General features: G+C 41.0%; 8 protein-coding genes across 10 annotated transcripts; 3 read left to right on the forward strand and 5 right to left on the reverse strand.

Moving 5' to 3' along the window:
- Positions 1-5,747: 5,747 nt before the first annotated feature.
- Positions 5,748-45,045, reverse strand: LOC141008110 (F-box only protein 15-like). 2 transcript variants are annotated; one of them, XM_073480331.1, is made up of 16 exons: positions 44,836-45,045; positions 44,616-44,681; positions 44,216-44,320; positions 43,785-44,027; positions 43,296-43,496; positions 43,093-43,216; positions 42,867-42,949; positions 41,768-41,913; positions 41,457-41,581; positions 10,301-10,363; positions 9,941-10,060; positions 9,676-9,750; positions 9,495-9,590; positions 8,091-8,201; positions 7,708-7,791; positions 5,748-6,368 (listed from the first exon to the last, which is right to left on the reverse strand). In XM_073480331.1, the coding sequence occupies exons 1-16, from the start codon at positions 45,027-45,029 to the stop codon at positions 6,291-6,293; spliced, it is 1,914 nt and encodes a 637-aa protein (XP_073336432.1). In that variant the 5' UTR covers positions 45,030-45,045; the 3' UTR covers positions 5,748-6,290. The 2 variants fall into 2 exon arrangements, with proteins under 2 accessions (XP_073336432.1, XP_073336433.1); XM_073480332.1 differs by lacking the exons at positions 5,748-6,368; positions 7,708-7,791; positions 8,091-8,201; ... (2 more) ...; positions 9,941-10,060; positions 10,301-10,363 and adding an exon at positions 39,534-40,292.
- On the forward strand, positions 24,197-27,779 carry LOC141008114 (uncharacterized). Its single transcript, XM_073480337.1, has 3 exons — positions 24,197-24,213; positions 25,813-26,077; positions 26,417-27,779. Exons 2-3 carry the CDS (start codon positions 25,822-25,824, stop codon positions 27,490-27,492), a joined length of 1,332 nt encoding a protein of 443 aa, XP_073336438.1. The 5' UTR covers positions 24,197-24,213; positions 25,813-25,821; the 3' UTR covers positions 27,493-27,779.
- Positions 37,396-39,278, forward strand: LOC141008113 (zinc finger protein RFP-like). Its single transcript, XM_073480336.1, has 3 exons — positions 37,396-37,485; positions 37,829-38,105; positions 38,621-39,278. The coding sequence occupies exons 2-3, from the start codon at positions 37,838-37,840 to the stop codon at positions 38,866-38,868; spliced, it is 516 nt and encodes a 171-aa protein (XP_073336437.1). The 5' UTR covers positions 37,396-37,485; positions 37,829-37,837; the 3' UTR covers positions 38,869-39,278.
- A 2,238-nt stretch (positions 45,046-47,283) lies between the features above and the next one.
- Positions 47,284-67,175, forward strand: dyrk2 (dual-specificity tyrosine-(Y)-phosphorylation regulated kinase 2). The gene is made up of 7 exons (XM_073480629.1): positions 47,284-47,487; positions 55,000-55,103; positions 58,811-59,153; positions 59,259-59,422; positions 59,631-60,020; positions 60,111-60,201; positions 60,974-67,175. Exons 1-7 carry the CDS (start codon positions 47,448-47,450, stop codon positions 61,621-61,623), a joined length of 1,782 nt encoding a protein of 593 aa, XP_073336730.1. The 5' UTR covers positions 47,284-47,447; the 3' UTR covers positions 61,624-67,175.
- A 15,601-nt stretch (positions 67,176-82,776) lies between these two features.
- LOC141008494 (interferon gamma-like) lies at positions 82,777-88,128 on the reverse strand. Its single transcript, XM_073480889.1, has 4 exons — positions 87,833-88,128; positions 87,257-87,328; positions 84,597-84,872; positions 82,777-83,676 (listed from the first exon to the last, which is right to left on the reverse strand). Exons 1-4 carry the CDS (start codon positions 87,950-87,952, stop codon positions 83,533-83,535), a joined length of 612 nt encoding a protein of 203 aa, XP_073336990.1. The 5' UTR covers positions 87,953-88,128; the 3' UTR covers positions 82,777-83,532.
- A 21,035-nt stretch (positions 88,129-109,163) lies between these two features.
- On the reverse strand, positions 109,164-113,877 carry il26 (interleukin 26). The gene is made up of 5 exons (XM_073481037.1): positions 113,721-113,877; positions 112,046-112,102; positions 111,310-111,450; positions 110,070-110,135; positions 109,164-109,759 (listed from the first exon to the last, which is right to left on the reverse strand). Exons 1-5 carry the CDS (start codon positions 113,871-113,873, stop codon positions 109,670-109,672), a joined length of 507 nt encoding a protein of 168 aa, XP_073337138.1. The 5' UTR covers positions 113,874-113,877; the 3' UTR covers positions 109,164-109,669.
- An 8,515-nt stretch (positions 113,878-122,392) lies between these two features.
- Positions 122,393-124,440, reverse strand: il22 (interleukin 22). Its single transcript, XM_073481032.1, has 6 exons — positions 124,409-124,440; positions 124,076-124,312; positions 123,519-123,587; positions 123,276-123,425; positions 122,680-122,733; positions 122,393-122,561 (listed from the first exon to the last, which is right to left on the reverse strand). Exons 2-6 carry the CDS (start codon positions 124,244-124,246, stop codon positions 122,439-122,441), a joined length of 567 nt encoding a protein of 188 aa, XP_073337133.1. The 5' UTR covers positions 124,247-124,312; positions 124,409-124,440; the 3' UTR covers positions 122,393-122,438.
- A 5,178-nt stretch (positions 124,441-129,618) lies between these two features.
- Positions 129,619-142,036, reverse strand: mdm1 (Mdm1 nuclear protein). 2 transcript variants are annotated; one of them, XM_073480731.1, is made up of 16 exons: positions 141,866-142,036; positions 141,062-141,161; positions 140,582-140,710; positions 140,220-140,426; positions 140,032-140,123; positions 139,776-139,913; positions 138,967-139,128; positions 138,624-138,751; positions 138,460-138,502; positions 133,807-134,039; positions 133,620-133,733; positions 132,676-132,758; positions 132,516-132,574; positions 132,155-132,413; positions 130,290-130,352; positions 129,619-130,195 (listed from the first exon to the last, which is right to left on the reverse strand). In XM_073480731.1, exons 1-16 carry the CDS (start codon positions 141,881-141,883, stop codon positions 130,086-130,088), a joined length of 1,938 nt encoding a protein of 645 aa, XP_073336832.1. In that variant the 5' UTR covers positions 141,884-142,036; the 3' UTR covers positions 129,619-130,085. The 2 variants fall into 2 exon arrangements, with proteins under 2 accessions (XP_073336832.1, XP_073336830.1); XM_073480729.1 differs by having other exon boundaries at positions 138,460-138,547.
- Between the last annotated feature and the right edge of the window lie 1,405 nt (positions 142,037-143,441).

Raw genomic sequence — 143,441 nt, forward strand, 5'->3', positions numbered from 1 at the left:
GTATTATTGCTACCTGGACCACAGAGCCACGTCACGTGTAAAACTGACACTAGAGGGCGAGGTAGAGCGTCCTAGTTTAAAGCTTAAGGCCACTGAACAAGCTGCTGTGTTTGAAGTGTTGGTAGTGAACGCATGCTGGTCATACAGGTTAATGTTTTACAGGTGACTCACGTTATTTATAAGGCAGCACAAATATAAACTATAAAATAATGAAAATAATAAACTAAATAATAAAAAACAAACTTTTTATCTTTTAAAAGCTTCACTACTTTCGTCACTAAAATCTAAAAAACATCTAAAACAGCATCAGCTTGAGCCATAACATCAGTCACATAAAGCAGTGTGTCATCAGCATATAGGAAACATGTTTAAAGAAACTGTCAACTGTTGACACAAAAAACAGTTATTGTTTGTTTAAGAAACGTATCCCATTATATTGAGACTAATTCATTGACATCTTACCAAAAAAAAAAATCAGACAGTTTGCAGTTATTTCTGTAACAAGCTGAGTAATAATTAGTGAGGTTTATTAATGTTGCAGTTTATTTTCATGCTTTTGTGTAGATGCATTATACTTTTTAATCTGATCCAGATCATCGGTGTGTTTTTGTATGTCAAATAATTTTTTGTAAACCAATGTGCAAATAAAGTTGTGAAATACATGAGGAAGTATTGAAAAACAACACAACAAGACAACAAATGTATTTAAATTACAAACATGATTCTGAACCTCAAAAAAACCTCAGACACTTTCAATTAAATCTCAGCAGTCGATTTATAATCAAAGAACCTCCTTATTAATCAGCTTTAATTCGTGTTTGCCTCCAGAACATAAATCCAACTGTAAAAATTAAAAGAAAGTCCTGATTAAAGATAAATAAAAACTCTAATTATAAACTGACATACATGTTTTCTTTTCTTTTCCTTTTCCCATGAATCTTTGAACTAATGAAAATTGTTGCACTTCATTTTCACATCCATCCCAACCAATCATAAACATGCTGTTAGCAGTTAGCCTTTTAGCGGTTAGCTTACCATTAGCAGCACAGTGACACAGATGGCGAGCCCTCGTAAGTAACTCCTGCAGCGAGCCATGACCGCCGTTTGTGAGAGGCGAGCTAAAATAGAAACAGAGTAAAGACCAGAGAGCAGCCTGTGTGTGTGTGTGTGTGTGATGGATGTTGTTTAAACCTCAGGAGTGTTTGGCTGCAGGACGGAGAACATGACCAAGTTTGGAAGATCAGCTGGAGAGGAGAGGAGGAAATGAGGAGAGGAAACAAGGAGGAGAGGAGGAAACAAGGAGAGGAGAGGAGGAAATGAGGAGAGGAAACAAGGAGAGGAAACAAGAGAGGAGAGGAGGAAAGAGGAGAGGAAACAAGGAGAGGAGTGGAGGAAATGAGGAGAGGAAACAAGATGAGAGGAGAAAAGGGAGTCAAGGAAACAAGAAGAGGAGACAAGAGTGGAAAGGAGAGGAGAGGAGGAAATGAGGAGAGGAAACAAGGAGAGGAAACAAGAGATGAGAGGAGAGAAGGGAGTCGAGGAAACAAGGAGAGGAGACAAGAGTGGAAAGGAGAGGAGAGGAGAAAATGAGGAGAGGAAACAAGGAGAGGAAACAAGAGATGAGAGAAGATAAGAGGAGAGGAAACAAGAGTGAATGGAAGGTAACTGAGGGGAGGAAACAAGGGCGCAGGAAAGGAAGCAAGAGGAGAGAGGGAACCAAGGAGAGGAGAGGAGAGGAGAGGAGAGGAGAGGAGAGGAGAGGAGAGGAGAGGAGTGGAGAGGAGAGGAGAGGAGAGGTTACTCCAGGTAACAATATCATCTACTGAAGGAAGGACAGGGAGAGGAACTGAGAGGAAGATATGAAGATGAAGAAACCAGAGGAGGAGGGATGAAGGAGAAAGTGAAAGTTTGAAAACAAGTTTCCATCTGATACGATCCTGATTAAATATTGTGACTTGTTTTATGTAGACAAATATTTTTTTAAAGGTAACACATCTTTAGAGTTTGTAAAAAAGGTACGCTGTAGCTAGCATTAGCAACCTTAACATTAGTAGCTCACGTTAGCAATGTTAGTGTTAGTGTGAACATTTATTGGCTGAATATCAGAAACACCTTTGAAACAACGTAGGAAACATTCATCTCTGACCTTAAATCAAAGTCCACTTACTGGCTTTCAACCACACATCACTGCCTTCCTTAAGTCTTCTTTTGCTCAAACTCCCATCTGAGGAAGACCATGAGGTGCAATTAAAAACCCTGATAAAGGTAATGATAAGTTTAGTAAGTGAGTGAAGCCATTTGTTTTACTTCTACTTACTATTTAACAGAACCAGTTATAACTCAAACTTTACTTTTGTTTTCATTTTAATCAGTCCTTTATTTTTTCTCTTCGTGTAAAATATTTAATTATTTTTCCTGTTTCATTATCAGTCCATAGTTTCCTTAATAACAATATCATAAAAACTCTTTGCAGCAAATCAAGTTACAAAGTGTTTAACACGGTTGAACTCTGATTAAAAACATTTCAGGACTGAGACAAATGAAATAAATCAGTTCAAACAAAACAAAAACAACATGTAATTTATGGTCACATGTGAAATGAGACGCCTGTTGAACAGATATGATAAAATAAAAAAGAACAGAAAGGAATTCAGTGGAGTCATTAAGCAAAGCGTCGTGTTGACTTTAGACTAAAAATAACTGAAGGGGACGAACCGGCTGACTGTCTGGGTGTGTGTGTTTATGCCCATAAATGTGTGTGTGTGTGTGTGTGTGTGTGTGTGTGTGTGTGTGTGTGTGTGTGTGTGTGTGTGTGTGTGTGCACTGGTTTCTCGGCAGACACTCGCTGTGTTTAAAGAGTATAAATATCCTGACGAACAGCGACGATGATGATAAACAACGACACACTTCAGCTGCTCACGTGATGGAACACTTTCATCCATCAGCCTGTTGGATCTGCTGGATATCTGCCGTCTGCTCAGTCCAACGTTTTCATATTGTTATACACATTTCAGCCTCCAGAGGACGCCATCAGGATTCCATACTATGAGCGGGCATCCAGTCATACCTGTTTACAATAACAAAGTTCAGCTAGGGACACTTTCATCAAGGAATTTAACATTTTAGAGAAAATGATCGGACAGTTAATTTGTCTGACAATGAAAACAGTCACAAAAGAATAATTATTATTTATCCTGCTGTTTCTGTTATTGCAGAGGAAGTTTCATGAACAGGGACTTCACTTCCTGTCGGCAGGGTTACTCTAAAACTCACCTGGTTCTCGTGTAAACCTTCCCTCAAAGCAGAAGGTTAACTGGTTGGTAGTGAAGGGCGGATGAAGCCTGATGGAGTTTTGGGGCTTTCTGCATATTTGTGCTGGAAAGTGATTCAAACACAGCGACATCTGCTGGTGACTGAAAGTTAAAGCAGCCCTTCAAGACTGAAGCTGAAGCACCACAAGACATCTCTGAATATAAATCTTTTAGTTTAATGTGTGAGCAAGAAGTCTAAGAAGCTGTGTGTTATTATCACACCTGGAATATTTATGTTCAGAAGTGTTGCATTAACTGTAGATGTTGTTGTGTTGCCATTAAATAATTACCAATAATTCACTTGAGGTGTCATCAGTCACATGGTTTTTGACACAAGCTCTGACTTTATGAGAGAAAGAGGAAGTTTTGTCATATTTATTCTGTGTATTTGGCACAACAATTCACACAAAGATGGACGTGTGGTGGTTTTGTGTCTCTTGTGTCTCTTTGTGGTGGTTTGTGTTTCTGTGGTGGTTTTGTCTCTCTTTGTGGTGTTTTGTGTTTCTGTGGTGGTTTTGTGTCTTTGTGGTGTTTTGTGTCTCTGTGGTGGTTTTGTGTCTTTGTGGTGGTTTTGTCTCTCTTTGTGGTGTTTTGTGTCTCTGTGGTGGTTTTGTGTCTTTGTGGTGTTTTGTGTTTCTGTGGTGGTTTTGTGTCTTTGTGGTGTTTTGTGTCTCTGTGGTGGTTTTGTGTCTCTGTGGTGGTTTTGTGTCTTTGTTGTGGTTTTGTGTCTCTTTGTGGTGGTTTGTGTTTCTGTGGTGGTTTTGTGTCTCTGTGGTGGTTTTGTGTTTCTGTGGTGGTTTTGTCTCTCTTTGTGGTGTTTTGTGTTTCTGTGGTGGTTTTGTGTCTTTGTGGTGTTTTGTGTCTCTGTGGTGGTTTTGTGTCTTTGTTGTGGTTTTGTGTCTCTTTGTGGTGTTTTGTGTTTCTGTGGTGGTTTTGTCTCTCTTTGTGGTGTTTTGTGTTTCTGTGGTGGTTTTGTGTCTTTGTGGTGTTTTGTGTCTCTGTGGTGGTTTTGTGTTTCTGTGGTGGTTTTGTCTCTCTTTGTGTTTTGTGTTTCTGTGGTGGTTTTGTGTCTTTGTGGTGTTTTGTGTTTCTGTGGTGGTTTTGTGTCTCTGTGGTGGTTTTGTGTCTTTGTGGTGGTTTTGTCTGTCTTTGTGGTGTTTTGTGTTTCTGTGGTGGTTTTGTCTCTCTTTGTGGTGGTTTTGTGTTTCTGTGGTGGTTTTGTCTCTCTTTGTGGTGGTTTTGTGTCTTTGTGGTGGTTTTGTCTCTCTTTGTGGTGTTTTGTGTTTCTGTGGTGGTTTTGCTTTATAGATGCTGAATGTTGAACTTTAGGTACTTGAGTTTTTATTCCTGTAATAAAAGGACAGTTTGAATTTATCTGGAGGAGGACGGGAAGTGAGTCCTGGCATTTATCAGTGTTTCACCACTTCACCTGTGACACAGACGGAGAGCCAGACAGCTGCAGCAGAGCTGCCCTTCATCATTTCTCCTATTTAGACAGCTGGAACGGTGATAAAACCATTTTAAACAACAGGCTGCAGACGTTCACAAAGGAACATCAGGTTCAATGTGTCAAGATAGTGAACGAACGACATCCTCTGTTAGGTTTCTTCACAGTGTGCAGATCAGTGATGCTCAAAGTGTGGTCCGGGGACAATCAGAGGCCGGGAGTGGAGATGAAGGGGTCCACAGGAAACATCAGAATAAGGTTGTTTCTTTTGTTATTTATCTTTTTGTTTGTTATTGAATTTTACTTTAATTTAGAATATTAAAGAGTTTATCTTTCTGTGGTTGGAGTACAGTATAAGATAAAAAAGACAAGCAATTTTTTAAAACTTTTTATATAGTATGACACTTGATGTCCCAAACTAAAGGTGACAAAAATACACAATAAAAACATCCTTACAGTTTTCAACCGGTGCCAGTATATATATAAATGCAACAGCAACAAGATTCAGTGCAAAGACTCAAGGAAAAGAAATCAAGTCTGATCCACAAGATTAAACCACTTCTACACTTATAAAATCAAAAGTTAATGAGTATCATAACAATTTGGTCCAATATATGAAGTCTATGCAGGTGTGTTAAATTGAAAGCGTATTGTTTGTTAATGACAATAATGATTTTTTTTCTCTTCCTAATGATATGATGAGAAGACATACACAGCACAACTTCAACTTCCTGAGGATTATTGTGTAAAAATGGCAGCAGACATCGAGACAGAAAGTTACAGCAGTAAATGTTTGGACATAAACTATGGAAGCCCATCCCTGCCAAAAACCTTTCATGAACTAAAAAGAAAGAAAAGAAAAAGGGGAATTGCAGAAATACAAATCTTATAGATACCTAATTACTATGATTTAGCACTTAATAATAATAATAATAACATACAGAAAATGGCTAAAAACACTTTTTTCACAAACCTTTTTTAAACCCTGTTGTACTCTTAAGTTTACATTTTAGTAACATTTTCCAATCATTTGTAATAGATGTAAGAAAAACGACTTCTGTATAAAATCGTATAAACCTAATTTTATATTTTCTTTCGCTTTTTTTGGCAGTAATAGGCTTCCATACATAAAAGCCCATAAAAACACTGGTCAATTGGTTTTGACAATCATTTTTCACGATTTTGTTCCTTGAGGCCACAGTGTGAACGGAAACATAGCTTAGTGTTTTTGTTTTACATGTTATGTAGCTTGTGACGTGAGTGTTTGGTGAAATGTCCATAAACTAATCATTTTTCAGGTGTTTTCTGTCGAAGTTGAAGAAAAACTTGAATATTTTGGGAAAGATAATCATATAGCAAGCAGTTTTATTTCTGCGCATTCAAGAAAAAAATTCATTCAACCAAAATATCGGCGTGTTCCTTCACAGTAGAAGCACGGGTTGAGGAGGATACATGGTGCATGTTACAGGGGTCATTTGGGCACTGCTGATTGGCTATTGCCAGGCAGAGAAGGGGCGTGGTCACATATGTGTTCACGCATTGGTGGTGGTGGGCTCGCCTTTCCTGCCGATCTGACAGTAGAGAATCATGGCGAAGACCATGCCGAAAATCTGCAGAGAGAGGAAACACATCAGAGAAGTAAACACTAGAGATGAACATTATACTCCATACTAAAATGGTGGAGGTTATGTTTTCACCCATGTCTCATTTGTTGGTTGGTTTTTCAGCAGGATTAATCAAAAACTACTGAACAAATTTCATTGAAACATGGATGGAGGAATGGTCTCAGCTCAGAATAGTCCCCATTAACTTTTGGTGTGAATCTGGACAAGGGATGGATTCAGGAAGTTTTTCTTTGCCGCTGCAAGAAATGCAATCTTTCAACATTTTCTCAGAGCTGCATGGATCTTGATGAAAAAAACTCAGCACATTTAGGTGGCTGGTATCTATGAGTCAGTCCAATTTGATATAGATCCATTTAAAAATCCAGATATAGCAGATAAAAATACACTTTAGTTGATATTGGATTAGACTTTAGGCTTGGATTAGACATTTGCAGAAAATTCAGTGCTTCAGATGTCAAGCGTATGTTATGTACATAAAAATATTTAAAAATAGCTGAAAACTTGATTATATTGTTGAATTTATTACATTAAAGGGAAGGAAATTGATGCACAACATTTGTCAGGCGTCAGGAGTTTATCCACCCTTGTTTTTCCCCCCAGCCTTTATTTGGTCGCAGTGACCACATCCATGACTATTATTAGAGACCTGGCTTTTATTTGTAAAAAATATGGTATATTGACCTCAGTGCTGAATTTCATACAGTCGGAAATGTGGGTTGGTACTGAATATACGACAGTACAGTTCTAGACTGATTCAGGACTTATTTAACAGGTAAAGACTACTTTGTTTCTCTTAGTCAGGAATTTCTGTTCAGAAAGAGAAAATATGTCATGTAAGTTTCCATTGCTACGCAGATGAGACAATGTTCTATATCATCGATTCAGCTGTTGATCTGAGCCCTTCTGACAATCTTTTTATTTGGAAAACTTCCCCAGACTCTGGATCAGGCCCCCTTTAACTTAAAACATATAATTTCAAACTGAACATAAAATGTTTTACTATTTTTTTTTAAATCTCAATTTCAGGTATTTACCATATATTTTGTTTGTCTCTTAGAAATCTTCTGAAGCATATTTTACTGCATGTATTTTTATTTTAATGTGTATTATGTTAATGTCTCTTTAGATGGCTGAGATCCTTTGAAATATGTTGTCATATTAATTGCTAAATAAAACTTTGTGGAGCATTTTGTTGGCAGTAAAGAGCCTTGGTTGTGGCTCCAGGATACATTTAATCTTTAGCATGGTTGTTTCCTCCTGGGAAATGAAATTGTATGCTTTTGCGTGTGTGTGTGTGTGTGTGTGTGTGTGTGTGTGTGCTGACCAGCAGGACGGCGATTGCAAATGCGATCCCAATCACCACCTCCATGTTTTGCTCCAACAGACCGATGATTCGGGTGGAACAGGGCTACAGGATGAGACAGTGATGTCATCATACATAATCATACTGTACATCAGATGGTTTTATGTTTCAGCCAATATCCAGCAATTGACATTTTTCACGGTCATTCCGACTGATGTGCTGAAAACCTTTATAAAATTTTTTTTTTTTTTTTTTTAATCGTAGCTAAAATGAGATCAAATGTTAAGCGATAGATTATCTCGCCCTTTAATTTTCATAGAAATGTTTTGACACCAGTCACTGCCCGGAAAGTGAAACATCAAATTTAAAGCTGATTGACTTTTCATAGACAATGTTAAACTCACCGTGCTGTAAACACCATTGCCCTTGCAGTCTGTGTCTGTTGCATTGCAGCGGCAGGAGGCTGGAACTGGTTGCCAATCTGATGGTCCATTCACAAGACCACAACACTTCAGCTGAAAAGGAGATTTTTTTTAAATCATTCCCACAAATTGTTGATTTGTAACCTCAAATAACAAATCATTGACAGAAATGAATCATCACTGTGCTCAATATTTTCATTTCTACCAGTAGAATACTAATGTTACCAGTTTTTAAACCGGAAAAAAAAGAAAGTATATTGAGCAACAAACTATGATTTGGTTGAAACTGTCTATTAAAGTTTGTCTCTGACACAAACTGTGTGTGTGTCTGTTAATGTACTTGTGTCTTGGTGAGGACTGTAGAGTTTGTAAGCAGTGGCAGGTGAATTTTTTTTCGGGTGGACGCTACAAGTTTCCACATCACTTTACAGCCAAGTTGTCAGGAAAAATGTTAAGTAGTTTGTTTCTACAAACCACCGATACGTTCACATTTGTATGTCACAGCCTACGTACCATACTGCCATTTCTAAAAAGCATGCCAAATACAGTATCTTGTGATTTTCATATCAGGAGGCAGAGGGGATGGTGGTGAAGTTACAGGCAAGAAGGCTTGCAATGTCTGTACTGGAGACCTATTTTAAAGGTATATTTTTAAGGAAGCCTTGGACAGTTTCCTGTCATGTTGATTCTGATGTTTTAAAAAAGGAGGCAGGGACATCAGTATAAAACACTGGCAACACTGCATGCAGTTAGCCAAGACTACTTGTTAAACTACATCATTAAAAAAGACCAGGTGTAAACTCTTCCTCTGTTTTGATATTCGGTCCAAGCTACCACAACTAGTCACCGCTCTTTGCTGCCACCTGCTGTGTTATTCAGCCAAATGTGGTTTTGAGTCAATGTGGAAGAATTCTGTTCCTGGGGCCGGAAATAAGTCACAACTCACTAACTTTTTTTCCAATATGGCAAGTTTTTCCTCAATCAATTCAAGGGTCTTAGGACAGAGGACGTAGTTCACTGTACAGATTGTAAAGCCCACTGAGGCAAAGTGATTGTAACTGTGGGCTCTACAAATAAAATTGATTTGATTTAATTTTAGACTTAAGATTTTCATTGCAGATTATACATTTTACTCACTAACAATATCATGTTTAGGCTGCTTATTAAAAAAATATAAGCTATAAACTAGTTTCTTAAAGTCTTCAATGAAGGTCTATGAGATCATCTTGAAGTGAAGACGGGAGGCAGCACCCTCTATTGACCAGCACCACTGTTTTAGACTTGATTGACACTCCTCACTTCTGCATGTACCATAATGTGTGTGTGTGTGTGTGTGTGTGTGTGTGTGTGTGTGTGTGTGTGTGTGTGTGTGTGTGCGCGCGTTACCTCTCTCTGCAGTTTCTCCAGGTCTTCCTTCACCTCAGGTGGTTGACCTGACAACGGGGTGAATTTTTCCAGACGCTCCTTCACCCACTCCTTCACCTGCGCAAAATAAACTCACAGTGAACCTTCCAAATGAGCTGATGTGACCACAGGTGCCTGAAGATGGCGTCACTTCCTGTTTTACCTTCTTCTCCTTCACAGCTCCCAGGATTCCCGCTGCCAGCAGGAGGATGAAGATGATGAGGAGGCTGATGAAGAACTGAGGCAAGGGAGAAATAATAGACGGGTTGATTTTCTAATCACTTAATTATGTGAAGATGACAATTGTCTGTCATCTGTTTTTCCTCCAAAAAAAGAAAACAATCTCTCACTTCCTATGAAATAAAAATGAATGAATTCAGAGAATATCCAATCAAATCATGTAGGAAAAATAATGTGATGATTCCCACCAGCAGCAGCATGCAGCGGTTCTCTCTGATGGCTCCACAGCAGCCCAGGAAGCCGAGCACCATGATAATCACTCCAATGGCGATCATCAAGTCGATACCCGGAAGAGATTCTTCGGTGATCTAAAGACAGGAGGAGGTGGGAGACGGTGAATCAGTATTTTACACAGATGACAACTCAAACATATGACAATAATCACATTTGGACTGTGTAAAGTTCAGAAAGTTGGATTCTTAACACTGATGCTAATGTTAATTCTGTAATTACAAAGAGCTGTTTGGAAAAGCTCATGTTTAGGTGAAGAAAATCTTGACACACATTTTCATATTTATCTGCATCAAATAATAAACTGTCAGTCTCACCACATTTCCATTCTTGCTGACTTTCAGGTAGATGGAGACACCCAGGATGATGCAACCACTAATCTGTAGGAAGAGAAAGAGATGAAATTTAAGTACAAAATGTGCAACAAGCATTACTTCAGTTTATTGGTGAGATCTTGGCGACATCTGGTGGAGAAAACCTGCAACAATGCCAAAACTGCACACAAGATATCTCAAAATCTGACAAGTAGATTGTTGTGAAATTTACTGAGTAGATTTGTGATCTTTCAGGGATAAATGCTATTTATTTTCGCAGGCCTATGACCTTTCTTCTAGCGTCACCGTCAGGACAAAAAAAGACACTTCCTTCATCTTAAGAATGGGGCTGCAACTAACTATTATCCAACAGTCCTAAACCAACAGTCCAGACAAGCTGCTCTGTTAGCGTTAACCAGCTGGTGAGCTCTGGAGGAGACATCTGTGAGTTTGTTTTAAAACTTTTGGGATTCATAGAGTACAGCTTTTGTACACCTTGGGATCGACAGGTGTGTAGGAAAAGACAGAGGGCTGACAATAATCAGGAAAAAGATTGAGACTGAACACATACCCTCTGAGCCTGTTGTTGCTCGCTAACTTGTTCTTATTCAGTATTCTGCCTGTTTGGGGGAAATAAACCAGCGGTCAAACTCATGCAAATAACATGAAGGGAAATTCACTATAATTTATGTGTGAACACAGATAGCTTCTTAGCCTTACTGTAGCTAGCTTGGTAGTGTCTGCCTTGGTGGGCTTGTTTAACTAACTAGGCTTGCTTCAGCTCCACTCAAGCTCCACCTCTTTGCCCATTTTTTATTACCTGGGGGTTGAGTCAGGTACTGCCAAGATGTTGAACATGGCAAACACTGTCACTGCTCAACATTAGCTTTATCTTTGTGAGTATGTTAGCATGCTGATGTTAGTATTAAGCACACTGTGCCTCAGCACGGCCCTTACAGAGCTGTTGGAAGTCTTGAAGATATTATTTGAAGACAACAGATTAAGTGAACACAATTGTTTCTGTCAGACTGCTATAAACAAGCTACAGAGCTTCTCTTGTCATTTAATATTATGTAACTGACTGAGACATTTCCTTTATCAGTTCATAAATTTGTTGAACAATAAATACAACTCGACAGGACGGAGATCAAACTGGACCAAAGCCAAAACAAGCAGCTGATCCTCAGTCAGGATCAGGACTCTCTCAGGTAGGTCTACACAGAGATGCTCCTACATGGGCAGGGTTTAGGATTGATGACTGACATGTATTATTCAGGACTCATACAATTAGCCGACACAAACAAGCTACTGTGAGTAATTATCTGCCATCAATATTTCATAATCAGAGCTGTCAGCACGCAGCAGACAGAAGACAGAAACCAGGCAGAGGACACATCACATGGGAGGGCTAATTACAGGATGTTGAGGAGATGAAGAAGAAACAGAAATACTCTGCTCCGGCCTGATCTCACAGGGAGTTTCTATTTATTCAAATCAAAATTAAAAGCTGTATTTCTTTCTCTGTGTTGAAAGTGTTTGCTTTCTGTATAGTGTCCTTGGGTTATGTGAAAGAAGCTTCAAGTAAAATGTGTTTGTTAATCCAAAAAAACATTCATGTTTTCTTTAAGTTTGCAGTTGATAAAGTCTCTAAACATTTACTTTAGGTCCCTATTTCATTAAACTTGAATTTATTTCATTAAGTTACTTCATCATTGTATGTTCATTATATTATAGAACTCAATAAGATAACATTAGGAATTTAAAACTGCAAGCAGTGATGAACGAGCCTTTGTACCACCGCACATGTCAGCTGAGAGGCAGCCGCAGTCAGACTTTGTTTGACAAGGCTTACTTCCTGTTGCCAGTAGGTGGCGCAATCACTACACTTGCTAATTGGCATGCATGAAAACTCGAGTTTTTAAAATATTTTAATCACAAAGTTGTTAAGATCACCCTGAGAAAATTTGAAGGCAAATTTGGCAAAAAAAGGCAATTCTGTAGAACTAGTTCATTTAAGTACAGTACATACAAAAACCAAAAATGAGCATTAAATTCAAAATGGTCGACTTCCTTTAGGTCAGTTTAGATCATGGCCACAAGAGACCTTTTTGTAGGTGTCACTGAGATACATGTGTACGAAATTCCAAACATGTAGGTGAAAGCAGTCCCAGGGGCTGCGTTTTAGAGGGCGCTAGTGAGCCATTTTCCCAAGCTCATGGCCAAAATCGCTAAAATACGTAGATTTCCACCGCGTTTTAATTTTGTGTGAACATTTACAGTACATTTAGCCCCTCAAAGAAGCTATTTATTTGGGAATAGAAGAGAAGAATCATAAACATTTACATAATCAGAAGTATTTGTCCTAAATGTAACTTTCATTTCATTTAATTTGATGTCAATATGTTCCATTTGCAATGTTAATCACATTTGTGCTGAATTACTTTAGACTATAAATAAAGACTAAATTTAGACACAGATGAGAAAAAAAAAGATGGATCATTCACTCTACTTGTGAATGAACGGAAACAGACATGACAAACTAAAGAGGGACATGACCTCTGTGCTGACAGAGGTAGCACATAAACACCACACCCTCAGCCTATTTATACTGCGCTCTGATTCAGGAAGGCTGAATAAATACAAAGAGCACGTTGAGCATTTAACTGCTCTTTCTCAGTCACACCTACAGAAACACACACCTGACCAGTGAAACCAGTGCAACCACAGTCCATGTTTGGTCAGAAACATCACCAGAGTGTGAAAAATCAATGCTTAATGCTGTTAAGCTGCACTATGTTGAACTTCACCTCAATACTCGAACACGTTGTCATTGACCAAATAATTTTTTTATCCACTTAACACGGCTATTATCAAACCACCAGCTGAATCTGCAGCTGCCCTCAGCTTTATGGACCTTTGTAGAGTTTTAGCCCATTGTTCATCTGTTCTGCCACAACTTTACTGTTTTGGTTTACTCTCAGCTCTCTCAGCTGTAAAAAGCCACTGTAAACTGCCTGCTCAGCAGCAAACAGCAGACAGATGCAGTTAGAGACTAGCTGGTGAACACAGTGAAACATCAAACGGTGCAATATGTAAGAATTAGCCACCTTTTGTTGTTTCATACTCAAAACAAATAGGGGGCAGTATATCACCAGAGTAACAGCTAACTGTTGCCAAAGGTGCTGTTAGCAAGTAAGTTCAGTTAGCCATGTAGCTAGCGGTCTGGACTGGGAGCTCAGGGAGTAGTTTTGGTGTTTACACTGCTAACATAGGAGCTTTGGAGCAGGATGGGCCATGGCTGGTTAGAATGCTAACCTCAGTAAATATCTCTGCAACACCATATATGAACGTCATACTGTCAAAACTGTTATTTCTTCTATTTTTTTTATGTTTTCAACTACAATTCTTACATTTAACAGCTAGAGAGCCAGATATTTCACTCAGGAGGTGGTGGAGACCAAAAACAGAGCTGAAAGACAGTGTTAATATTGGACTAGTTCATTTAAGGTCATTTATCAGCTGGACACAAACATGACTCCAAATAAATGATCATGTTGCTCTGTAACTGTTGGATGTGTAAATAAGCAGTTGTTTGATTACAAGTTTACATATCAACTTAAAAGGTAATGATACGTCGATGACACTGCTCAGGAACACCTCGAGGAACACAATAAAGGGCCCAAGGTGTTGACCGGGCCTCCAGATTCCCCAGATCCCAATCTGATCGAGCATCTGTAAGACGTGCTGGAGCAAGTCTGATCCATGGAGGGCCCACTCCCCAACATACAGGACCCAGATGATCCACTATAAAACGCCCTGGTGCCAGACACAACAGGACACCCTCAGAGGGCTTAAGTCCATGTCTTCACAGGTCAGAGCTGTTTTAGATGCAGTAGAGCAGAATAAAGAATATAAATATATTTGTTTTCTTTATTCTGCTCTACTATATTTTGATGTGAGACTTGGATTCACAAGTAAATCCAAAGTACAAACAAGCAAAGCAAAAATTTGGACCTGCTAGTTCATTCATCCTCTGGGGACCATGAATGTCTGTACAACATTTCAGAAGAATCCATCCAATATTTGTCAGGATACTTCAGCCTGGACTAAACTGTTGGACTGACCAATAGACTGGCTTTGCCATCCCTAAAGCTTGCTGCTAGCATGGCTAAAAGAGCTAAAACTTTACACGAACAAATAAACCACATCTAAAGATTATTCAATAAAGATATTGAACCTTATTTTCAGGAATTACAACATTAAAGTTTTGACCTGTTTGCTCATGTAAATAGAAAATGGACAGAGCTACTTTGACTACTTCTGTGCAGTAACCCTTTTGGAAAAGGAAAAAGAGCTGCAGCACTTAAGTTCAGATTGTTTGCACAACAAACACAAAGGCAGGCAGCCTGCTGGTGGTAACACTGCCTGAGGTAAAAACCTTTATCAGTCTGCTCACACTGGGTTTGTTTTTGAGACGTCTGCTCTCATACAATAAAGAGTTTAAAGATAACAAAAACTCAAACTGCTCCAGCTGTTCAGGATCGTTGTGGTTTCAAAACCGATTGAAAAGAAGAACTCTTACTCTGCTTTTTCTGTCCCTCTGGTTTCTTTTTCATCTTTCTGTTTCTTTGGTTGCTTTGTTTACATTTCTTTCACCTTTTTCCTCAATTCTTCTTGCTGTCATTTACTTTTGGATTTGTCACCCATCTATCAACATGTTGCCACCCATAATAAAGTTGTAGAAAAGTGATGGGGATAAACGGGAAACCTTTTAATTACTGGACATGTGGACTGCTAAGTGGAGGACAGATTTCCTGCTTTTCTACTGTGACCTGCTTTATCTCTTGAAAAAACTCACCCATACAAAGGTGTTTCCCTTTAAAGATGGTTGCCAACAGTGACAAGCAGGTTGTGCTAAAACACAAACGTTCAATGGAAAGCCTCTGCAGAGTTGTGTTTTTTTGTTATCACCAACACATCTGATGGAAAAAAGTGGGGGCGGTGCACAACGTGACAACACAACTAGACCAGGTGCCATGATATGCCCTGATGAAGCCGCTAAGCCCATTTATTTCAGGTTTTTTCATTTTTGCAAAACAGTGTGCCTTGGAATTCTTAAGTTATAAGTTATGACTCATTGATCACAAAGCACAAGTCTAACCTCTGTTTTCTGGTTTCATGAAATGACCTTGGATCCTAAGAGCTTCTTTTTCTTTGATGCCTGCATTCGTGAAGCAGCACTCCTGAGCCAGTTTGGCATTTGCTCTCTTTACAGAGCTTTATTATCTCGTAACATCAACACACACAAAGAACCTGCAGAACGACATGGCATTCACTGATCTGAGTGGGTCTGAAATATAAAACACATCCTCTGTGCTTGCAGCAGCATGTCAGCTCTCACAGACTGAACCCAGATCAAAGGAAATCATTACAAACCAGGATTACAAGTGATCAGGATTACAGTTTATCGAAATTCCATGCCTGTGTAAATCACATCCTCGTTCATTTATTTACTAGCCTTTATGTCCCTGCTGGGTTCCTGTACACATATCAATGCAATGTTGAAATCACTGAGTCAAGTATTTCTCACTCTTGGGTAACAATTAATAAACACTGTGATAATAAAAAATAACATTTACAAGGTCAATTAACTGAACTGTTGCTTATTCTCTCAGTTAAACCGGAGGTGGAGGCGGTTCATTCCTCAGTAGTGACTCACAGGCAGCGGGGAAACAGTGGTAATGAGTCACTGTGTAACTGAGATGCAAGCGGATCTGCAGGTTTAAGTGTAAATCCAGCAGACGAGACACAATAGCCACACACACAAGATTGTGGCAGTGACACAACTAAAAACAGGCTGGTGTGTACAGTCACGAGCCCACTCAGCCGATCAAAGACGCCCAACAGGGTTTTCGCCCCATTTGAGATCTATTCGGCTCAACAGGGATTACGTTCAGACAGACACTGTACAAGTGATGACTGACAGTTCTCTTCTTCAGTTTAACTCTAGTATGAACAAATGAACCTGACTGGAACACATGATGATTCTGGAAAAACATGGCAACTGTTCTGCAAACTATGTTTATCTTGTACTCCTCTCAAAGTGGACAAAAAAACAACCAACACCTACTAATATCTGGCTTTTGTCTTCAGTAGGAGAGAGTACAATCAGCATTCAATTCCAGGTCAAATGACTCTGCAGCAGTCCTGGGTGTCCAGCTCCAATCAGCTGTCATGAATTTGCCACCCAGGTGGACACATTTATTTTCGCTCTTATTCTGGTGTGATGCTATGATAGGTGTTGAAATTAAAGACGTTGACAAATTGTTTCAAATCTAATATCCAGTTCTTTTCTAATTTTTTTCTGAAGCTCTGTAAGCTCACTTGTACTGTGACTTAAACCAATACCTTTATCTGCCTTATTAAGTTACTGACCATCTGTGGTTTGCTGTGGAGCTAAATCGTGTTTTCTTTCTGTTTGGATCATCTCTTTCCTCAGCAAGAATGGTCCCTAAATGCAGCATCTATTATTCATGGAGTGTATGTGCACTCTGCTAAAAGGCATTAATGTACAGAGGCGGAGCCACACATTACTGCTTATTTCTTTTTCATCGGAAGCCATAAAAGTACGGCTGTCTGACAAGATGTCCAAAGTTTTTCTGTTACAAGTTCAGCCACAGAACAACTGCAAACTAATGTCAAGACAAAACAATGTAGACAAAATAAGTGAAGAGAAAATTCATGATATTTTTCACATTGTCGCTCAGACTTCATAATGGTTGCCTTGTTCAGCATCACTTAGCAACTGAGAGCTAGAGCAGAGCCACAAGTTACAAACTACAATAACAGGCTTTACAGTAAATAAGAAGCCAACCCCACCCTCAGCATCATCATCATTAGGTAAACACATCATGTCCACCATGTCCACTGAGTGGTTAGAATCAAGTTAACATCGATTTAGCATCATTTCTGGGAACATGAGAGAAGGACTGAAATAACCTCAGCGGGCAGCCAGAGGTTATTTTAAACAAAAACACAGAGCTAAAAGGTGGACTCTGACTTGTTTACATTCTTTATGACATGGTAGAAAACAGGAAGGATCTGACGCAGCAGATTTGGAGAATATTTTGAAGCCTGGAAGCCTCAGTAGTGGAATGTAACAGAGTACATTTACTCAAATACTGTATTTATGTACAGATTTGAGGTAGTTGTGCTGTGTTAGAGTATTTTCTATTACAACTCCACTACATCTTTTTACTTTGCTACATTTATCTGAATTATCTGTATTTGTAATAATGGTGAGGTTTGGACTGTTGGTTGCACTAAACAAACATTATGAAGGTGTCACTTTGGGCTCTGGCTCAGTGTGAAAAAATGTCTTACTATTTTCATAAGTTTTACAAATAAAAAAATTAATTAAGAAGGGTTAGCAGGAACAGCTGGGGGTTTTGTGACATAAAAATGCTCTTTAAAAAGGTAGGATCCCTACTATTTATTTTTCATAACGATAAGAGTGACACTGGCAGGAGGTCAGTCCATTAGGGGTACTTGGGATCCTAGTACCACCATGAAGTTAGATCCTGGTGTCTCTTTGATTTATCAACATCTCGACCAATCCCTGTCATTTCTGTGCCTGATAATAACCATGATATGTGTCCATGCAAATACTACTGAATGCTCCTACACTTCCCAAGATGCTTTTTGGTCAGTCGATTTAATGATGTCATCATTAAGCAACCGAAAAACAGAAAAGCAGGAACCAACAGACGAGGTGAGGTACTGTGTTTAGTTCCTGTTTTATTTCAGTGATTACAACCACTAAAATGTTTGTCACACGCTGAATGGTAGTGTAAAAACAGCACAACTGGAGGGAAGTGAGCTGGTTCAGAAATGTCATTTGCACAACAACAGCCACTTGGATATTTTAACCATCGGACTCTGGTCATATCAAACCATGCAAGACTGTAGCCACAACAACCCTACTGAGTTCAGGTTAGGTATACTTGATATGTTATTAAATAAACTTATTTCTTCAATGAATATATCTATGCTAAATACGAAGCTAAAACTTTTTTTTTAAATTAAATTGAGATGTAGCTGGCATCTCATTCAGAGTGAGATGATGGATATCAGTTTCATCTGTTTACGTCCAGTACAGAAATAAGTTCAGAAAGTGTTACCAGGTTCAACATTTGAAAGGTTTAAAAGGTTGTTTGACCTCTAAAGCTAAGTTAAAGTGTTTCTATTGAATCTAAATAGTCAGTGGTCTTGAAAATTACGCATACGTCTATTGACAAAGCAACAATTATTTTAATGAAATTTCAACTTTTACAGGTTTTACCAGAGTCTCTCAGAGGCACATCTATTGGCTGAAATTGTGGAAACATGGGACAAACTGATTATAAAATGTAAATTTTATGTTTCAAGTTATAGTTCTTCAGTGAGATTTACACTGAACATACTGTATGTTTAAAAACATACAGTATGGGGGGTGGGGGGGAGGGAGTAATGCTATGCGGGGTCGAGGTGAAGTCTGAACAAGTGAGTCTTGAGTCTTTTGTGAAAGATGGTAAGTGACCACCACTGAGGTGCCAAAACAGACAAGAGTTGCGACTTTGCTGGGCGGTCTTTGTTTACTTTCGTCTGCCATGTTTCAGCATCATATGACATCATTTTTCTGATTAACCTTTTAAATTATTATCTGCGAGGCACTTCTTAGGAAGCATACTGAGGACTTCAGCGTAGCTTAGCAACAAAACTGCGAATAATACACTTTCCAAGAAACTCCGAAGCTGTCTGACTAATAACCTTTTAAGTAGTTGTAGGTAGCTCCATCGCTAACTTCTGATTAAGCGGCCTCCTCTCTTCATACCAGAATTCCACCAGCATTTCTACAGCACTGTTACAACACACTTTCCACAACAAGTACCATCATGTTTGTGTGGAGCAAGAACTTAAAGACTGATTGGAGCTAAAGATTAAGCAACATCTGGTTTTAGGTGGAAACTCCTAGCAGAGAATAGACAACAATACCTCATTCATTTAAATTCTGAGTAGCGATGTGAGGCTGCAAATGTTGACATGATGGGAGGCCGAGCAGGGGCCACACCCTGAAACTGAGTAAATGTTTGCTTGTGGAGGGAGAGGCAGGGCGATGATAAAGAGCCGATACAACCTGTTCTACACTACTGACAGTTGACTGAAATAACAAAAAGCTTCAGCTCCTCACAGCAACAAATGAAAAATACAACACACACAAATTTTTAAAAAAGATCAAATAGAGAAATACCAGTCGACAAAGAGTTCAGACATAAAGGTCTACATTAAAAACGTCAGAAGCCTGTTCAACTGAAATAATAACCCCAGAATAGAAATCAGGTTGAAAACAGTTGGAAAAAGCAACAAAAATAGAGTAAACAAAATAAAGAGAAAGTTCAAACAATTTTAATGACAAACTAAAGAAACCTCCTCTTGGAAATACAATTAATGTGATTTAAACGTGAAACATAATCTCCGAAAATTAGATGCTCAACCATTTATTTGTATATCAACACATGTCCAACACATTGCCTGACAAGTCAAAATGCAAAAATATCTTAAATTTAAAATGTTTTGTTTTCTAGACTCACCCAGAAAAGAAGGTTGAAGAAGAAGAGGAGGTATTTGATGCATTTATTCACAGCCATGGTTTTAATTCTTCTGAACTCGTTGCTCCTCCAGCGGCTTCTCACTCACAGACTTGCTGCTCTCAACACACTCGTGCTTCCTGAAGGCAGAAACAGAGAGATTCACTCAGGCTCGACGAGCCTGCTCTACCTGTTTCCTCTCACTGAGGAGGCGTCCCTATCGGCTTTCCGACCCTGCACCCTCCTTTTCTTCCCCACACCTGCTCCTCTCTGTCTTTTTCTTGTCTTTTCCAACCTTTGAATCTTTCTTTTGTTCCCTAGCCTCTCATTTTGTCTCTTTTAGTTGTCCAGGTCATCTAACAACAGAATATACAATTTAAGTACAAAGCAATTGAGAAGAACATTTGTATTTCTAAACAAAATCTGTCTTAGTTTTGTCTGAGATGTTTGGTTGTACAAGTGTGGATAACTGCACAAACTTGCTGGTAAACCTACCAGAAGGAACTTTTAACTGCTTCTCAATTCTCAATTTCAATTTAATACTGATGCCTATATATGACCTACATAAGCAAACTATGAGACAGTGAGAATATTGTCTATTTGTTTTGAGTTATTAGTCTTGTTATTAACCATGTGGTTAGGAAAAGAACATGTTTTGGCTTACCTGCTTCTGTCGCCACAAATGCAGCTGGAAAATGTCCTGATGTTAAAACGATCCAGTGGCGTCACGCTTACGAATGTTGAATGCCGTCTTGTACAGGTGTGTCTAGTTTGGCAGCCTTCTTCCTAACTCTAACACCACCACCATCCAATACTACTCTATTGTACTAATCTCTGACTGCTGATTCTATGACCTTTCATCTAGTGTCAACATTTTACTTTGCTCTAATGTTAACTCTTTGGCTTTGGCAAAATACATCAATGTACATATATCTCAGACTAAACACAAACTATACTGTAGATAACTATAACTATTTTCAGCATATTTCTGGGTTGTACTTGTAATGAACCCTCAAGACCACAGAAACATACTTAAATCTTATTTAGCATTTGAAGCATGTTAGCAAACTGGCAATTCCCTGGGTTGGATTATTTAATGTTTATCTTATCTTGTTTCAGCTACTCTAACAGTATAAAGTAATGACAACATACATACCTGAAAAACTGGGAGACACAATCAAAAAATGACAGGATGAGTTTTCTTCAGTAAGTTTGTCTCAAATGAGTCAATAACGGCACTGTACCTTAAATGTATGGGTGGAGAGGAATGCAATCGATCTCAGGGGAGAGGATCAAATGAAAACAAAGATTTAAATGAATAGAGTCAGAGTCACACTATGAATTTACTTGTCCCAAAAAATGTGAGTATTGTTTTGAATATGTCAAATAAAACATGCTGTAAAGCTGAAGTAGTAAAACTCATGGCATGGTCATTAGAGGGACTTTATCTCCATCTAGTGGCAGCTGTACAGGACTGCAACCCAATCAGCAAACACTTCTCCACAATCCTCCCCCTTTTTTTAATGACTGACCACCAGTCAGCTTACAGCTACAGTCCCTCGGATATCAGACAAGAAGCCACAATGTTGAAAAATGTCCACAATTCTACTATCAAGTTGTCATTGATGCAATCTAAAGTAGACTCACTGACATTAAACTAAGAGTCCAGCTGGTTTAAAACCAACTTCAACTTATTGTGTGTCTAACTGCTTATCATAAAACTGGTGTCTGACCTGCAGATCTGTTTTTCTTTAATGGCAATTTGAGTTCTGCCTCACACTAGAGCCGCAGTGATTAGTCAATTAATCAATTGGTTGATTGAAAGACAATTAACTGACAACTATTTTGATAATTGATTAATCGTTTCAGTCATTTTTTAAGCAAAATCTTGAAGAAATTGCTGGTTCCAGCTTCTAAGATATTCTTATTATTCTCAGTAGTATTCTTAGTAAGAATATCTTAGTATTTTGTTTGTCCCCCCTTTTGCTTTAATGACAGCATGCACTCAAGCTGGCATGGACTCCATAAGTTTATGTAAAAAATCTGATGACTCATGTTATCCATGCATGATTTGACAGTGTTCCACAAAGTTTCTTGTGATGTCACTGAAAGCTCGTCTCAAACTTTTGGACCCTACTGGAATTTGACAGATGGGAAATGTCTTTGTGGCTGAGAGTGAGAGGCAGGGATAAGGGGAGGGAAGTTTAGAGTGTGTTCCTGTATACGTGGATAATGAGGCGGGGAGAGAAAGAGAGCAGGGAAAGGGTTGATTTTATGAGTTGCTGCAGCTGCGTGGAAGAGAGAAAGAGTCTAGAAGAGCGAGGGGGTTACATGCAGTATCTCTGCTCATCTGTGTATAGTCTTTCCCTTCCTTCATCAGCTGTTTTTTCACATCGGTAATATGATTTATCTTTGTAGGATTTCCAGTGAAGGCTGTTTATTGTCTAATCTTTGTAGCTGTTTCCGTTGTTGTTGAACCAGTTCTTTGTTTGTAAAGCTCAAATGTATCAATAATCTGCTGTGGTCGGTTGCTCTTCAATCCCGGATAGTGTGTGTGGTGGAACGTTAAGTTACTGTGCGTTTTAAGTCTACGAAAGTCTCTTTCATGGCTTTGTTATGGTGGTAACACGGATGAACAGGGTTTTAAGAGTTTTAACTGAGTATTGTTATAATTTGGTTGTGAACAAATTGTTTTCAGTTTTCAATAGGAATTTGTGTGCCGCTTTGCTCTGTGCAGTGAGGTGGCTTTGAACACATGGATGGTCATGTACCCGTGCTGGTGAATGTCTTTAGGGGCTTGGACTAAAGTTCACTCCGCACATCTTTGTATGGTCAGTTTTGTCTTTATGATGCAAACCCTGTTGAGGCACTCGTCCATGTGTTGTTCCTGGTGATCCAGGTCAATTTATGCTATAGTCCATTTCTGAAATGGGCAAAAGTAGGGCCAGGCAATATGTACGATATATATTGTTATTGTGATGTGAGACTATGCTGTTATGTAGATTTTGGATATGCTTATATGGCGATATGTCAAAGTGTTGTCTTTTCATGGTTGTATTGCAGTAAAGTGATGTCATTTTCTGAATTTACTAGACTTCTATTTTTTCTAATACTTGTGTTTACCCACTTAGTCATTATATCTACATTACTGATGATTACTGATCAGAAATCTCATTGTACTCTTATAGTACCAATTGAATTTGCTACAATGTTGTTGCAATATCAATATTGAGGTATTTGGTCAACAATATTGTGATATATTATTTTTGTTGCCCAATCCGAGCATTTATTAAGTGTTTTTTCGAAATATGAAGATATACTGTATGTTGTGTAGAGTGTTGTAGCAGGTAGCTGCAGATTCAGCTGGAGGTTTATCACTACCAGAGACATCTTTAACATTATCAAATAGTTATCACATTGTCATTTGATACTTTAAGGTGAGGGGAAGATTGTGGCTACAGTTAAGAATAGCAACCATTAATGCAGGTCTTAGATGGGACGCAGTACCTCACACTTACTATCATGCTACAGGTTGACCTGTAGTATGCTATAATCAATATTTTTATATTCGATCTTTTGATATGCATAATGAACCATATGATATACTGTTGAGTAAGGTTTGTCTCAGGCTTTTAAGTTATTTAAATTATTACAAATCAAAGTCAATAAATATTAGAATCAAGTTCTCTTACCTCTGGAACCTAGAACAGAAGTTTCAATTTCACTTTTACTCTCATAAAAGGATAGGTTCATATTTCTGTCTGACAATGCTCACATTCCTTCAAGTACAACAGGTTTACAACAGGTTTTGCTTACTGTAATCCTTCAGCCTTAGACATACTGGCCCTGAAGTGAACCAATCTTCCAGAGCATTTTCTTTCTTAAGCGACTAATCATTGCAGCTCTATTTAGCAGTCTGAGTAAGACAGAGAAAGACTTTGTTCTAAAAGACAAACTTAAGAAGATTCTCACTTAATTTGTTTGTCAGCATAAAAAAAGAGGAATGACTTCAGCAAGCAAAACCTGTTTCAATATAAAAAAAGAGACCCTGTCCTTCAAGCCCCAGTATGTACACCAGCTACTCTCCCTTGCCTCTATGCCAGTTTGTCAATGCGGTGATACTTCCTGCTTCCTGCCTGAGCCATATTAGTATGTACTGTAGCATACAAGCAATCCAGTCTGATGTCATACTTTTTTCGGTTGGGAAGCTAAAGGTTTCAGAATTGACTGCAGTCAGACACTAAGAAGAGAAGCAGCAAGTCTGTTACCTCATCAGCACGATTTTAATAGGTAAGACACGTTCAGGACACATCTGATAAATGTACTATGACCTACTATGATAGCGAAGCAGTAAAACCCACTCGTATCTGAAAATTGTGACGGATTTATTAAACAAGTATGTGCAGTATATGTATGACATTGCAAAGACATGATCGAGTGTGTAGTGTTTTTTCGATTTCGTTCCATCAAAACTATTTTCATGTGTGAGATCCAGCATGTCAGAACTGGTCTCAGAATCCTTCTAATGCTGTCAGAGAAGGGAGGTTTTTTTTCCCCCCCTTTCTCCACTTTTATTGAGTCTGAGTACAAATCTGCATTAAACTGATGATTCAACAGTTACCTTTGTGGATGTCAGACATGTGAGGCTGTGAGTCCGATATTTGTTTTAAATTTGAAAGTCAAATTAATGTCAGGGCTGGAGATGATACGTTTCTCCCACAGACACATACAGTACATTTTGTGATTATTTCATGATTTTCGAGTGTATGCTGTTGAGCTCATCCACGCAAATGTCTAATCCAATAATGGTTTTAATACACAACAGTCTTGAAGACACAGAACTGAAATATTCAAAAAGCAAAAAAAACATTTTCTTTAAAAAGCCATTGCCTTTTGAAATTGTTTAATATGTATTTTATATCTGATATAAATAGCTGAATATAAAAGTATAGAGCAGCAGTTTGTTTGTAGTTTGGAGGCAGATATTCTTAAGTTTCAGTATCATTTTCCACTTAAGAACACGTAATTAATCTTTGATATTGTTTCCTTGTGAGTAAAAATGCATTTCAAACACCCCAGTCACTAGGGCTGGAAGCATATTGACACTTTATAGTTATCGTGATTTGTGACTATATATTGTGTCAGATCCTGGATTTGTTAAATCATGATATAGCATCTGTTGTCTTTTTCTGGTTTTAAAGGCTGCATTACAGTAAAGTGATGTCCTTTTCTGAACTTATCAGACTGTTCTACTTTTTCCAATACTTTTCTTTATCCTCGTCATTATATCCATGATGATTGTTGATCAGAAATCTCATTGTGTTAATATTTTGTGAAAGTACCAATTGTCATACCTACAATATTGTTGTAAAATCAATATTGGAGCATTTGGTTAAAATATTGTGAAACTTGATTTAGTCACTCAGTCCTAGCATTTATTAAGTGCTTTTGAGGAGATTTCAATATATCAAGATGTATAGTGTGTCGCGATATAACCTAAATATACTGCAATGTTATTTGGAGGCCTTACCCCCCATGCAGCCCTGCCAGTCACCTTTTTTCATCCTTTATCAACATGTTCACATTACTTGCTATATTTAGGAGGGTTGCACTTCCATTTTTGATGACATCTAGCACTTGTTACTTTTAATCCACTGGTTGTGAATTACTTTGGACAAAAGTGTCTCCTAAATGAATGTAATATAATGAAATGTAATATATTTGGCTTGACTTCATGAGTTTCACACAAGGCAATAGTATAAGAAAAAACTGAAAAAATGTAAATATCAAAACTTGTGTTATCTGTTTACCAAGGAGCAGCTGATTGGTGGAATGAGTGAAGATAATTAAATAATTCCCTCCAATGAATATTTGTTTTATATTTTGCAGTGATCCTTAATGGCTAAACTTTCTGAGGAGCTCTGGAAAACTCTGCAGGACTTAGGAGAAGAAGAGTTTAAGAAATTCAAGTGGTTCTTGAAACAGGATCACATCCTGGAAGGCTTTCCAGGAATCCCGGTGGCTCTGCTGGAGAAGGCAGACAGACAGGACACAGTGGATCTGATGGTACAGAAATATAACGGTCCTGGAGCTCTGACGGTATTCTTGAAGGTTTTAGAAAAAATCGGCAGAAATGATCTGGTGCACAGTTTAAGTAAAACACAAACAGGTAAGTAGATGAAGAGGCTTGACATGCATCTCAATTTGTATAATTATTCCACTCATGAAAAATAAGGTTGGACAAATTTTGTGGTCAGTTAATATCTGTTATTTCAATGTGTTAAATACAAATTTCATCAGATTTTAGTTAAATAATGTATTGGATCAGAATATGTATCAGCAAATACCTAATACTGAAGAACCTGGATCTGGATCAGGGCCAGAAAAATTTGATCAAGACAGCAATAGCCGAAATAGCAATTGACACAATAAACATCACAGAGAACTGTTCTTAGGACTGACCAGATATTTTTTGTGTTCTGCCTTGTTTTAGACATCAAGAACCATCACTCTGTTCTTCTCAAAAGAGATTATGAAAGAAAGAAGGCCGAGCTGGGGGCTAAAATGAAGCTGATGATCCAAGAGAGACAGATGAAGATTGAGGAAATCAAACGCTCAGCCAAGCTCAGCAGCAAATCTGCAGACAGACATATTGCAGACAGTGAGCGGGCCTTCACTGTATTGCTGCAGTCTGTCAAGAGAAGTCTGGATAATCTCATTGAAGCTATTGATGAAAAACGGAAAACAACTCAGAAACAGGCCGACAAATTCATCCAAGAGCTGGAGCAGGAAATCTCTGAGCTGACAAAGAGGAGCAATAAGATAGATCAGTTCTCACACACAGACAACTTTGACTTATCATCGAATATTTTCATTCCAACCACCAGGAGTTGGACAGAAGTCACTATTCAGCCGCCATCTTATGGGGCAAGCGTGGGGGGGGCTGTGGATCAGCTGGCGGAAGAATTCAGCACAGAGAAACGGAAGCTGATCGCCAAGGCCAAGCTGCACAGGGTCCAGGAGTTTGCAAAGGATGTGACTCTCGATCCCGATACAGCAAATCCTTACCTTATTTTGTCTGACGATAGGAAACAAGTTTACTGTGGTTGCGTAAAACAAACCCTCCCAGACAACCCTAAACGATTTAATACTGCTAGCAATGTCTTGGGAAAGCAGAGTTTTTCTTCAGGAAGATTTTACTTTGAGGTTCAAGTTACAGGGAAGACTTCCTGGGATTTAGGTGTTGTCAAAGAGTCGATCAGCAGAAAGGGATCGATCAAAGCAAACCCCGAGAATGGCTACTGGACTATATGTTTAAGGGAAGGACATAAGTACAAAGCTTCTCTTGTTGATCTCTGTGTAAAATATCAGCCAAAGAAGGTAGGAGTATTTGTGGATTATGAGAAGGGTTCAGTCTCTTTTCATGATGTAGACTCTGTAGACATTATCCACTCATTTAGTGACTGTTCCTTCACTGAGAAACTTTACCCATTCTTCAGTCCCGGTTCTCATCGTGGTGGTAAAAACTCTGCCCCTCTGATTATCTCTCCCGTCAATTATGCTGAATAGAATTGATAAATCATCCATTGGAAAAACTGATTCCTCAATTTTGTAATAATTTGAACAAACAAATTAACAATGTAGGAGTTGAGGGACATTGTTTGAAACAGTCTGAAAATGTATTGGTTTGGTTGGTGTACCAGGTTGCGTCACTAGGTGGTGCCACTTTCTTTTAATGAAATGGAGTTACAGATGTGTGAGCTGCCTTGCTTGGAGTTAATTCTTTGAGGAAGGAATTGTTATGTGCATATCCATGTTTTAAAACTCATGTATGAATAGTTAAGGTATTGCCCAGTATGGTTGAGGAATACACAATAAAGTAATATCCATATTTCGTCTGTCTGTTGGCTTTCCAAGTTAAGTTAGTGTTGAAGAAAAATCAAAACTCTTGTTCAGAAGTTTAAATAAAATGTTTAAATAAACATCTAGCTTGCAGACACAGAGGGTGGGTCAGAGATTGTGAGCCAACCAAGAATAATGGGAAGATATCATATTCATAATGTGGGCCAAAAGTTAATTATCAGACAAATGAAATGCAAACAAAATGACCAAGGGAGTGATAAAAACAACCTGATATAACAGGAGAGTGTATGACTGGAAAGAGGTTCCCAGATGATACTTGACTATCACCAGGTAGAGCATTTTACATTGTAGTTCAAAACATTAGAAAGATACAGTGTCTCTCAAACGACAGACAGCCAGTGCTAAAGAATACACAATATATAAAACACAGACTTGATAATATGCATACCATTCTTTGTTATACTATATAACAAAGATATCGGTATGCTTATTATCAAGTATATGTTTTATTTATTGTATATTCTTTAGCACCGGCTGTCTGAGGCCAGTGTTAATGCTACACTACCTGCAGCAACACAACAAGTCCATAGCAGCTCCAACAACTTTGGCACCTAAGTCCAAAAACTTTCTGAGTACAAACCAATGCAAATAATGTACCAACTGGCCATTCTGTTACCACTTGGTCATTTGGTTCAAGTGTCAAGCAAGTAACCACACCTGAAGCTATGAGTACTACCTCATAAGACGCTGTGGTTTGGCTACAGCAGATCATTTGAAGCCTGGCGAGATGAATTGTTGTGTGATCATGATCTTGCAAATCCAGCTGCCTTGCAAGGTAAACTACACTATGCTATTTGGTAAATCCATCTCTCTATGAACTAAACAGCACAAGCATTCAATAAAGAAGAAAGAACCAGTCATCGTATCCCATTTCCTCTCCTAAGCACATCAGCCCAAGAATATATCATCGTCATAACATTGAGAGTAATTCATTTTTCCCATGATACTTTTGCACATTGGCTAAACTACACCCACAATGCGGTCAAGTCCATACTAGCTATAGTCATTTTCTTACTGTATACCTAATGCCAGGGGGCGAGACGTAATTGGTACGTTTCTATCAAAAGCCCGTTCAAAATCTACATCATGAGGAAGAAGTGTTAGGGGAAAATACGGCCATAAAAACTTTATTGGCAGGTATCATGTTGATACATGGAATTTGCCCCTGAACAGAGTACACTTCAGTACATTGCAAATCATTAACAGGTTGCGTTACATTAACCAGATAAATGATAGACCTACCAATTAAAACAATGTTTTCTTTCTATAAATTACATAATGGGTCATGGTGTGTTCAAGGGCAAGACATTTGAAACGTTAGTCTGACTAGTAAGCCCAGTTAACAGGAATTTTCTGTGAAATTCGTGACGAGTGGAAACAAGTGTAAAGCAACTATTTGTCATTATTGCAGAAACTGACCGAGGTCTTCATTATTCATCATAACTGGTTTCATGAAATATACTGTGAGCCAACTAGAGAAGACGTTTCTGACCGCTTGTGTCAATCTACCAGAAAGGTGTTCGAGAATGTGACTGACAAAACAGAACTAGGGAACTGTTGGTCTCACTTTGACATAAAGTTAGACAAGTTACACAAATTCACAATTAATGCCTGAAGGTAAGTTTTTGATGTGCAGTTTTTGAAATCCACATGCAGTGGCCTTTTATAAAGTTACTATAAGACTTTCAGGCATTTCTAACCATAGTATCACAGTTGATAGATAACAGCAGTAATATAATTTCAATTTCACTTTAAATACAATCACAATCATAAATATTGAATTGCTATATATGGGGTTTATAGACAGAATCTGCCAGGGCATTGTAATATATTGTCAAATATAATATGTCAAATTTGAGCAGATTACATAGACTAAGCAGAGCTAATAAACCACTGAAAAGGAGCTGTGGGGAAAGTGCAGACAAACAAGTGAACGAGCAACAAAGCTGCAATCCAGACTGGTTTGTGTCTGAAGAAAAAAATGTTCGGATCTTTGTGAATAAAACAGCAGAATCTTCAATGTGAGTACTTTTAGTTACATAAGAGGAATATACTCATAAGGAAAGGCAAGCTTAAGTGTAATATATGACAAGTGGTGGCATGTTTCATTAATACCATTATGAACAAATTACAAATGAAGAAATTCAGAAGCTGTAGTACTTCCAAAGTGAATTTTTGTTTGTTTTTTTAGCGCAAGCAGTCTTAAGATATCGGATTTAGACACCAACAGCATCATTTAACATTTCCTCCTTACAGAATGTGACTTGTTATTGTACAACAACTATATCAACAAAAACAAAGTATATTTTTAAACTTTTGTTACTCCATACTGATTTTCATGGAAGATATTTATTATTTTGAAGGTTCCAAACAATATTAGTGTGGATGACACCATTATTCCCAAACTTCAGTTTTAGTACTGTGCCTTGCAGGTACTTTGTATGTACATAAAACGTAATATAAATTTTATATATATATATATATATATATATATATATATATATATATATATATATATATAATACTTTTTTTCTCCTTTCCTCTAAAATGCCCAAATTGCTACTCCCTTGATTCCAATAGTCATATTTTCTTTCACTTGCACTTGCCAGTTGGAACTTAAGTATTTCATTGGGACCTGATACATTTGAAATTACACTGGAAATCATGGGCTGTATTATAAGATGTTACAGAATCATTGTTATAGAGGACAGGATCAGAAATAAAGCCATATGGCTGAACAAACAATAGGTGAGGTATGGATTTGTCAGTGGATTTATCTGCCTCTTAACGTGGTCCTTGTTCCACTTTTTTCTGTTAACACAAGAATTCTAACTCACAAATGTAATGCACATAAAGTTTGAGTTTGCTTCTACAGGAAATGTGCTTATGTGTGCTTATGTGCTGAGAAGGTGACAGAGGTACGAAGTGAAACTCACGTTCTTAAAATGTGGTCAACTGCTATTCAAAGTCACATGAGAATCGTTTGTTGCTTAACCCTGCAAGAGAGCTTCCTATGCATGTAATCAGCATGCTTTTTTTTCTTCATGCACTGTGGCTGACACTTGACTTCATAACCATTCAAAAGGTGATATGTTGACAGACCTTAGACTGACTCTTGACTTTTTTGCATCTGATCTACAGTCACAAGTTGAACGAGGTATATCCCAGAAAGGACATCTTCCAACTGTGAGTGTGTGAGTTTTGTTTTATACTTTCATATTTTTATGATTGTGTATCATTTTTACAACCCAAATTACCAAAGAATAGGGATGTTGTTTGCACAGAATGTGATAACTTGCTAATCATTTTTGAAATACTGTATACTCTTCTGAAAACAGTACAGAAACAATACATTTAATGTTTTACCTCATCAACTTCATTGATTTTTGTAAATATCTGCTTATTCTGAATTCAATGCCAACAACATGTTACAAACCAGTTTGGACAGGAGCGACAAGACTATGAAAGTTGTGAAATGCTCCAAAAACACTTGTTTGGAACATTTCACAGGTAAACAGGTCAATTGATAACAGGTGATAGTATCGTGATTGGTATGAAAGGGGCATCCTCGAAAGGCTCAGTCGTTTATAAGCAAGGATGGGGCGAGTTTCAACACTTTGTGAAAAACATGATGTATGAAGAACATCACTACAGGGGTTCAGGAACACTTTATAAGATCGCTGTCTGTAAACGCAGTTGGTTTGTAAATTATTATGTTTTGATTTACAGTTTGCAGTGTTCCAACTGTTTTGGAATCAGTATTGTGTGTAGTGGTCTGATGTACTGGCCTATACTCACGTAGCCCCAGCCTCACTAAGGAGCCTGAGCTGAACATTACCAAAAAAGGCAAGAAGGGGGCCTTGTAGCTTTTACAGGAAGAGGAAATCAAGGCTCAGAAAACAAACCTTTCTTTCACTGATCACAAACTTCATCTGCAAACTAAAAAGCAACTTTTAAATTAATAGACTAATCCCTAGACTCCAACAGGACCACTACAGTCACCAGAGCTGATGAACTGTTCTAGTCAATGCTCATGTGTCCACCAACTGTGCACCTCCCAGAAGGCTGCTTAGGAGTTGTATTAAAACAAATGAGAAAACACGTTGTCCTTTGTTCAAGTATTTCTTGTTCATAAATACAGTGGAAAATCCCTCGTTAGTAATGATCTTTTAAATGAATATTGTCCGTTTTGACTTTAGAGAATTATAACTACTACTGAATTTTATCATTTTTGTAATATATTGTACGAGTTCTCTAAGCCACACCAATTGTCTATTGTTCACTGGATTTTCCAGCGAAACAACATGTCCCTTAAATGAAAATTTCTCTTATTTTTTGCAAGGTTCCAGAATGGCAAAATTCACATACGAGCTCTTGGAAACTCTGGAGAAATTAAGTAAAGATGAGTTTGCCAAATTCAAATGGTACCTGAAGCAGCCTGAAATCCTGAAAGGCTTTTCAGGCATACCAGCAGTTCGGCTGGACAACATAGAAAGGCAGGACACAGTGGATCGAATGGTACAGAAATATCGGGATCCTGGAGCTCTGAAACTAACCTTGGTGGTTTTACGAAAGCTCGACAGGAATGATCTGGTGCAGCATTTGCAAAACTCCAGCTCAGGACCAAAAGGTATGTTGGGGGAAGCCAAAAAATATGGACATCTAAAAAATATGGAGGTGTCTCTCTGCAACCCACAGCTATGCAGAATTAAGCCTTTAATTGGGATCAACTCAAACAGAGTCACAATCTGCCCAGGGCTTAAAAGTTCTGTTAACTTTCTTTTATTCACATGCTATTTATTTCTGAGCACCAGTGTCTTTTTTCAATCGTTTGTATTGAGGAGTGAGTGTCCGTGGCAGCATGACGCCACATAGAGAAAAAAGCAAAGCGCCCAGCTTCTTCTTTCAGAAAGCTTCTGGTTGAAAATCTCTCAACTTTTTTCAGAAAGGAACTGGTGACATCACCATCACTCTTTGTCTTTTTCCTGGATGAGGCAATGATATTCACTGTATTTTTTTTTTTCCTAGGGATCATGTCACGTACCCACATCTTCCTTGTTCTGGGGCTGATAGCTGGAGCTGTGATATCAGCAGTATTAAGCTCATCATCCAAGTATGAGGACAAGCATCCACCGTTTGGTGCTCATGGTAAAAAAAAAAATGTTTTAAAAATTATGTCAAATATAAAACAGCTAGTAGAGAGCAAAGAGGCAGTGTCAAGATATATATTGTTGTCATAAGAGACAAGACCCATGTGCTGCAGTTTTTGGGTTTTTTTGCGCACAAGCGCTTCATCCCAGGGCTCCCGAGCGCACCACCACCCCTGTTGTGCCCGAAAAAAGAATATGTGGTCAAGGGCCCTTAGTCTTGCTCCTCACCTGAAGCTAATGTTCCAGGTACCTTAGATCCAAGGGTCAACAATCAACTGAAATTCAGTGCAAGAGGAGTGAATCCACTTCCTCTGCTCTACTCTACAGTATCAACATGCTTAGCAGATTTAGCCATCTGTGTAGAGTTCAAGGTTTAATAAGGTTAAACCCTTGTTCTCAAGCTTGACATCAAATAATCAAAAACTGTTATGAAAGGTATAAATCAATAAGTTAAAATTAACATGTTTTTGCACAAAATTAATAATCATATTCTTATAATTACAGAATATAATCATGTAGGATTGATAAGACATTACAACTGCTGTTCTGCAAGACTGACAATGTCTGTATTCTGCCTTGTTTTAGACTTCAAGACACATTATTTAGGTGCTCATAGAAAGGAGTATAGCAGAGCCAAGTCGAGCTAAAGTGGGCCAAGAAGTTTGCAGTGGAGGTGACACTGGATCCTGATACAGCACACCCTAATCTCATCCTGTCTGATGATTACACACAAGTACATCATGGTAATGTGAGGGAGAAACTCCCAATTAACCCAAAAAGGTTTACGAGTCGTTTTAACGTCTTAGGAAAGCAATATTTCTCTTCAGGACCATTTTACTATGAGGTTCAGGTTAAAGGAAAGAGCGCATGGACCGTGGGAGTGGCCACAGAATCGATCAACACCAAACAAGTTAATTATCTGAGTCCTAAGGATGGCTTCTGGGCTTTATGGCTGAGGAATGGTAATAGTTATTCTGCTAATGATAACCCGGGAGTACGTCTCCCTCTGAAGTCGCAGCCTGAAAGGGTGGGGGTGTTTGTGGATTATGAAGAAGGTCTGGTCTCCTTTTATGATGTAGATGCTGCAGATCATCTCTACTCCTTTACTGACTGCTCCTTCACTGAGAAACTCTACCCATGCTTCAATCCATGTGGTAATGGCGGCGGTACAAACTCTGCTCCTCTAATCATCTCTCCTGTCAATCACCAACTGAAACTTAAGGAACGTGACTTTAGTAATCAGAAAGACAAATATGAAAGAAAACATGCTGATCTGAAGAGCATCCAGCAGTTTTTAGTGGAGGTGACTCTGGATCCTGATACAGCACACCCTAATCTCATCCTGTCTGATGATTACACACAAGTACATCATGGGGATGTGAGGAAGAAACTCCCAATTAACCCAAAAAGGTTTACGAGTCGTTTTAATGTCTTAGGAAAGCAATATTTCTCTTCAGGACCATTTTACTATGAGGTTCAGGTTAAAGGAAAGATCGCGTGGACCTTGGGAGTGGCCACAGAATTGATCAACACCAAACAAGCTAATTATCTGAGTCCTCAGGATGGCTTCTGGGCTTTACGGCTGAGGAATGGTAATAGTTATTCTGCTAATGATAACCCCGCAGTACGTCTCCTTCTGAAGTCGCAGCCTGAAAGGGTGGGGGTGTTTGTGGATTATGAAGAGGGTCTGGTCTCCTTTTATGATGTAGATGCTGCAGATCATCTCTACTCCTTTACCGACTGCTCCTTCACTGAGAAACTCTACCCATGCTTCAATCCATGTGGTAATGGCGGCGGTAAAAACTCTGCTCCTCTAATCATCTCTCCTGTCAATCACCAACTGAAACTTAAGAAACGTGACTTTAGTAATCAGAAAGACGAATATGAAAGAAAACATGCTGAGCTGAAGAGCATCTAGCAGTTTTTAGTGGGGGTGACTCTGGATCCTGATACAGCACATCCTAATCTCATCCTGTCTCATAATGGCAAACAAGTGCATCATGGTGATGTGAGTCAGAAACTCCCATACAACCCAAAGAGGTTTACGAGATTTGTTAATGTCCTAGGAAAGCAGAGTTTCTCAACAGGAAGATTTTACTTTGAGGTTCGGGTTGAAGGGAAGACTGAATGGACTGTGGGAAACGCCAGTGAGTTGACTGACAGGAAGGGAGATGTCACATTGAGTCCTGAGAATGATTTCTGGACTATATGTTTGAGGAAAGGAGATGAGTATGATGCTAATGATAGCCCATTTAAACGTCTTTCTCTTAAGTCCCCTTCTAAGAAGGTTGGAGTGTTTGTGGACTATGAGATGGGTCTGGTCTCCTTTTATGATGCAGAAGCTGCAGATCTCTACTCTTTTACTGGCTGCTCCTTCATTGGGAAACTCTACCCCTTCTTCTGTCCCGAAATTAATGGCGGTGGTAGAAACTCCATCCCCTTGATCATATGTCCCGTCAATCACAGAAATTGATAATACTTGCAGGTATTTCAGTTACTCTAGTTGATTAGATTTATTTTCAGCTTGAAGTTGGGCAGAGTTGAGTGTTGAAGCCTGTACCATCCCCAAGCCTAATGTACAGAACCTATAAGAATAACAGATGTCTGTGTTGTCATACCTTATACTACCCAGGAGAGTTTTGTAACCACTTTTATCTTGTACTCATTCTTGCCGATTCTCATGTCTATATACTGCGTGACATCCTCTGAGCTTCACATGATTGCTCGGATTAACAACAATCTAAAGATGTCAGATTGACATGTAGATGTATCAGCATCTAATAGTTCTTTTAATTCTGACAAAATGTGACTTGTATAATACACATGTATATCAACAAAGAACAAAAGAAATGTTATAATTTTTGTAACTTTATACTACTTATGCTCATGCCAGTTGTTCATTAGTTTAAAAGTTCTACAGAATATCAGTGTGAATGATGCCATTACCTAACTTCAGTTATATTTTCCAGTACAGTGCCTCATACATACCCAGGATTTACAAAAAAAAAATGTATTTCACCTTTCGCCTAAAATGCCCAATTGTCCCTTGATCCCCATAGTCATATTTTTATTCACTATACCTACGACAAGTACCAGCAGGAACAGCCAGGTATTTTAATGCTACCAGATTCAATGAAACCACTGAAAATCATGGGCTATGATTACAGTGTAGGAGGAAATACAAATTAAAGGTGTTTTAGGGAGATTTGTTATATATGTAAATTTAGGCAACTTTAAGCAAAATACAGGAACTGCTCTAAATATGCTCTTGACTGTATCACTGTCAGATTAAACAAGGTATGCCCAAAGACTTTATAAACACAGACTGAAATGGCCACTGCTGTTGGGACATTGTGTTATGAGACAATGTATGTTAATTAACCTCTTTAATCTCTGCTGTAATTTTTACTGTGCTTCAATGGTTGTATCGTCTCCAGTGGATATTGAGGCTTCTCCCTCTCCCTTGTTAGCATCTATATATTGTTGCTGTTGTATCTGTTGTGTTTGGCTGTTATGGGTATACTTAATAAATAACTGATTACCAAAAAAGGGCCTCAAAGTCTGACCTGATTTGATCTGTTAAGTTGTTTGTCCGTCAGAATACACCTCCTGTATGGGCCTAGTTAGTTTAGTGTGGTGTCTGTTCAATCTCTTCAAATGGGCAACAGATTTCAGCAAATTAATCATTTAAACTGAGTCCAGCCTTATTCTGTGGATTTATCTGCCTGTTACCCATGTTTCACTCTGACCTCTCAGACAAGGGTGCAAACTTCCACATTTAACGCCCATAAAGATTGCTTTTACTTTAAAAGGAAATACAAAGGAAGAAAAGAAGGCATAACAGCAAAACTGAACTTAAGTCACGTGATATGTGGTTAGCCACTGTTAAAATCCACATGAGAAGCCTCACGTGAACCTCTGGTGAACCCTGCAAGAGGGAAGTCAGACGTTTTCTCCGAACACAGTTCACTGTACTTTGAAACTTCATCTCTATATCTAATTCTTGGATGGTGATAAAGTCAGACATTAGACTGACTCTGACATTTTGCCTCTGAACTATAACAACTAAGTTGAAGAAGGTACAGTATGTCTCACTAAAGCAGTCCAGTAACAGTGTACATGTTTTTGTTTCCTACTTATTTATCTTCTATGTGAGCTAGTCTGATGATTTGAGTCTTTGCTCACGTACAGTCCACCTCAATGAGGAACCTGAGCTTCATGACAAGAGAGAATAAGGGAGGGCTGTTTGTAAAAAAAATCAAACGATGATAAGTGGTAGCTCGTGACAGACATTACGTTTTTCAGAGGGCTAGTGAGACCGGAAGTTTAACACAAAGAAAGAAAAGACATCCAATTTTCATTGACTGAAGATCACAAACTTCATCTGGAAACTCAAAAGGCAACTTTTGGTATAATATACCAAGTGTTAGATTTTCACTGGATTGTTCATCTTTCTACATTTGAAGAACCGGGTACTGAATTCAGCTTGGTGAGTTTGTCTGTGCATTTTCTAATCTGTATTTTATTCTGCTCAAAGAGCTGCAATAGACATTTTAATAGTGGTGGTCTTTGAAGTGTATACTTTTTTTATACTTTTTTTTTTTTTTTAACATAAAATTTAAGGACTCCTACGGATAATCAGGCCAATACAATGTTATAAATATTGATTGTAGAATACTTTCCATTTCACTATCTCTGCACAACTTTAAGAGACAGTTTTCACAGTAGAAAAAAGTAAGAACTTTATTTATGGCATGGCATAAAATAATTTTGTAGTGTGTACTCTGACAGAGGTCGCATAACCACAAATAAACCAAATCTCTCTCTGCCAGGGAGCCAAAATGGCAAAACTTTTGGTAAATCTCTGGAAAACACTGCAAGAATTAAAAGATGATGAGTTCAAGAAATTCAAGTGGTTCCTAAAGCAGGAACCGATATCTGCCATCTCAGCAGCTCAGCTGGAGAAAGCAGACAGGCAGGACACAGTTGATCTGATGGCACAGAAGTATGGCGAAACTGGAGCCATAACAGAAACTATGAAGGTCTTAGAGGAGATCAGCAGGAATGATCTGGTGGAGAGTTTGCAAAACACCTGCCTGGACCCAAAAGGTAGGTTGGGGAAAGGTAAAATTAAGATCTAAATAATATTAAATTGTTTAATCAATTTCATAGTTTGTACAATGCACTGTATATAACAATATTCTATCAATAAAAATGTAATTTGAAAAAATCTTTACTTTTGGTGAACTGGCTCACAACTAGAAAAAAAGATTTTTAAAATGAAAACAAGTTTGAGAAGGTTGCAAAATGTCAGTAGTCAGGAACTAAAAATCAAGTAAATGTCTAAAACATCATGAAGAGCCTGTTTATAATGTTTATAATTCTGAGTTGAATCCATGCGGTATGGATGGGGGTCAGTACCTCTAAATCTGAGGCCATGGCTCCCTGACGGAAAACGGTGGATTGCCCTCTCTGTGTGGGGGGTGAGCTCCCACCCCAAGAAAAGGAGTTTAAGCATCCGAGGGTCTTGTTCTTGAGTGACAGGAAAATGGAACAGATTAATTTAAGTTTTAACATCTAACTTGATAAATAATAATTTTGTGTCTGTCTCTGCCTTGTTTTAGACCTCAGGCCACAAGACTATGACAGAAAGAAGGCTGAGCTGAAGAGGGTCCAGCAGTTTGCAGTGGATGTGACTCTGGATCCTGATACATCACATCCTTACGTCATCTCTTGCAGTGATGGAAAGCAAGTACATCTTGGTGTGGTAAAGAAGAAACTACTGGACGACCCTGAGAGATTTTTCCGATGTATCTGCTGGAATGGACAAAGAATCAATCAGAAGGAAGGGACAAATAACAGCAAGCCCTGAGATTGGCTACTAGACTTTATAGTTGAGGAATAAAGATGAGTACAGTGCATATGATGAAAATAAATGTCTATCAATATTTGAAGTTAAGGTCAATCATTGACTCTACCCATTCCTCAGTCCTGTACTAATGACGGTGGTATAAACTCTGTGATTATCTTTCCTGTCAATCACACTGATCAGACCGGTCTTTTGTTTTCCAATCAGAAATCATCTGTCATTTAAAATAAAAATGGTAATGGTATTCAGATAAAACGTATTTAAATTCTCGAGATCCAAATTTGTATCAAATTGCACTAACTTATAGAGGTGCCACCTAAATACTCCTGATTTTTTTTTCCATCAAGATCCATGCGTTACTGCATGAGAACAAGCTGATAAACAGCTTATCTCACAATGTTAAAGAAAGTGATCCATACCTTTTTGGGGTCTGTTCTGGGCCAAGACCCATCCTCCATTCAAGATTCATGGAAATTCGTTCAGTAGTTTTTGTTGAAGCCTAACGGTAACAATCCAACCAACAAACGGATACACATGAAAACAAAACAAAAAGATAACAGCAAAATCGTTGATTGTGGGAAAAAAGTGCATTTTTTAACGATTGTTAATAAAAATCAATCTTCAACTTTGACAGAATTTTTAAAGAGCTGTTTATTTGTGACATGAAATTCAGCCATGTGGTTGTGATTGAGACTAAAATGACTTCCAGAAATTAATATACACTCAATAAGTACTGAAATTCAAAATGAACTTAATATTTAGGGCTTTACTCTTTTTATCAGGATCTAGTCTCGTCACTGCCATTTCCATACTGCCCTTTGTACAATTTTTACTTTTATTCTACAAGTGTAATAGAAACAAAACAACAACAGCCTGTTTTATAAAATACAAAATACAAATAAAGAATTTTAGAAGCTTTTCTCCTAAAGTGATGTTTGAATTTTTCTACTGAAAACTGTCCAAACTCCTGAAACTAACACATGATGCTTTAACAGCATAAGCTTTAATACATTGTTTTTTATTCTTACAGAATAAGATTAGTTTTTGTATAACAAATGAATGCAAAAACTACAAAGTAGGACATTTTGTAAACAACTGATTAAACACTGGAATCACTCAAAGTCACTGTATCAGAACTGAGAAAATTGTAAACACAAGCTTCAGTACCGTCGGCTGAAGCGTTTGTTGACTTTGAAAACCGAAATGCAGACGGTGAGGCTGACGAGGAAGAACTGCTTCTGCTCCTTCAACCACACCAGCTTCATCTTCACCTTACCCTCTGAGTCCTGGTACTCCATCACAAATTGCTCGCCACTGTAGTCAAAGGACAGCGAATTCTTCGCCATCGTGGTGTAAATGGGCGAGCTGATGCACCAGAAGGGTTTCTGGAACTCGTCCAGCAGAGTCAGCGTTACGATGCAGCAGTTCTACGCAGCGCAAAAAGAACCATCAGAGCTGGACAAAAAAAGGGGATGTGACCCCTTTCTTCCCCACACGGCCGAACCAAAACGCAACATATTTTGCAATGTTGTCAATCATAACAGATGTCTTCGGCCACAGTGTGTGCAGATTTGTGCATCAGTATACCGCTGCATTTAACTGTGTGGACCTTAGTGTAGGCTGAGCTCTCCTGAGTTGTTTTCAGTTTATAATGAAAAGTAATGGATGTTAATTGAACTTACCTGCGGTTATTTTGGCTACGATGAAAACTGCTGGTTACACAGTACTTGGCTAGCTTACTAATGTCATATTGTGCCCATCCATATTATGCTTCTGTCCTGTTTGTAGCTAATGTGTGATACCATTAGTTTGTTACTGCATTAGACAGGATGCTTATTTTGTTTGTACAGTAAAGTGAACTGTATGTTTAATTCAGTGTTTAAAAGCTTATTCTTTGCAAAGACATAGTAGATATTTAAGAGTGTGTATTTAAAAGTGTTATTCATGTACTGTTACTTTGTGTGTATTTTAAACCCAACAGGTTGAAGCGGTCATATTTTTTGACTTACATGGAGTAAACTAGTTTTGTTATTAGCTTCATTATAACGTTTTAGTGCAGATATGTATATTAAAGTATTATAAGGGAACAAGCTTAATTAAAGAGAGTTAGTAGATTTATGTGTTACAGGCTACTATCACAATATTGTATAAATATATAACCTAACACTACATGCAATTATTCTGTCTATGATTGATATAAAGTTGTCAGATATATTGATACTTTGAGACCATGTGTTTAAAACATTGGATAGTTTGTAAGCTATAAAGAAAACAGATTTTAGATGTTAGATGTTAAGGTGATTACAAATGAGTTGTGTGTTCAGTGACATTTCTGTACCATTTTGTCCCCTTTGACTTGGAAATGTGAGATGTGCTACCCTTTTGTTTTTTTAAAATATTACATAATTTATGTCTATATCTGAGAGCAGTAGAAAAAAACAGCTAAACATGCCACTTACCGTATTTGCCAGCTTTAGGTGAAGGGCAGTGATTTTAAAAATTTCAAAAAACACACTTCAACATACTGACGCAACTGGTTACATGTGTGTTTTTGGTGTCTGAAATGTCTTTATGGTTTTGGATGGATGTACCTCCACTGAGCCCTCCAGAAACTCGCTCTTCCAGGGCAGCTTGATGTTTCCAGACAGCGACCTGTGCTGAGACAAGTTGTTCCTGTTGATGACCCTCAGCTCCAACAGTCCACGGTCGATCTGATCTGATCAGAGCGACACAACAATCTTTAGGTATTTACACCAAAGCCAGCAGTTGACTCTGTCAGGACAGTTCCAGTTACTTTTAAATCTGGATGTTATTTATCAAATATAGAGTCTGGGTCAGAACAAGTTTAACTTCAATAAAAATGTAAATCTGTTGACCAGATTGCATTCTGTAATCAGATTACCTGTGCAACAGGAGAGCTGGCGGAAGTTTCCCGACATGATCTGAGTGCCGGTGTTGTGCAGGACTAAGTGCAGACTGTAGCCGTGCAGACCAAACTCAGGGTCTGAGTTATCCACATGTGGGAGGTCCTCGGGCTCATAGTACGGGCTGCAGGAAGGGACAAACAGGATGAAGACCAGAGGAAAACCTGAACAGACTGAAGATTAATACTGCAGAGAAAATTGTAGAGAGACTGAACATAACGTTTTTGACTGCATCAAAGCTTCTGCAAGTGTAATTTAATGGATTAAATGTCATTTAAATTCAACAACAGTACTGTAGTAACAGTACTAGTGTGTCCCCTAATACGGGAATCACTGATCAAATCAAACACTGACTTAAAGACTGAAATGATACATTTGTTTTGAAATTTAAAAAAGGTGCAAATGTTTATTACTTAAATGATTAAATGTGTTGTTACATTACATAAATTAGAGCCGCAACGATTAATCAATCACTTGCCAAATATTAAATTAATCCACTATTTCGACAATTTATTTTCGTTTTGAGTGAAAATCTAAATTCTCTGATTCCAGTTTATTAATTCTGAATATTTCCTGGTTTCTTTCCTCCTCTGTGACAGTAAACTGAATATCTTTGGGTTGTGGACAAAACAAGACATTTGAGGACGTCATCTTGGACTTTGAGAAACACTCATCAACATTTTTTTTATCGATTAATCAAGAAAATAATCAACAGATTAAACGACAATAAAAATCACCATTAGTTGTCGCCTCTTTTTGAAACAAAGCATTTTAATGTGACAAAAACTTCTGTCCCCATCAATAATTTTATATTTTCAGTTTCATTATTTCATGATCCACTCCTAAATGTAACCCCTTACTGGACACACTGGTTGTTTCTATTATTGTATTTTAATAAAATAAACAATTTAACATTTGAAAAATAAATCCTTGTAAATATTTTGCACCCTCATACATGTTCTCAGCTGGGTTAATGAAGCTGCAGTGACGTGTTGATACCAGCAGAGGGAGCTCTCAATTTACCAAGAAAACTGGATGTTTGTTTGTCAGTCTGATGGTTATGAGAGGTGAACTTACCAGGCTGGAGATCCCAGCAGACTCTTCTCCACCAACTTGTGGAAGTGCAGGCTGGCCATGATGAAAGCAACACTCTTCTGACCCTACAAACATTTAAAAATCGAGTACTTCAAATTCTGGAAAGGATTCAGGACGCTCCAGAGATACCACATACGTCAGGCTGAGTTTATACAAAGTGTGTCTAAAAGAAATCTAGAATAGTTTGTTTTTTCTGTTCAACATTTACCCTCCAGATGCCGATGATGAAGCCAGGCGCCAGATGCAGCAGTTTGACCAGCTTGTCTCTGCCGAGGTGCCGGGCACACTGAGACTTCACCTCCAGCTTTAAAATCAGAGAGCGCCAGCCAGGCCTGATGGAGAGGAAGAGGAAGGAGTGGTGAAGGTGTGCTGGTGGAAGGGACGAGGCGCTGTAGAGGAGAAGTGTCTTACTTCCGGACTTCGGGGCTCTTCAGCCTCTCCTTCCGGACTCCGTGCAGCTGGATGTTTTGGATGTGACAATATCTGGGGAATCTGCCTTCACTCCAGCGGATGATCACAGACGACTCGAAGAAGTACGCTCGGCTCTGCTCCAGTGTGTTCTCCCGTCCCAGACAATCAGTCACCGTCAGCTCCCAGCTCACGTTCAGGTTCCTGGAAAACATTTTTAAAAAAACAACACAGTGCTAAAATAACTGGATGGGACTGATATTTAGGTTTGTCAGTGGTTTCAGCTTTTTAAAACAGATATGTTAACCTGACACTTCATGACCATGGTAACTACTATGAGTAAGTGAAAAGGGGCTTTAGTGAGAGAAGAGGAGTGAGAATCTGATAAATCAGGCAGGTGATAACTAGTTACCATAAACCTTCAGTGAATTTCATACTACAAAGTCATTGTTGTGTGTCATACAGCAGAGAGCACTGGACTGCCTCTCGTACCTGAGGACCCACTCTGTCTGTCTGGGTAGCCCGGTGTAGAGGCTGTTTTCTCTCAGCTCTCTCCTCCACTTGTTCATTTCATGTCCAGCTGCAGTCCTAAAGTACAGCTTCTTCCAGTGGCCCGCAGACCGATCCTCCACCTCCACCTCCACCGGGTCGTCCTTCAGGGCTGCACTATCCACCGACTTCGGCCTCCACGTTCGAGTCCCAAACTCTGACATGTAAATCTTCTGCCACATGGCACTACAGTGAGAGAAGGTGCAGACTGACCGTGGGATCGAGTCACATTGTCAATTTCTTACACTTTAACGCAAGATTACAATAATATTCTGTACGTAATCCTGTTCTGATCTGCTGATTAAAAAAGTACAGAAAGATACACAGCAGTAGTTGAGCTGTCCTGTAAACTTCCTTCTGGTTTAAATACTCACTCGTCGTTGGCGAGCCAGTGGAAGAGCTTGCTGACGTGGCTGATGCAGAACAGCGAGGACGCGTCCAGGTACGACAGGATCTTAATCAGGATCTCACACGGCAGCCTGAAGAAAAATAAGTTCCTTAAAATTAAGTAACTGTGTCCCGTCTGTTCATTGCTTTTGTTATTTCCTTAATCATTTCTTGTATGCATGTCATCTGACCAGTACAGGAAGCAATTTGGCATTGAGTCAATGGGTCACATGACCTGGAAGCTATTGACAATAAAATGCTGATTTTCATTTTAAAAAAATCATTAAAAAAATAGATAAAACACTTAAATAAAAGAGGTTTGTCCTCATTGTCAGGTCTAATAATAAAAATTGGCTTTGGTCAATGGGTGACATGACCTGGACTTACCTCTCCATTAAGTTTTCTTTGGATGGAAAAGTTTTTATTTGGGGAAAATCTTTCTCTCTCTCTGTTCTGGATAGAAATAAAACAAAACACATGCTAGTCAGTAACATTAAATCCCTAAAATAAAAGTAGCTGATGCTTTGGCGCGGCAGAAGCGTAGCTAGCGTTAGCATGTAGCCTAGCTAACGTTAGCGGCTTCACGCGGTGCTGTCCGCCCCGTCACCTGTCATCTTTCCCGCTAACCGGGCTCGGTGAGGCCTGTGGCTGGTTCTTCTTCACCCTGCAGTCGGGTCGTTGACCCGGACCCGTCTGTCCTCGGCCCGGACCGGGTGTTCCTCTCCCGCGACCCGGCTGGGCGGGTTTCCTCTCCAGGCCCTCCAGCAAACTCCGATAAAACTCCCCTCGTCCGGCCGCCATTACGGAGTTTGTTGGAGAAAACCGCCAGTCACGGTGAGGAAACGACTTCCGGCCAGCGTAAACTTTCACAATAAAATGATTTTTCTTAAATTATTTTATTTTGTAATGATAATGTCTTGTTTACATGAGGTTATTATTAAAATTTAAATGTTCTTCTTCATCCATCTTAATGTTTTTTTCCCTTTTATATATCAGATTTTACTGTCTCCGAGTTAATGTTTTATGGAGTGTGCACATTTCTGTTTGTATAATTTATATAAGTTAACGTCACCTTTAAGGACAATTTCAAGCTCCTTTACTTGAGTATTTAAATGTTCTGCTACTTTACACTCACACTTCACTACATCTTGGACAATACTGTACTTTCTTTCTCCACTACGCGTATTTAATAACTCTAGTTACTAGTTAATTTGCTGATTGCGTGCTGCATTAGAGCCCAAGCGGTGCATTTCATAATCAATTTATTTTATCTGCCATCTGATTAAAAAACTAATCATTTCTCAGTAATCCTGTGTCTTTTAGTTTTACCTGGAAAAAAAGAGGTGTGGTAATCTGTGCTTATTTAGTTACTTCAGCTAGTGTGTGTGTGTGTGTGTGTGTGTGTGTGTGTGTGTGTGTGTGTGTGTGTGTCTTACGTAAGTCTCTCTGTAATTTAACTAAAAGCTATGAAACCTGAGACTACACACACACACGCGCACACACACATCGACTGAACAAACTTTATTGTCAGCTAAACACTGCCCAGAAGCGAGGCTGTAGCTGACTCTGATGTAAACAAGTTGTTGGTCTCCAGGCAGCCAAATAAACAACCACACGCCGTGAGACTGATGATGTCCCCATGTGGAAACTGCTGGAGGAGCTGCTACACCTTGAGCATCATTTACAGTTTTCTGGGACGAAGGTGGTGAGTATCATTTGATTTAGCGTTACTTAGTCTGGTTTTGTGGTGTGAGGCATCAGTTTTGTTGATCTGGTTTCCTGCAGGTTCATTAACGCTGTTAGTCTGAACATAGTGGAGCATGTTGCAGCGATAAAGTCAAATACTGAGGCCGCTGTTTGGTACCAAGGAGAAAATTCTCCTTTCAGAGCAGCACAAGAATCAGACTGCAGGGGTCAGAAACACACAAGGAACCATTCAAAATGAAAATAAAACAAAACAATATATCAAATGAATACAACTTCAAAACTCTTACTCCTAAAACACGAGCTGAGCTTTAGCTGCAGGGGTGAACTGTACTATAAATATAACATATATGTTATATTAAGTATTACATACATAAGTATTAGTGCAGTATATGTGTCATATAGTGATATAGTGGAAACAGAATTATTAAGTTAAAAAAATGAAACATATTGCCATATAATGAAGGCTAACTTAAATCAAATATGATATCGCTACTACAGCTATTAAGCTTCTACATAGACTAGAATAAAATCTTTATATACCTATAATGGGCTACTTATATATTTATTTTTTTATTAATGGTAAAGGTTTATTTAAGAAACTGTGTGATAATGTAAAATAGATATATACAAGTTAAATCTTAAAATACTCCTTTTAAAGATAAAACTATAGAAGCTTATTTCTGCCGGTTAAATGAAAAGGAAATTGAAATTGAAATTATTAACTACAAGTAAAATAAATAAATAACAGCCATAAAACAGGCAAAATCACAGAAAAAGAAAGAGAGAGGAAACAAACAAAAAAGTAATGCCAACAATAGAAATAAATGAAAGACGAAAATCAATAAATGACAATAAGAAGATGACTCTCATGAAATGAAAAAGTCATAACTGTGAGTCATTAAGTCATCAATATCAGATAAAAAACAGAAATTACGAAAAAGAAAGTTATAGTTATGAGCTAGAAAGTCAAAATTATGAGATAAGATGTCATCAATATTGGATGAAAAGTAGAAGGTATATGATTAAAGTTATAATTGTTGGGTAAAAAGTCAGATTTTTGAGATAAAAAATAATAATTTTGTGATGAAAAGTCAATATTTTGATAAAAAGTCATCAATAGCAGATACAAAATAGAATTTATGAGAACAAAAGTCAAACTGTATCCCGTAATTCAGACTTTATGTTTTCATAATCATCACTGTTGTTTATTTTTAATCTCATAATTATGATTTAACAGGATATTGGGCGTCATCAGCGTTCTCTCTTTATTGGCCTCTCTCGGCTTCCATACGAACGGCTGGTGTGCGTGCGGAGGAAGAGAAGGAGGATCTGCGGGTTAAAAACAGCGAATTTAAGGCCGAGCAGAGTTATTTTAGTCCTCCTGTTGTCTGAAGGAGTTAGCGAACAGACGGATTAGAGGAGGAGGAGCAGGGAGAAGGAAGAGGAGGAGCTGCAGATGGAGGAAGAGGAGGCGTCCTGTCCGTCTGTGTCCAGAGGAGAGGAGCGGCCGCCATGTTAACCAAGAAGCCCGGAACCTCGGTCCTCCCGACGGGTGAGCACAGCCTCTTGTAGCCGCTCGCAGGGCGCCTGAGCCCGGCTAGTGTTGCGGGGACACACCGCCGATCCCCCGCTTGTGATTTCGCTCCGTTTAATCCAGTGTAAATGAAACCGTAACGAGTTAGAAACGGAAGAAAACAGTGAGGGGAAGGGCTGGGAGCTGTTGCTAGCTAACAGCCAGGAATAGAAACTGCTCGTCTGTCTCTCTCCCTCTGCTCATTAAATTATCTGTAATCTTATGAAAGGACAGACCGAGGACAAGCTGCGGTCTGAAGGGACAAAACAAGCCGAGGAAGAGCAAACCAAGCCGGGGGCTGCTCCAGACGTCTTCCCCCCACTGTCTGTGAGGTTTATTTTTAGCTAGCGTTAGCTAACAGCAGATGAGAGGTGACAGCAGCAGCAGCAGGTTCCTGGTGTGTTAGCAAGATCAGCAACACGGCTGAGAGCTGACTGTCGGATACTCCTCTGTGTTTCTTGGGTTTGTGTGTGTGTCATGTTAGAAATGGTATTTGCTGTTATTTAGTGTGAGTGTGTGTGTGTGTGTGTGTGTGTGTGTGTGTGTGTGTGTTGTTGGTTGCTGGGTGATTTCTGGCCTCCAGCTCGCAGACAGAAAATAAAGCTTGTCTTCAGTTCAGTCAGAGGTCAGTTGGCGTCTCTTGGGTCTTTTAACGTCTCTATAATGGATCATTTGTAGCTCTGGGCTCAGAAATATGACACAACAACACGCTTTGTATCATAAATGAGCTTGGTAAACACATGCTAATGCCCCTCAGGACTGTTAAAGCTAATATACATAGCTGATATTCCTGCTGGAGCTTTGTGTTAGCTTGAAACTGCTAATGTTGAAGACATTTACTTTGTTCGTTTGGGGTTTCTATCATGATGTTGGCTGTGTTATGTACTTCTCATGTTTTAAATGTAAATACAGAATGTTCTCGTTGGTTAGAGACGGTCGTCATTTAGCAGTAGATTGGTGTGGCAGTGAGTCTTAAAACCCAGATATCAGTTAGCATTTTGCAGTTTTAGTTTTTAGCACATCTGGTTCCCTTGTCATAAAGTGGTGTTCATCTGTGAAGATTATCTTGATGAACAAAACCTGTAAGTATCATAAACTTGTGTTTGACACAAACATTCATTTCGGCAATAATCGAAAATCCAATTCCGATATCTCATAGGATTTTTTACGGTGGGAACCAGGACGATGCTAACTTCAGGGTTAGCTACAAAAATGCGTCATCGCTACACTGGCGCTAATGCCAGATTTCAGTCCCGCTCTTCACTCCTCCTGGTGGTCCGACGCTCCTGTCATAGCGGTGTAAACAACGCCAACACTCCCCCTGGTCACAGCTGCACCGCTAACTGAGCTAACAGCAGCTACAGTTAGCAGCAGTTTTACGGTAACTCTGGTGATATGCTGCCCCCTATTGTTGAGTATGAATTGGACAGATGGCCAATTCTTACATATTGCACCCTTAAAAGTTGCTCGCGCTAGCTAACAATAACATTGCCTTCGCTAGCTCACATTAATGCTGGGCACATACTGCACAACCCAGTTTTGTTTGTCGAGTCTGATGTGAAGGATTTAGCTGGTTTAATTTTGTGCCAACCGACTGAAGCAGCATTTGTCAGGTGTAACATCAGGTTGTGAGAACTGACGCATGTGGCTAGTTAGCAAGGAGCCCACAAACTCAACATTTCCTGTATCTGTTTCAGATAGACAGAAACCAGTGTATTTCATAACAAGGCCTTTGTTGTGAAACATTATCAGGATCGTGTTGTGCAAAACTCATTGGCTTGCATGATTCACATACGTGACTACTTGAACTGTCATCTTTTGTCCAGTTTCACTCAGCTGACGTCTTATTTTATTTATTATTTTGATGTTGAAATTTAAAAGAAGACAGGTTGCATTGTTGTGAGAAATTAAAACGAGGAGTGTAACAGTTGCCCTGATGGACTGTAATGCTGCTACGCTCTCATTCATGGGCTCTCATTATGTTCCTCCTGAGAGCGGCTGAGTCTTGTGTGACATCTAGTGTTGATATTTGGTATCACCGGTCTGTTTGGGTCTTTAGTCCTTATATCAAACCGATTAGAAGGTGTTGAAATCGGCTCAGCTACTCGTTACTGATGAGAGAAAAGGCTGTTTCACAAACTTAATTTGAAGAGGACTGAAGAAGGAATTCATTCTGGCCTTTCGACCTTGAATTCTGATTAATGTAGTTCCTAGAAACTCCAGCGCCATGAGGGACAGAAATAAAAACGTCAGCAGGTTGAGATGCTAACAGAGTTACAGAGAATCTCCTCACCTTTAATATCCAGGTCACTTTCTGTGCTTTGCAGGTCAGGCTTTTCTTTTTTACTCTGCACCTCTGTTGGTTTCTGTCGGAGTGTCACAGCGCTGCATCTGTGCAGTCACGTTGCTGCACATTTTCCCACTCGTCCTGTCGAGCAGCATGCCGAGCGTGCTCGCCGGCTCTCCGGCTCTCCGGCATCTCCAGCTCAGTGTCAAATTCACATTTAGCATGCTGCTTTTCCACTCTGTTAGCATGCATCTGTCAGGCTCGCAGCGAAGGAGGAATACTGCATGTGTGCTCCAGTATAGATCAGTTTGTACTGTACAGGCAGAGTACAGTGTCGTCATGTGCTGTAGAGCTGATTAGTTAGTTGTCAACTATTAAATGCACGGCAACTATTTTGATAATTGAGTAATTGTTTTGAGATTCCAGCTCGTTAAATGTGAATATTTTCTGCTTTCTTTCCTCTGTGACAGAAAACTGAATACCTTTGGTTTGTGGACAAAACAAGACAGCATATACGGCAAAATGAGGAAAAAAAGCCTTCAGAGATTGTCATGAAATGATTATTGCTGTACATCTCTGGTTAATGTATTTGGTTGTATTTCACTACTGATGGTGTGAGAAAGTGAAGTTTCTTGTGTGCAGGTGTTTGAACAGACCAGACCTCTTAATGTCCTTTTCAGTATCACACTATTGGTGATTTCTTCAGCAGATTAGCTTAGCTCAGATTCAAGTGCAAGACAGGGCAAGGGGATTAGTTGAAAGAGGAAATATCTGACATAATATATAATAAATGAATACCTATAATCATATTCATTATTGATTAGTCTGCCAATTATTTCAATGACTAGTCCATTAATGATTTAGTCTATCAAATGCCAAAGAAATGCTCATCACAATGTCTTCAGATTGTTTTTGTCCAACTGACACAAAACCCAAAGACTCTTCATGTTACTGACTGAAACAATAAATGGATCGAGTCATTGCAGCTTTCAATCTGACTGCTGTTCCTTACTTTATCATTAAGTCTGGAAATAGTGAAAAATGCAAACATTTATTTTCAGAAACAGCAAATCTTCACATTTGAGAAGCTGTAACAGAAAATATTTGGGTAATTTTGCTTAAAAAAATAACATAATATAAATTTATGATCTAAATGATTGAAAATCAAGCTTCTGTGGATCATATCAGCTGTAAAAGATGTAACTCATGATGCTCACACTCAGTCGCTTTAATGTTGCGTATGTGCAGCTTGTAAGCAGCCGGAGTAAAGCAGCCGGAGTAAAGCAGCCGGAGTAAAGCAGTCGGAGTAAAGCAGCCGGAGTAAAGCTGCAGACGTATTGAAATGTACAAAGATATTACATTTATAATGACCGTTAACAGCAAATATTCACATTTGTTTGGCAAGTTTTCTGTAAAAATCTGCGAAAATAATCATTGTTATTGATTATAATGATCTCATAGATGTTGATTTCAGCTGTAAAGGATTAAAGTCTTCTTGCTCAGTCTTAGTTGCTGTAATGTTGCACATGTGCAGCTTGTAAGCAGCTGGAGTAAAGCTGCACACACATTTCCTGGTAGTGATCAATAATTTAGCCTATAAAATGTCTGCCGTGTGTGCCGAACCCCAAGGTGACATTTTTATTATCCCAAAACAGAAAGATATTCAGAGAAAAACTGTAAATACCTCTGAGAGGCTGGAACCAGAAAATATTTGGTATTTGATTGAATAATTGCTGAAATGAAAAGTCAATTATCAAAAATGTTGTTTTCTTTCAATCAGCTTATCGCCTGATCAGTGAATCAGTTGGCAGGAGAGAAAGAAAAGTGGTCTGATTGCGGCTCACAACAGAAGAGATTGAAGTGCTTGTGTATTGATAACAGATCAGAACATATTGATTGATTGGCGTGGCCTCGGTCATTAGCAGGATCACGATGCATTAGAGGCTCTTTGTTTCACTGCAGCGTGTTTGTGCTGCGTCTGCACTTTCTGTGCAGGTCTGGATGCAGCCTGGAGTCTGTTGTTAGCCGTGTTGCAGTGATCTTTGTCATGTAGCGGTCTCGGAGCGTGTCGGCGGTGCGCGGCGTGGATCTGTGCCGCGGTCCAATGTGATCCGAGTCGTCCTCATTAGCAGGATTACAGCGAGCGTTCAGATTAGAGGCAGAGAGCGGCAGAGACCATCTGTCTGCTCCACCCGGCACGCTGCTGCACCAACACAGGAAGCTGCTGGGAGCTGGACGGACGGTGGCCTGCGAGGGTCTGCAGCAGAACAAGTTATTGATATATATCATTATCGTGACACAAGACTGTGTATCATCGTAGATTTTGGAGGTCGTTATATGGTGATAAATCATAAGTGTTGTCTTTTCCTGGATTTACAGGCTGCATGTTGTGATGTTTGATTTTGTCGTCCAGTCGAGTGTTTTAAGGAGATTTTAAATATCGAGATATATATCATGTTTTGTGATATAGCCTAAAAATATAGCAATATTATCTTAAACCCAGATTTCTGTTTATTCCTTTTATAATAAAGCCGTTTTAAACTCTGTTACAGATGTTTCCAGCTGTTCCACAAAGTATTGTTCGTGATCTTGACTAAGGCTGAAACTAAATATTCATTTTTATTATCGATGATTATTTTCTGAATAAATTGATTTATCTTTTAGTCGGTAAAATGTCAAATAATTGTGAAAAATCTACCATCCGGGGACTGGAATCATCTGTTTTTTAAATGCGTTTGCAATCCATTGAAAAATGTTTTCCACAATTTCACAGATTGATGTTTTCAAATTGCTTCTTTTGTCCGACCAACCGTCCAAAACCCAAAGACTCTTCGTTTGCTGTCAGAACTGACAAAGAAAAGCAGAAAATCACATTTGAGAAGCTGGAACCGGACGATGTTTGATGTTTTCACTTGAAAAGTCAAATATCAAAATCGTACAGACACTCAAACATTCGCTGTTTCAGCCTCTCAAATATGAAAATGTTCTAATTTTCTGTTTTATGTCATCGTAAATTAAATATCTTTGGGTTTTGGACTGTTGACAAGATTGATTTAATATCTATAAATGACACTTGAGTGTACGTCAAACATTTGTACTAATTTGTGCTTGAAATTCTGGTTTCTGTCCTCGTCTGTGACAGTAAACTGAATGTCTCTGGGTTGTGGACAAAACAAGACAGTTGAAGACGTCATCCTGATCGACTAACTAATCGACTAGTCGATTAAATCATTGACAGACTAATCAGCTGTGAGGAACAATCATTAGTTGCAGCTCTAGTTGGAAAGAGCCCGTCCTGCTCAGAGTGTCTCTGTGTGTCTTCTTGACGTCTGTGTGGACAGAAGAAGTGGTCCAATTAGATAGTGTTGAGCAGAATGTAACAGCTGGATGAACCAGATGTCTGCGCCACTTTGTTTGGTTGTAAAATGGAGAAAACTTCCGACTGAAGGGAAGTCGGTCAAAGTTCAGTCCTTATCATCGCTTTTCATACTCTTCAATATTAAGATAGAGGTCCGCTGTGACCTCTGACCTCTGACCCCGCTGTGTTGTAGCTGTTCGCATGTTGAAGTGGGTGAAGCTGCAGAGACAGATGAGGAGAGAGGGAGAGATGTAGGCCTGTATCAGGATTATCAGGCTATAATAAACTCTTCATCCTCCTTAGACTGAGTCAACCTGCAGGAGCCTCCAGACCAGACTGGATCACTGTGGCCCGGGTCAGTCCGCTCCATCCTCCAACGCACGTCACACCCGCTTTTTAAATCGACTTCCTGCCCTCCAGGCCGCATTTCAATTAATCTGTTCACTCAGTGGCCATTTTATCAGGTACACCTGTGAAGTCTAATGCGGTCTGATACAGCAGCTCTCACACAGGTTCAACCGATCAATACTTATATTCTGTTTGGATCAACAGCGTTGTCGAGGTTGTAGTTTGCAGTGATGTTAAAGTGGACGGCATTTTATTGAGAGGATTTTCTAATGTTTGTTTTTTTACTCTGACGCTGAATAAGGACCATTGTTGACAAAGATAAATAAATATATTAATGACGGAGCTGAAAAAACTTTCAGAGATTGAAGTTTGAGATTTACAAGAAAAAACCTGTGATATTCGCGGTCATAACTGTGTGCTGGAAATAGAAAAAAACTTTGCACCTTGAGCGCCGTTGTAGGCAATAAATAAATAAATGATTAAGAAAGAAAGGCGCTGGGGCTTGTGGGTAATATTCTGAGGAACGAAGGGAATCACTTCTGAAATTGAAGTCATAGATTTCCAAGAAGAAATATTCTCTGAGATCAAACTGGTAAATTTACCAGAAAAAAACATCCATGTATGAGAAAAAACTTGAGTATTCACTGAGATTATATAGCACATCGTTTCTAAACTTTTATCCGAACCCGGCCAGGACCATCGGGTCAGGTATCTGTGCTTTAGTGCACGTGGCATGTAGAGTAAATGAAATACTTGTCGCCTGCATTACAGCAGAAAGATGACACAAGTTGAGTTAATGATGAGCGGTGACTGGTGCTCTTTAACAAAAGCTGCTTTACATAGAAGAGGGCAATGAAGTCCACGTCTCTGTCAGTCGGTCTCTATGTGTGTTGGTCTGTTTATGTATACATCTGTGTTCAGTCTAAACATATCTGATCTAACCCTGATCGGACCAGATGACCCACCGGGGTCGGAGGAATTCTCTCCTGAATATTTGAGGCGATTGACGAGCGTGGTCCCGATGTGTGTGTTATGTAACGAGCTCTTTCTGTGCCGGTCATGTCATATGATATTTGGTATGTTGAAGGGAGGCATCGACACATCTTGTACTCTGAAAGGTTGATACTTTGTCATGTAGTCAGCTTCTAGTGTAACATCAGCGGTTAATCAGAGAGCTCAAACCTGGCAACCCCACGGTGAGGACAAGACTGTAGAGATGCAGTCAACAAACAGCTGCGGCGCTAACTGCTGCTAGCACCGCGGTGTCTCCTGTGGACACCTGCAGGATGCAACGTGTAGACGGGACTTTGTTCACCTTTGATGGATGGCGCTAGGCCAACAGTTCTCCCCTGCTGACAGTCTTTGTGCTAAGCTAGGCTGAACACTAGATTTATCTCTGACTGTACTGGACACTTAGAAATGAAACCGATATCAATCTTCTAATCTGAATCAAAAGAAAATAAAAAGTTGACCTTTGTATCTCTCTGTGTGTTTTCAGGCAAAGTGGGCGAGCCGGTCTACTCCCCCGGTCACAGTGGCTCTCAGACGACGTCGCCTGTCGCGCTGCCGCGGCTTCGCAACAACAACCACAACCCGCTGACGGTGCGAACACACTCACATCTTCCTCTGTACTCTGTTCTCATCAACTGCATGTTGTTGGTGTGTTTATAACCCCAGTTCATCCGATTTTACAGCTGTGGGTACAGTAGTAAACTTTAATCACTACATGTGAACTTCCTGTAAGTGCAGACCGAGTCAGTCAGTAGGTCTGTTCACTGATGATGTGATCAGACAAAATCAAGAAACTCTTCCGACTTCAGTTTGACACGACTGAGGGGAAGAAGGTCGAACACATTTTAGTTTGTATTCCTGAAACTTGACAAGTTTAAGTTGAAGCTCACGTGAAACTTTGGCACAAAAGTTGAAGCTTAGTGATGTTTGAGGTTTGATGTCTGCAGCACTGAGCGGAAAGTAGAACAGTCACATTTTCCAAGAGGACAAGAAGCAACAAACCTCTGGCAACTCAACTCTGCAAAGGAAACTTGCTGCCAATTAAAATCATTTTGCAGCGTGATTCATCTGCACGTCTGAACTAAGGATTTGATTTTTTGGTGATCAGTTCATCCTAAAAAATGAGAATGAAGAAATATCTCTGTGCATAAAATCTGCTCTAATCAGTTTAATCAGGAACAGAAAGCCCTTTTTATAAAAACAAAAATCTCTTTTTTTCTTCTCATACAATAATGTTGATGTAGAAAAGTCGTTGGCAGTACAAAGACAAAATGATAAACTGCACACATCCTCACATTCACCCCAAATTATCAAATGACATGTTTACAGTTTGTTCACTTTGTTCGGTACAACGTAACAAAACACCATCTTTCTAAATAACTATGGAGCTGCAGTCTCCAATAAGGCTGCGTGTCAGACTTTGTTACTTTCCTGGCACTGACTGAATTACCTCGATACTGTCGAGTATTGAAAAATGTCTCCTTCGTTGTCGTGCCAAGATCTAACAGTGCTGTGATTGGCCGTCTCGAGTCATGCAGGAGAAGGAAATAAAAGTGTGGTTACACCCAGAGACGGGGCTCACCACGTGTGTGATGTAATCCGCGGATTTCAGAACATTGGTATTGAAAAAACGGATCGTTCAGGAACTGGTGATGTGTTGCACAAAACGTAAAGCCGCCTGGGCCTGATACCAACCTGCTGCTGCAGCACAGTCTGATGTCGCCGTGTTGGTGTTGTTTACAGAAGGACCGGGACCTTCAGTGCTAATGACCAATCACGCTGTTGTGATGTCATTGCTTTGTGACTCGTGTCGGTGTTGTGGCTGGAACGTCATAATTAAATTTGCTCGAGGAACAACAAAAAATTTCTGCCCACGAAATGACGACAAAATCTGCCTGAACCATCTGATTATACTTTTAACTTCACTCATTACTTTGCGTTTGTTTCCAGTTTTCTGTCGAGGTTTGGTTTGAGGAATATAAATACCTAGTTAGGTTTAGGAAAGCGTGGTTTGGGTTAAAAAACTAAACTTTGACAACGTTAAACACGTGTTTAAAGGCACAACTTCTTCCATATGTATAAATTTCCGGTCTTTTTCCCCCAGTTGCAAAGCTCTGACATTATAAAACATGACTGTGCGCTGTGTAAGAGTCACGATGGCTGTAAAAGGCTGTACTTTGACATAGCGAGCTGCTGTTAGCTCGTTAGCTTCCTGTTAGCTCTGTGAAGCAACGAGCCTGAGCAGCAGTCCTCAGGAACAGTCAGCTGTAGCCACCCGGCTAATAATAGCCCACAGCTCCAGGATGCTTTAAACAGCTGATTGGTTTATAGGCTGGTGTGAAGGACACACACACACACACACACACACACACAGGACTAATGATATGAAGGAGCTGATGCAGCATTTATTTACTCCATTACCTTCAGAGTGATGTCCTTGACTATTAGCATTAGCAGTGCTTCCTGTGAGATATGATAATGGAGGCTCTTATGAAGAATGGTATTAACTTCTTAGCTCTGTATCACTCAGCCGGGCCACATATTTAATGAGCGTGGCTCTTCTTTTATTGGCCGGAGCAGATTTTATAACCACTGATAATCAATATATTTAGAGGAATATCAGTCGTTCTAACAGCAGGAGCCACAGCTGAAGTGGTTGTGTTCAGGATTCTGGTTTCGGAGGATTGAACCGAGCGATATATGGATGTTATATCGTAATATGAGACTCTACGTGGTCCGAGGGGACGACAACACTCGTGTCATGATGTCCAACATCTGTTTTTAAAGGCTGCGTTACAGTCAGATGATGTCATTCTCTCAACTTACTGTTCGACTTGTCTTTACCCACTTAGTCATTATATCCACATTACTGATGATTATTGATCAGGTGTCTCATTGTACATTTAAAAAGTGCTTTGAAGAGATTTAAAAACATTGAAATGTTTAATGTGTCTTCTGATAAAGCCTGAACATATTGTAAGGACGTATTGCCCAAGATCTTAAATCTTTCAGAACAAACGAGGCCTTTTTTTTGTATTTGTTAGATTGATGATCGGCGTCAGTCGCAGCCTGAGTCATTTTATGTACACAGCGCCTGTGTGTGTGTGTGTGTGTGTTTAAGGTGTTGCCAGGTGAGGGAGGAGTCAACAGATGAAAACACTTGGCTCTCATGTGTCACCGTCACTCCTGACAACACAAAACACACGTGTGTTATTGTTTCGATTTTTTCCTCTCCCGACTCACTTCCTTGTTTTTATGCAACAGTTCACACACACACGCGCGCACACACACACACACAGACATTGTTATTTTGTGGTAAAGAGCAGGTCTTTGAAGTGTGTGTGTGTGTGTGTGTGTGTGTGTGTTACTGTGTCTGAAAGGACCCAGGTGTGCTGGTCTCCACGGCGACAGGAGGTGACTCACTGAGCGAGAGACAAAGCGACAGAATGAGAGAGAGAGACAGCTGTGTCTCTGTTCGTCCATCAGTCACAATGAGACTGTGTCAGTTCTTCATCTGAGGGAACAAATTAGTAATTTCAGGCGTTAATTATCCAACTGTGACCTCGACGTCTGTCGGGCTCTGAACAGCGGAGAGCAGAAACCTCCACGTTGTGTTCAAGAACTTAAAATGATGTCTTTGTGTTGTTGGGGTTTGATTTTCCGACATCGCACATTATTACTCTCGTGTTTTTTTTTCAACAGCAGAGTTTTAATGTAACATTTTCACCACACAGTAATAACCTCGCTGACAAAACGTTTAGAGGAAGACAAGGAAACAATCTGCAGCTTTAAAAGAAAAACTCATCAACAGATATAATTATAGCTCATTTGTTGAGGATTCACAACTTGAATAGCGACCTTGCAAAATCCTGTCCAAGACATCTTAGTTGTCTAAATCTGAATCATGTTGGTGATTCTTTGTATGTATGTGGAAATTAGTCCTGAACAAGAGACACTAAAGATCATTTACGACATGTATTCATTTAAAATAGTCATTTCAGATTGTTTACAGTAGTTAGAGTGATAAAAACACATCATTTGTTTTCCCTGAAATAACAAAGTCTTTAATTTTCTAACTGTCATATTTACACAAAACAACAAAGTAAATCTGGGTTAATCCCGCCTACAACAGGTTTGGGCAGATTCTTGCAGAAATGGACTGCAACATATGAGGAAGTGTTTGAAGAGTGCAAACATTATTCACCTCATCAGTTAGTTTGATGTGTAATTAAAAGACTAATCAGCAGGAGCGTCTCGTACAGGCTGTGTCTGATCTGCCGTCTCTCTGTTGCCCTCAGGGAGGCTCTAAAGCCGCCATGTCGGACGCCGTCCAGCTATCGTCGCAGTCGCAGGTCCACGTCACCCAGCTGTACGAGGAGAACACCAACAAGCGCCCGGTCCTCACCTCCCAGCCCAATGGCCTGGCCCCGCTCAGCTCCACCCGGCCGGGGCTGCCGCTGCCGGACCGCCAGACCTCGGCCACAGAGCCCGCCCACCACTGCCGGCAGGGCAGCGCCGCCTCCAACAAGTCGACGGACGGCAAGCCAAAGCCCAGCTCGTTGACCCCGGAGCAGGCCATGAAGCAGTTCATGGCCAAAATGTCGTCGTTCGAGCACCACGAGGTGTTCAACTACCCCGAGGGTGAGACGCTTTGAACTGCTCACACGTTTTCATTGATGCTGATGATGACGAACCAGTAATCTGTAGCGGAGAATGATAAATGTTCACGTACTCGTTTCTCCTCAGTGTATTTCGTCGGTCCAAGTGCCAAGAAGAGGTCAGGGGTCATGGGCGGAGCCAACAACGGCGGCTACGACGACGATCAGGGATCCTACATCCACGTTCCTCACGACCACATCTCGTACCGCTACGAAGTCCTCAAGGTCATCGGCAAGGGAAGCTTCGGACAGGTACGACCGCGACCGCGACACGTCTGCTGCTCATCTTTTCTGTTTCGACTTCTTGTCACCAACTTTTTATAGTATTTGTTTTTATTTCAATCAGCTGATCACAGTAAGAACCATCTGGTAGGGTTGCAGTATACTGTGGTATGAAGGTTGATGGTTATCTTAACATGTATGTAAGATTCATCAGAGCATCCTGTTTCTCCCCCTGAAGGTGGTGAAGGCCTTCGACCACAAGTCTCAGACCCACGTGGCTCTGAAGATGGTCCGCAACGAGAAGCGCTTCCACCGGCAGGCGGCGGAGGAGATCCGCATCCTGGAGCACCTGAGGAAGCAGGACAAGGACTCGAGCATGAACGTCATCCACATGCTGGAGAACTTCACCTTCAGAAACCACATCTGCATGACCTTCGAGCTGCTCAGCATGAACCTGTACGAGCTCATCAAGAAGAACAAGTTCCAGGGCTTCAGCCTCCCGCTGGTCAGGAAGTTCGCCCACTCCATCCTGCAGTGTCTGGACTCGCTGCACAAGAACCGCATCATCCACTGCGACCTCAAGCCCGAGAACATCTTACTGAAGCAGCAGGGCCGCAGCGGCATCAAGGTGAGGCGGAAACACAACCCCTGTTTTTCTGTTTACATCCAAGTCTGCACCACTGAAGGCTCTTTAATCCATCTGAACATCTGTCTCCAGGTCATAGACTTTGGTTCCAGCTGTTATGAACATCAGAGAGTTTACACCTACATCCAGTCCAGGTTCTACCGAGCACCAGAGGTCATCCTAGGTAAGACAACAGACATGAGAGAGGAAACTGGGAGCAGCCAACTCTCAAATCACAAATACAGTCACAGTGACTCTGACGGACAGCTAAAGGTGACGAAGGGCACTTATCTCACCTGAAGACTGGTTCTTTTGGTCCATTTATGCGTTTTAGTTCTGGTCCGGTTCCTTTTCACACAGGGACATTTCCTGAGCCTCTCATGCAGCAGTTAAATGTCTCTGAGGTGATTATTTATGTTGTTTGGTGTCACAAAGTAATAACTGATTATGAGCCTTGTTCGTATTATTATTATTATGAGCAGTTTTCACAGCTTTTGGCCAAAAATCAGAGGAAGACGTGCATCATTAAATCATGCTAAAATGATCTGCTGTTATAAAATCCTGTTGGTGGTGCATTTACTTTGACCACAAACGAAGTCCTCCAGGGTTCGAGTACTCGCTCTCCTGCTCATCTCTGCCTGAATGTTTTGCAGCTCAGAGCGATTTGTTCACAGATGAACTGATCTTTGCGGTGAAAAGCTGCCGGTGTCAAAACATCATCTGCAAACGAGTCCGGTGTGAACACCACCTCAATGTGTGTAGCAGATGATCTCTGCAGGCTACATTTCATAGAAACATATTGAAGCCAGTCGCTGCCTGGAGGGCAGACAGTCGATCCATCAGCCTGCTAACTGACGGCGTGTTCTGGATAATGAACAGCTGGAATGTGAAGTATTTATTAGCAGATCACGTTGATGGTTTGATTCAGTCTTTAACAGTGTTCGTCTCTCCTCCAGGCTCCAGGTACGGGATGCCTATCGACATGTGGTCTCTGGGCTGCATCCTGGCCGAGCTGCTGACCGGTTACCCGCTGTTACCGGGCGAAGATGAAGCCGACCAGCTCTCCTGCATCATCGAACTCCTGGGCATGCCCAGCCAGAAGCTCCTCGACGCCTCCAAGAGAGCCAAGAACTTTGTGTCGTCCAAAGGTTACCCGCGGTACTGCACCGTCACCACACTGCCCGACGGCACCACTGTGCTGAACGGCGGCCGCTCACGGCGAGGGAAGGCCCGCGGCCCGCCGGGCAGCAAGGACTGGAGCACGGCGCTGAAAGGCTGCGACGACCCGCTGTTCCTGGACTTCCTCAAACAGTGTTTGGAGTGGGACCCGGCTCTCAGGATGACGCCCAGCCAGGCGCTGCGCCACCCGTGGCTGAGGAGGCGACTCCCCAAGCCGCCAGCAGGAACCACCACCGGAGAAAAGACCTCCTCCTCCAAACGTGGCACCACCACCACCGACGGCGCCATCACCTCCATCTCCAAGCTCGCCACCACCTCCTCAACCACCACGTCCTCCTCCTCCAAAACCAGGACTAACTTGGCAGCGATCACCGATGCCAACGGAAACATCCAGCCACGGACGGTTCTGCCCAAGCTGGTCAGCTGAGAGTGAATGCACCCCGCTCGCTGTGGTGGGAGTCGTGATGTGCGCTCACGAGCAGCCGTGAGCAGCCAGCAGGAACTGAATAAAACTGGTCTGTCCGGTTTGTAAGAGCGTTTGGTTTTTTTCACGCTGGTTTTCACAGCGTCGTTGGAGTGCGTTCAGGACAAATACTCAGCGTTTGGGGTGTGAAAATGTGCAGAATGGACCGGGCCGGGCCGAGAGCCAAGCTGAAGGAGACTTTACTGGTGAACGTCGGTGCGTTCAGACTCTGTCATGTCTGAAATAGTTGTTTTTATGTTGTGAGCAGCGAGACAGGAAGTGACCACGTACTGTTTGTTTGAGATGATTGTGGGGCTGCTCAGACAATCAGAACACACACCGCTCTGTAGCTCCAGACACACACACACAGAAACATGGTGCTGACGGAGGGAACAAGGCTTTTTTATGTTTTTAGCACAGAATCTGTTTCGCTGGGCTGATCGTCATCGATTAGACACCAAAAACAACTTTTTATGACCTTTAGTCTTACAAGGTGACGTCTGCAGTCGTCTGTAGGCTCATGCAATAGATTCACAAGTCAGATATCTTTATACTATGAAGGTAACAGCTGCAAAAAACAGCACGGATTAGCAGATTAGCTCGCTAATCTTTGCGTCATCATCTGAATCACTCAGTTTGGGGAACATCGGCGCAGATTCGTCGTCACAATTAAAACAAACTCAACCTGGACTGAAGCATCTACCTGTTAGCTGGCTAACTTCATAGTTAGCAGTATGTAGCTAGCCTGTGTTAGCATGCTAGCTTTGTGCCTGTCAGCTGGCTAACTGTTAACTGGCTGATCACCACTGGTTAGTTAGACAGCTATTTGTTTGTGTTTAGCTGTCACTTATTTACCTTTTCACTGGCTAGCAGTTAGCCTAGCAAACTTTAAATCAGTCAGCTAGCTATAGCTGGCCTGCTGTTTGCCTTTTTTGGCAGTCTGGTGGCTAGCCTTAGCCTTCTTTTAGCCATAGCCTGTTAGCTCTCCACTGCCCAGCCTTACGAAGCACAGATTTAGATTTTTAATGTGTTTGAAGTTCTCAGAGACCAGAAAAGAAGTACGTCTGTGTTGACTTGACATTTTGTTTCCTATTTAATTAACCAAATGTGATTATTGACGACACAAAATGGCTGAAGGAGCTGAGAAGATGGAGAAGAAGGTGGAGTAAAGGCAGTTTTGTGGATGAACTATAGATCATGTTGAAGTCAAAGGGCTGTTCGTGTTAGAAACCAAAGTCTTTCCTGTTTGAAAGTAGAAAAAAGAAAACGTGGCGGCAGTGCGACATGAAACGACACGCGAGGATCTAATTAGCTTAATTCAGATGTTATAATTGATCTTAAATGTAAAAACACTGTTTTAACTTCACCTGAAGCTAAAACTTCTGATCATTCAGAAGAAATTTAAGAATATTTTAAAGAGTCATTTTAAATACTTTGTTGGATTCATGTTGATCAAGAAGAAAAGAAAAAATTAATGATTTGTAGCGGCTTCAGGAAAAAGACTTTCAGACGCACAGAAATCACACGAGGCCAGAATTTCTCGTGTGATGTGACAGAAGACACGTGTTTGTTTAGATGGAGGCAGTTTGTAGAAAACAGATCTGTCTGTCTGTCAGGAGCCGCCGAGTCTGAACCATGAAGACGTTTTATGTAACTTGAGCTCAGCTGCAGTGAAAACCTGACGCTTCGTCACATTCAGACCAGCGCAGAGAAGTGTGAGCTGTCAGTCATGATTTAGGTTCAAAGTGTCTGAAGAGGTCGGCTGGTTTTAGAGATTTATCTGCTGGTTGGTGGAACAGTGAGAGATTTACATTTCTGTATGAACTGAACATATCATGAAGACGTGGAGAAAGAGTCAAGATGAGGAAGAAACAAGAGGTTCAGAAGCTCTGAAGCTAACGTGATGTTAGCACGTTTCTTTCAGCGTCACAGATTCATGTCCACTAAAACTGAACATCATAATATCAGAGAGACTCGGTAACATCAGAGTGTGAAGAATGAAGCTCACGCTGAAGTTTTCACATTTCACAGACGTCAGAACAACACGAGCCGCTGGACTCGACGCTCAACTCGCCTGATGAACGAGCGAGTCAACAGCTTGTTAGCAGAGAGATGATCACCTTCGGTAAAGGGTCCGAGGACAGAGGCTGTCGTTAGCTGCGATTTGTCATTTTGGGCTAAATAAATAAAAATTAAAAAAAGACTTAACAGCCAAACATCGAGCATCAGCAACGTTAGCAAGCCAGCTATCGTAACGTACTTTCCAACAGCAGCTAGTGGAGCTCTCGACGCTCTCGTCTCGACATCATCGCCTCTAACGAAGCGGCTCCGCTGATTCAGTTACAGACACGTTGCATTTCCTGTAGCTTCTTCACAATAAAAGCACCCCGTTAATTTTAAATGTTAAAGCTTTTATTCTGAAGCAGCGTCACAGGGACACGAAACTGAACACGACTCAGCTGAAAGTGACGAAAACATGAAACACAACAGATCAAACTAACTATCAATGTGATGGGGGGGCGGGGGAGGGGGGGGGGGAGAGGCTTCTTATTTATTTACTACAATTTTAATTACTATTTATTAATCAAATCTACATATTTACTATGATGTGCAGTTCATGCCGTATACTTGAATGTGTGTGTGTGTGTGTGTCTATGTGTGAGTGTGTGTGTGCGTGTGTGTTGTATGTAGCAGTGTGTGCGTGTGTGTTGTATGTAGCAGTGTGTGTGTGTGTGTGTGTGTGTCTATGTGTGAGTGTGTGTGTGCGTGTGTGTTGTATGTAGCAGTGTGTGTGTGTGTGTTGTATGTAGCAGTGTGTGTGTGCAGTGTCGACGTTACGAGAGGTTTTCTTAAAGCTTGTTCCCTCACACAAACTCAAACACACACAAACTCAAACACACACACACACATATATCTATAAACACAACAACTGTATCCGAACACGCTCAGCATTTTGTGAGGAGGATGAAGAGGATGATGAAGAAGAGGAGGAGGAGGAGGAGGAGGTCGTCGCCGTGTGCACCATCGGCCTGGCAACCGCGATGTAACGTAGCACGTGGAGGTGGACGACAGCGACGTGACGCACAGAAGGAACTGATGATGTAAAACACAGACACTACCTGCTCCGCCCATCTCAGGGGAAGCTCCGCCCCCTCCTCCTGGACCCGGACAGGAAACAGGAAGTAACTGGAGGAGGAGGAGGAGGAGGGGGGGTGGGGGCTCCTCTCTGATGTTTTTTTGTTTGTTTTTTAAAGATTTGATTGGTTGGTTGGTTGATTGTGTTTTTTAATTTTTTAAATTTTTTTAGTGAGACGAGTGCTGAGAGTCGTAACTTTGTGCCTTCAGTATCTCAACGCCATGCCACGCCCACCCAACACACACACACACACTCACACACACACTCACAGTTGTGATGTCATGGCAACAGTCTCCGATATATTTATCAAACTCTTCAGAAAATTCAGTCGGTATCAGTTTTTGGTGCGACTCACGATGATGTCACAGAGACTCGGGTGAGTTTAAGCGGCCAAAGTCTGCGATCTGATTGGCTCCTGGTTCGTTTCAGCAAAGCCCAAAGACCCCGTGTGAACCCTTCGACCTCTGACCCCTGAGAGCAGTGTGACCCTGACGCAGTGTGAAGGTCGAGGCTCAGACGTAGCTCCACGTTAGCATCCTAAATAATCGCGTGTTTAATAAATGAACTAGTTCTGTTAAAAAAAACATGAATTTGAATACGAGCCACAAAACAAAAAACATTTCAGGCAATAGAAAAAGAGAAAAGTCGTGTTTGTCTGGAGGTTGGTCCGGACTGTGCCAACACTTTGTCTGTGAACTAGAGGCCATTTTGGCTCCCTGTGGCACCTTTTAGCAGGAGGATACTTGAATATCCTAGTTGTCTTGAACGCAACTTGAATATCAGCTGCTGAATAGGAGTGTTTAAGGAAGCCGAGTCCTGCCGGGAAAATAAACTGTCGTTACTACGTCAAAGTAGAATATCGCAATCGATTTGAACTGAACTATCGATCGATATCTCACCGTTATATTTTGTTTATGTTTTATTGAAGTTCATTAACGCTGTGAAAAGAAAATTGATTTATTAAGTCAAAATAAGACGTCAGAATATTTGACTGAGTGATTTCATCCTGACTGAATTTTGACTTAAAAAGTCGACCGTCTCATCATTTCTATTCAAAACTTCAGATTTATTGACTTAAAGTCAAACTCCAGCATAAAACAGTCGTTACTAGTCTGCTAATGTCTCCGTTACTAGCTAGCTAGCTAGCTACAGTGACATTATTATGGCTGGTTTGTGCAACAAGTTCAATGTTGCAATGGATTTTATTGTTTTAATCCTCCGTTTAGTTTCCTGGCAGAAGTGGGCTTCCGTAGTGTTTACAGAGCCAGCGGCGCAGACCAACGCACCAACCACAGATTGTAGCTTTAAACTGATGTCCGCTCACATCTACACGTGTTTGAGTGTGTGTTGGGGCGTGGGGGGGTTTTACAACATGGCTGCACAATGTACAGACACATATCAGCCAACTGTCGCCACTTGTCGCCTCAGGACAGACTGCTGACGACAGGGCTAAGCTAACACTAGCCGATCGACCGCTAGCGTCCAGCCGCTAGCTGCTGCACTGATGTTTTCTCTACAGTGAAGCTAACACTAGCCTACTGCTAACTGACTGCTAGTAGCACCTAGCACGTTTGTACCTGCTTGCTACAGTGGCGTTGAGCGCCTCACGGAGGTGCTCATGCGAACTGATAGCGTTAGCATAATGTGGTTTTTAACACGTTGTTTTTTCATGTTGGTACCTCAGACTGCTCAGTTATCATTATTATGATTATTACTGTTGTCATTGTTGTGACTAACACCCAGGGCATTTGGTTGAATCTACCAAAGTGCATTCCTTTACAAAGCTAGCAGAGAGCTAGCCGCTCAAACAGACAGACAGGTAGGTGGGTAGAAAGTAGGACAGAAAGCAAACAGTAAGTGAAAAGAGGTGAAACCAGACGGAAAGCAGCAGCTGCCTGTCAGACGACGCAGAGGGACGAAGACGCGATGTTGTCTCATGACGTCTGGTTTCACTGACCTCTTGGTAGCATTCAGAAAAAAACAAGGCATGTTTTTCTGATCATGTGTGAAAGCAGCTGTAGCCTAACTAGCCTTGTTACCATGCTAGCCAGTTAGCCTACTAGCTCGTAAACCGTATAGCTTCTATGGGGTGTCTGTGCAGCCAGAGGTTAGCCGCTGTTAGCGTGAAGCTGCGCTGTATTTCTGTGACGTTTGCCAGCTGGGTTTTTTTTGTGGATTTTATCTGTAAATAATGTGGAAAATGTTTTTGAGTATCACATTTTGGGGGGTTGAATGCTGCTGTGCCACGCGGCCAGTTTTACAACGTACTGTATCTACTGTACAGAACACAGAAGTCGACACTTTTTCTAGTGAGCCTTTGTTAAATTTTATTGTGGTGGAAAAATATTATTATTATTATTAATAAAAAAGTTTTATTGTTCGTGTTTGTGTATCGTTCTTTCACTAAGTCAGTAGAAAACATTTGATCACACACGAGCTTGCTCAATAATTATAAGCTACCAAGCTAACATAATGCTAACATAATCAGATCAACTGATAATATTAGTTCTGCTGAAATGTGTTTCTTGGCAGATCAACAGTTTGGTGAACGTTTTGTTAAAGTTGTTTAACTTTGAGCTGAAACAGTTAATTAATAATTAATTGCTTCGTTGATCAACAGAAAATTAATCTGAAGCTTCTTTGATAGTTAATATAATTAATATAGTTAATTAATTGAGCCCACGGCATCGTTAACCTCAGATCTCAGTCCGTCTGTTGCTCCTCTTCATCGCTGCTTTAAATAGCCCTGCCGTTACTGGCTGTTGTCACGACAACACGCCTCGCTGTTTCCTGGCTCCTCGTCACAGGGCTGTGATGTCACTTCCTCCTCTTTGACAACGCTGCATTCAATTAGCACCTGTGAGCCTGTGTTGCCATGGTAACCTCGATCTAATCCAGGAAACCCTCTCTCTGTGTGTGTGTGTGTGTGTGTGTGTGTGTGTGTGTGTGTGTGTGTGTGTGTGTGTGTGTGTGTGTGTGTGTGTGTGTGTGTGTGTGTGTGATGTGGTTGGATGGATTTCTACCTGGGAAGGCAGAGAGAAAAACACCCTTTAAGAATTAGTGTGTTGTTGTTTTTTTTGTTATTTATCAATTATTATTTTTTACATTTAGCTTGTGATAAAATAACTACACTATGTTAGCTTGGTAGCTAACAACATAAGCTTGTTACAACAACATAGATGTAGTTGTTTTAAGACATTTTAATTTAAATTCTTATGTAAACATGATTTTGTTTGTTTGTGTTTGTTTGTTTTTGTTTGTTATTGATCAGTGAATCATTTAATTGACTGTCAGCTCAAAGTTAAACAACTTTTAGGAGACGTTCATCAGCCTGTTGATCTTAACTTTAGCTTCTTTGCTAACGTGTTTGTTAGCTGATCTGATATTGTGATTCAAACTGGACACAGTTTGTCACTCTGCACACCTGCTCTCACACACACACACACACACACACACACACTCTGTCTTCCTCTCCTGTCATTGACGAGATAATTAATTCGCCATGGTAACGAGGCGCAGCCATGTGATTGGAGCAGCTGTGCTCCATATTAGGCAGCGGGGAGATTAGCTGGAAGGACACGGCTGCTAATTATAGAAGCTAGCATGAAGCTAACCGGCTAACTGCTCGGAGGAGCTGTGCAGGAGCAGCTGCTGCCTGGCTCAAGGGCAGGTGGTCGATTGGGGAGGATTCTACCCATAATGCAGCAGTCCAGAATTATTTAAATGAAGTTATTTATTCAGTTAATGGAGTTCAGTCGTTATGATTAATATTAATGAGCCTGTAAAACCAGAGTGTATGTCCTCTTCTTAAAATAATGTCATAGTAGTAGTGTACTGTAATAATTCTGATGATGTCATAGTGATGTCATCAGCGTTATCTCGCCCATTTCCTCTCTGTGCTCCAATAACAGTTGAGCAAGCCTGATGCCAGGACGAACCAGGTCACCTGTCCTCCTTCCTGTCAAACTTACATGCTCTATGTGGTTAAAGGACGTTGCTGAGGAACCCCGTACCCGCCCCAACACCCTGACACTGAAACCCTGTACCCGCCCCCGACAACCTGTACCCTCCCCCGACACCCTGTACCCGCCCCCGACACCCTGTACCCTCCCCGACACCCTGTACCCTCCCCGACACTCTGTACCCTCCCCAGACACCCCGTACCCGCCCCCGACAACCCGTACCCTCCCCAGACACCCCGTACCCGCCCCCGACAACCTGTACCCACCCCAGACACCCTGTACCCGCGCCTGACACCCTGTACCCACACCTGACACCCTTTACCCACCCCGTACCCGCCCCTGACACCCTGACACCGAAACCCTGTACCGGCACCTGACACCCTTTACCCACCCCAACACCTTGTAATTGCCCCGACACCGACACCCTGTACCCGCCCCGACACCCTGTAACCTCCCCGACACCGTGTACCCACCCCAACACCCTGTAACCTCCCCAACACCCTGAACCCGCCCCTGACACCCTGTAATTGCCCCGACACCGACACTCTGTACCCGCCCTGACACCGACACCCTGTACCCGCCCCGACACCCTGTACCCACCCCGACACCCTGTAATTGCCCTGACACCGACACCCTGTACCCTCCCCGACACCCTGTAATTGCCCTGACACCAACACCCTGTAATTGCCCTGACACCAACACCCTGTACCCTCCCCGACACCCTGTACCCACCCCGACACCCTGTAATTGCCCTGACACCGACACCCTGTACCCGCCCCGACACCCTGTACCCTCCCCAACACCCTGTACCTGCCCCTGACACCCTGTACCCGCCCTGCCCCCGACACCCTGTACCCGCCCTGCCCCCAACACCCTGTACCTGCCCCCAACACCCTGTACCTGCCCCTGACACCCTGTACCCGCCCTGCCCCCAACACCCTGTACCTGCCCCTGACACCCTGTACCCGCCCTGCCCCCAACACCCTGTACCTGCCCCCAACACCCTGTACCTGCCCCTGACACCCTGTACCCGCCCTGCCCCTGACACCCTGTACCCACCCTGCCCCCAACACACTGACCGCCTGGAGGACATTTTGTTTTTTCCGTCTCTAAACCGAAGACAAATTCTGTCCGATGTAAAGAGTGTGAGACGGCACCAACACCAAACATCACCAGTGACGCATGTTTCTCTGGTCTATTCCTCAGTTGGACAAAGAAGGTGATCGGATTAATCTCCAAAATAAACTTGACACCAGTCACCTAGCTCCACCCACTCCGCCGGGTCAGCCAATCAGAGTGTGAGGGAGCCGTTGGAGCCGACAGAGAGGAACAGGTGAGTCAGCAGCTTCACTTGGTGGCCATGTCGGTGGTTATAGATTAAAACAAGACAATATATCACCGTGTTGAAGTGAATGCTGCTAGTTTTTTGCCAGAGATCTGTTAGCTTTAGCCTCAGCTGGTTAGCATTATATAGGCTAATGTAGCCTAGCTATCAGATTCACATTTTAATTTTTAGAGGTTGTCGTTTTTAAAAATGAGTCATCTTGAACAATTAAAAAGTCTGGTAGAAATGGCATTTTTAATCAAACCGCCGAGCTAATGTTAGCCTGCTGCAGCTGGATAGCTAGCTTTAGCTGTTAAATGTGATAATGTGCCATTTCAAGTTGACAAAATAAACAGTTGCAGGCTGGAAATGAAAATCTGCCTCGGTCTAAATATCAGAAACCTGCAGAATGAAGTTTAAATCATGCTTTGGCATCTTCTCACACATTTTCAAATGCAACCAAGAAAACAGGATTTCTTGTGTGTAGTAATTTACAGCACTTCATCTACAGCCTGTCTCTTTTCCACCTGCATAAAGTTGTGGCTGTAAAATGCTTACGGGTCGGCCCAACCTACATAAAGATATGAACAAAAGACATGTTAAACTAGGGGAACGCCCAATGTCCGCAACTTGGACAATAAACCAACAAACAAATGCCTCCTACGAGCTCCAGGGAAATAAAATGTCAAACTGAAGGTGTAGAGGGGCTGTAGGGTTTTAAGGGGATCCAGAATAAACCCAGTTTCCTCACTAGAAAGATGTGGAGCAGCCAAGAAAACCCAACAGGGCCTGAACAGACCAGAGCTTCTGGCTGTAATCTAAGGAGGAATGAGGTTCTCAGTGGGTCAGAGCCACCTGGGTGTCGTGACCTCTTTTAAGCCTTCACAAACAGGGTGTCATCACACCGTGATTGGCTGAGAGGGAAATGTCCCAAGCTGCTTCCACTCCTCAATCAGGAGTCAGTCTCCACACCTGCACACAGGTGACCTGAATCACCTGCAATTAGTCCAAAAATCAGCCCGAAACAAAGAAAAATAACAAGTCTCAAACGACTGGACTGCTACAAACTTGTTATCTGTCGTTGTCGTTTCTCAGTCTGGAGTCTGGACGAGTCGGACGGACCTGAACGCACCGTCACTCAGCACGAATGTCGCTGCTGAGTCAGTGAACGTGTCTGAGCTGGTGAGCAGTGACGTGGTGGCGGAGGTTAATCTGGATCCTCTTCTGTTTGGGCTGTTTCCAGTGTCGACGCCTTCTGCTGCGTCTCTGATGTCAAACAACGTCTGGGGTGTGCGTGTGTGTGTGTGTGTGTGTGTGTGTGTGTGTGTCTATTTAAAAGTGGATGCAGCTCAGAGCTCAGCAGGAGATCATGACGGCCGCAGACACACACACACACACATATACTCTGGTAACTTGATAGAGTGTGACTTGCTGCAAGGGATTATGGGTCCAAATTAATATCCACTTACTGTAGAAATGTCAAACCGCCTTCACTCACACAGGCTGCACGTACGTAATGTATCCTTTATAATAAAGTGATGTTCAAGCTGCTCCACCATGCATTTATTGTGTATCATGAGTTAATACGACGAGTCGAGGCTGCACTCATTATCTACAGAAGCCCTCGAGGATCACAGCTCCAACATATTAGTTCCTCCGTTCTGTGTCACTATCACAGAAAAACAAATGTTGTTATCCTGAGATTACGAGATGATTGAATCCCACATCACAAGAAAACAAAACACTTTCCTTTTCTTTCTTAGTGAAATAAGTTACAGATAAAAGTAACCTTTAACTGAGGTAACTGGATTTCTTCTTCTATGAGGCAAAATAAAAACCTTTCTGTCACATGACCTGTTTAAATGTCCACATGAGCATGACCATTTTTTAAATGCCTAAAACCAACAAATTAAATAATGTTGTGTCCGGGAGGTGTTTAGCCTAGCTTAGCACAAAGACTGGAAGTGGTGGGAAAGTGCTAGCCTAGCGCTATAAAAAGAATAGAAGTACATCTTCTAGTGGCCTCGAAGCTGCTGTATTTCCTCGTTGTATCTTGTTTACTGAAAACCTTGAAGGTCCAGACGGGTCGAGGACGGAGCTCCTGCTGTGAAGAAGGTCAGCAGGCCGACAGTTGAGCGGATGACAGATCCTTTCTCGATGACAGCGAACTGACTCCTCACCCCCCGCCAGCTCTCCCAGCATGCACTGGGCTGTCACCTGAGCAGGTGGAGGGGAGGGGGGGGGGGTCTCTGACCCACAGACCCAGATAATGAAGAGAAAGGAGAGAGAGAGAGTGGTAGAGCGAGTCGACTGATGAATCAGCAGCAGGTGTCACACCCGTCACTGGCGGCCATGTTGTCTCCACTGCCCTGCTGTGAGGCTGTCCAACCGGTGGCTGGTCTTGTTTACGTTGCCACGGTGATGTTTTGACCAACCTGTGTCCGTGTGGCTTTATGTATTTTTTATAAGGTATTATGTCATTAATTAGTCATTGCACAACACATGTCCCTGGATGTTGTGGTGGAGACAGGTCTCTGTAAAGATGTTCTGGATGTTGTGGTGGAGACAGGTCTCTGTAAAGATGTTCTGGATGTTGTGGTGGAGACAGGTCTCTGTGAAGATGTTCTGGATGCTGTGGTGGAGACAGGTCTCTGTAAAGATGTTCTGGATGTTGTGGTGGAGACAGGTCTCTGTAAAGATGTTGTGGTGGAGACAGGTCTCTGTAAAGATGTTCTGGATGTTGAGGTGGAGACAGGTCTCTGTAAAGATGTTCTGGATGTTGTGGTGGAGACAGGTCTCTGTAAAGATGTTGTGGTGGAGACAGGTCTCTGTAAAGATGTTCTGGATGTTGAGGTGGAGACAGGTCTCTTTAAAGATGTTGTGGTGGAGACAGGTCTCTGTAAAGATGTTGTGGTGGAGACAGGTCTCTGTAAAGATGTTGTGGTGGAGACAGGTCTCTGTAAAGATGTTCTGGATGTTGAGGTGGAGACAGGTCTCTGTAAAGATGTTCTGGATGTTGTGGTGGAGACAGGTCTCTGTAAAGATGTTCTGGATGTTGTGGTGGAGACAGGTCTCTGTGAAGATGTTCTGGATGCTGTGGTGGAGACAGGTCTCTGTAAAGATGTTCTGGATGTTGTGGTGGAGACAGGTCTTTGTAAAGATGTTCTGGATGCTGTGGTGGAGACGGGTCTCTGTAAAGATGTTCTAGATGTTGAAGTGGAGACAGGTCTCTGTAAAGATGTTCTGGATGTTGAGGTGGAGACAGGTCTCTGTAAAGAAGTTCCCGGATGTTGAGGTGGTGACAGGTCTCTGTAAAGATGTTCTGGATGTTGTGGTGGAGACAGGTCTCTGTAAAGAAGTTCCCGGATGTTGAGGTGGTGACAGGTCTCTGTAAAGATGTTCTGGATGTTGTGGTGGAGACAGGTCTCTGTAAAGATGTTCTGGATGTTGAGGTGGAGACAGGTCTATGTCAAGATGTCCTGGATGTTGAGGTGGAGACAGGTCTCTGTAAAGATGTTCTGGATGTTGTGGTGGAGACAGGTCTCTGTAAAGATGTTCTGGATGTTGTGGTGGAGACAGGTCTCTGTAAAGATGTTCTGGATGTTGTGGTGGAGACAGGTCTCTGTAAAGATGTTCTGGATGTTGTGGTGGAGACAGGTCTCTGTAAAGATGTTCTGGATGTTGAGGTGGAGACAGGTCTCTGTAAAGAAGTTCCCGGATGTTGAGGTGGTGACAGGTCTCTGTAAAGATGTTCTGGATGTTGTGGTGGAGACAGGTCTCTGTAAAGAAGTTCCCGGATGTTGAGGTGGTGACAGGTCTCTGTAAAGATGTTCTGGATGTTGTGGTGGAGACAGGTCTCTGTAAAGATGTTCTGGATGTTGAGGTGGAGACAGGTCTATGTCAAGATGTCCTGGATGTTGAGGTGGAGACAGGTCTCTGTAAAGATGTTCTGGATGTTGTGGTGGAGACAGGTCTCTGTAAAGATGTTCTGGATGTTGTGGTGGAGACAGGTCTCTGTAAAGATGTTCTGGATGTTGTGGTGGAGACAGGTCTCTGTAAAGATGTTCTGGATGTTGTGGTGGAGACAGGTCTCTGTAAAGAGATCAGTTTAGGACTTGGATTGCAGCAGACGAGCTGTATGGAGCCGTGGAGTCTCCAGCTACTTCAGTTGTTTAGGAGAATGCTGCTGTTTTACTGTGAAGCTCCAGAAATGTTCTGTGGACAATGAAACTTCACCTGACTTTCCATCAGCATGGAGGGAGGAGATGATGACTGGAGTTTCATTTCCGAATGATCTTTAAATCAAAGATCTTCTTCTGTTTGGATAACTTTCAGTCTCAACTGTTCTAACTGACTTCATTGAGTCTGAATCAGTCCAAACACACTGTTGACCGACTGGTTGAATCAGTCAGAGTTTGTTCTTTGTCTGTTGAGTCAAATGTTTCGGCTCCTGCAGACAGTTTGAAACACTAAATATAAAACCAGTCATGGAAACTGTCTCTCTACCTGCCTCCCTCTCTCTGTATAATTGAATATAGACTCCAGCCGAGGGTCTCTGAGTTCAGGACAAATGGAAAACTGTGTGTGTGTGTGTGTGTGTGTGTGTGTGTGTGTGTGTGTGTGTGTGTGTGTGTTCAGATGGTGTCAGATGTGTCGGGCCAGAGGTCAGTTTATTTCCAGCGTCTCTCTTCATCATACAACCGTCTCACACACACACTCAGTCTGATCCGTCCGTCATTCGCTGCTCGACGTGAAAGTGACTGAACGACTAAAGTAATAAATTACTGACAAGCAGCGAGTACAGTGATGTGAGAAGTACCCAGATGTCATACTTGAGTAAAAGTAAAGATATGATGTCACCATATTACTTTGGTACAAGTGAAAGTCACACATATGAAAAGTACTTGAGTAAAAGTTTCTGATATTAAATGTACTTAAGTTTCAAAAGTAGTTTTCTGGCAATAAGTCAGTAATCAATAAAGTAACTAGTAACTAAAGCTATCAAATCATGTAGTGGAGTAAAAAGCACAATACTTACAAAAATGCCAAATGTGAGAGGCAAATACTGTGTAAAACAAACTGTACTGTACGACACTGTAGGTACAGTACTTGAGTAAATGTAATTACATTACATCACTGGCTGTCTAGAAACCAGTTTCTCAGGATACCAGTGACTGTATGTAACTAAGTACATTTACTCAAGTACTGTCCTTAAGTACAATTTTAGTATTTCCATTTTCTGCTACTTTGTGCTTCTAGCATGTAATCTGCAAAGTAACTAGTAACTAAAGTTATCAAATAAATGTAGTGGAGTGGAAGTATGAAGTACCTCAAAATTGTGCTTGAGTAAAGTACTAGAGTAAATGTACTTAGTTACATTCCATCACTGTCGGTCTGCAGTACATAATACTTTTCTACAACAGATACGTGTATCTCAGGATATCAGTGATGAATTGTAACTGAGTACATTTACTCAAGTACTGTACCTGTAAGTACAATTTTGAGGCACTTGTACTTTAATTGAGTATTTCCATTTTCTGCTACTCATTTTTTTTCTTATACTTTTGATACTTAAGTACATTTAATATCAGACACTATCAGAGACTTTTACTCGATTACTCTTCATGTGGGTGACTTTCACTTTGACCAAAGTAATATTTAACACGATATCTTTACTTTTACTCGAGTACTTTAACACTGCAGGTGAGTTGAGGTGTAAACGTTCAGATTGATGCTCTGCTGCCCCCTCACATTCAAGAGGCGCCACTACACCCACTGTGACAGAGCTGCAATATAAAATACTACTTTATACTTGTACTCTACTACATTTTGGAGGTAAATAATATCTTTACTTGTACTAATACTTTTACTCACAAATGACTTTTGGGCACTTTTTACAATACTGATTACTAAAGTTATCAAATAAATGTAGTCGAGTAAAAAGTACAAGTACAAGTATCTCCAAATTGTACTCAAGTACAGTACTCGAGTAAATGTACTTACATTCCATCACTGGTATCCTTAGATACTAGTATCTGTTGTTGACAGGTGTGTTTTTTATTGTGCTGCAGACAGCCAGTGATGGGATGTAACTGAGTACATTTACTCAAGTACTGTACTCGAGTACAATTCTGAGGCAGTTGTACTTCTCTGCTACTTTATGCTTCCACTACACTACATTTTGGAGGCAAATATTGTACTTTTTACTCACATTTATTTAAAATACTTAGTTACTAGTCACAGAAAATGGAAATATTCAAGTCATCCGAGTATCTTTGGTAGAAAAGTATATTTCTACTTCAGTATTTTCTTTTCCTCGGAGGGAAATATTGTACTTTTTACTTCACTACATTTATCTGACAGCTAGTTACACAAACACATGAAGTGTTTTGAATTTTTAAACTAAACCACTCAACAGCTGAAAGCTCGGGTGAAGATTATCTGGATGAACAAAACCTGGAAAGATCATAAACTTGAGATTATTCTCTGCAATAATCTAAAAACCAATTCAATAATCCCACAGAGGGAACCAGGGCGATGGTAAAGACGGTCTTTAAAGGTACAGGTTTTGGTTTAGATGAAGTGTGTGATGATAATTAAATCACTGTTTCTGTAAATGGAGTCTGGTGCATGTGGAGAGGAAACAAAGATATTATTCTAAGAGATGAGGTTTGTGGATTAAATCTATCTTCTCTTATATATCTGGAGTTTCTGTGTTCTGACTGTAGTTGCGCACTTTGTCCTCCAGGTGTCAGCAGAGACCTGATCACTCACTGCTGATCGTTACTGTCACCACTGATGTCCCAGCAGAAGAAGAGTGTTGGCACGGAAACATCCTGATGTGGAGTGAAACATCTCTCTGTGATCTCTTCCTCGCCACCTGCTCTTCCGTTTACATTTTATTGTGAAAATATCCACACAGGAAAACAACAGAAGAAGTGTAATTAGCTACGGAGAGTTTAACATGTTAGCTTCTTCCCATTCACTTCAATGTAGTCAGAGTTTTCTTGGAGCAGCATCTAGTGGCAGTTAGAGGAACTGCAGCGTAACAACGAACACGTCTGCTGATTGGACGCTTCGTCTTTTATTGGAGAAACATCTCAAAGAGCGCTTAAAGTTAGAAAACGTCTCTTTAACTCCAGAGTTTCTCTGCCGTCCAATCAGAAGTGGGTTTTTCACCCGTTAGCTCTGCGCTAAGCTAAGACACAGGAGCAGCAGGTAGTGATAGCCATCATTAGCTTCCTTAGCACTCTGACTGACAGCATCTGATTACAGAGCTGGGAAAACAAGTGGCTTTTCAAAATAAAAGCAGAGTGGTGTACGCTGATCCACAGTGATGGGATTTTAGTCTCATCAGAGTAAATGAGTCGTTAAAATTTAATGTGATTACGCAACAAAACTGAACAAAATGGAAATAAGAAATTAAAACTGTTGATTTGTGTCTGATCTGAGAGAGACTCGTGCAAAAAACATCAAATTAATAATAATAAAATAACAGTCTTATAACATATTATTTTAGATTGTGAATGATTTTAGATGATAATATTTTATATAAATATTAAGACTTTAAATTCAGTGCTGCCATCAGGACAACCTGACGTTCAGAGAAAGCTTTCAGGCTGTTTATTTCTGCTTTTTATTCTTGCTTAGTATCACTTTGATACGAAACTTAACTGTGTGTGTGTGTGTGTGTGTGTGGTTGCTGTGAACCCACTCAGAGCTTCCTTTGCAGCAGGAAACAACACATAACTTCATGGAAATGCCACAGTGCGTTTCGATCTGATATGTTAATGAGCTGTGTGTGTGTGTGTGTGTGTGTGTGTGTGTGTGTGTGTGTTAATGACACTCTCTTTTCAACAGTCAGCACATTCACTGGCACCATGAAACACTTGGGGACAAATATACATTAAAAAAAAACCCATGAATCATCTTTCTACAACCTGTGGTTCCCTTAAAGGGCCGGTTCAGTTATCACTTACGTAATTTTCATACTCTCCCATCGACCGTGGTGGTTTTTAACCCTGCAGATAACATTTTATTACTTCTTCATTCACTCTGTGGCTCGCTTAACCACTGCTGTGTCTTAATAGACGGTGACTGACGTGTCCTGCACAGTTTGCCTTTAAATCAGAGTTTAGTCATATTAACAAGCATCTTCATCTTCATCTTCATCATCAGCGCTGTAACCTACGTGCAGCAATGCCCCCCGGTGACGTAATAAACGTTTGCATGAACACTTCTCGACTGCGTTGACCGATCCTGTAACTTTATCGCTCACTCAGTCGCTCACGTCGTCACGGACAAACACATTTGTAGGACCGGCCCGGCTGTCGAGGTCCAGCCAAATATCCACTTACAACACGGTCTTGAACAGTGGTCTCCTGCTTCACAGCCCTCTCATCACAAATACAGCTGGGAACTGTCCCAACTCATACAAATGTCATAACCTCTTGGTAAAAATATCGCAGAAACGTAAACATTTTATGCGACATCTGAGAAAAGATACTCACACTTCATGAAACAGTCACAAAATAAACCACAGGATTCCCTTTGGCTTTGTCTGGTTAGGTTTAGGCACAAAAACACGTTAATGTTTCACCTTAAAATACCTGACTTAGTTGCCACAAACACGGCCGGAAACCTTCTGATGTGTCCTGAAAGAATATCCAGTGGTGTCACTCTTACAAAGTTTGAAACTGTCTTGAACAGTGGTCGTACAATAGATGTCAGCAGCGGTGAGGCCAGCTGATCTTACCTCGACCTCTAGCTCCTTCTATAACTCTGTATATTTCTGTATATGTTCTATATATACCTGACAGACATCCAGTTAAATTAACGGTTTGTTTCTGTGCAATTTCATTGTAATTTCTCAAGTATTTCTTATCTCCCGCTCATCATGATATCTTCTCTCAGTGGTTAGATAAGGATCTCTATCTGTGTGTCACAGCTGTCTCATGCTGATTATATGAACCAGAAACCAGAAACTGACTCGTGTGAATCTGTCTGGATTTATGCTGATTGATTCACACGTTGTTGGTGTTTTATTTATGGCCCGCTGCTCTTTGACACACAAACACAAAATACTCCATGTTGTCGACCATTTGTTTTCAAATCCAGGAAAATTCATACGGACAAAAAGTTCTATATAACATATTGTGCACTGTTTATATATATGATATTATATCATCTGTGTTGATTAATAACTGATAGATTGATCTTTAAGATGTTCTGATGTGCACGAATAACATGTAACTGGACACATTAAATGTAATAATATTACAGAAACTCTATTAGAAAGCTGTTGTATTACTCCATCACTGCTTGAAGTAACACAACTCTGTAGCAAGTTACTTTTGCAGCGTCTGATCCCGACGAGGGAGCAAATTTTAAGTAATTTCTTCTAACAATCGATTGATTGATTAATCATATGAAATATGTTGAACATTTTTCCCTTTATCAAACTGTTTTATCCACTGACATGATCTGTGTTTGATGTAACATCAGTCGGCTACATTAGGAGTTAAAGAACAGATACAGGAAACAAAGTTATTGAATTTTAAATGAAATAACACAAAATAATGACGTCATTTTAATCACGGAGCTTCTGTCTGTTGCTGTTCAACAACTGGCAACAAAATCCAACACTGAGGCGACTGAATGGCTAAAATGTGACATTATCAGTGTGTGCAAAATGTCTTTTTGTATTTTTTTAAATGACAAATTACTTGCATTTTAATTAAATATATTTTCTCACACCAGTATTTTGTGTTTTATGTGGATATATTTGAAGAACAAACTTGATGCATTTGCGCCCGTCTCTGCTTGTCGATTAAGATTAATTGGTTAAATTCTTAACAGCAATCAATGAATAATCATTAACATCCCTGCCCCCGACACTACTGATTGGAAAATATTAGCACGATGCTGACCAACCAAGATGCTGAATATGGTGAATACTATATATACTTGGCCTTGGGAGCTTGTTAGCATGCTGATGTTAGCATTTAGCTCAAAGCAACAGTGTGACAGAGCTGTTAGCGTGACTGCAGACTGTGTTTCATCAGAGTTACCAGCAACACACAACTAAAGAAACATGAATGTGCGCTGACACTCTGCAGCCGGTTTGCAGAAGCCGTGCAGGAGACTGTCTGTCATTTATAGATGTGCATAAACTCATTTCCTCTCTCCTGCAGAACGCTGACTCACACTGAAACACACACACACACACACACAGGCCACAGAAACAGAGGTGGGGGTGAAAGTCTTGTCATGTTTCCATCGCTGTCCTGCTGAAGTGCCCTTTACCACTGCGGCAGTCCGCCCCTTCACGGACAGTATCGACTCATCTGAGTTTATAACTGCCAGACACCTCATCGTCACCACCGACCGCTGATCGTTTGGTGTTTCTTCGGTTAACTCACAGCTTCTTCGCTGTAGATCACTTGTCTGGTGTGTTAACTTGAGTAACAGTCAACATGTGGCGTTAAAATATTACTTTGGTACAAGTGAAAGTCACACATATGAATAGTACTCGAGTAGAAGTCTTAAAGTAGCTGATATTAAATGTACTTCAGCATCAAAAGTACAAGTAACTACACATATTTACGTGTAAGTATATATACTGTGCAGTGGGTCGACTGAATATCAGATCCAATGTTCAGCATTTTTGAATTATCGGAAAAATGTTTTTTTAATCTGATTGCAGATAAAATTAATTAATTAAAAAATCTGCTACTTTGGTTTTGATGCAGCATGTAATCTGCAAAGTAACTAGTAACTAAAGTTATCAAATGAATGTCTACATAGTAGTAGAATAAACATTGATTCTGATATAAATGTTGAATATTGGATCCAATAATCAGTCGACTCATAATATACTTTATATAAATCATAAATACTAAAGTGCGACTGTGCTGGGATTTGTTAACAACACAAAAAGTATAAAGTAACACCAGACTGATCCTTTAAGTTGAGTCAAAGCACAAGTGCAACACAGCAGAACAAGTTAAATAAAGTTAAAAAGAGAAAACAAAGTGTAAATATTTTTGTTTTGTGATCGTTGCGTCTCATCTTCAGTCTGAAACACGTCTCCACAGAAGGAACTCACTCCACCCTGACACACATAGTCACAAGAAAAGCAACTTCTCTTTTAAAGACATGATTGAGAAAATATCTTCCTCAGTTTGTTTGTTGGTCTGTAACGGTTGTGAAGTTGTTTTAAGACTTTTGTTTATTGACCACACACAAACACAAACCAACCGCTCTGCTCTCAGCTGCTGGGGAAGCACAGCTCAGGTTCTTAGAAATCACAACCTCACAAATACACAGAGCAGTCAGGGTGCATTGTGGGTAAGGTCTGCAGTTACAGTAAAAGAAGGCCACCCCCCATTTAGCAGAAGTGATGTCACAGGAAGTGACATCGCGGCTGTGCGTTGGAGGGAGGGCGGGGGTCTGAAATACCCCGACCCGCTGCTCAGCCTGCAGACGATCGTGGTCGCTGAGCTTCACAACAACACAGAGTAACAACAGTTTGTTTGATTGATGTTTTTAAAGTTTGAATATCAGTTACATGCAGAGTTATCATGTATACATGTGTCTGTCTGTCTTTAGCAACCATCATAACTCATTTATATGTCATTCTTTCACTTTCAAAATGGTGGAAACTGACCCAGCACATATACTCAAGTGCAAATTTGAGGTACTTGTTGACGGCTATATTTAGCCTAATATCTAATTAATATTGTACATAAGAACGGTAAAAGATGTCAGAAGACGTGAACAGACAGAGAGGGAGGCTGAATGGGGAGAAAAGGCGTGTTAGTGTCTCGTATCTGCAGAGAGTTTCTTATTTTCTCACTTTGTTGCTGCTCGGGACGCTTTACCAACCCAACATGTGGCTATTTGACGTCCTGGGAATGAGACTCAACAATCAACTGTCTTTGTGGTGCGTTCAGGAACAGCTGGGACAAATCCTACTGACTCTACCTTTAACTTTAATAGTCTTTGAATTATATTAATATGACGTGAGCTTCAGTTAGCTTTGACCACAAATGTCCTTCAGAGGGAGACTTTTTACTCTGATACTCTGAGTACATTTCAGAGCCTGTACTCGATTACTTTTACTGAAGTAAAGAAGTTGAATCAGTACTTCGACAAGTCTGTTTTTACACAAGTATCTGAACTTCTACTGGAGGACAGAAGGTGTGGACTTTTGCACCCCCCGGGCAATAAGTTTGCATGTTACGCAGATGACACCCGAATATACCTCACAGTGTGGCCGAGTGACTAATGTCCTCTGATTGAAAAAAATCATTGACTGAGTTTGTATCAGCCGACAGATTTTCGAACTTCCACTTTTTCTGTGCAATTTGAGAAGCTTTATGACCCTTTATCTCTTCTGACTTTACGCATTAGAGTTCCTTAGAAAAAATGTTTTATTTGAACACAACAATTTCACGACTGGTCAAACCGTCGATGAAGATCGTGTGATATCATCTTGAGGTTTCTTGAGGTGATATTTGATTTGTCAAATAAATGATTGGTTGTGCCTGAACTTCCTTCTTTGCTGTGACAAAGAAGACTAGTCAACCAATCCTGACTTTCTGTCTAAGAAAACCAAAAAGCAAAAGAGATCGTGATGCCCTCATCATCACATGAAAGTCTTTTCATCCAAAAAAGTCAAGAATCAGAAAATGAAGTTCATCTTTTTTATTCAGTTGCCATTTGCCTGCTTATGCCAATCAATAAATACATAATAAATTAAAATATCAGTCACAGGAGTATGATTAACAATAAATTACTTTAAATATAAAATAAATATGACTATTATAACATGTAAGAATAATACAAAAATCCCTGAAGAGTTTAGTACTTTTAGAGGCAGAGTAGCTGTGCAGCAGTAAAGTACTTGCATGTTCAGAGGACTTGTAGTACGTTTAAGTATGCCAGCATTAAACTGAGGTGTACTTTGTACTGTAAACATCATCATCAGACAGTTCTATTTTACCATTAACACAAAATAAAAACATCCAATCAGAGAGCTTAAAATATTATTTCATCATTTCTAAACATTAAATCATCTGCAGTTTTTAAATAAGTAAAAAATTAAGAAATCAAGTATTTCCAGGCCATTTTGATTGATACTGTGATTGATCAAAAATAAATAAATGAATCTCTGGCTCCTGCAGTGACAAACATGCTGCTGTCAAGTATCAAGCACAGAACGTAGATCAAACATATGAATTTTACAAAGTCACTATATTTATTAGACTTAGGCTGCTGGTTCACTATGATTGTAATAAATATTAAAAAAAATAATCTCTAAAAAAACATACAAATCTCAACAGTTGGCACATTGGTTAAAATGAAAATATTTTTTGGTCTTATTTGGTTTTTGCTTTTTCCATTTTAGTTGTGTCATTGTCGACATCTTTGTTGTGCCTCTTTGTGCTTCAGCCTCTCAGTTGAGTCTTCCTCGCTTGACGCCGCCGCCGCCGCCTCCTCTGTATCTCGCTGCTGTCAGACAATGAGCTCGCCTCTTCATACAGCCACGGCAGCTCCCACAAAGCTTTGCTCTGGATGACAAAGTTATCCATCTAGAGGAGGGAGAGAGGCAGGGAAAGAAATTCAACATTACTTTGTCACAGCGTTACACATTAAACCTTTAGTGAAAATCCCAATTCAGGCTTATGGAGGCTTCCATACCCCCCTAAATAAAACCCTCAGCAGCTTTACTTCAAACCCTACGTAAGCCCTCCGAAAGCCCTGCAAAATCTTTTAATCACCTCACTTTAAGACTTAGTTTAAGGTCTACATAGGCACCACAAAAGCCCTACATAAACCTCCCATAAGTCTTACTTTAAGCCTTCCATACCCCCGTATGTAAACCACACAGCAGCTTTACTCCCCATATAAGCGCTCTGTGTGCCCTTACTTTAAGTCCTTCTGAGACCCTACAGAAAGATTTTAAAAGCCTCACTTTAAGACTTTGTTTACACCCTACATAGTCACCAAAAAAGCTCTACATGAACTTTCCATAAGTCTTACTTTAAGCCTCACATAAGCCGTAAATAAGCCCTCCAGCAGCTTAACTCGAGTCCTACACGAGCTCTCCTTACGCCCTCCAAAACCAGATAGTCCCACTGTAAGTCCTCCTTAAGGTCCTACATAAACCTTTTAAATGCCTTAGTTCAAGCACATGGGCACCCCAAAACCCTCCTTTAAGCCTGACTTAAAGCAACCAAATGTAACTTCCTGGAGAAAGATAGGTAATTGTAATGTGTCATCGCCAGATCATCGAATACTGACGCTTTGTGTCCGTGTCCCGAGCCGGCACCCAAACAGTCAGTTGTTTTTGCTTCAACAATTTACATAGACCCTCTGAAAGCCCTACTTTAAACCCTACATAAACCTTTTTAATCCTTACTTTAAACCAACATAAGGCCACCCTTAGGTCTAGTGCATGAAAATATATTTTGGGCTCTCTGTTGTTGTCTTTAGTGTGAGTCTAGTATACCTGGACATGTTTGACAGCCTGCAGTCCATGCAGAATCTTCTCCTGCTCTTGGAAACGCTTCCTCTTCAGCTCCCGGACCTTCCCCAGGATGTAGGTCAGGTCCTCCCTGAGATCTCCACTTGCTCCAGTCCCAGCATTACTGGTGGTGCCGACGGCGGAGGCCAGATGCTCGCTGCTTCCAGCTGTCTGGGGACCCACTGTGGGATGCTGCTTCAACATGTGGCCAATCAGCTTTTCGTATGTGTCCAAAATGCTGCCCATGAACAACATCTTTGTCTGGAAGACAAAAACAGATGAGATCAAATACATATTTCTGGTTTCTGGTCAGTGATATTTAAATTGCTTTTATCATAGCAAAAATGTAGCTTTTGCAGCAAATTTCAAGGCACAGGAAGTTGTTTATTGTAAAAATTAACTGACACCAAAGCCTGCTCAAAAAAGGAACTCAATCTATCTTTGATAAGAGAACATAGCTGTAGTCCCTTTTCTCGCTTGACAAGTTTGTACCACCCTGAAGGTGCTGAAACCTTTTACACAGTGGAAGAAGTGTGGTCTCCCACACAGAAGTTAAATTAAGCTTTGAGTAGGCCTTAAAGGGGAAACCACTCATTGAAAATGAATGTCATAATCCAACATTAGTAACTCATTTGGATGTAGAGATTCAAAGAGTTCAACAAAGTCTGACAGTTTATGAACCAGCGAAGACACAATTGCTGTGCTGGTTTAAGGTCTTAACCTTGTCAGAGTCCTGTGGTAAAGCTTCTTTAATCTATATGGAGGCGATAGGCACATATGAGATATGTACTTAACACTTTAATTATTGCCTAAAATAGCGTTTCATCTCAGATGAGTCACAGGACGACATCACACTGGAAAAAACTGAAAGATGCTGAGATGTAACACCTGTGTTGTTGTGGTGAGTGAAATATAAAATGGGAAAACCCAGAGGGGAGTGTTTGGGTTTGTGGCCTTTAAGTTTATGCAAAATTCAACTTTCTGTTTGACAGCCTGCTTCCAATGTGCCACCTTGAATACATGAATATGATGAGGATTTATTGCTGGCTACACCCTTGTTTGACCTGATTTCAAAATGTGTCTCAGTACTGAGACTAACAAACAAAGACCTTGTGCCACATGTGCTGGATTCAGGCCACATTTGGGACAAGACAACATCACATCCCTGATACCAGTTCAAATAATGAGCCAAAGCTGATCATAGTGCTGAAAATTGCCTAAGAAGTCAAAATCTTGCTGGGCCAGAGCCGGATCACGTTTGGTTCTCCGGTGTCAGAGCCACAGCGAGTTATGTCGACGCAAAATCGGTCCAACTCAACTGGGTTCCTGACACTTTCTCAGAGATGAGAGAGGCTTTTACATCATGACTGAAAATATTATCCTGCACATGAAGTAGAGAGATTTTAAACATTACTTTAAGAAATTAAATTATTTGTTTTCTTTAAATTGTTTATCTAGTTTTCTGTCCGGCTGTGATGGAACAGGTAGATTAAATGTAAACATGCTCACATTAGCATCCAAGTTTAAAGTCTTCAGCCCTAAACCTGAACTGATGTCCATCGTATTTATTCATCGCAGCCTGAACCAATGCAAGATACCACAGCATTACAGCTAGCGTGCAGTGCAGTCCATAGATCTTATCTAAGATATTATCTTGTTAATCACACAAGACACAAAAAGCAGCAAACAACCAACTGCAGCGCTGCAGACTATGACATGTAATGTTTCTGAGGCTGATGTGAGTCAACTCTGTTTTGGCGCTCAGTACTCGAAACCAGCCATGAGTGGCTTTGCATTATTGTAGGTGAAAAGTGAAAGTTGGACTTGGAGTTGATTATAGTTGCACACAAGGTTGCACGATGCAGAGCCAGCAGGAAAGGAACCACAAAAACCTCAACACAGAAACTGTTGACGGTGTCAGACTGCACCTTGAAAGAGAAACCTGAGGAAAACACCAGCCAGCTGCTGACTCAGGGATCAGAAGACTTGGGACTACACAAACTGTCGCTCACTGTGAAACTTCATGTGCCAGGCGTTGTGAAATATGATGTTTTTCCCTGATCTGAGCCTCCAAGGATACCAACTTTGTGACTTTGCATTAAGTCATTGGAGTCAAGCTGTAATTAGCCTAGCTTAGCGTAAAGACTGGAGGCAGAGGGAAACAGCTAGCCTGGCTCTCTGCAAAGCTCAGAAATACACAGCAGTGAATGTGTGGTAGAGTGACCAAAACCAGGCTAGCTGTTTCCACCTGCAGCCAGTCTTTTATGCTAAGCTAGGCTAACTTCTTACTCCAGCCTTAACACAAACACACACACAAGAGTGGTGTCAATCTTGTCTCACTCTCAGGAAGAAAGAAAGCGAACATGTGTCCAACATGTTGAACAGTTGGAGTTTGGATTTGTGCGCAGCCTGAGACAACTGCGTGCCTGACAGGTTCAGTTCAGGGCAAACAACCCACATTTTTCACAGGAAGCTAACACTTTCTATGAACTTTACACTGGTAATGTTTCATAGATATTTCTTCAGAGTCTTTGGATGTTTACAGAAATGATAAAGGATGAATCATGTAAATAAACCCCAACCCAACAGTGACTTCACAGAAACTTAATATTCATAATTTTGGACACACAGAAGTTAATATTTACCTCCATCTTGCCAGCTGGTGGTTCTTTAGGGAAGACATTGTTCCCGTCAAATCGTTTCTCATTGCCAATTTTCTGCAAAAAAACACAAAGAAACATTTTTCAGGTTAAGTTTGATGCAGATGATGTGTCTTTCTATCTTCAAGAAGGCAGATCAGCCCAAAAACTATAAATCACGTTAACTCTCTGACACCACTTTGAAAACTGTAATTAGTGATGCACCACATGACTGTTGATCAACTTAGAAAATGCTGTCTAATATTAATGTTTGTGACGGATAATAAACGTAGTTAATGGACTAAATCATAAAACAAAACACCAGAATAGTCCTTTAAATTAACATCATGTGAATGGAAATGGAAATAAGTTGTGTGTGTGTTTGTGAGTGTGTGCGCATGTGTGGTTGTGTTTGTGGTGAGAGCATCAGTATGTGAAAGGAGCAGGAGGAAACACAAGGTTTGTACTTGTGTTTGAAGTACAAACACTGATACTACAGCAGCAGTAGTGTCGGTATAGGCAGTAACTATCAGTAGTAATACGAGCAGTAGTACGAGCAGTAATACGAGCAGTAGTACTCACGTAGTGCCGCAGGAGGCTCTGGATGGTTTGGTTCATCTTGTCTGGGATGTATGCACCTCTGACCTGGCACAGAGCCACCCAGAGAGTCAGGCACAACACTGCCCTTACTGTAGCAACCATCGTATCACCACTTGTATTAAAATAACTCTAATAACGTTAGAGTCGCTGGTTCGATTCCCGAGTGTGTCTGGGCCTGTCCTGTCAGTCGGCTTCGATTCCCGTCGGAGAGGTCGGAGACAGGCGTTGGATGCTGTGAGAGTCTTGTGTGTCTTCTGCCCTGAAGTTGGCCCTGAACTGTTTGACTCGTCAATGAAGCTTACATTTATAACTCGGTGAGAGAGCGAGGCAAAGGGGCAGAGAGACATAGACACACACAGGGGAGAGAGAGCGCAATGCAGCGATGATCTAGGTGTGAAAACTGTGGTTGTGCAGTTTCCTTTAAATCACCAAACTTCATAGAAGTGGGTGAGGGGTCTCCCACTCATGCATCTCAGACACAAACCATCAGCTCACAGCAAAAACTCAACGTCACCCACTGGTTTTAGTGTTATCACTGGTTGTACTGGTCATACTGGGGACGGTCCGACTGGAGGCCTGTGTTGCATGCAGCTCAGCAGGGTGCATTCAGGCTCCAGCAGAAGTCATTGGAAAGAGCTCTGCAGCGTGCACTGGAAATCATTAGATCCAGAAGAGACCGAACGGAAACCATTACGTATCCGTCGTTCCTGTGGTTTTATTTGGAACTCTGGAGGTTTCTGATGCTGTTTGAGATGTGATAACATAAATGTTCAACATGACAACCAATGAAATTAATACAAATTCAGTCATTACCTCTTCACCCCCATCGCTGGGGATTTTAGTCTGTTGAGGCAAAAATTCCTGAAGAGGCCTCCGAAGCGCTCATCACCATAATGACCATCACAAAGACTTTACCCCATTTGCAAAAAAAAATCCAATGTTCCCACAAGTCAATTTATTAAATTAAAATAACATTAAAAAGCAGAAGAATTAAAGCCTCACTTTGAAGGAGAACTGTGTAGTTTTGGACAAGAAATTCAAACTCAGAATTGTGATATTTACAATATTAATGAGGTATTAATACAAACTCTTTCTCCATAAGTGAATAAACAAAGGATAACAGTATTAATTGTGTTGTCCTTTAAGGTCAGTTTGATTATTTGGTTTGTTCAGACAAACTTTTTATTCTTATTAACATTTCTTCACCAGAACTACAGACTGCTCCTTTAATGTCACATTGTGAATAACTCACATTGATCATTGACACATTACTCATTGATTGTGAGGCAGCAGCGGTGCACAGTACAGTGTCTTTATGGGAGGTTTAAAGGGGTTTATAGTTGTCTTTGCAAAATGTGCCAGCGTGAAGGCATCGCGGGCCTCCTGGCTCCTGACGGCCCCTCTGGCCTCCACGCTGATGGAAAGTCAGCTGAAGTCTCGTAGTCCACAAAACATTTCTGGAGCTTCACAGTAAAACAGAGTTGCAGCATTCTGCTAAACAGCTGAAGCAGCTGCAGACTTGATTTAAAACGGAGAAACAACCAAAGAAACATTAAATGTGTCCATACAGTCGTCTGCTGTAAGAACGGGGAGGTTAGAAATATCATCCCAGTCCGGCTCTGCAACCATCATGAAAGCTGTGAAAAGAATAAAATCAAATAAATGTGAAAAGGTTACTTGTGCGATCTATTGAGCCTCTTTTAGCTCCTAGTTTTGATTTTAAAGCACATTTACTGTTATTCTTTAATCTCACTGTTTCCAAACAAGCTCTCGTAACCTCACCTGACTGAACAGCAACAGCTCAACGACAACAAGCAGCCGAGCGTTTAGCAGCTAAAGACACAGATTCTCAGGAGAGAAATTAAAAATGGTTCAGGTTGATCCGACAGGACGTGTCAGCGTTGATGCACTCGTAGTTTTACACTAACACATCGATAATAATGATCCAAAGAACACTGACAGGGTTTAATCTGCATTATTACTTTTAGATTTATACACTTTTATTTGAAAAATGTCACTTTCTTTTTAGTGTGGAACGATAAATCTGTTTCAGTAAATGATCAAAATACTTCATCAACCCCTCATTGAAATAACCTGATGAGACTGGGTTTCATACTTCTGTTCTGTTTGGATGCTGAAAGTTAAATCTGCAGTAACTATTAAAGATGAAGGCCGGTGTTTATTCTTATTGTCGACACATCCCACAACAAAACACCAGTGTGTTGGTCCGTCTCTCAATACTGTTCTACTTCACAAGCCCATTGGTTTCTACTCAACATGTACAATCTTTAAAAACACCTAAAAAAAACAACATACATTTCATATTTTAAATGTCAGTTATTTCTTAAAGCAGGTTGTCTTCAAGTCTTCAAACAGGAGGGACGACTTTCAGCGGTGGATTAACACACATTTTGATCAGGATGGCAGGATGGCGTATGTGGGATACGTGCATTAGCCTCCCTGTTGGCTGCATATTCATCGTAGGTCACGGACTTTTTTATTACATCTACTGTACCTGTAGCTGGACCGAGTTCTGCCCCCCGCTCTGGCAGCTGTTACAAGCTGTGACGTAAATCGTAGGAAGTTAATGCGAGTGGGACGCAAGTTAGCCCAGAAGTGGAGCACGACTTTGATTAGCCAGCGCGCTAATGAGGTGTTTGTAATAATGCTGGTTACTGTGGTTAGACAGCGAACAGCTGACAAGACTTTGGTCAACACATTAAATTGTGGTATTCAGTGTTATGTCACAGTGAGGGAGGGGTGCTTGAACCACAGCGGGCTAGCCAAGGGATCAAAGGTTGTTGGTAATATGAAAAAATATTGTAACAGTGTCAACTTGTAGTAAATAGTGTGTTAACATGCAGTGTGTTGCATATCTTAAAACTATAATATTGCAAATGATGTTGGATGACATGATGTAATGAGTAGTCGCCCTGCAGCAGAGGCTGACAGGCCCAACGAGAACAGGAAATAATGTCATGCAGTGTTTCTAGTGAATAATACACCTTACGCAGTCCCTCGTCTGGCTTAGAGGAAAGTGAAGCTTTTCTTGTCAGCTACTCACACCTTTAAACGCAGAGAGTGTGATAATTGTCCACAGAAACACTGTACACATCATCGCAGCATGGCTACCTGTGGGGGAAAACCTGCTGCAAGCTGCGTGCAAAGGAAAGAAGAAAAAGAAGAAAGTGAAACAGGGTCTGCCCTTTTTGTTTTATTGTAAATGACAGGAGGCTGTAGTGACGTGACCAGTTAACCAAGGGCACCTTCTGGCCTGTAGACATGTTTAACGCTCGCTGCCAACATTTTTTAACTCAATATGGCGTCGTCAATCTGGCTGATGTGTGGTGGTGTCTGATCACACATTAGACTTGCATTTGAATTAGCAAGCAAGCAAGTTAGCTTTGTTTATCTTCTTCTTTTAAATTATGCACAATCCTAAGAAACAAAATGCATGAAAGGGAGATTAAAAGGCATCATGAAGAAGAAGACAGAGACCTATTGTGACTGACTGGCACCAGCATGTTCCCATCAAGCTAGCATATAAGCCGCTAGCTTGCCAGCCAGGCTACTTCAATGTCATTTTCTGGTGTGACGGGGGTTATATGGAAGGCCAGCCTGACCTCATCACAAAACAACCATACAGGTCCACTGTAAAAGCAGCTTATATTGACCCATATTAGTGGCTGTGCTGATTATTACGGCAGCAAAGAAGGAAGTTAGGTGACGTATAAATGGGGACAAACTCCGGGTGGATGAGATGAAGGCTGTGATTAAAGGCTCAGTTCGAACATTTTGCATTAAAAAAACTAAAAAATCAAACTTTATTTTGTGTAACATGAGTTTTCTTTCTTTAATCATCCCCTTAGATTCATCTTCAGATAGATAGATAGATAGACAAGCCGTTGTCCTCTGACCTTTGACCTCCTCATCTTGGCTGCAGCTTGAAAAGCGAAACTGAAGTTAGCGTTGAGCGCAGCAGGAAGTAGACAAAGACATTCAGGAAACAGGAAGAAAAACAGGAAGCAGACAGGTAGATTTTGGTGTTGACGTTCAGGTGTTAAGGAGTAGAGCACATGGGTATCCCCTACTCACACACAAACACAGGAAGAGGTTTCACAGGCGAAGTTTGTCTCTGTTTGGAGGAAGTCACAGACATTTCTCTACAAATATCAATCTGAACGATTTTCTTCTGAATTTCCACTGAAGTCTTACAAAATCTGTGAAAGTCCTCAGGGTGGTACTACTTTACTTAAAAACATCCCTTTTTGATAATGAACTGTGATCATGGTTGCAGATCTAAGTTATTACAAGAGGTGGTTATCATTAACTTTTAGGTTTTTGTGATCTCGTAAAACATTTTTCAGTGCAAACATAATTCTTCCTTGAAGGTTTACAGCCGTGTTTCCATTCTTCAGTGCGTATTAGCCACTTCAAAACAGGTCCACCAAAAAAAAAACTGCTGATATCAGTTAAAGTATTCTGCTCTGATTCAGAGCCGTTTACCGACGGGAGGAGAGCTCAGCGATTACTTTGTAACTTTTTAGTAACAGCTACAGTTCAAATCTGCAGTATTTGTGCCACATACAATCAAAACATCAGGGATTGTGATGTGTCGTTTCCCCAGTAAACACACCGCCCTCTTCAACAGTTACAGTCCCTTCTGACCGGCCGGCTGCTGCTCTGCTTGGATCATACTATCTGAAGGGCAGGCTCCCCCTGACGAGCAGCCCGGTGGCAAACACCAGGTTGCCAATTAAAGTCATTCAAGCTGTGTGTGTGTAGTATAAAGGCTATAGCGGAGGGCAGATCCAGACCTTCTGGGGGAATAAACACCTGGAGTCTGATCCAGAGCCGTTTACCGACGGGAGGAGAGCTCAGAGATTACTTTTGAATTTGTGGGATTAAAACATGGATTATCTTCACTCCTGTTTATCAGCCTGACTGCAGCAGTGATCCGGAGGTGACCTCCATTGTCGGGTGTTTCTGTTCTGTAATGTTGACTGCTGACTGGAGCTGGAGGGGAAATGGACTTTACTTCAAGAACGTAATGTTACAGAGAGGAGACAGAGAACCAGAACCAGAACCAGAGTCTCTGCTGAGTGCTGACTTCAGTCAGAGTTGACCTGAATTCAAACAAACAAACAAACAAACAAACAAACAAACACAGCCTCTACTAATGTACAGTGAAGTAATCTGACTGTTTGTGGTGAATAAACACAAATAAATCTTCTGTCAAACCAGCCAATGTGATGAGAGATGGAAATTTGCATCGCTGGTGCTGAAAACACAATTAATTAACAGCCATTGCTGACGAAACTCTGTCTGGTGTGACTCAGTCAGGACTCTGACTTCCCTCCAGCTGGATCACACCGTTTCCTGGAGTAAACTTGTGGATTTTTCTGTTTTGACATTGTTGGAAACATTTGAGAAAATAAAAGAACACAACTCAACAACATGTAGAACAAAGGTCGAGTTGTTTTTAGACATTAATGTAGAAATCTTTCACATTATATCTTATCTTCTGTAAACAGTTTGGGATGTGTGTCAGTGTGTCAGGTCTGTACTGACTCAAAGGAAGAATCAAACTGATTTTTCCAGACCTCACTCCGTCCATGTTCGTTTGTCAGATGATTCAGATTTTCCAATATTGAAGCAATCTGGATATTTTTCTGTCACCTTTTCTGTGAGAGAGTAAAGTCCCGTTCTCTGATTCGCTGTGAGGGGAAACCCCTCCACACATCACACATGTCACCTGACTGACGAGCTGTGGTTTAAAATGTAGTTCAGACCCGTTGAGGTCAGTAAACGCCTTCATCCGAACTGGATGTTTTTAAGGTTTAAGATTTAAGTGAAAATTAGTAGAAAGAACTTTTACAAATGTTGAAGTTGAGTATTTTATTCATGCTTCTTCATCACTCCACTTCAGTACATGTCAAGGGGAAATCTTGTGCTTTTTTCTTCACCACAGCTTTACAGGCTGTTTACACGACAGTATTTGTTTGTTCATTTGGCCGTTCATCACACGACAGCGGTGCTTTAGGGAAAACGCCGCCCGTACGTCTTCGTGTAAACTGTGATGATATAGACCCAAGTTTCAGGTGAAAGGCCTTCAAGATATCTGTGTATTTCGCTTCCCAGTCAATATTTTCTTGAGATTTTGATGCTTTATAGTCCAGAGTCACTCGCAGTAACAACCCAACTTCATTGTCCGTCCAATCACAATTATCTGTTTTACGAGCTCTTCGCTGTCGTTGCTCCTCCACCCTTCAGCCTGACGAGCATACGCCAGCGTTTTGGATCGTGTTCTGCTGATCCGTGTGCACGAGGATCGTTTTCACAACTTCGTCGTCTGAACACAGAACTTTAGTTAAAATGTGAAGGAAAAACCATTTTCTGCTTTTAGCAACACTGTTGTCATGGAAACGGGGCCTTGGTTACTACTAACTTTACAAATTCAATTCTTGTTTTATTCTAAATGAAGACACCCAACAGTTTATACGAGTGCAGCTGACATGATTAATTTCCAGTTAGTTGGCAACTATTTTTGAGCTTTTCAGTCTTTTTTCATTGAACAACATTTCATGTTGTGTCCAAAATGAGGCAAAAATTAACATGAAGTCACAAAGCGACACATCAGACAGCTTCAATTAAAGGTGCCGCATGTCATTTCAAACTAAATAATCAAACTGACCTGAAAGGACAACACAGTTTATACTGTTTCACTTTTTACTCTGAGAACAGCTTGTTTATTCAATACTGAGTTTGTATCACATTGTAAACATCAAAATTCAGAGTTTTGGTTTCGTCTCCAAAACTACAGAATACCCCTTTAAGAGCTGGAACACATTTCTTTAGACTGTTAAGATACATACAAGGGGAAAAAAGGTGGAAAAATGGATTTAAATATTAAAAATAAGGAAAAATAATCTTGCTTAAGCTAAATATCTTTTATATGGAGATAAATGACAAATTGAGAAATTGAAAAAAATACAGTGACAAAACAATATTTTATAAAACAAATGAGTCATAATTCAACATCCAACAACTTCATTCTTATATGAAATTAAATTAACAGAAACACAGGAGTAATAAATATATAATGTAGCCAGAGTGAGACATTAAAAACTCCTGATTCATCTGAATTAATAAATTAACGAGGTCGGTTAACGAGCAGGTCGGTGTGGACGAGTCGGGGTCGTGTCACTCACTCATGTTTCTAAACCAGAGCTGTAACCACTGATCCATCCTGTTACGCCTTCATTGCATCATGAGGCGAGGGGAAATCCCTCCGTGTGATTGGTGCAGGGGCTGGGGAACACAGTGATGTCAGAGTGATGTCTCAGGAATGACTCAGTAGTTATTCCACACAGGAGCGACCCAGATTTAAATATTCCCACCACCGTGTTTCACTGACATGAAGTGGTCGCCTTCCGCCCTCTGAGACGCAGACAGACTTCTTCTGACAGCATTGTTACTGAACTTGTGTTGTTTATTGAGTGAATCCTGTGTCTGTGATGAAGTTGCCTTTCTATCTGTTGATCTTCTGATGGTGTGGTCGCTCATTTCAACCAGCAGAATAAATGTTTGTCCGGTTTGTTTCTGCAAAACCTGTTTTTACGTTTCTTTAGGTTCAATGTCTGTGTTTCTCTCTGGTTCGGTTCAGGCACAAAAGCCACTTGGTGAAGGTTAGAAAACATCACGGTTTGGCTTAAAATACCTGTTTTGGACGCCGCAAACACATCTGGAAGTTTCCTGAGGATGTTTTGTCAACATTAAAGCGGCTGAAGATGCCCGACTGAACATCAAAAATATTAGTATTCTGTCGGCACAAACCCAGCTGGAGATGTCTCAGTAAAAACAGCCGCTTTTGTCATCACAGTCACTGCTAGGAGTGTCCCGAGGACTCAACACCCGATTTTTATCGCCACAAACACAGTAAGTACCTGGAGGACCGGCTGATGACGGCCTGACTTCATATGTCAAACTGATTTACTTTGTCACCATGAGCACAGCTGGAGGCGTCCCCAGGTCTCGTTAAAAAATGCCCAGTGTAGTCACCACAAACAAAGAAGAAGTGTCCCGAGGACTCGCTAAAAATATCCATTTATTGTCGCCACAAACACGGCTGGAATGGTCCTGAGGACACGGTTTTGTTGCTACAAACAAGGGAGGAAGTGTCTGGAGCACTCATTAGAAAAGCCTGGTTTTGTTGCTATAAGCACAGCTGAAGATGGCCCGACTTCCTGTCAACAATATCCCTTTATGTCGGGACAAACACAGCTGGAAGTGTCCTGAGGTTTGTTAAAAACACCCGGTTTTGTTGCCACAAATAAAGGAGGAAGTGTCCTGAGGACTCGCTAAAAATATCCATTTGTCACCATAAACACGGCTGCAGTTGCCCAATTTCCAGTCAAAATTATCCGTTTCTGTTGCCACAAACACGGCTGGAAGTGTCCTGAGGTCTCGTTCAAAACGTCCAGCTGGTATCTGAATGCTATGGTCCATCATCAGAACTATCCGGCTGGTTTGACACTTGCAAATGCCGAAACGCAGACTCGAGCTGTGGTCACCGGTTTGTCGGCCTTGTCGCCTGTAACTCCACCTCCAGCCCTGCGTGTCTCCGTGGCTGTGTCCAAATTCAGGGGCTGCAGCCCACGAAGGGCGCATTTGAAGGCCAATTACGTCACAACGCTGCGCGAAGGCTGTCCAAATTCGAAGGCTGCTCCACATGCAGCCCACAAATGCAGCCTTCCCCACCCTCGTTTAGGAGGACGCACCGCTACTATCCTTCGCGGCCTCACATATCCCAAGATCCTTTGCGCACCGCTGCTCAGTCCCGAAACAGAAGAGGAAGCAAGAGAAAATGGCGACATCAAGTGGCGCAGACATGACATTTAAATTTAAGTAATGGGTTTATACTCGGTTTTTACTCATTTGAACATCCAACGTCAGATGTGTTAAACTTCAAGGGACTATAAAACCTCCAAAGTTTAACTTTCAGTTAAAATGCGTGACGCTGGTACTGCTGTGGTAAACATAGTTGTTATTCACCGATGGGTTAATGTTTATTTTGTAATGTTGATCATTCAATTGAGATTTGACACATTGTTCACACACAAATAAATGTACACGTTTGATAGATTTGAACCAAAACAGACTTTAACGCATGAACACCTGGTGACGCAACCAGGAAATACTCCGAAGGCTGGACCGTCCCATTTAACAACGGTGGACGCGGCCTTCAAGGTCTCTCCGAAGGACCCGGCCTCCGTGGGCCGCAAAGGCCGCGTCCTTGAAGGCTGCAGCCCCTGAATTTGGACACAGCCCATATGAGGGTCAGGTAGTTTACATGTGAACGTCATGTGACACGCTTTGTACAGATGTCAGTATAAAGGCAATGACACGTGAACGTATCTGTTGTTCTGCAGAAACGTTTCCTTTATCCTGGCGACTTGTGGAGTCCATGCCAGCTCGAGTGCATGCTGTCATATAAGCAAAAGAGAGACAAACCAAATACTAAGATATCCTGACATTCACTCAAACTGTTAATATTACAGACTTTTATTAAAAACAATAGGACTGCATTGAAAACTAGTGGTCTCTGACTTTTGGACTCTTCTATACTTTGGGCCAGACTGTTGATAATTCTGATCTAAACAATCTCTTTTTGTCAGGAGTTCGACTTCTCACCTCACCGGCATTGTTATCATTTTCACAACTGTTACCAGATTACAACTGAAACCTGTAAATATCAGCCTGTGTGAAACCTGTTTGATGTGAGAACGTGAGAAACTGTGCAACAAGCAGCTTTTTGGAAAAGCGGTTCACCAGTGAAAGCTGGAGGCTGAAATATACTCTACTGTAGGAAAACTGAACGGTGCGGTTCAAAAATGGAAAATGAAGCTTTAAGTCAATGCTGATTTCTGCTTTTATTCAAATGAATGAATGAAAATGACAACAAGAAAAATAAATTAAGTTAAATTAAGCATAAATAAAATACATTAAATTATCACAAAAATAAATATAACTCAGTTAAGTGACTGTATTTAGAAATGACCAAAGGTAACCCCCATTAGATAACAAAATAAATATGTGGAGCTGTAACAGTGTGTCTGAACACGTCGTGGAAACCTCAAATAACTCAGTCGTAAATTAAAACAGAAAATATGAGATAAAAAAAAACTGTTTTAAAAATCAAGATAAACACAAAATGTAACTAAACAAGTTTAAACTAATGAGAGAGGGAATCCAATTTCCAGCAGGTGATTTAGTCATCGCCATCATTCAGCAGAGGAGTGGGCGTGGCCACGTTGGCGGTCAACAACCACCGAAGCTGCCTGGTAGACCTCTTTGAACTGAGCCAGAGCCTTTTTCTGAACCACCGGGTCGTCCACCTGCAGAGAGAGAAGGAAAGAGTTATTATGGTTAGTATCCAGATCATTTTCTTTTCCAGGAAACAGGCAGGGAGGTACGTCTTTTTAGCAGAATATTATCTGTACACTGAAATAAACGTGTATTTATTTTCTTTGCAACTCAAAAAAATAAAAAAAGTTGAGGTATCAGCGTCATCAATGCAGGACGTGATGGTTTAATGACAGGATGCCCAACTCGTCAAAAACCGCAACATCACCAGACTCCCTTAACAAATCACATGATTTTAAGAGTTGTTGAGTTAAAACAAACTTTATAACGTAGTGAAACTCTGTCTCTGACAGATTCTGAATCATTGTCTCCTTCTTGTAAATTCAGCATTAAAAGAAAACAGTAAGTTGTGTGTTTCCTTGTAGAAAGTGTCAGTTTGTGGCAGCATGGCTGCACCAGCCTGTCTGCTTCTGTGTCTAAAGTGCTAAAGTCTGACCTGCCAACATTTAGCAGCTGTTTGAACACACTGTTTACACTGATTTCACCATTTACACTCAATTTATGAAAGAAGAAACATTTTATTGACGCTAAACATGTCACATTTTACAAATAGGCTACTTCTTTGTTGTCTGTGTAGAAAGTCACCAGACTCCCTTAAAAAATCACTCAATTTTGTGAGTTGTTGAGGTAAAAGAAACTTTATAAACTTTGTGAAACGCGGACTCTGACAAATTCTTCATTATTTGGGCCTTCTTGTAAATCCAGCAAATGTTCTCTCTTTCTTTGTGTAATAAACATCGTGTTGATGTCGGTAGCAGTGTTGTACATGTTTTTTTTTTCAAATAGAGCAGGAGAGTGAGATCTGATGATTATACCTGGCATGTTAATGCACATCAAACCACTTAATTTTTATTCATTTTAAAATATTCTTGATAAGATCCCCACCAGCTTTCAACTTTCTGAGTGGATGCTACTCTTCCGTGGGTCCTTAAACACAGTTCAACTACAAAACTTACAAAGTAGAATAGCGTAGTATCAACAAAACCAAAAGCTACAAACTACAACAAGCCACAACAGAAACAAAAACAAAAACTATCAAAAACGCCCACATTCTCTCTCAGCTCCACGTATGTATGTGAGTCATCAGCAAACATCAATTAAAGTGGCTCGAAGCGACTGCCTTGTGGAATGCCACTGAGTATTACGTGACTTTATGTAGCTGTCAAATCTGAAATTGTTGCAAGTTAAACGGATGCATGGGAAACACGACTTGAACGTGGCACTACAGAGCCGCAATCTCTACACCTACTCGCGAGAAAACAACTGTGTGTGAGTTTCCATTTCTTCAGAAAAAACAACAGAAACAAAACTGATCAGTCAGAAGGTCACAGACTTTATGACAGAACGAGATCAGAGCCTGATACAAGGTCTGTCCTCACCAAGGTTATTATAGTGATTGAATGAGACAGACAGACGGACAGACGGACAGACAGATGGACAGACAGACGGACAGACAGACAGACGGACAGACTGGCGTCACTCACCTTTATTTTGTTCAGCTTGTTGATGACGTCATCTCTGTTGTGCCTTGGCTGGCTCAGGTGTCTCTTCAGCATCTCCATCTTCTTCTGGAGAGCCTCCAGCTCCTTCTCCACCTCGGACCTCTCAGACTCGGACACCTGATCCAGCAGAGCCGGGGTGCCGATCTTGTGCTGGTGCTGCAGGATGCTGGAGAAGATCCGCATGTAGACGTCCAGAGTGACGTTCATCAGCTCTTCTCTTCCCTGTGGAGGAGAGGCAGAGGCAGCATGCAGGGTTTGAATTAGACATTTATACAACAGAAAATGTAATAGAGAGTGACCGGTCTTTAGTCTTGATTCTGGTGCAGTACAAGAAACTTGAGAGTGGTTCTGAAACAGTCTCAGTTTAATACTGATGACCGACATGCAGCAGCTATTTCTACATAGTTACAGTTATTCTGAAAGAGTCTGACTGATTTTGGTTGTCAAAGTCATAAAATGAAAACTATGAGGATGAAGTGAGGAAAGAAGCTGCTTTGCCATCTGGTTTTAAGGCACTAAAACAATGTCGACTTTGTCCAAAGGTGCCAAATTAATCAAAAATGAAACTTCCTTGTAGTAGCTTTAACAAAATGTGTGATTCTTGTGTAGTTTTTGCATCAGCAGGATGAAACGACCTTGACTCTGTAGGGATTTATTTCTCCAGATTAGACATTACTGCCTGGTTATTTTTATTCAAACACAGTGAGCACCCAATCATTAATGAGTAATTCCTGAATAACTGTGATTCATTACTTCATAAATATTTGTGAATCAACATCCTGACCACTTTCTTCATCAGTATTTCTTAATTAACCATCAACCGCCCACCTTTTCCTGAACCAAAGACTCAACTTTTGTGTAAGCGTTTCTTTGCGTACCTGGCAGGAGGTGTTGAGGCTGCTGATGACAGAACTGAAGAGAGGATTCGTGATGATTTCCGGCTGCGTCAAACTCTGAAACACAAACGAAAAAACACATTTGATTACTTCAACATACACAACATAAACACTCAGTGATACAAACTGCGTTGTTGTGATGTCTGTGTACTGACTGAAGAGCGTCTGTAGCAAAACTGTAGGTTTGTATGGAAGTACTCGAGGTGTTTTTGAGGTGTTTTTGTGATTATTTAGTTAAAAACAGAAAAAAATAACAAAAACAATACTTGCTGATTCACATGAAACCAATATCATCACACTGGCTGATGAAATATGTGTAGAAAATAGATGTTTATAGGATTAAATATATGACTATAGAGGCCGTGGTTGTAATTATTGTTACGCCTTGTTGTTTTCTCATGATCATTAGATACTTGTTGGAAAGAGTACCCAGAAGTGAGTAAAAGTAAAGATATTGAGATAATAATGGACTCAACTTCAGTTCACGTAAATAATCCAATAAATGTAGTTAAAATACAATATTTTTCCCAACACGTCAAATACTGACGCGTTGAGATTGTAGGTCCGGTCGGTCGCTATCCCAAAAGCAGAGTCAGGAATGAGACTCAAAAATCAACTTTCTGACTAATTGGACCTTTAAAGTTTCTGATATTCAACGTATCAAAAGTACTTTTCTTACAATAGATGTACTTCAGTTTGAAAAGTACAAGAACAAGTAAATTATACACATATTTACGTATGTGTATTTTACGGGTCAACCGATTATTGACATGGCTGATTATCAGATCTGATATTCAGTTACTTTAAAGTAACTCAATTAAAAGCACAGAAGGCGATTCTGGAGACAGATAGTTGGTTGTTGAGTCTCTTTCTCAGATAGCGACGCTGTAGGTCCAATTCCGCTCCAAATTCTAACCTAAAGTGTCGTTATTTGACATATGTACTAAGTTACATTTCATCACATTGAGTTATTATTATTATTATTATTATTCATTATAAAAATGCATTTTATCAGCTGGCAAAAAAAGATAAAGTCATGTGTAATTAAAAAGCAAATATCTGAAAGTGAAAGCCTGTAATCCAGTGTGAATCTGTCTTTTGTAGAGAGCTGTACGCAACACAAACATCATTTTAACATCTTTAACACACTTACTATGAACTCAAATCAACAACTGTGTAATCTTAAGACAATCAAGTCTGGATTTAGCAGTTAAACCCTTTAAACACAAGCTGCATGAAGAACTGTAGAGGTTCTACAATCGAGCCCTGTGGTACGCCACGGCCAAACTCACCAGCACCGCTGCGATGTGCTCATGGGTTCGTCTCATGTTGTCAGAGACAAACCGGGTAGGACTCCCAGCTGCAAACACAACTCCCAGTAAGACCAGTAGACACACTGAACCACAGCACGAAGACATAATGGACCACTTCAGTATAAACTGCGTTCGATTGTAGCAGTGAAAAGATCAACCTCAGAGAAGAGCTGAGAAGCTGGTTGACTAATTACTGATGCTATCTGTTGACCTGTGGGTCTATATATACAGCATCCCTGTCTGTGTCATTGTATGTGTGTGTGTGTGTGTGTGTGTGTGTATGTGTGTGTGTGTGTGTGTGTGTGTGTGTGTCTGTGGTCTGTGGGCTTTCAGCAGCAGCACCAGAAACGGCAGCATCGACAACAGTTTTCCTCTAAAACTTACTCTGCTGCTGCTAAACGCACACACACAGGAGACTCCCTGGTCAGGTTTCCATTCACTTCCATCCTCTGAACACACACACACACACACAGCAAGGAGACTCCCCCTGGTCAGAGTGGTTTAACTGGAGGGAGACCAGTTCAGCTTAAAAGCTAAATTTACCTAGAAACCTGTGTGTGTCGCAGTGCACACCAAGCAAACCTGAGCTTAACCAGTCGTGCCAGTAACATCACTGATGTGTGTGTGTGTGTGTGTGAGTGGTTCAATAAAACCTCATCTAAGCTTTGAAACGTATCAGACCTGTTTGCATTTTGTATGCAAGGTTTTGTGCATGTAAATGTTTGCATGCACGCTGCAGCACTGCACACGTTTCTGCAAAAATGGCCCGAAACATTATTACGTATTTATGACCTCCTCATTTTATTTTTTAATGTTTCTACTTAATTTTCTATTGTTCAAAATATTAGTAAAGTACAGATACTCTGGTAAAAGTAGAAGTACTGATTCAACTTCTTTACTCCAGTAAAAGTAATAGAGTACAGGCTCTGACATGTACTCAGAGTATCAGAGTAAAAAGTCTCCCTCTGAAGGACATTTGTGGTCAAAGCTAACTGAAGCTCACGTCATATTAATATAATTCAAAGACTATTAAAGTTAAAGGTAGAATCAGTAGGATTTGTCCCAGCTGTTCCTGAACGCACCACAAAGATAGTTGATAGTTGAGTCTCATTCCCAGGGGGTCAAATAGCCACATTTTGGGTTGGTAAAGCGTCCCGAGCAGCAACAAAGAGAGAAAATAAGAAACTCTCTGCAGATACGAGACACTAACACGCCTTTTCTCCCCGTCTTTTACGTCTCCCCGTCTTTTACGTCTGAAATCAGTCTGGTGATGTTGGTTGCGACCCCACATAAGGTCACCTGCACCCAACGACTTTTGGATTTATTCCTGTTGAGGAAATGCTGTTGGACCTGCCCTTTAACTGGAAAGTCTACAGAAATTGGACATTCATAAGCAGTCATACAAACTAGAATAATGACGTCCTGGAAAAAAGTGCTCAGATCTTTGCGAAAGCTTCTGTATGACTTTGATCATCATGTATCAGGTTATCGGCTCTTTAATGCAACATTTAGCTGTCGCAGCTGATCGTGCTGGAGATAATTTTATTCAGGTTTATTTACCGTCAATTAATCTGGCGTCATCTCTTCACACCAATCAGTTCAAATGCACAACAACATGCTGCAACATACGCAACAGTCTGTCGTAACGTCAAACATGTCCTTTTGATAAATTATTCCAACAGTCATCTCTATACAACACACGTAGTCGGAGGGGAAAGACACACACCAGCCTCAGGATGTTGTAAAAAACGTCAGAGAGGCTGTTTTTAACTTTTACTCTGAAAGTGTATGGACCCCAGAAAGCTGTGGTCTTTACATGCTGCATCAGAGTCATTAGAAAGCCCCTACTCACCACTCTGTTTCTCAAGTAAATCAGGTTGGTTTGGAGTTGGTAATGGGCCTTTTTCTTTTCTTTTTTTTCATGGAGCAATGCTAGCAGTTTCCTCCTGCATTCAGTCTTTGTGCTAAGCTAAGCTAAACACTGATCTGGCTTGGACTCATCTTGGAAATCTGACTTAAAGTTTTTGTATGCTTTATTGATGGGTAACTGGTTTAATACATGGGTATTCTTTATCTTCAGTTCAGTTCAGTTCAGTTCATTATCTTGACCGCTTTTCCGTGAGGGTCGCGGAGATGTTACCGCTTTATCCCCCCTTTCAGGGGGTTGCGGGGGTTACTGGGGCCAAATCCAGTTTTCATAGGGCGGAGGCCAGGGTATATCCCTGGATGAGTCGCCAGCTCATCGCAGGGCCCTCTGACGGCAGAGGCTGCCACACAAGGTGCCAACTGCGCGTCAGGAGCAGTTTCGGGGTTCAGTATCTTGCTCAAGGATACTTCGGCATGTAGCTCAGTTCCGCCCAGGGGAGCCGGGGGTTCGAACCAGCGACCTTCTGGTCACTGGTCACCTGCTCTACCCACTGAGCTACAGCCGCCCCATTCTTTATCTCACATTCTGTAATCAGTACTGGTTGATTTGGACGGTAGCACTTATATTTCCATGATTTTATAGATTAATAAATTCAACCTCCAGGCCGAATTTGTGTAAATCCATGTAAATTGGCAACATGGCAGTGCCTCCGTACTTAAAGAAATGATTTTCATAGTTTGTTGTGGAAGAACTTAACTTGGCCTCTAAGTTATAGTGAAAGAAAATGCTAATGCTACAGCATCGATCATCGCTAATTAATGTTTTTCTAGGACCATCATTGAAACTTTACAATATATGGTTATCAGCCACCTGTTGCAGCAGGAGGTTGATGGGATGGTGGTGCCGTTATTACAGCCAACAATGCTACCAAATGACCGACGGCAGTTAGAGTCACACCATTTGTAAGAAGACATGGAGACAATCCCAGCTGTGTTTGTGGCGACAAAACCGGCTTTTTCTCACAGGAAGTCGGACCATCTCCATCCATGATCGTGGCAACCAAAACAGGGATTTTCGGCCAAACCATGATGTTTTTCTAACCCTAACCAAATAGGTTAAAGTCAAGAGATCCCAAACTGTTTAGAAAAGAAATTTTTGACACCCTTTTTTAAGCCAAAGTCTTCAAAGTGGCTGTTAAGCTAAAAAGGTTAGTGTGCACCCTGTCTGAAGATGGTGCATGAGCTTGACTGCACTTCGAGGGTGTACATAATGTCTTTTCATCTCAGGGCTTCTGGAGACTTCTGGAGCCATTTGATGTTTTTTTGGTTGTTTTCCTGTTTTAAAACAAGTCCCCAGCTACTTCAGTTGTTTTGCAACTGTTTCACACTGTTTTGCTGTGAAGCTCCAGAAAGAAGACAAGTGACAAGGGCCAACTGTTGCCTCTCATCACTTGTGTCTAGGGCTGTCATGATATCCAATTTTTTCAGGAAGATTATCGTGGCAAAAGGAGTTAATGATAAGGATATTATCGCAATATCTAGAAATTTGGAGAAAAAAGATGCTACCAATGCTCATGGTGTCAGAATGATCTGTTCTAAATATCAAACAGGTATAATTTTAGTGTGTCCACATACTTTTGGCTATCTTGCTGTGTAAATGTGGCAGAATCATCACTGCAGCAGGAAGAAATGTGTTCATCTCTATGGGTACTGATGCCTCTCTACATGTGGAAATATGATTTCTGGAGGTAAAAGTGTCACTGGTGAAAATGTCGTAGCAGCAGGAAGAAGAGTTGTACCTGCATCATCACTGCTGGTGGAAACGCCACCACAAGGCATGCGACGAAACCTGAATCATCACTGTGGGTACAAATGCCAGTGCTATGAGTTGAAAAATTATTTCTAGGAATTTCCCAATAAACTTAATTTGCCCTTCAATCCAAATCAGGTTAATGAGTATTTATCATTTATAGTTTGCATGTGATACAGCTGCACACTCACAGCTCAAGTTACTATCAGTTTACTATTTTTAAATTCATATTTGCTGCTAAATCTCACCACTGCTTTTGAGTGACCATGGCAACAAGAGGAACAACATGTCTGACACATTTTTGCCAATGTACCCAGAAATCAGTTTAAAGAGAAAGGCCTTAAACTGCAGCATCAGTCTAAATTGTCCATCCATGTATCCATTAACTAGGAGTGATTACCCTTTAAAGAGTTGCAGGATGGCTGGAGCTTATTCCAGCCCTAATTATCACAAAAGAACAAAGTTAAGCAAAAAAACAAGAGCAAACATGAGCAACAATAACATTGAGTGCAAGGTCTCAACTTCTAATTTGGTTTGCTAAAAATGTTGCTAATTTAAATGAATTAATATCAATGAAAGAGGTAATAAGATAATTCTACAATCTGTGGTTGTCTGGGTGAACAGGTATATAGAATCGTGTGTCATCTGCATAATGTTAAATATTAAGCAGTGAAATAAGAATAGATGGCCAATCATTTTTGCAACTGATTGTTTTTTAGTTTCATAATCAATAAACTAGCAGTGATGAAGGCCTACTGTTGCCTCTCATCACTAGTGTCTAGATCTGTCACAATATCAGATTTTTTTCTGGAGGATTATCCAGAATAACGATATTAAAGCAATATCTAGAAATTCTGAAAAATGATTCTCTCCGTAACGTATCGTTTTTTAACTTCATTATGTTTTGTCTCTTTTTTTGTCAAATGAATTAATCTGCAAATACGAGTGTAGAGAGATGGACGTTCACTGTAGTAGCCACACACTACAGCAGTAGCTAGCTTGCTAACAATTACTGCAGCTTCTTCTACTCTACGCTACTCTGCTTTGACAAAGTGAGAATGGAAAGAAACTGAAATTATAAGATTGTTAAAGAGCACTGGATTATTTACACAATATTATCACGTGTGTTATTAACATCATTTCAATATTTTTTTTATTTATTTAAGTATCAAGATTATTGTCAATACCAGTTATTTGCGACAACCCCTACTTGTATCTTGTCCAAAAAGCTGCACTTGAACACACCAAAAAGACTACAGCTCACGTCCAACTACCTCGTACATTCTGCTCCCTTGTGAGAGTAAATAATTCTCCATACCACCAGGTGGCGGTAGTCTGTATTCATCATTCAGTAAGGGAAACCTGAAGACTCAGGACTGCCGATATACAAACTAATATAGCTACTTCTGATCAATACTAAAAAGAGGCGGAGGTGAAAAATGAGGAAGAAGGTTACATTTTTTCACATTATTACCGTCAGCTGACAACCTTTTGTCAAAGGTTTTGGTGGTTTTAAAGCTTTTAGATAAGTTAAGTGGTGAAATTTTCTGTAAAGCTCAGGCGTGCTGCAGATGCAGCTGACTCATCTCTGTAGCTTTATCGCTGTGATTGATCTGATTATAGCTGCTTTATCTTTGAGAAGTGTGACAGATTGCTGGCACGAGTGCGTTTGCACAATGATGTGGTCTAAAGTTTGTTAGTCAGCAGAACTTGTGCTTGAGGGTATCATGGACACAAAACCTCACACCTCCTTGACAATGTTTAACTTTTCAAAAACCAAGAAGTACAGAGGGCTGGTGATTGTCAGTCGTCAAAGGAGAAGCTGTGCTCAGAACCCAATACAGAACTTCCATTGGAAATCTGACATTTTAAAGCTGATACGCAACAAAATAACTAACTGAAGCCTTAAAACACATTATATACATTATAGAAAAAGAAAATCATGTAATGATGCATCAAATGGTTTTATGATGAAAAACGAAAAGGCTGCAAGAGCATTTTTTTCCTTTAGCACACCAGAAGAAACATTTCTGCACATCTGACACACACACACACACACACACACACACACACACATGGCTGTTGGCATTCTAGGTAAATGTTAATTAAGTGGAATTAACCAGTCAACTTCTATATATTAAAATAGTGTGTGTGTGTGTGTGTGTGTGTGTGTGTGTGTGTGTGTGTGTGTTTCCTAGAAGTCTTAACCAGTGTTTTTTTTTTCCTGTGCGCCAACCGTCAAAACACACACACTAACACACACGCCACATCCTCTCCTGTGTGGTGGAGGGTTGAATTTCCCGCCTTCACCTTCGAACACAGCAGACTGATTGGATAATGTTTCCTGGATGAATTCTGGACGAATGTGTGAAGAAATGGAGAAATTGTTATTTTTTGCAGCAGTTAGCGTTGGAGCTAGTTGATGGCCATCTCTCTAAAGGTCTGTCCGTATAGTAGATTCTCCAGGTTTGACCTCTGTCTTAACTCTGCTGGTAACTAAACTAGCAGAGCCTTGGATGTAGAAATCTACCAACATGCATGTTGAAAGTTTCAGACTGCCTAACAAGAAAATCAGACAGCTCTGGCACCATTGAAAAGTGTATTTTTCCTCTTTGAAGAGCTAGGCTAGCAGTTTCTCTCCACTTCCAGTCTTTGTGCTAAGATCTAAGTTATAAGATTTCAAATTGAACACATTTAACACGTCTAGCAGGTACAGAGCAACATGGTCACCCATTGGATTTGTTTGTTGAATTTAAGTCCAATATTCTCCCTCTTTTAGCTCTGTTTTTGGTCTCCACCAGCTCCTGTGTGTCTCTTTAGCTGCTAAATGCTCCACTTTTTTCAGTCTCTAACACGGGAAATGTGCCACAAAATGAAGCTCAGGAGCCAAAGTCGATCATTTTCGTTACTTTTGGAAACCGTTTTTTCGTCTTTAACAGGGATAATATGACTCTGCTGCAGTGGAGCTGACTCAGCGCGGTGATGTCCATGATGATGCGTTCAGTTTAGTGTTGTGTCAGCGCGTGTGGGCGGAGTCACGGGGGCAGAGATCGAGACGTAGCGAGAGTTTCCACTCAGGTAAGGGAACGGACCAGCGTGACTCAGGTCTGGTTTTAGGTTCCTTTAATGCTTCCATGAACTCAAACTGAGTTCTGATCGTAAACCTCAAAGTCCAAATCCTCTTCCAGCTGTTTCCTTTTCTTCTTGTTTCCTTTCCTCGACACTTCCTCTCCATTTCCCTGACCTCACTGTTTCCTTTCCTTTTCCTTCCTGCCTTTTCTTCTCCTCCACCAAAAGTTTTCTCTTTCCTTCCAGTCATCGTCTCTCTTTTTCTTTCTTTCTTTCTTTCTTTCTTTCTTTCTTTCTTGTCTCTGTTAAGACATGTAGAGATAAAGCACTCACCTATTGTACATATTCATGTTGTAGTACCAAATCTTGACCAACAGAGGGGGACAATGCTCTTAACTCACAGTTTACTGATTAGAAACCAACATCATTCAGCAGTGACATGAAAAATCGACTTTATTTCACTTTAATTCACATAAATAAAGCTACAATAATTCATATAAAAATATCTTCCTTCATATACTGCTTTAAGTTCAATATATTAAAATTTCAAGTACTTTAAACAATCTGCAATCTGAATACTCAAATAAAATAAATATTTTCTGACAAATAACTTATCTTTTAAATAAAGCTACATAAGTTATATTAAGTTAATATTCAAAACTCTAACCAATACTTTTAAGATTTAAAATTAAAAACAGTTTCAGAAGCTCAAAGCGAAGGCTCAGTCAGAAAAGTGACGAGAAATCCTCAACAAAAAATGATAAAAGTTGTACAAATCCAATTTAAACTCATTTTGTAAAATCAGAAACACTGATGATGAGGATGAGGATGAGGATGAGGATGCTGATGAGGATGATGCTGATGATGATGATGATGATGATGATGATGATGATGATGATGATGCTGATGAGGATGAGGATGCTGATGATGATGATGCTCTACTGGTTGTGGTTCTGTGCCAGCTCACTAATCCAGCTGAGGACGTAGTTGAACTCTCTGACGGCCTTCAGGGCTTGTTTGTCTCTCCTCTGCAGACGGGCAGGTACAGTTTGTATTATTAGTATATTTATAAGTATAATGTCAAAGTAAATGTTATTATTGATGAAAAAGAGCAGAAGGAGCAGAAGAAGAAGTAGTCTCAGTAAGTGGAGTTATAACAGCAACAGTAGCAGAAGCATTAAAAACAATAGTAATAATAGTCGTAGTAGTAGTAGTCACGTAGTATTAGCAGTAAATGTGATAGTATCAGTAACAGCAGTGGTAGCAGTTAGCACTAGCAGGCCTCGTGGTGACAGCAGTATCTGTAGGAGCAGCAGCAGCAATCACACTAATATTTACCCTTTTGATTTTCTTCTCAACTTCCTTGATGAGTTGGAACCAGCGTGAAGGTTCAGACGAGGAAACCTGAACACAAAGTGCAGACAGTCATGTCTACAGTTGTTGCTGTAGACCTTTACACACAGAGATTCTGCAATTTCACCACAACAAAGGCTCGTCGTTACGCTGTTATGGAGCCAAAAGAGGCGTGACGGTACACATCATGATGATAAGATCTGTGTGGGTTTTTAAACATGTTTCCACCTGTAACTCTAAACATGTCTCCTCTGACTGTTTATAATCGTATGGATGCTGTTATGAAGTGTTGTGATTGAGATCCTGACCCACCATGCACCGTGGAAAGTCATAAAAATTACATCACATGATCATCATCAGTAAAGATGGTGATCGTCAGTAAAGATGGTGATCGTCAGTAAAGATGGGGATCGTCAGTAAAGATGGTGGTCATCAGTAAAGATGGGGATCGTCAGTAAAGATGAGGATCGTCAGTAAAGATGGGGATTGTTAGTAAAGATGGGGATCATCAGTAAAGATGGTGATCATCAGTAAAGATGGGGATCATCAGTAAAGATGGGGATCATCAGCAAAGATGGTGATCGTCAGCAAAGATGGTGATGGTCAGTAAAGATGGGGATCATCATTAAAGATGGTTATTGTCAGGAAAGATGGGGATCATCATTAAAGATGGTGATCGTCAGCAAAGATGGTGATCGTCAGCAAAGATGGTGATTGTCAGTAAAGATGGTGATCGTCAGCAAAGATGGTGATCGTCAGCAAAGATGGTGATCGTCAGCAAAGATGGTGATTGTCAGTAAAGATGGTTATTGTCAGTAAAGATGGGGATCATCAGTAAAGATGGTGATCGTCAGCAAAGATGGTGATCGTCAGCAAAGATGGTGATCGTCAGCAAAGATGGTGATCGTCAGCAAAGATGGTGATTGTCAGTAAAGATGGTGATTGTCAGTAAAGATGGGGATCGTCAGTAAAGATGGGGATCGTCAGTAAAGATGGGGATCATCAGTAAAGATGGGGATCGTAAGTAAAGATGGGGATCGTCAGTAAAGATGGTGATCGTCAATAAAGATGGTGATCGTCAATAACACACTCCTGTCCCGTGCTGGATCTCAATCACAACACATTATTACAGCATCCATATGATTATTGTGGGTTAGGTTATCTGGTTCCGGTGGCGCGCTGCATGAAATGACACAATAAAAAGGGTTTACAGTCGTGTACTCACACAGTGCTGCAGTGTCTGCTGCAGGCGGTACAGAAGGTCTTCGTAGTGGAGGGGGAGGAGCTTCCTGATGACCTCCGTACTGAACACACTCCTCTGATACACATCCATCACTTCCTGCATCTCCAGCCAGCCAATCATACGCTGCGGAGAAGAGAGCAGGTTGTCACAGAGGGTCAGCAGGTAGATCTGAGTCCTACCTCAGGTAACATCCAACTGTGATGATGAACATGATGTGTAAATGTCCTGATCCGGAGAGTCTGAGGAATACCTGTGCTGACGTTCTGTGTTTGGACTTTGCACACAAAGCCTCTGAGTTAAAGAAGCTAGCTCAACGACTGCTGCTAACTGAGACGGGTGTGTGAGCTGTAACGTGTTCGCTGGTTTGATGGTGTATGGAGGCGGTTACGCCGTGTTTCAGTGGCAGGTTAGACACGGTTTGGTGTTCTGACAGGATTAAAATGGAGATGGTAAAGTCTGGCGTGTGGTTGTGGTTGAGGTAAACCAAATGCACATCGTTATAGCTGAAGGCTAAAACCTCAGTGAAGCATTAACTTCCACTGATGCTTTCCAGCACCAGACTCCATTCAAAAAGTGATGAATTTTAATTTGACATCTAAAGACAATACTGGGCCTGACAGACAAACAGACAGGTTGACAGACATGTTGACAAACAGAAAGACATGTTGACAAACATGTTGACAGACAGACAGGTTGACAGACAGACAGGTGAACTGACCTCAGGACATTTGGTGCAGAACTTGGGCAGCAGCCTTCTGGATATTTTCTCTTCTCTCTGCAGATTAAAACATCAGACTCAGTTTTACATTAATGGCTTTTATTTTGTCACATTTTATCAAAAGTGAAGCTGCACGACAGAAAAACTCGACCAACTTGAAACTTCTTGATATTCGTTTTCTAAAAATTCTGCGCGTGTAAGAGCGAGCAACACATTTCAGAAACATAATAATAACGTTACACCAACGATCTCATTAAAACTTGCAAATGATTTTCATTTATATCATAAAACTTTCACAATAAGTCCCATGTAATAAGGAGGCCAAATAGGGAGGCTGCAATATTCATAATGTTAAAATCAATTTACAGTTGTATCCATAAAATAGACAAATAATACAAAGCATCCTCAATAAAAAAATGAAATAATACACTCTCCTGAATCTGCCAAAATCTAAAATAAGTTAATAAATAGCCAATTACATATTAATTCCCGTATTTATTTCTGTGTCCTCTTCCCTTTGCATTTTACCAACATAAATAAATACGCCACATTTTATAAAATAATTAGTGCCTACATTTATTTTAAGGATTATTTCTGGTGCATTTAAAGGCACATTTACTACTTTATTTATGTATTTATTTTATTTTGGCGGGTGTAGTCCAGCTGTGAATTAAAAAGTCTTTGATCTGAAAACCTGCAGCTGTTCACACTTTCACTTCCCGTCTGACACCGAACATCAGCTGAGAGATAAATCAAAGCTTTACTCATCAATCTGAACTAAATCTGTAACCAATCACATCTGATCAGGTCCAGTAAACACTTGATCGGGGACTTTTATTTTGAAAGAACTGATTCTCTTATTTTGATTATTGTTGATTGATCGGCGTTCAGACCATTATTCTGAAAAAACTCTTTTTCCGTAATGTGTTCGCATTATTTTGACCACCCCAGTGTTTAATTGATAAGCATGTAAACCATTGATCGATACATTAACTAATGATATAATCATTAGTAGTTATTGATTAGCTGGTGAAGCAAGCGTTGATTCATTGATTGATTCAGTTTGACACCTTAGACCTGATGATCAGTATAGAACTTAATGAGGATTATTAATTGATCCTTTTGCTCAGCATTCCTACTGAACTAATACAGATCAATAATAAACAATGACAATCAATAATTATGTTTGATTTGACAAATTAAAAGGAGGTATTCATTAATAGTAATCCAACATATTTACTGCAAACTAATCAATAATTGTTATTACTTGTCTTTAAAAGTAGAAAACTGACATTTTAATCAATAATTAATAAGCCATTGATCGTTACTGAGCTATTTATTGATCAGGGTAATCAATGGAAGTTATCACTTGACAAATCAATGGGCATTATCAACTGAATGTAAAGTACAGATAAACAGACAAATGAGTCAAAGTGATTATTGATCTTTAATTGATGAGAGACTCAGAGAGAAAACTGATACATTGCTTTGGAGCACTAATCAATAATTGTTATTATTGCCCTTTTAAAGAAGTAAACTGACTAATCAATAAGAATGATTGACATTTACAGTCTGTATTCTGATCAGCAGACTGATCTGTGAGACAATGTTACTGATTATTGATCTTTCTGACTAAAATCTATCAGAGTTATTGATCAGCAGTTATTGATCTTACCGGCAGTCTCTTGATCAGCTGCTGGCTGCGGTTCCACAGGTCTCTGATCAGCTCTGCGGGGACTTCCTGTCTGCAGGTGACGTCTCGCTCGGCCGTCACGGTGAAGCTGAGGAGCAGAGCGAGAGCCGCCGTCCTGACGAGGAGGAGAAACATCTTCAAGTGTGGCAGCTTCACTCGTCTCTGCTGCCTTTATACCTCCTCCTCCTCCTCCTTCTCTTCTTCTTCTCTTTCTCCTCCTCCCCCCTCTGCTCTACTCCCCCTCTGTTCTTCTTCTCCTCTCCTGTTTCAGAATTTTCACTGACTCACTGAAATTTCCAAGGAATCTCAGAGCTGATGTCACCTCCTCACCTCCTCTCCTCTCCTCTCCTCACCTCCTCTCCTCTCCTCCTCCTCTCCTCTCCTTTTTTCCCTCTCGTCTTTGTCCCTTCATTCCTTTTCCTTCTCCTCTTCTCGTCTTTTTCCTCTCCTCCTCCTCTCACCTCATGTTTCCTCCTCTTCCTAACACCTTTCCTGTCTTTCCTCTCTTCCTTCCTCAATTTACTTTCTCCTCTTCCTGTATTTCCTTCATCCGCTCCTCTCCTCTTCTCATCCTCGCCTCTTTATTTCCTTTATTTGTCTCCCCACTTTTATTTTTTCCTCCATTTCCTCCTTTTTTTCAGCATCTGCCTCCTTCACCTATTTTCTCCTCCTTTGTTTTGTCCTCCTCTCCCTCTATCTTCACCTCCTCTTCCTTCTCCTCCACTCTCTTTCTTCTCCTCTCTTTCACTTTCTCCTCGTTTTCTTTGTTTTCTCCTATTGTTGTCTTTCGTCCAGTCTCCTCTTTTATTTCCCTCCTCTCCTCCTTTTTTGCTCTCTTTATTTCCTCCTTCTCATCTTCTCTCGTCTCTTTTCTTTATCGTTTCTCCTCCTTTCTTTCTTTCCTTTCTCTTTTTCCTCCTTCTCATCTCTTTCCTCCTCTCCAGTTTTCTTTTTGCCTTCTCTTTCTTCTTTCAGTCCTCTTGTTGGGTTTCCTCCTTCCTTTCTTCTTTGTCTTTTTTCCTCCCGTCCTTTCCTTTGTCTCCTCTTTCGTCTTCCTCCTTTCTTCCTCAAACCTCTTCCTCTTCCTCCTCACCCTTTTTTCCTTTTTCTCTCCTCTTCCTCTTCTTCACCTCCTCTGTCCTCCTCGCTCTCCTGGCCCCGGCGGTGGTGACGGTGTCACTTCCTGTCGGTTTTGACGGCTTCGTTTGTGTGTTTTGGTGTTTAGATGCGCCGTCAGATAAAAAGTAGGTCGTGGCTTTGATCGACGCGGCCAAGAAACGATGACGCTGCACATTTGTTTTCCATCTCTGCAGGTTTCAGAAAGACGCAGATTAAACACCGTCAGCAGGCTGGCACCATAGAAGAAGACCTGAAGCTCAGGTGTGTGTGTGTGTGTGTGTGTGTGTGTGTGTGTGTGTGTTGGCAGTAGTTCCTGGAAGTCAACACATGAAACAGGTCAAGCAGCCGCAACACCTGCTGCCTGCCTGTCTGTCTGTCTGTCTGTCTGTCTGTCTGTCTGCCTGCCTGCCTGCCTGCCTGCCTGCCTGCCTGCCTGTCTGTCTGTCTGTCTGTCTTTGAGGACATGACATGACTGATATTTGTCAATTCATGCTGTGGTTGACTGACAGGTGATCTGGAGCAGTGCATGCTGGGAAAGTCACACACTGAACTGGCGACCCTGTTTCCTCGAAATTGCATTTACAGGGTTTTCCCGACCGCTGCTGGCCACAGGCTGAACCAAATAAACATATAATCAATGCGGGAGCATCAAAATGAATGAAATGACTTTTCTCTGATCTACTAGTTGTAATTCGCCCGGAACGTCAACTCCGTCTGGTCCGGTTGAATCATTTGGGGTGCAGACATGTTTCTGGTCTCTTTAGAAAGGTTATATTGTTTTTTTTTTTTCTTGCCTGAATTTTTTAATCCATAAATCAGCCTGCAGATGAGCTGTAACTGCCCCTACTAGCTGGAGTCCACATCATAAAGTCTTACATGGTCCAAGCTCAAATTTTCTAACAAACTCACTGAAAATGAACACTTAACATGTGTTTTTCTAGGAAAATATCTCGAGGTTTGGCAAAAAAAATGCAATTTTGTGGCCTCAAAATCCCCCTGCCTGAGAGTAACAGGAACATTAAACTCATTATAGTTCCTTATCTCCTTATTTACGCTAAATTTGAGCATATAAAATAGTCAAAAACAAGTGCTTAGGTTAGGTGCAATCACTCGTTGGCTGTTGTCGGCTCTAGGGCGGTCATAGAAGCTCATATCTCATCAAATAAGCTGTCAACCACACGGCAGCCATCCCAGGATCACCCACATGGATGAATAATAGCACTTTGGTGTGTAATGAAACACATTAAAGTTCTTTATTTCCTTATTTACACTAACTTTCTGCACATAAAATAGACAAAAACAAGTGCTGAGTTGGAAAATCATCTTATACCAAAACTACATAAACTTGCATAATTTCCAATTCCATCTCATTGGCTACATGATGCGTGAATCATCCCGAGGCTGCCGTATAATTGGCTCAGGAGAGAGGAGAAAATGTGAGAAATATGTGATATATGAAAGCATATGTGACCTGCATCCACAGGAAAAGACACTTTAAGATCTCAGGATATCATTATTTTATTATATGATTCAATATCGATCAGTCAATGAAGATCGATTTGAATCAGAAAATTGATTCACTGATTAAATCGCTAAACTAATTATATCATTTTAATCCAAATAAATCATATATAGGCTACTGTTGTGAAATGGGAAAATATATCATAAGCAGAACATAAATCAAAAACTCTGGTTTCAGCTTCTCCGATGTGAAGATCATCATGTTTAAATGAATATCTTTGAGTTTTGAACTTTTGGCAGCGCTGACGTCGTTGGTTTAGTGTTCAAGTGTGTGGTCAGATAAAAGTAGGTTGCGGGTTTGGTCTACTTAGTTGAGAAACAGTGAGTGTGCAGGTTTGTTCTCATCGCAGCAGTTTTCAGACCGTGATGACTCGCTGTTCGACCCAAATTTGGGGGGTTTATTTCTTCTGGTCGACCGCTTGTTTCCCAGGCTGCATCCAACACTTCTGCTTCATCAAGACATGCAGCGTCACCTCTCAGCAGGAAGCTCCAGGGCCTCTGTGGGTTTCCTGCAGGTGCTCCAGCTTCCTCAAACACTGCACAGTCACCTGTAGCCATGAATGTGAAACGCAGGAGACAATAGTTAGAAAACAGGTCACTGAACAGGAGCTGACAACAGCTGAAAGTTAATGTTGGAAAATTTACAAAATGCACGCAGCTCATCTTTCCTCACGAGTGACCTAAATACATGAAAAGGCCGCTCTCATATCTGCATACTATAAGTCCTTCTTAAGTTTGATCTAAGCTCAGGTAAAATAATTAACTACATGAACAAACATAAACCAAGTGCATATTTATCACAGGCTCCATACAACCACTGCAACTCCTCCATAAAGCAGCAAAAGTACAAGTACTCATTATGATTTAAAGTTCTTACCTCCCTATATTTTATGTTTTTGATTCATAATATTTCTGCTACTTTAATGCCGATGTGAGTGGAAATGTTTTAAGGTGCCACATTATCCTCATTCTCAAGGTTGCAAGGTGCATTTTGATGATGTCACAGTATTTATACAGCACCTGGTCCTGCTTTATGATAAAAAAACATGTTGATAAACGTAAAGAAATGTGTTTAGAAATCACAGGACAAAGATGCTTCTTGGCTTGGCTGGTTGGCTGGTTTGTTGGCTGGTTGGCTGGTTGGCTGGTTTGTTGGCTGGTTGGTTGGCTGGCTGGCTGGTTGGCTGGTTGGCTGGTTGGTTGGCTGGTTTGTTGGCTGGTTGGCTGGTTGGTTGGTTGGCTGGTTGGCTGGTTGGTTGGCTGGCTGGTTGGCTGGTTGGCTGGTTTGTTGGCTGGTTGGTTGGTTGGCTGGTTGGCTGGTTGGTTGGCTGGCTGGTTGGCTGGTTGGCTGGTTTGTTGGCTGGTTGGCTGGTTGGCTGGTTTGTTGACTGGTTGGTCAGCAGAATTACACAAAAACAGTGCTGAGACACACCTAAATACCAAATATGAGTGGTGAGTGCCATTTTGATGAATACCTTATGCACCGTCTGCGTTTCATAGTTTTTACGTGAAAACATCCTCATAAAAACATTTAAAGGCCAAATATTAAACAAGATCTAATGTAAAATTGTAATTTTAACTGCAGTAAATGACTTTGACGTGTTTTTATGGGATTTTCTGTTGTTTTACAGATCTTTTCTGACGCCCCCTGCTGCTGGAAGATTACAGTTTAAACAGTTTTTAAAAAAACAGTTTAAAGTGTGAGGCTAAAGACATCACTATACATTTTATTTTGCTGCACATTTATACTTGGAAACATACGTACTCTATTCACCAGGCTAACATTCATACTGTCATCTACAGATACGTCCCCGCCCCACAGGTGCTGCCATCGCCGTGCAAAGTCGAGTTTACAGGTAGGAAGACTTGGAGTGACTTCCCATTGTGCTTTTTCTAGTTGGAGATTGGAAATTTTCCGGTTCCGAGTTGTCTGGATCGTTGCATCAGAGCATCGTTGTTACGTGAGACGATATTCGTGTTGAAACCCAACACATACAGACAAAAAATCAAAACAATGCACAGAAACAGGACAGTGTTTATAAAGACTTTGGTAAATAAAAGGGCCACACTACGTTTATTTGCGGTGGTTCTATAAATAATCTCCAGACAAACGGTTCAGGTGTTTGAAGCCCCCGCATCTCGTCATGTGATCTGTATCAGGTTCCTGCTGCTGTCTGCTCAACACAAAGAGCCCGGCTAAATATAGATCCTTATCACACACACACACACACACAGACACACACACACACACACACACACACAGTGGGAAGTTTGCTGTTGTTTCTGTACTTCCTGGTGTTACCTGTGTGGGAAATCCCCTGTGATGACATCACACAGGTAGAGCCCTGTTGACCACGCCCCCCTACACAGACAGGTGAGCTGGTAGGTGTTGAGTGGATTGAGCTTCGTCGCAGATGTTAGTTTATTTTCTTTTTCAGAGATCCTTTATTGATTTGTTTGTGAAGAGGGTTCACTCTGGACAGACTTGAGAAACTGAACTTTGTAACAAACTGAATTTCTGTCTTTTGTTGCCGGTGTTGGTTGTTTTATTTTCTGTGAATATTATTTGAGCTTGTCAAACACTAACCTGCAAAAAGACATCAGGATAAAGTCGAGCTGTTGTTGTTGAATCTTTTTAAAGAAGCGTCTGAAAATGTAAATAACAGTCTCAGGACATAACACCAACGGTCCGATCTGAACCCAATCATGACATCCCAATTATATATATTTTAGGGGTGAACTGAAGATAATCATGATATTTATAAATGAAATATTGTGTTGTGTTAACTATACACATATGATAATATTGTGTAAATGATAAATCGACTCGTAAATCTTTTATGTTTCTTTCCGTTCTTGTCTTGTCATCGTAGACGGTGGTTAAGTACCTTAACAGTGGTTGTTATGTGCCATTATGCAAAACAGTTCATTAAACGTAATAGTCCTTTTTTGCACGCTTTTGTACACTTGTGGTTTCAGACTCAATACACTTATACTTTGAGTTTGACTCATCTGCCAAAAAAAGAGTCAAAACACACAATAAACAAAGTTAAAGATGAATTTAACTGAGCGCACTGAGCTGCAGACAAACCTACACTATTGAAAGTAGGTAAGTAGGTCTCATCTACTTGTGGCTTCTGCAGCGTTCTGCACCAGTTATATACGTCAATGTGTGTGTGTGTGTGTGTGTGTGTGTGTGTGTTTGTGTGTTTGTGTGTGTGTGTCATCTGATAAGATTTAATCTGATCTGATAAAACTGATCACAACTACAGATAATAGATATCTTGAGATATTCGTTTTACGAGTTATTTTCAGTGTAAGATTCGATCAGATATGATCAGTAAACATGCAGAATGAATATTTCTGTTTTTTCTTCTTTCTGTTAATTAGTTAATTTCAGCCCCATGCACTGGTTTGTTTGTTAGTTGGATTGTTGGTGGATTGTTGGTTCGTTGGTTGGTTGGTTGGTTGTTGGTTCGTTGGTTGGATCGTTGGTTGAATTGTTGGTTGGTTTGTTGGTTGATTGGATTGTTGGTTCGTTGGTTGGTTGGTTGGTTGGTTGGTTGGTTGGTTGGATTGTTGGTTGGTTGGTTGGTTGGTTGGTTGGTTGGTTGGATTGTTGGTTGCTTGCTTGCTTGGTTGGTTGGTTGGTTGGTTGGTTGGATGGTTCGTTGGTTGGATTATTGGTTGGTTGGTTGAATTGTTGGTTGGTTGGTTGGTTGGATGGTTCGTTGGTTTGTTGGTTGATTGGTTGTTTGGTTGGATTGTTGGTTGGTTTGCCAGCAGGTATTTCCTCTCACTTTCCTTAACGTTGTGAGATTGGGCGTTTTTCAACATTTTCATTTATTTCTCAAAGAATAACGTTGAAAAAAATCAGATGTATCTAAGTGGTGCTATGAGTGGGTACAAAAGAGGACTGTTGGGCCTTGGCTGAGGTATGCACTCTCCTGAGTGCCATTCTTGTTAGTATTGTTTTCATGTTATATTATTGTGTTTTTATTTTTGTGTTGATTTGAATACGTAGATTGATTTTATTTGCTTGTTGCTTCCTGAAATATTTAAGAAAACATTGAAAGCACTTTGAGACTTTTCTGCTTTTTAAAGTTTATAGTTATATTGATATTTTTACTGAAGACCAGATTTGATGTATTTTCTGACCGTTGTTTTAGGATGATGATGAATGAAAATGATAATCAGGGCTAACGAGTGTTTACAGGGCAACACTGGCTTCATATGAGTCACTTCAGAAACACCCACACACTGTTTTCTGTGTTAGCTGCACGCTGGCAGCATCTTGATTCACCACTGTCCTATTTTCCAGCATCAACGCTTCAGTAAACTTCTTCTGTTCTGAACTCAGTCAGCCTGATGTGGAGCTTCGGTTTGTTCAAAACCTGAAACACTGAAACAAGAAATAAGTAATAATGATAATAGAAGAGTTCCTGCACTGAGTACTAATACTTGAAGTACGTTGTCCTGATCATACATGCATACTTTTACTGCTATTTGTATTTTTGATGCAGGACTTTTACTTGTAACAGAGGATATTTACAGATGATTAGAGTTGTAGTGGCATAATCCAAAAATAACTGTGTATATGAACGTTCATTACATTTCAACCGTTATGACTTAGTTACCATCTGGTGCTTACACACTTCTGTGTTCAGTGATTCAAAATGGATCCTGTTGTTGCTCCAACACTGTAATAAAATATCTGTAATTTTACAGATATTTTCTGTTTATTATACAGATTTTACATGTAGTTTTAAAATATGTTTTAAATGTCAACAATAAACTGTGAATTAACATAAAATAACATGAAAAGCCTGTCACTGAAGAACCATAACATTAAAAAATAATTATTCCACATAAAATACTTTTTATTGAAAATGTAACATTCAAGTTAAATATTAAAATTACTTTTATTAAATTAGTTGAAATTATTGACATTTAACAGTAAAACAAGTATTGGTTGTATGTTACATTTATGAGTATTGTGTAGTTACATAGATTTGTTGTTAACTGACAGATATCTTGTGTAATTGTGGAAGTTTTCACGTCAAAAACTTTGAACAACTGTTTTTATCAACTTTCTAGCAACATAAAAGTATCTGGATAAATATTTAGAGGTCATCTCATTGTTGTTTTACATGTAAATATCCTTAATTAACCACTAATTAACCGTTTTGTCACAGTGGCTCTTTGACGGCTTCTTTCCTGCAGCTGGAAAAACAACTGAGCCAATCAGAGCTCTCCAGGCGGGATGAAGTAGTAGCAGAAGTATTACTTAAGTTTACTTAAAGCAGCTACTTTGATCGTTTTGTTGACTCTGGCGACCCCTGTGGATCAAAGTGGTATGAGCACCGCAAACGTTTTGGAAACGGTCCAGTAGGAATCTTTTCTGTCATGTTGACAGTTAGATTAACAATCCTCCGCCTGTCAGCGGCAAAAACAAGCACGAGTTTTGGGTTTTACTTTGAAAGTCGCAGGGCCACATTGCAGCTGCAGCTCTGCTGGACCGATTCCAGAACTTTTGGTAAGTTTGAAAGTAATTTTATTCCCCATAAAGTTCTTCTGAAACTAATGAAGTACGGCGCCGCTAAACTTGTTATTTGCCCTTGTTGATTTTGTCAGTTTCACTTCTCTTCAATTATAAAAAATGGAAAATAATAAAATAAGTCCTGCAGTGAAAAACCAGTGAACTGTTCCTTTAACACACCAGCAGAGAGAAGAGCCAACGTTAATATCCAAATAAACTTTATTGATTATCAAGTAACTTTTGTAACACAGTCGTCTCTGCACAGTAACATTCAACATTGTAAACTGTAACAATCAGCCATAACATGGCAACGTGATCAACACCAGAGTCTCTTGGTATCAAAACATTCTGATCAATAAATTGATCAATAACTAATCAGTCATACTCAAGTCAATATAAATATTGTGTGCTCATATAAAAATTTTTAAATATGCTCTCAAATTAAATATGAATAAATAAAAGTACAAAAGTTGTCGGTATAAAAAGTGATAAATATGTTAAATAGAAAAGCGTCTGTCGGCTCATTGATCGGCAGGAGCAGCGACGGCGTCGGTGGCGTTGGCCGGCAGGACGCAGTAACCCTGCAGGAAGGTGAACAGGATGTCGATCTCTCCCATCGCTTTGGTGATTCCTTCATCTCCCATCTGAAACACATAGACACACATTAGAAACTTCACTAGAAACTTCAAACTTCAGAATAAAATGCAGTAAAAACACGACGGAGCAGTTTCTCAAAGTGTTTTTAATGACGTTGAATCTCACCTCTTGGAGTTTTCCGCGAAACTGGACAGCGAGGTGATGGTGACGAGTCACATTCTGCAGAGACAGACAGGTGCAGGAGGTTAGCAGCCGTTATCACTGCAATCTTTCCTGTGTGTGTGTGTGTGTGTGTGTGTGTGTGTGTGTGTGTGTGTGTGTGTGTGTGTGCGCGTGCACTCTCCCTGACTGAAACCACCGAAAGTCGTTATCGTTTTTAACATCAACCACACCGCCACCGCACGAACGCTCCATCATGACACCGTTTGTCGGTTGAGGGTTTTTTTTCAAAATTAAAGGAGTAGTTCAACAATTTGGGAAATAAAACAATTTGCTTTCTGGTCTGATGAGACGGTCGATCGTCTTCACGTCTGAAGCTGCAGCTTTCACCTTTACCAAAGTAATATTGTAACACCATATCTTTACTTTTACTCGAGTGTGAGCCGGACTGTTCCCCTGTGTTCCCTGTTTGGCACATAAAGCTTGTGATTTGTACACTTGAGCACAGAAAGCTGTTTCCATGCTAACTGTTCTTCATGCTAAGCTAAGCTAACATGGATATTTAGGATCCAGATGTGATGCAGCTGAATAAAAACACTCACGCAGCCGTGAGACTTCAGGTCCTCGCTGACGCGGCTCAGGTCGGTCCTCAGCGTGTGCATGCGCTGGTGCTCGCTCTTGTGTTTGGGCAGAACCTCGTTCAGGTAGAACTCCAGGATGTTGGCGTGGAGGCAGCAGATGGTCATGTGGTCCTGGAGGAGGTGGAGAGGTCAGAGGTCAGGCTGGGTCGGAGCACAGAGGGCGTAAAGCCTCCCGAGTGTCTGATTGTGTGAAAGTGGTCTCACCTGTTTGGTGGTCTTGACTCGGGGATTCAGCCGGATGCTCGGGTCGTTCTGCGTGTTCATGCTCTCGGCCTGAACAGACAGCAAACAAGATTAGATCACATGTTGACCCGCTGCAGCCAGAATTTATGATTCAAAGAGTCCAAGTCCCCTCCAAGTGTTGATGATGAGATTTAAGCCTCTAAAATCGCCTCAGATTAATAAAACCTCCCAAGAACATGAGCTCAGTGTCTGAATCTCTCTCAGATCTGCAGAAGAACATCAGTGCTGAATGAAGTCCAGCACCTGTAATCCTAAATGTGATCAAGTCCTGACAACTCATCGATTTAATGGTTGCAGCTCGACATGTTTATGTTAAAAGTATCGTCACTGCTGCGACATTAAAATGAGCTGATGAGTCTTCTGAATTCAGGACTTTCACTTGTAAAGAAAAACATTTTTATCTCATGTGCTACTTTTACTTTAAAAAAGTATCTGATTACTTCGACCTCTGATTAAAGCTGATAAATCTCTGAATTGTCTGATTCAACATTCAAAGTTAAAAATACTTGACGACTCACATCTCGAGCCACCTCCTTGACGACCTGGTACGTGTTCGGGTTTTGTAGCGGCGGGCTGAGCTTCTGCTGGACGGGGTGCGCTGCCGCCTGCTCGGCCCAGCCAATCAGAATCAGCGGAAGGAGCATGACGACGGCGGGACGGATGAAAGAGACGAGTGTGGCGAGCTTCATCGTGGAGATCGAAAAAAATGAAGTTAATCCTTTCAGACTGAGGAGAGAGAGTCGGAGTGTTTTCACCTGTGAGACAGAAACAGAAGAAAATAAGTTTAAAACAAATAATTCAAAATAAAACTTGTAAAGTTTCAGATGAATCTCCTGCTCGTGTGTCCTCACCTGTCAGAGGATGCTGCTGTGAAGACGTCTCTGTGCCCTCTGCCTTTATACAGATCAACCCTCCGCCCCCTCTGCAGAAATGTAGGACAGGTAACCATCGAAAAAACCCCAACACACACACACACACGAACACACACACACACACACACACACACACACACACACACACACACACACACACACACACACACACAGGTCAGTGCTGAGCTGGTACAATCTGTGTTTACTGTCAGTTACACACACAGGAAATTAACTGTCAGCCAAGTTGTGACGTCGACCTCAAATATTGTTTGTCATCAATTTGCTAATAGAGCATTTTAATTGTTCCTCTCAAGTGACATCACTTCCTATTTTTTTTGTGTGTGTGTGTGTGTGTGTGTTTGTGTGTGTGTGTGTGTGTGTGTGTACTCTCCCTGGTGGATTAATAGCTGGAAGTCCACTTTGTACTTCCCTCAAACAGAAGAACTTGTCGGACCGGCTCTCGGTGCAGCTCGTGACTGTCCTATGTGACCGGCTGCTGAACGTCACTGTAAAGTACATTAATGAAGCTTCTGTATGTTTTAATGATGCATTTTGAGTCTTTGTGCAAAATAATAGTAATAGACTTTTGTTAATAATACAATTATTATTTATTATTATTATATATAATATTATTTGACAATAATATGAAACAATCAGAGTTGTAAAGATATTTGAAGGTATTGTAGGAGGTGGAGATTGTCATCAGTGGGTCGGGTTTGTGTGGTTTAAGTGAAGTATGTTTGTATATTTGTAAAGAAAAAGAAAAAGGAGAAAAATCAATCAGTCAATCTTTATTTGTACAGTGCCAACTTACAACAAAGGCCATCTCATTGATTCATTCATTAACAGAGACGCAACATTTCCCCCATGAGAGAAAAACCTGCCTTTAACACGATGACTGTTCACAGACGAGGTGTTTTCAAGTTTTCTTCATGTTGTGTTTCGTCTGACTCTCCTGAAGTTACAGCGACAGACATGAAACACACCGTTGAGTAAATTTTCCTTTAATGGAACGTTGTTGTAAATAATGTGATAATGTAAATACACAACTCAACAGAATATAAAACAAAGGTGTTTTTAGACATTATAATGCAAAGATGTTACATGTTTTACATTTAGGACAATTACCAAGAAGCTTTTAAGAATTGTTTGGGGATATTCAGCATTTTAAAAAAAAGCAAAAACAGATAATTATGTAACAGCAGGTCTTTATCAGGACGAACAGCACTGTATCATCTGCAAATAATGAACTTTAGCACTGTGTGTGCCGATGATATCCCCCGAGGGCAGCACACAAACAGGGAATAAAAAAGGACCCAGGACGGACACCTGGGGGACTTTTTGACAGGTATCCATTACGTTGATTAAAACGCCACATCGGTGACTCTGTAGCGCCAACTCTGCTTATTGATCGGTGCCAGCTCAGCTACACCCAGTTTTTCTTCTGTCTCCGAGATCAGTTTTTTTCCTGTCAGGGTTTTCCCTTTTCCTTCCTGGTGTTTTTTTCCGGGTGTGGAGTGACGGATCGAGTGGCCGGGTCCTCTTTCTGTTTGATTTCTCATTTATTGTTGTGGATGAGGGTGTGTGAATCCCTCAGAGACTCATGATGGGATTAAAGGCTTCACCAGATATCCTTCAACTGTCATCAGCTGACACTGTAGATCACCTCACTGTGTTCACATGCAGCTTTTTTTCCAGAATAAGCTCAATCAGAGTTGAAATACTTTGTTAGAATAAAATGAATAAAGATCTCGTGTCGATGAGCTGGTGTTTGGCTGTTTCCTGTCTGCAGCAGCATGTGCTGATCAAACTGTGGCTTTTTTTTTTCTTTATTGGTTCCTTAACCTCATTGAATCAGTCTTACATCATCTCCGTCACTGAAGACTTATTCATGACATGTTGCGACATGTTGCACGCAGTGAGGACGAGGCGACCTGAGCTGGAACACCCAGAGAATGAACGGGAAATAACCACCGACAGACGAGCAGAGCTGCTGCGAGTTGACAGAAAGCCACAGATGATTTCATGGAGACGTTTAATCATCTTTAAGATAATTCAGGAACAAACTGTTGAATGTGATTGTGATGTATTTGGGTCGTTGCAGCAGCTGTTCGGACAGAAACTGACCTGAGGGTCGGTGATTCGGCCTTCAAGTAATATTGTGAAGCTTTTAGGTTTTGTTGCAATTAACAATAAATTATGATTTTCTGAAAATACCTCAAAGCACTTCATTAAAGCTGAAATCAAACATCACAATGTTTTTTACCAAATGCCTCAATATCAATACAGCAGTGACAACATTACCTGGACCAGTGACGTCTTTTAAATCACAACTTTTACTCAAAAATGTTTAATGTGTTTTATTTTAGTTTTTTACTTATTGCATTTGGTTGTTTCATTCTGTTTTCTGTACTTTAATTATTTTGTACTTGTGCTTCTGTGTTTGAGTTTAGTTTGTTAAGACTCAGCCACTGTAAAGAAGTTTATACCTTCTGCTCATAATTCTGACTTTATTCTGAGAATCAGAGTTTTAAGTCCGAATTCTGAGAAAAAGTGAAGACGACGCTCCTGAAAAAAAAAATCCTTTCTTTTTTAAAATGTTTGTAACGATGTCACAATCAATCGATGAGCTGATGGAGAGAAACTTCATCACAAAGAATCAGCATCATGTTTTGACCTCGCAGGACTGTGATGTCACGGTGAAGATGACCTTTGACCTTTTGAATATAAAATCTCACATCATCATTTTATCCTTTCAGACATTTGTGTAAGAATTTCTCATGATAATCAGATGAATTGCTGAGTTATGTAAAATGTGTCCTGTGAGGTCACAGTGACCTTTGACCTCCGACCACCAGAATCGTGTTTGAACACGTTTCTGACGTCACTGTCGGCTCGTTTCTCATCGTTTTATAAACTAAACGATGAATCCTGAAAATGATTCGTCAATAATGATAATCGGTAGTAAAGGCTTTGATGATGATGATGATGATGATGATGATGATGATGATGATGATGATGGTTTAACCAACAATATTAACGAGCAAGAAATCACATTTTTAAAGTTTATTTGAGACAAAACCGCAGATATAAAACATCACAGATATAAAGAGATGATTTGTGATCTTTATTGTTCAGACTGGACTTTCTCTCGTTGCCATGACGTCAGAGGAGAGGCCACAGACAAACAATGTAAAGCTGAGGGAGCGACGCCCCCGTCGCTCCCTCAGCTTTACATTGTTTGTTCTGTTTTCCTTTATGAGGGGAATTCACAGCCATCATTCAGACCTGGTGTGTGTGTGTGTGTGTGTGTGTGTGTGTGTGTGTGTGTGTGTGTGTGTGTAGTTGCCAGGTAAGGAAGTGGTGACGATGTTTGTTCTTCTTCCACTTCGACCTCTGACATCAGCGCTCTCGTGGCTCATAAAGAAACATGTAAAGAAAGAGGAGCCGGGAACGTTTCCGGAGTTTCACTGTGAGTTCATTAAGACGATCTGAGGAACTGCAGGTAACTTTACTTGAGTATTTCTATTTTCTGCCACTTTATAGTTCAACTCCGACATTTCTTTTGCTACTGGTACTTTTACTTAAAGGAATAGTTCACCCAAAAACGTAAATCCACTTATCATCTCCTCCTGATGATATAAAGTCAGGTGAAGTCTCGTCGTCCATAAAACATTTCTGGAGCTTCACAGTAAAACAGAGTTGCAGCCACTTCAGACGCTTTTGCCAAACTGCTGAGCATTTTGCATCAGATCTGCCTGTTTACTTGAGTTGAGCGTCCTTGAGTAGGATTCTCAATGAATGAATGAGTCCAGTGTGAACATGTTCTGAGCAGTGAACAAAAAGCGACCAACCAAAACTCAAATGCAAAACAGGTTTATGTCAAATCCTCGACGAACCCCCCAATCGTTACGTTTCCCCAGAAAACAGAACCTGAAGGACCTGAAGGGGTCGCAGGTCGGGAAACTAACAAAGTTCTGCACAAAACACAAAAAGGGTCAAAACAAACTGGTCCCTCGGTGTCTAAAAGGTGGTGGAGGGAATGAAACCCACAGCCGCCCACCGAGTCTATCAAAATGACAGATGAACAAAAAAACATTGGACCCAAAAACCAAAGCTGTGTGGTCACTGATCAGAGGGGAAACTAAACGTACAGAAACTGGCCAGAAGAAAGAAAAGTCAAACACAGAGAGCCGACTGAAGGTGTCGACTCCCTGAAACACAAGCAGCTGAGCGGAGGAGCTGCAGCCACATTATATCTGCCAGCTGACTGATTGCAGCCAGCTGAGGGAGATCACAGGTGAACCCAGCAGCTCCTGATGACCGGAGACCTGACGCCGGAGAAATCCCTGTTAACATCAGGATCTTGGAGAATCTCTGATCTGTCCGGGTGATTAGTAACGTCTGTCGTTCCAGTTTGACAGGGATGGATTATTTTACTCCTCTTTCAAACCGTCTGTCTCCTCCGGACATGTTTTATTCAGGAGGAAGAAACGTTTTACAAAGAAATGTGTCCCTGAATTTATTTTTTTCTTCACTCAGTTTTGCAGATTAAGAATCCTGAAAAAATAATTAATTCCAAAACTTCCGAAACTTTTGAATTTTTTCCTCCAGTTGGTTTCACACAATGATTTCCCAGGAGAAAAATAATCCTCCTGGGAAAAACGAATCATTGTGATTCAGACATGAGAAACAAAATTCTCTCTTTTTTTCCCCACTCAGTTTCACACGAGACTTTTTTCCTGCCAAAACTTTTTGGGGGAATTTTTGAAAAACAAAAGGGAAACTTTTATCCTCCCCAAAAAAAAATGTTTGTCACTTTCACACAAAACGTTTTTCCTCTTCGCAAAATATCACTCTTCCACACATGAAAAAAAAATCCTGAATCCTCCACCATCCCGTGTGAAACAGAGCAACTTTTTGTTAGTAGTTTTTTTCCAGGATAAACTTTTTCTTTCATGTGTGAAACAAAGCTGGAGGAGAAACAAAGCAGGGAACACGACTGAGTTTAAATAACGTTTCTCATGAAAAAGATTTTTTTCACTCAGTTTTGCACATTTTTACACTTTGAATAATGATTTTTTTTTCTCCTGGGAAAAAAAAAAATCACTGTTTCACACATGAAAACAAAAAAAGGCCCCGCAGGGCTTCCATAGATGTTTTTCTACTTCTGATGAAAAGCCTGGAGGCAGATTTCTTCAGGTTTATTCTTATGTTCGCAGTTGTGACATTAACAAACACTTTCTGATATCACATCGCAGCACTTTGTGGAAAATACACCAAACTTTCCTCTAAAATTTCTTCTGAACAGGAAACAAACGTCAGCTGAGGAAGAGGTCAAAGGTCAACTTCTGCTTCTCTGCAGCCGACCACATCAGATTTTTTCATTTTTTTATTTCAAAGTGTCACTTTTTTTATGATTCCTGTCAGTTTGATGATGATTTTGATCTCAGCGATCACAGCGAGCGACTGAATATAAACATGACTACATTTATAAAAACCTCATTATAAATTCATCTATAAAAATAAACGACACTATTTAAATTAATCTATAAAAATACATCAGTCTTCTCACACTAATTATTGTACAACAACGATAAAGCAAACAACACGCTGGTTTCCATGGCGACAGCGGGGACGTGGTCGGGGTCAGAGGTCATCTCTTCACCCAGAAGTTCTCTCGCCTCTTCTGAGCGCGCTCCAACACGGCGGACGCCATGGAGCAGGAAGCAGCCGAACGCCACGACATCACAGACAGACGGTCGTCTAGGCAACGAGGGGGGACAGATTTTAAAGGTTTAATGACGTGAAGTTACGTTTGTTTTTCATCTAATGTTTGAGAAGTGTTTTATGTGTTCACCTTCATCCGAGCCGCAGCCTCCACCTGAACACTGACGCTCCCTGAACCTCAGACCCAGCTCACCTGAGGAGACAGGAGACAGGTACAGGAGACAGGTACAGGAGACAGGTACAGGAGACAGGAGACAGGTACAGGAGACAGGTACAGGAGACAGGAGACAGGAGACAGGTACAGGAGACAGGTACAGGAGACAGAGACAGGTACAGGAGACAGGTACAGGAGACAGGAGACAGGAGACAGGAGACAGGTACAGGAGACAGGAGACAGGTACAGGAGACAGAGACAGGTACAGGAGACAGGTACAGGAGACAGGAGACAGGTACAGGAGACAGGTACAGGAGACAGGAGACAGGAGACAGGTACAGGAGACAGGTACAGGAGACAGAGACAGGTACAGGAGACAGGAGACAGGAGACAGGAGACAGGTACAGGAGACAGGAGACAGGTACAGGAGACAAGAGACAGGAGACAGGAGACAGGTACAGGAGACAGGAGACAGGAGACAGGTACAGGAGACAAGAGACAGGAGACAGGAGACAGGTACAGGAGACAGGAGACAGGAGACAGGTACAGGAGACAAGAGACAGGAGACAGGAGACAGGTACAGGAGACAGGTACAGGAGACAGGAGACAGGAGACAGGTACAGGAGACAAGAGACAGGAGACAGGAGACAGGTACAGGAGACAGGAGACAGGAGACAGGTACAGGAGACAAGAGACAGGAGACAGGAGACAGGTACAGGAGACAGGTACAGGAGACAGGAGACAGGTACAGGAGACAAGAGACAGGAGACAGGAGACAGGTACAGGAGACAAGAGACAGGAGACAGGAGACAGGTACAGGAGACAGGTACAGGAGACAGGTACAGGAGACAAGAGACAGGAGACAGGAGACAGGTACAGGAGACAGGAGACAGGAGACAGGAGACAGGAGACAGGTACAGGAGACAGGAGACAGGAGACAGGTACAGGAGACAGGAGACAGGATCAGTGATGATCAGCAGTTTACTTCACACACACAGAGACAAAGTCACAGTTCTTAGTTGTTGTTGTTGTTGTTGTTGTTGTTGTTGTTGTGCATGTTCAGGTTCTGTGTTTGACTGAATTTGTGTTTTTATATTTTTAATGATTCTTTGTTTCTAACTGTCAAATCAAAGCTCAGTGTCAGACACAGAGCTGTACTGTCTGTGTTTCTGTTCGTTGTTCTGGACACTAATAAAGTTTTATTTAAACGTTTGTGTTGTGTTTACAAATTAAAAATAATAAAAATATATCAACAATCATACAGATAAAACACAAAAAACATAAATAACTCCATCAGTGACCTAATTAGCAACAATTACATAAAATCTGTGAGTAATATAAATTCATACAACTCAGTATTACAGATAATTTATTGACTTAATAACTAAATATTAAGATTTTGTCAATTTTAATGACAGTGACACAAGATTTAATTGACTTTAATGAATTAAACGTATAACTTAAATATAATTAAGTAACATGAACTCACTACTGCTTCATATTTTAGCAGTAAAATTTACTTAAAAGTAAAAGTGTGAATAGTTGCGAGGATTTGATCAATTATGAGTTATTTTTTCAGGGTAGCAGCAAAATCAATATCAGTAAGAGTTTATAAATTCATCATCAGCGATTAAATTGTTCCCGACTATTTTGATAACTGATTTTCTCATTTTTTAAAACAAAAGGCCAAATATTTGCAGATTTTCTGTGATTTTAGACGTCATTTTATTTTATGATACAATTTAAAACCAGATGATCGATCAGATTAATCAATAATGAATTATTGTTGCAGTCCAGTTATAACTAATGATTTATAATAACTAATATCAGCGCTGACTCACCGTTGTGCTGGAAGTCGGGGTGTCTCAGGGAGCCGTGGATACCGTGTGGGGGCGGGGCTATGAGGGGCGGGGCTACAGGGGATGGAGGCGATTGCTTCGTCCTGATTGGTTTAGAGCCAGGATTGCTGCCAGCTCGTTTGTGGTTGGGGGAGGGAGAGAGGTGGGTGAAGTTATTCTCTGGCCACGCCTCTTTCTGTTTGACTGGCACGTCGACTGCGGGCTCCGCCCCCGCTGCCATGGAAACAGCTGAGCCAGACCTCTGAAGCATAAACAGTCACCTCATTAACATAAATTATATTAAAGTAAATTAAATTAAATTAAATTAAATTAAATTAAATTAAATGTGTGATGATAGTTTCACCTGTTTGGACGGAGAAGATTCCTCACCGCTCTTCACTTTTCCCACGAGTATAGCGCCTCCTGGAGGACAAACGGAGGTCAGAAGTAACTAAGTACATTTACTCGAGTACTGTACCACATGTTTGAAGTACCTGTACTTTACTTGAGTATTTTTATTGTACCGGCAGCAGGAGTGGTGAGGTCGTGGTGAGTTCTCTGAACAGGCAGCAGCTTCAGCCTCGGAGTCGGTAACCTCCCCTCCTCCCTGCACGCACACACACACACACACACACACACACACACACACACACACACACACACACACACACACACACACGCACACACACACACACACACACGCACACACACAGTGTCAGTTCCTGAGAAGCGGTGCGGCTGCATGAACCTTTGATGCGAGTCGAGCAGGATGACTCAGTTTCAGGTCGAATAAAAGATTTTTGTTTTCACCAGAAATCAAATGAAATCAAACGGAAGCTGCTCAGACTTCATCAGGCTGATCTCACACTGATCTCACACTGATCTCACACTGATCTCACACTGATCTCACACTGATCTCAGGCTGATCTCACACTGATCTCAGGCTGATCTCACACTGATCTCACACTGATCTCAGGCTGATCTCACACTGATCTCAGGCTGATCTCACACTGATCTCAGGCTGATCTCACACTGATCTCAGGCTGATCTCACACTGATCTCACACCGTGTCGTACAATGAATCCACATGATCGCTGTCGCAGGTTAAAGGAGATTTTATTGTCTCAATGTTTCCTGTCAGGTTCACTTTGTGTCCCACTGGTTGGAAATGGATTCAGATATATTCAGGTCGACCATCAGTCATTCATAAACTCACAGCTGATGAGAACGATCGTAATCATCACTTCACTGATTCATTAGACGTCCTGATGCTGGATCTGTGTTTTTCTGTCTATACATTTAAGGAAATAAGCGAATAAGATGAGCAGATTAATCGTGTATTTTGTAGTTTTGACAACAATTCACCTGAAATCTGATCCATTCTTCAGATAAATCAGGTTATAGTTCCTCTTTTAATCACGCTGTGTGTTCGTGGCTCAACCTGTTAAAGTGAGTCAGAAACACTTACTCGTCTGGATCGTCTTCTTCTCCTCCCCAGGCGGTTCTCCTCTCAGCAGGAGGTCCTGGAGGTGTTAGTTTTGCTCCTCCTGACCCCAGAACAGACGACCTCCTGCTGGAGCGACTGACACAGACAGACGTTTAGAAATCAGCTCAGGTTTACTGATGACGTTCTCTCCCGTCACCACGTCTCTCACCTGGCCAGGTCCAGAGCCTCCAACCGGGAGGAGGCGCTGCTGCGGCTGTCTGCATCGCCACAGAGGTCAAAGGTCAGGCGAGGGGTCGGGGGGTCGGTGGCCGAGTCTGTGGTGTCTGTCGGCTCCCACAGAGCGTTGTGCTCGGACAGCAGCTGGCTCAGGTGATCTCTGGAGAAATTAGCTCCCCAGGCTCGATGACGATACGACAAGGCCTGCTGCCTCAGCTCCTTCACCTGGACGGGACACACACAGAGTCACTGACCCAGTTCTGCAGTCTCAGAACCAAGTATGGACGGAGGGACAGGCCCTCAACTCAACAGGAAGTTCGTTATTTTACTTTGGCAGCAACTTCCATCAAAATCCGGACTCTTTCTCTGAGTCAGACCTCTAACAATAACCCAGAGAACATGTCTGAAGCTGAAGACGTACGTAAGACGTGGAAGATGATGAAGATGGTTTTATACAACGTGTCAACAGTTCATCTGTAAATAGATTAGTTGTACTATCAACACTGACAGATCTTAAGCTGCAGCGCTAATAAATATTTCTGCAGGCGTGCTGATGCTTCACCCAGCTGACATAAATTAGCTGTCAGTTCTCACAAAGGAAATCAGCAACGTGACGGCAACAGAAACAAAATGTTTATCTGATGCTCCGCCGCTGCATTTTAAACAGATGACGACTGCGAAAGTGTGAAAATCTGTCAGTTTCTAAACTCCTCTTTGAAAAGTCAAATATCTGCTCGACGGCCTGAAGCAGCCGGAGGACAGAAACGTGCAGAAACCTCGCCGGCTGGTGAAGATGACTGAGAATAAACCAGTAAAAAACACGGAGAGGAAATGCTGAACGACAAGACTGAAGGGGAGTTCTGAGAAGTGATAAAGAGGTGAAACCACATTTTATTCATCTGTCGCTCTCAAATCAAGTCTGAGACAAAACTGATTCAAATTGCAGGCAGATTGTTAGATTATGCTTTTCAAACGTTCTGACCACAAACCTGAAGTTTTAAAAGAACTCAAACTATAAAACAAACAGATCCACAGTAAGATGTTCAACCCAAAGCTGTCAGAGGTGACAAATACCTCATTACTGCACTTCAGTACATGTTTCAGGTGTCTGAACTTTCTCCTCCTCACAGCTTCAAAACGGCCTCGTTACTTTAGTTTGATGCATTTGAGGTGAATTATAAATTATTGTTATTTGTGTCATCGCACGCCGCCTTCACAACATCACAACAAAAAAGACTGATGTGGACCTATCAGAGCACATCACGCAGCGAGACGTCCTGAGGCCGGTGTGTGTCTTTCCCCTCCGACTACGTGTGTTGTATAGAGATGACTGTTGGAATAATTTATCAGAAGGACATGTTTGACGTTACGACAGACTGTTGCGTATGTTGCAGCATGTTGTGGTGCATTTGAACTGATTGGTGTGAAGAGATGACGCCAGATTAATTGACGGTAAATCAACCTGAATAAAATTATCTCCAGCGCGATCAGCTGCGACAGCTAAATGCTGCATTAAAGAGCCGATAACCTGATACATGATGATCAAAGTCATGCAGAAGCTTTCGGAAAGATCTGAGTACTTTTTTCCAGGACGGAAATCCTACTGACTCTACCTTTAACTTTAATAGTCTTTGAATTATATCAATATGACGTGAGCTTCAGTTAGCTTTGACCACAAATGTCCTTCAGAGGGAGACTTGTTACTCTGATACTCTGAGTACATGTCAGAGCCTGTACTCTATTACTTTTACTGGAGTAAAGAAGCAGAGTCAGTACTTCCACTTTTACCAGAGTCTGTTTGTACACCAGTATCTGAACTTCTGCTGGAGGACAGATGTGAGGACTTTAAAGCTCTGGAAGCTGCACAGACATGATCTGAACAGAAGGTTCAGTTTGTGTTCAGACTGTTTGCAGCTTCATTTAAAGAAAGGAGACAGAAACAATCGTGTTCCTCCGACTGTGTTTCTTTCTGCCGCGGTACAGAGACGCATCATGTGTCAGTGTTTTTTACTAGTGATGCATTCAAGTTCATAATTCTGGTGTCGTGACAACATCAGTTCAGTCGTCTCTGCTCTGATCATTTAATTTATCCGAGTTGCCAAAATTGTAGATTCTGGTAAATAACCTGACCCTGACCCCGGCCCACACCCTGGATAACCCCCGGCCCAGTTTTCACAGCTAACCTCAATACGTCTTTAATCTCAACCTCAACCCAGAGGCTGAATGGTTTTATGATTTCCTCTGAACACACTGACGTCAGCTTCTCTCCACACACTGAAACTCTTCATGGGCCAGAGTCACCGCAGGGATGGAAAGTTAACCGGACGGTTACACGTCGCCCACACGTTCATTCACTTCTCTTACCGACAAGAGATCGTGCACAATTAAAAATCTGCAGCATCGTTAGTTTGAACGCAGTTCATCTCGTGTTGTGCAAGAACAAAACATCTGAATAAAATCAAACCGTCCTGCCGTCAGTCGTCCTACGTGGAGGTTATAATGTTTTTACCACTTTACATGAATGAGGGTGGAGGTTTGGTTTTAGAAGTCGGAGCTCTGAAGTGTGAAGTCGTGCAGATACACAATCAACTGAGTTCATGCTAATTATTCACAAACATCTACACAGCGTAGTTATCCTGTGCAAACGTCTCTGTACAGTTATATTCACTCTTCTTCTGTTATTTTGTTGTTTCGTTTTCTATTTTATTGTCTTGTTTCATCTTCATCCGTCACTCAGTCAGTTTTTACCTTCTGACTCGTGAACTAGATGGAGGAAAGTTATCACTGCTACATATTTGTGTTCAGCGAGGACAGAAAAGCAAACCCCCAATGACTTTAAAGGAACAGTTCACCCAAAAAGAAAAATCCCATCATCTCCTCCCCCCGTGCTGATGGAAAGTCAGTGAAGTCTCGCAGTCCACAAAACAGCCTTCTGCTAAACAACTGAAGCAGCTGGAGACTAAAACATCAGATGTCTCCATGCAGCTCGCCTGCTGTGATCACAGTCTGCAGGAGAGAAGAGATCTGAACTGATCTGAGGAGACGTTACTGAAGATGCACGGTCGAGCTCGTGCGAACACTTCAGACGAGGTGCACGTTAACACTTAGCTCAGCAGCTCCAGTGAAGATTTCAGCTTTAAATAAGGTCTTTTCAAACTTCACCTGACTTTGCTTCAGCTGAAATCTGCAGATTTCGTGTAGAAAAGTGAAAAAGTACCTGATCATGAAAAAACATTTGCCCCCCTCCTCACAACACTTTCCACAAGACTGGTGGGAAGCTACCTGTGAGTCTGTGACTAACAGAGAGACGTTTCCCTGAAGTGAAGCTCTGTGGTTTCACTGCTGACACTCAGCACCCGGGTTTTCCATCAGCAACACACACACAGACACACACAGACACACACACACACACACACAGACACACACACGCACACACACACACAAAGTTAAGCTAGCACTGCACAAATCCCTCAACTGCCCCTGCAATGAAACTAATGAGGGTCCGGCTGGTCGGTTCTGATGCAGGTGGATGAAGTTCTGCAGAGTTTAATTTCAGCTGCAGAGTAAAAACAGTGAAACCTTCAGTGAAGGTGATGATGAAAACGAGCCGTCGACAAATCTCATGCAAAGTTACGAAGCGTCACAATTTAGATTCTACATCGAAAAGCAATCGCAAGGAGCTTCTTCAAAGACGACACAGCTAGGTTAGCATTAGCCTGCAACTAGCTTAGCCTGCAGCTAGCTTAGCCTGCAGCTAGCTTAGCCTGCAGCGTCACTTCCAGACTCTTCTCCTGCGCGATGAAGACGATCAGCTGACTGGTGCTGGAGGAAACTCTGTTGGACATGTTGGTTTATTTTCTTTTTCAGAGATCCTCTATTGGTTTCTTTGTGGAGAGGGTTCACTCTGAACAGATTTGAGAAACTGAACTTTGTAAAAAAAACTGAATTTCTGTCTTTTGTTGTTTAGGCCGGAGTTTGTCGTTCTATTTTTGGAGAATATTATTTGAACTTGTCTAAAAGTCACCCAGGTAAAGTCAAGCTGTTGTTGCAAAGAAGAGTTTGGACATAAAACCAGTGATCAGCTGATCTTTACTGATCCAGATGTGACGGTCTGACAGTGGCAGAGCCGTCAGTGCTGGAAAAACATGCTTCATCCCAAAATCAAAAACAATTTGGGATGTGAAGAATCGTGACAGCAGAAAAGACGCAAACCAACAATGAATGTGTCCAATAACAAGTACAAGTCGTGTGTGTGTGTGTGTGTGTGTGTGTGTGTGTGTGTGTGTGTGTGTGTGTGAGCTCCAAAAACTAAGAACACACACACATTGTAACACATTTGAACTATTTTGAGAGCGAGACGCCATCATGCTGCTGTGAACACTGTGTTTGAGTAGCTTGTTAGCTAATGACAACAATCCAAACTGAACATTATTAAGTTGTCTGAACGTGTGTTTTCTCTCTTTAATGACGCTCGGCTAACAGTTTCCACCTGCTTCCAGTCTTCATGCTAAGCTAGGCTACACATGACCTGGGCCTTCCTCTGTGCTGACATGTAACTCATCATCTGACCTGCAGCTTGATTCATAAAGACAGTGAGTGGCCCCGCCCCCCATCGTGATGCATGTTTAACAGGACTGGACCTCACCTGAGGGACGGCGCCGTCTGCAGCTCCGCCTTCCTCCAGGATCCTGTTGAGAGGAGAACGAAAGCTGGACTGATACTCTGTCAACATCCTGTCAGACAGACAGACGACGCCGTGAACGCAATGATTCACAAAACACAAACACACAAACACACACAGAAACATACCTGTGTCCTCTGTGCACCTGCGGAGGAGGAGGAGGAGGAGGGGGCGTGGCTTCATCTCTCTGAGGGGTGGGGACATCGTGTAGGGGGAGGGGCCTCTTCTCTGACTCCTCTCTTCTGTTTTTGTTGGTCTGGAGATGAGAACAGCTGAGTCAGGACTTTTATTGTGAAGGAGCAGCAGAACTATGCTGTCACCCATACAGTGTGTGTGTGTGTGTGTGTGTGTGTGTGTGTGTGCGTGTGTGTGTGTGTGTGTGTGTGTGTGTGTGTGTGTGTGTGTGTGTGTGTGTGTGTGTGTGTGTGTGAGTGCATGTGTGTGTGTGTGTGTGCGTGTGTGTGTGTGTACCATGTGTGTGTGGAACAGCGGGACCCTCTGATGTTCCAGGTGTTTCCGGAGGCGGGGCCCGGTGGGCGGGACCAGAACCTGGAAGCTCCGCCTATACTCTGTTTCCACGGGAACGGGGTTCTTCTTAAAGGGGGGCACAGATCTGCTGCTGGAGTGGAGCAGCTGCACGGGGGTCAAAGGTCACCGATACACCAATCAACATCATCAGAGAGTCATTAAACAGTTTGATCAGTAACTCAACAAGCAGCTCACGCCTCAGTTATTCTTCAGGTAACTTTAACCAGCACAGAGACAGTCTACTGCCACCCAGTGGACGCACAGCTGAACTACAGGTCTGTTACAGCAGCAGTACAGTGTCAGCAGTAGTGTTGGACCCCTGTATGAACTGTACTCGAGTAAAAGTCTTTAAGTATCTGATACTACATGTGTGTACAGTATAAACTGAATACTATGAGTCAACCAAGTACATTTTACACATTATCAGCTGAGTATCTGATCCAGCGATCAGCATTTTTCTGATTATTGGAAACTGTTATTTTTTTATTTTTTAATCTTAAAATAAATTAATATTAAAACAACTGCTGTAGTTCTGATGCAGCTGTAATCCACAAAGTAACTAGTAACTAAACTTATCAAATAAATGTAGTGGAGAGGAAGTATGAAGTAGCAGAAAATGGAAATACACAAATAAAGTACCTCAAACGTGTACTTAAGTACAGTACTTGAGTAAATTTACTTAGTTACGTTCCACAGCTGTCAGACAGTCAGGAGGAGTGTTGTAGTGTCTGTGTGTTTAGCTGGTCGTGTACCTGCTGTGCAGTCAGTATCGGTGACGCAGCAGCTGCAGGTTTCTTCCAGCTGAACTGTCTGTTGTACTCTGACCTCTGACTTCCTGACCTTTGACCTCCAGACTTCAGCCCCGCCCTCCATCGCAGAGCATGTTGAACCTGCAACACACATGAAGGCAACGCTGTCAGCTCATGTTTTTAATTCATGTATATTTTACAGAGAGACACACCTGAGCTGCAGGTGCTCACTTGTTTTATAGACTACATTTCGGCTCACCTCATTGGCCGAGGGCTGCTGTCCATCAGGTGCTGCCGTCACAGGTCGGCTGAGCTGTGGTTGGCTGTCAGTGTTGGAGGGGTGGAGCTTCGCTGAGGAGACAGAAACAAGTGGTGTGAGACAAAACAAAGACAATTAAAAGATGTGAGAGAAGATAATGAAAGCAGAGTTATGTGAAGTGTGTGTACCAGACTTCCCAGCAGCTCCTGGTTCTGCTGGAGGTCCTGGGTCTGCAGCAGGTCGAGGTCCTGCTGGAGGTCCTGGGTCTGCAGCAGGTCGAGGTCCTGCTGGAGGTCCTGGGTCTGCAGCAGGTCGTGGTCCTGCTGGAGTTTCAGGGTTTCCTCTCTCTCCAGGAGGTGTTGCAGGCTTCCTGTGAGCTGAGCGACTTCTGGAGGCTGCAAATAAAGAAGTGGAGAAGACGAGGACATTTAAAGATCAGCTTACTAGATACAGGTGCATTAAAAACAGGTGTGTCTCATTCAGCACCTCCGTTTTTACTCTAATGTCTCTCTGAGGAAATTCTTATGAGTTTGTGATGGAGACTTCCTACCAGCAGGTGGTGCTGTTCCGTGTGCAGGAGGTTTGGGCTCAGGTGGACACAGCAGAAAGCTGCAGGACTGAGCAAGACCACCAGACCCGATCCTCCGCCGACGCTGGAGACCTGGTTCTCTGCTGATACCTGAGAGAAAAACATGTGAAAGAAACGAGCTGAAAGGTTCGACTGTCAGAATAATAACGATCACATTCTCTGTTTTTCTTCTCTTTTTTGTGGATCAAGTGTTCGAACATCATCTCAGACCTTCAGGTTTGTATTAGTGTGGTGCTGAACTCATGTCACAGCAGAACAGTTCAACTCAATGTTGAGATGTTGCTGAGTCAAATTCTCAACATGTTATACTGATAAAAATCCCCAACAGGTTAGTTTTAGCCATTTTCTGGTTCCTTGTGGAGGGAAGTCAGAAAAATACAAAGACAGAGGGGCTGTAACTGGATCATGTTCAGACTGAAGAGCTCATATCCGGGTTCTCACCCATCTGATCGGAGCGCAGGCCAGCAGATGGAGCGCAGCGCTGAGGAGACACACTTCTGGACCGGGACACCCTGTAGCTCTTCTGATATTCACTCCGACACTGAAACAAATACACAAACACACAAAGATCACAGTGACCGGCGGCTCTTTACAAATCCAACAAATGTTGTCCGATATAAAATGTTTTTTAAGAGGTTGTAATGCAGAATATGATGCATGGGGCAGTTTGTACTTAGTTAAAACCCTGAAGAAGTTAATTGTTAAACTGTCAAATATCCTCATTCTGTCACAAGTGCAAACAATATGTGTTTATCAGCTGATATATTGATACTGGATTGTTTTGTTGGGCTGCACTGGAGATTAATCACCAGCTGCAGCTCTGAATATCATAAATAATAGCACATTTCCTTGATTAGCCAAATGCTAATCAATATGGATCATATTACAAATCGATCATTATGTTGATGCTAACATTGTACACAGAGTGGAACAGACGGAGCTGGTTTATTGTGACATCATGTGTAAACAGAGTCAGTCAGCTGGATGTTAGCTCAGACACACAGTCACTGTGAACCTGATTAGCAGGATTAGCTCATTAAATCAGATTACATCACATTACTCCTGACTCATCGGGTTCGCGCAGGGTTCCGTCTGGTCCGCCGGGTCCACCAGAGCTGCACCTGTCGGTACTTTAGTCTCCAGCTGCCTGTTCGTGAACATTTCAGTCAGCAGTCTGTGAAGCTACGTCCGCTAGCATCGGTTTGTTTGGCTAACCTGTTGCTAACGCTAACACCTGTTGCTCACCTTGAAGCGGACGGTCATGTCGCGCGCACCGCGGACCAAACACCGCGAGAAGTCACTCCGCGGTCATCGCGGGAGGAGCCGAGTCTGTTAACTAGCTGGTTAATACGGTGAAACTAGACTAACTAGCATGACTAGCATGCTAACAGCCGCTCCACCTGCCCTCAGCTTCAGTTACAGGAACAAGCCGCCGCCGTTGCCATGGCAGCTCAGGCGTCCTGCGCAGGCGCGTTGGCGGTCAGCGCTGTGACGTCAGCCACAGTGGACTCCTTGTGTTTATTGTTTATTTTGTCATTTTTCATCCATTTCTTCTTTTTTCCTGCGCAGAGATGGAAAGTAACTAAGTACATTTACTCAAGTACTGTGCTCGTGTACAGATTAGAGGTACTTTACTCGAGTATTTCCATTTTATGAAACTTTATACTAAATCTCAGAAGCAGATATTAAACTTTTTACAAGTTTTCAAGTACTTTTACTTCCTGATACTGATGAACTTTCTGCTTCAGGTGTGTTTTGTATGTATAATTTACTTGTAGTGGAGTATTTTCATGTTAAAGGATCTAAATACTTTTAGGTTTTGGACTGTTGGTTGAATAAAACAAGACATTTAAAGAGTCCACAGCTGGAAAAAAAATCTAATTTCTATAATTTTATACAGAAAACTAATAACTGATTAATAGAGAACATAACTGATGATGAGAATAGTTTAGCTGCAGCTGTAATTTGGGTTAAAGGTTCATTCTTGACCTTGGAAACATTCATATGACAAAGTTAGATTCATGCTTTCATCAAAATGAACTACACATGTTAATACACATACATAGCCTACATACAGAAAATCTGCCAGAATCAAACATAGATAAATACATTAGTAGCCTATCTTAATTAATGTAAAGTATATGCCATTAAATGCACCAAAAATATTACTTAAAATAAATATAGGTATTAATTAATCTATTAATTATCCCTATTTATTTACTTTCTCATTCAATTTCCATTTTATTTATTAAGTTATTCATTTTTAATCTTGTTTGTTTGCACATTTATTGAGTATTTGTTTTTGTATTCTTTTCCCTTCGCATTTTGACAAGACAATACATAAATAAATACGTAAAAAATGTAATTGTAAAAAATAAAGAAGTGCATTTATTGGCATATTCACTTATTTGTTGAATTATTTAATTATGTCATCATTTATCTGTGATGTCGGCAGCTTCAGTCCTCCTTGAATCTCTCCTGTATCCACTGCATCAAGTTTTACATTTCAATATAAAATGTTTTTGTCCAATAATGTGTTTGTGTTTCTCTCTGCAGCTTATTGATTATGAACACTTTATCAATATAAACAGGAGTTTACATGACTCGGCCACCAGAGGGCGACATCCATCCATCTGCTCCACAATGACGTCACATCGCAGGTTGCTGTTACAAAATTGCACCACTTTTATTCATTTAAGGCTTTTTAGTTTTTACTTTACATTTGGCTTCACCCCCCCTCCCCCCCCTCCCTCCCGCTGCTGCTGTGGGTTTCTGTTCTGGAAGAAAACCAGTTCAAACCGTCCGGTACCAGCTTCAAACT

Source organism: Pagrus major, chromosome 14 (assembly GCF_040436345.1).
Source record: "Pagrus major chromosome 14, Pma_NU_1.0".
Lineage (NCBI taxonomy): Eukaryota > Metazoa > Chordata > Actinopteri > Spariformes > Sparidae > Pagrus > Pagrus major.

Bases quoted from the DNA above. Each gene is read 5' to 3' on its own strand.
- LOC141008494 (XM_073480889.1), bottom strand. From the start codon at position 87,952: ATGGTTGCTACAGTAAGGGCAGTGTTGTGCCTGACTCTCTGGGTGGCT. The intron at 87,329-87,832 runs GTGAGTACTACT...GTTTTTTTGCAG, and splicing joins AGAGCCTCCTGCGGCACTAC to AAAATTGGCAATGAGAAACG. The intron at 84,873-87,256 runs GTAAATATTAAC...TTTGTCTTCCAG, and splicing joins CACCAGCTGGCAAGATGGAG to ACAAAGATGTTGTTCATGGG.
- mdm1 (XM_073480729.1), bottom strand. The intron at 139,129-139,775 runs GTACACGACCAG...ACCCCCGTGCAG, and splicing joins CGATACTGACTGCACAGCAG to CTGCTCCACTCCAGCAGCAG. The intron at 132,759-133,619 runs GTAAGTGTTTCT...GTGTGCGTGCAG, and splicing joins GAAGAAGACGATCCAGACGA to GGAGGAGGGGAGGTTACCGA.
- LOC141008114 (XM_073480337.1), top strand. From the start codon at position 25,822: ATGGCTAAACTTTCTGAGGAGCTCTGGAAAACTCTGCAGGACTTAGGA. The intron at 26,078-26,416 runs GTAAAACACAAA...GCCTTGTTTTAG, and splicing joins TGATCTGGTGCACAGTTTAA to ACATCAAGAACCATCACTCT.
- LOC141008113 (XM_073480336.1), top strand. From the start codon at position 37,838: ATGGCAAAACTTTTGGTAAATCTCTGGAAAACACTGCAAGAATTAAAA. The intron at 38,106-38,620 runs GTAGGTTGGGGA...GCCTTGTTTTAG, and splicing joins CACCTGCCTGGACCCAAAAG to ACCTCAGGCCACAAGACTAT.
- dyrk2 (XM_073480629.1), top strand. From the start codon at position 47,448: ATGTTAACCAAGAAGCCCGGAACCTCGGTCCTCCCGACGG. The intron at 59,423-59,630 runs GTACGACCGCGA...CTCCCCCTGAAG, and splicing joins GCAAGGGAAGCTTCGGACAG to GTGGTGAAGGCCTTCGACCA. The intron at 60,021-60,110 runs GTGAGGCGGAAA...ATCTGTCTCCAG, and splicing joins AGGGCCGCAGCGGCATCAAG to GTCATAGACTTTGGTTCCAG.
- LOC141008110 (XM_073480331.1), bottom strand. From the start codon at position 45,029: ATGGCGGCCGGACGAGGGGAGTTTTATCGGAGTTTGCTGGAGGGCCTG. The intron at 43,497-43,784 runs GTACGAGAGGCA...AATGTTTTCCAG, and splicing joins CAGACAGAGTGGGTCCTCAG to GAACCTGAACGTGAGCTGGG. The intron at 42,950-43,092 runs GTAAATGTTGAA...AAATGTTTGTAG, and splicing joins TCATCATCGGCATCTGGAGG to GGTCAGAAGAGTGTTGCTTT.
- il22 (XM_073481032.1), bottom strand. From the start codon at position 124,246: ATGAAGCTCGCCACACTCGTCTCTTTCATCCGTCCCGCCGTCGTCATG. The intron at 123,426-123,518 runs GTGAGACCACTT...CACCTCCTCCAG, and splicing joins GAGTCAAGACCACCAAACAG to GACCACATGACCATCTGCTG. The intron at 122,734-123,275 runs GTGAGTGTTTTT...CTGTCTCTGCAG, and splicing joins ACCTGAAGTCTCACGGCTGC to AATGTGACTCGTCACCATCA.
- il26 (XM_073481037.1), bottom strand. From the start codon at position 113,873: ATGTTTCTCCTCCTCGTCAGGACGGCGGCTCTCGCTCTGCTCCTCAGC. The intron at 112,103-113,720 runs GTAAGATCAATA...TTTAATCTGCAG, and splicing joins AGCTGATCAAGAGACTGCCG to AGAGAAGAGAAAATATCCAG. The intron at 111,451-112,045 runs GTCAGTTCACCT...TCTTCTCCGCAG, and splicing joins TCTGCACCAAATGTCCTGAG to CGTATGATTGGCTGGCTGGA.